Source organism: Nesoenas mayeri, assembly GCF_963082525.1.
Source record: "Nesoenas mayeri genome assembly, chromosome: 1".
NCBI lineage: Eukaryota > Metazoa > Chordata > Aves > Columbiformes > Columbidae > Nesoenas > Nesoenas mayeri.
In genome coordinates, this window is record NC_137541.1 from 196,316,617 (window position 1) to 196,438,512 (window position 121,896).

General features: G+C 41.5%; 2 protein-coding genes across 6 annotated transcripts; one reads left to right on the forward strand and one right to left on the reverse strand.

The window, feature by feature from the left end:
- Positions 1-2,246: 2,246 nt before the first annotated feature.
- Positions 2,247-20,281, reverse strand: ELMOD1 (ELMO domain containing 1; the record flags this gene model as incomplete). 2 transcript variants are annotated; one of them, XM_080344866.1, is made up of 10 exons in its annotated part: positions 2,247-2,419; positions 5,874-6,007; positions 7,494-7,544; positions 9,964-9,987; positions 10,260-10,328; positions 11,524-11,657; positions 14,776-14,905; positions 18,587-18,684; positions 19,956-19,984; positions 20,137-20,281. In XM_080344866.1, the coding sequence occupies 10 exons, from the start codon at positions 20,279-20,281 to the stop codon at positions 2,247-2,249; spliced, it is 987 nt and encodes a 328-aa protein (XP_080200992.1). The 2 variants fall into 2 exon arrangements, with proteins under 2 accessions (XP_080200992.1, XP_080200993.1); XM_080344867.1 differs by lacking the exon at positions 9,964-9,987.
- Positions 20,282-61,802: 41,521 nt separating this feature from the next.
- On the forward strand, positions 61,803-107,280 carry ALKBH8 (alkB homolog 8, tRNA methyltransferase). Of its 4 annotated transcripts, none has more exons than XM_080354637.1 (12): positions 61,803-61,879; positions 63,275-63,415; positions 66,304-66,544; positions 67,592-67,723; positions 68,587-68,682; positions 70,072-70,176; positions 73,493-73,563; positions 91,667-91,773; positions 95,784-95,938; positions 96,765-97,030; positions 105,537-105,686; positions 106,669-107,280. In XM_080354637.1, the coding sequence occupies exons 1-12, from the start codon at positions 61,862-61,864 to the stop codon at positions 107,236-107,238; spliced, it is 2,052 nt and encodes a 683-aa protein (XP_080210763.1). In that variant the 5' UTR covers positions 61,803-61,861; the 3' UTR covers positions 107,239-107,280. The 4 variants fall into 4 exon arrangements, with proteins under 4 accessions (XP_080210763.1, XP_080210765.1, XP_080210766.1 ...); XM_080354638.1 differs by lacking the exon at positions 61,803-61,879 and adding an exon at positions 62,050-62,157; XM_080354639.1 differs by lacking the exon at positions 67,592-67,723.
- The last annotated feature ends 14,616 nt before the right edge of the window (positions 107,281-121,896 follow it).

Genomic DNA, 121,896 nt, shown 5'->3' on the forward strand with positions numbered 1-121,896 from the left:
GGACTTTGAGAGCAAAGATGTCCCAGAACAAAGCTGAAGCGTGAGCAGGCAGCACTATAAGATCTGTAGGCACGAGCATGCGGGGGCTCCATGGGAGTGGGAATTTCACACTTAGCTTCATTAAATCCATCTCCCTGCAAGGCAGGAAAACAACCACCCGAAGCAGCTACATTATGGTGACACAATCTGACACGTAGCCAGATGACATTTTCTGATTTTATTGGAAGCTGACACCTTGATACAAGGCACAACAACTGAGCGGAGCACATCATGAGAGGGTAGCAGGGACCTTTTGTGTCCCCACTCCCTCCCTGAACTCCAATGCAGAGTATTAAAAATAAACCCGCTCCCTCCCTGAACTCCATGAACTACAATGCAGAGTATTAAAAATAAACCAGCATAGCCTAAAAAATTGCAGAAGGAATTTAAGTCAAAGAGTGGGGCAGGGAAATAAAGTGAGAGACTAAGATTTGAAACAGTGAAAATTGTTGCTACAAACTTTAGAAGCTTCAAGAGTGACGCAAAGAAGCCTTCGATATCTAACGATTATAAATAACCACTTTCCAAAACCAATGGTAGTAAGTAAACATACAGAGTTTTTATTCCTTGTATTTTCATGCAAAATATGCAATAGTTAATAATTTCAGTTCCATGTTTCCAAAGTCACTGGAGAAGCCCATTTATCACAACACCCATAGAGTTTTGCTGATTAACTCAGCAATGAGTGAAGTTTCCAGCCCTGCAGAGAAGCCCTGATCCCCACCTCACGTTTGAGCACAGAATGAGAGGGATTAAACCCAAAAAGGAGTTTCCCAAGAAATGGAACCACTCCAGGTGCTTTATTTTTTACTTAGTAAGTGATGGCCCAAGCTGTAACCAGAAATGGTATAAAGAACCTGATCTGCTGAAGTTCAGAGCACTCTTCAGAGTAAGGAAATACCACAAAGCTGATACAACCCCTTTCACCTGATCCATTCAAGTAAAATAGCTTTCATCTGTATCACTGCATATCTCAAAAATAAAACTCACAGTGCTTCAGTTCAGAATGACATATAATTTATTCATATAATTCACAAGTAGTTGGACACTACTCAATTTAATCTCCATATGCAAGTGATTTACACAAACATATAATACTAAAATTGCTTGCTCAGAAGGTAAAAAATACCATGGGTATGAAATGCCATGGTAGATGCTGTTTAATATACTACACAATCTTAGCGTCAGACACTTCTACTCATTTCTGTTTTTTAGAAAAAGGTAACTTGCCATTTTAATTTTCTTTTAATAAGTAGTCTGGGAAACAAGTGGCTTTGCTCTAAACCTTCTAATCAATTATTTCTCCCAGTTCTTAGGAACTGGATTGACAACCAAAGCAACATTTTCAGTAGTTCAAAAAAATATATAGATTTTTGCTCCCCTGAATTCACCAAGCACAATGTGACCGAGTCACGTTGCTTTCCAACATGTGACACAAAATACTAACCTCTGTATATTCAAAGGAATGTGCAGGAATTTAGATCATGCTTCAGCGTGGTGGTGTTGGTGACAACTGCCTGATGACAGAATTCTTGGCCCTGCCGGTTTCCAGTAGTTGTGAGCGCGTTTGCAGTTCACTGTGACTGTATTAGCATCACCAGACCATTGGGTATTCATGCAGCTGTGGAATCTGATTGTAATTCTGTATCAACTTTTCACACTGAATCTTGTACCTCATAAACCTGATTAATTCTGCATTAAGCATATATGGCTGCATGGAGAAAATTGGATTTTATGTGTTTGCCTGCATCAGATTAAATTACACATGTTATCTTCTAGACAAGGTCCAAACATACATTTCACTTGAAATGCCAGTAGTTATCTTAAAACATACCAAGAAGTTAAAAAGCTTTCACGATACAAGATCCAGCTACTTATTCCACATATACAAAAACACAGCTAGAGAAATACAATTCAATTGCCAATGCTGAATTTATGGGGAAAGTCTAAAAAAATAGAAAAACTCTGATACCTGGACATCAATTCAGAATGTAACACTGGATAATGCCACAATATGAGCACCCATTTAAAATGAGAAATCCCCAACAAGAGGAGCATAAGGGGATCTCATATGCGTGACAAAAATAGATGAATACTGCACCAAAAACATGCATACAATCGCCATGGTCATTCAGTATGCTACTGATGGTCTAAACAGTGATCTAACACAAGAGTGAGACTGTTTGCAAATGAAATCGAGTGAGTAACTACATATTCATTAAACTTTCTGATGCAGCAAAGTGAGGGCACAGAGCCATCTCTGGGTTCTGGAGCTGTTTTAAGATTCGCTTGTGAAATTTCTCTCTGACACGATTGAACTCCATGATGTCCAGTGGATCCTCTTCAATCCAGAATTTGTGGAATTCATGCATTAAGTAGCCTACAAAAATCATAAAAAGGAGTAAAAGAGATAAATACAATATGCAAAGACTACATACAAAATTAGAAAGAAACCTGCAATTAACAATTACAATTTACACAGAGAATCTTGGTCACTGGAGTCTGACATCTCCCAACACCTTATAGGGAAAAGACTCATGCCTATGATCCTGAAAAGATGAATGATAAGGTGATATACAGAACCATTCACACTGATAAGATATCCCTGTTTTCGGAAGAACTTTGATCCCAAAGTGGGATCTGATTAAGGCCTTTACCCTCACAGTTCTGTGCTGTCCTTCAACCTGAAGAGGAACAACTGACAGGAAAACCATTACATCCAACACTGGAACTCCAATAGACTGGACCCAACCTCTTGATCCCACCTTTTGCAGCAGATGAACCACTGAGGAAGTATAAAAATCTTTCATGCCAACACAGCAAAATGTGCAAGTAAGCTTTATGTATACCAGAAAGTGAGGGCATTTGTTGTAAAAAAGGTTTGTTTTTATTTGTTTATTTCTATTTTATGACAGTTACAACACTCATACTTCTAACATGAAATTTTGAGGTATATTAGGTATATATGCATAGCCATATTTTCCGCCCCATCCATTTGAGAAACTTCATTCAAAAGATACTTTAAATACACCTTCAAATATCTTCCATATATTCCAACAGCCATAGGCTGTTTCATTCCAAGAGATATTACCTTCAAAACAAAGCTCAGTAGAACCTCTTAAAAAAACCCCAAACAACAACAAAAAAACCCCTGCTACATAAAACATAACACATTGTTAGTTCTTTACGCCCCAAGACCCAGGAGATTTCCAAGAGGTGCCTTCTTGCACTTGAGCAGCAGCTGAGTCGAGCTACTGAACAAGGCAGTTCCGTGCATTGTGTGGACGGGCAGAGGAGGCAGCAGAACCTGGGGGCAGGGGCCAAATGCAGTTTTCAGCTCTGTGTGTGTCCCCACGGCCCGAGGGAGCAGAAGGGCTCACAAGAGGCGACGTTGTGCATTAGCATTTAGGGGGTCCACGCAGTACAAGCACTGTGCTCCTCTACCAGCGAGGCTGCTGGCTGTGCACTGTAATTTTGAATTTCCAGTTCAGTCATGCAGCCTGTAGGCATTTAATGCAGCCGAACGGTGTCTGGGTTTGTAGGTAATTTGAAGGAAACCTAGGATGACTTTGGTAGGGAGAGGAGAGAAGCTGCAAGACCGTAAGAGCAGGGATTTGTCAGACTCAAACAGATAATCTTTGGATGAATCATCCTTGCTCCAGGAAATTTTGTCTGTTGATGCTTCCTCTACAATAAAGTCCATTTGATAACCTCAGGTTTTGGTAGGCTGGTAGGCAGAGCATTGTAGGAACATCCACCACCTTTACCGGCCCATTACTACACTAGAGACCCATGTGAGTTTTATCTTGCTCCATAACTCCTACATGCATAGGCTATAGAGGGAAGAGGTGTCTGTGGCAGTTGCACTTCTCCCCCTGAGAACTGGTGTGGGAGTTGCACATCCCCCTCTGAGAGCTGGAGCCTTCAATGGGGCAGTTAATGGCTCTTTTGTGGGACCCGGAGTAGGCTGACAGGGTCATTAGCAGAGGAGGGACCCAGAGAAGCCCAGATGCTTCTGGAATGCCCACAGCCAGATCTGACTAGACTATAAAACGGGGTTCCCGCCAAAGATTCCCTTTGTGTGGTCTTCTTGAAGCAGCGGGTCTGCTGAGCTGGAGCCCTCCCCTTAGATTGGAACACCATCTAAGGAAACTTCCCGGGATTGAGAGCACCTCACCTCCTCATTTGGGTGAGCTATAATTTACTGGATGTATCCTTGAATAAGTCCTTGCCTAACCCAGCCGAGTGATAGTTTACCCTGGAGTCAGAGGGCTATGGTTTGTTTCTTGTGTGTGCATGCATACTGTGGGGATCCTTGTTATTCTCATTTTGCTGCACCCCAATAATCTCCTCAACTCATATCCGAACCTGTATTTTATGTTGTCGGAGTGCTAACTAATTGTATAAACCCTGTTTTGGTTGGTTTATTGGTGGCACTTTTCCAGCCAGAATAAAGTCTGATTTGGAACTTGTTGTTCGCCTAAAACTGACTTTGGGGTGTCTCTATAACAGTGTCCAAGTCAGCTCTCCCTCCAACATTGTCATGATGAACTGGCCATACTGGCCAGCAGACACACTGGTCCTAGGGCACAGTCCTAGGCCCAGCCAGCAGAACAGTCCCTCCTGCAGCCAAGACTTTGGCAGTGGCAAAAAGACACTAAGTGTACCAAACCATGTCTCTTCCTCCTCCAGATTCACTGGTGGCAGATTTTAGCCATGGCAAGAAACCATAACCAATAACAGAATATGAAGATACGGAAATGCAACCAATCATACTAGACATAACTCTTCACAAGGCCACAGGCACATCAAGAATTTGGCAAAAAGAGTAACCCTTTCAATGAAAAGATGACCCAAAGATGCATAAGTAGATATTTAGGTAGGTACTTACCTGCATTTTTTTATTTATCAAGCAAACCACCACCAAAGACAAAAGCCTGGCAGCTACACTGCCCAGTGTTCGTACCAGCCAGTCCAGCTCGGGCAGCAACACAGACACCATCACAAAAGGGAGAGCCCTGCTGCACTGTGTGATCTGATCACACAGGATTTTGGGGGAGTGAGTCTTACTAAACAGCATCCTTGTCTGAAAAGCCCATGCTATTTAATGAGAGAGATGCACACAACACCAACATTTGACATTTACCCAGTTAAGCAATAATAAAATATTACAGCTGCAAAATAAGCAAAAAAATATATATGATATCTATATATACGATATGATATAACCAAACTTAAAAAAACCAACAACCACCCCAAACCATTACAAAACCAAAGCCTTTTCAATTGTCATAAATGTGGAAATAAATGTGGAAAAATGTGTCATAAATGTGGAAAATAGTGCATCCTGACTTCTTTTAAGTTTCTTGTCTATATATTGAAAAAAAATATTAGAAGTGTTGCAACCACTGTGCAAGGATGCACAGCAGGCCTGTGCTGTAGAAAGGATGCTCTAATACAGGGAAAGAGCTGGGAAGCATTATTTTGATGGGGGACAACTTTACTGAAGCATGGAGGGTAATGCCTGAGTGTAGATGCAGATATATCTTAAGACAGTTTGATTTATGGGGAAGCACTCTCTGCAAGTTCTTTAAAGTACCTTTAATTTCTTATTATTATTTAAAACCAGTCTAAGAAGACAGGAAGGTCACTTTTCAGGTCATTGGAGGTTTTTGTTTGGGATTTTTTGTTTCATATTCGTTTGTTTTATTCCTTGGTTTGGTAGTGTCATCCATTACAACTATGAGCTGAGTCCAAGTATTTAAAGAACGGGTAGTATAAAAGTGTTAGCAGGAGTTCAGATCATGAATTCTTTCCCCCTTCCCAGCACTTACAGAACGTTTGCTGAAAGTGAGTTAGTGTTGGTGCTTCTGGAGCAACGTTGTAGAAATGGGTCTTCAGAGCTCCGCTCACGAGCAGGTTGTACGCGAGGTCTGTTATGTTAATGCCCACGATAGCAAAAGAATAGCTGTAAGAAAAAGAAGCGGCAACACCGGTGTACTGTTTGTCTTCTTTTAGCACACTATAAGAAACACTAGTGACACTGACACTGCAGATTGTGTTCTACTGAGGTGTATTAATTCTCTCTCTCTCATGAGCTTCCAAGGCAGAAAACAAGAAAAACACTGATCCTACTTTGTGCAGCCTAATGGCTGCGTTTCCCTTGTGAAACATATGGTCACAGCAAAACCAGGAATTTAGTCACAGTGCCAGCATTTTCAGTGGAGCAGCACAGATTCCTTTCTACAGAACAAGAGCAATCTCTGGCGCTCCTGCACTCGCCTCTGACACCCTGTGTGTCAGCGAGCACTCTACATTGTGGCTGTGTCTGCAGGGTGACCCGGCATTTGGTGTTTCAGCCCATCTGCCCAACTGGAATTCATTACCCACAATCAGGAAAATTAGGTTTCAAGGATCAGTCCTATGAAGACATTCATACGGCTAAAAAGATCCAGCTGTGAAAAAGATCCAGCTGAGGCACCTCCATTTCTTGCTGAGAACTGGATACACAGGCCAGAAAACAAGCAAAAACATAAATCAGAGCATGCTGGCAACAGAAATAAGAAAACCAGACTCATGAAGCAAACCCCTGCCCTGTTAAGAGATATCAACATGGAAAGTATATAAGCACAACAGAACTCAGAAATGGGAAGTTATTTCTTAATTTGTGAACCTGTTGCATAAAGAACTTGATATTTCTGGCAGTGACTGTTTTCCAAGAAAAAACATGTGATGTCCCACACTCATTTAGTGATAAAAGTGAACTTGTTTAGTTATACAGTGTTTTTTTTTTAAACTCTTCTAAACACAGCTGTCTTCTGTAGATTATCCTAGGTATTATTCCAGTTTGCTATCAAGAAAACTGAAATACTTTCCTTTTTTTTTTAATCTTTGACATATTTCAGGAGGAAAAAAAATATCCAGAAGTTAACTGCAACTTGAAACCTAATGGCAAGTTTCACAGGAAAATGAAATACGGGCATTAAAGCATTGTATTACAGATTTTCAGATACACTCAAAAGGAACATCCAGTTCCATACTCATGAGTAATGCAGCTATACCAAAGCCACTACTTAAAAGAAAAATCTCAGTACTATTTCTTTCCTATTATACTTTCCTGAAAGCGGATCAGAACTGTGTCTGACAGTAAGAAGTGAAACTTGATCACATTATGTGCTAAGAAGAATTAAATAGATATTAATCACTGCTCTATTCATAGCACAGATAAAAAGCTTCTCCTTGCCATACCATTTTTGGGTTATTTTTCCTAATTCTTACTTCAAACTATTTTTCCTGTAATCTTCAATCAAAGGTGTGGTTAGGACAATACTTATTAGTATGCACACTGAAATGTCCTTTAAGAAGTGACCAGGAAATACCTTTTTAACCCCAAATACATAGCATAATTGTTTACTGTTGTGTTTGTGGCAGCTTTAAAAAGATTTTTAACTTACCCAATTGCCTTATCAAACTTTTTCTTCTCCCATTCGGCTTTGCTCAGTTGGCTGGGGAGTGAAAAAAAAACCACAACAAAATCCAGATATTGCCATGCATTGTTAATTGACAAATAGTTTCTTTCTTTGCTATTATAATTTTGACTGAACAGGGTATTTTATTAATATCTCTGTTGATATGGCTAATCACACTTAACTCTGCTTCTGACTGCACAGGTTGGTATAAAGAGAATTGAAATGGATAACCAGCTTTATAGCATCACTGATAAACTTCTCTCATCATTACAAAGTGTGCGCCTGCACCAATGCTCTCAGTAAAAGCCACCTCAATTAAGTCTGAGCTACACTAAAAGCTGAAAATATTACTTTTCTTTTAACTAATCAAAGATTATTTTAGCCTTTTGTGTTCTTGAAGACATATGCGACGCCCATCACTGGAGGCACAAGTCACCCGAGGTGGCAAACATGAAAAATACACCTCTGCTAGAAAGTTTGTTATGTCCAGCCCAACTGGAAACCACTTAAAAGCCAAAAATAAGGAATACTATTTCCTATTATTTGGCAAAATAATGTAGAGGTTCTCAAGGATACAGAGGGTACCTCCCTCAAAACAGAATTACTTAGGGAACTGTTTAATTCTAGGTTAAATTTCTGTTCAACATTTTCCTTTAAAAGAACTGCCTGATGCAACCAGTCAGCCGACATTCCACTACCCAGACCTTAACTGTACCCACTAGAATGGACCAAGTTCAGCAGAAATCACTGCCCACATCTATCAGCAGCTGAAAGCAGGCAGGGAAGCAACCCAAACCAGTGGACATGCCTGTGGGAATTTCCCCTTAGTAAAGCAAATCAGAGCTTGCAAATCTTAGACAGCTATGTGTGAAAGTGTCTTTCTTGGGTTAAACCTGAACTACAGTAAGTATGTATTACGCTGAAGACAATCCCCTGAAATTCACATAAATATGGCACTTAAAAATTGTAGTCATTAAGTATTAATGACGCTCAAAGGTTTGTCCCCATCCTGAACTGAGTGTTACCAGGCAGCATGTGTGAGGATAAACCTTCTTTAAACTGGCTTGGTGTGCAGGAATATACTCCTTCTCTAAAATCTCAGCCATCTTTGTAGGTTGTGGCATAACAGCAGTTAAAAAAACCCAAGCAAACGTTGAATTAAGGTGGTGCATGTAGGATGTGGACAAGCAATACAGTTCAACAGAAATGGAAATTACATTGATCAAGATCACATCAGAAACCAGCACAGCTGCTAAGCAGTCACACCAGGATGAATGCCACGGGCACCACCAGCAGCATTCACCTTCTACTAAACACTCTTTCAAGAGATAGAAATTGCACATGCTCACACAGCACTCCAAGATAGTCCTTGGCAATCAGACATGTAAATGAAGAACACTAATGGGATTCTTTGCTTCACCGCCCTGGTACTGAATACTCAGCATCTGAGTAGTATAGTTCAGTTTCCCACATAAGAGTTCAGCTAAACAAAAATCATGGCTATTTTCTGTAACGCTCCTTAAGCATCATGACAATCCCTGTGCACCAGCACACATTAATAAAAATCATCCATGGGCAACACAATACGTAAAGGCAAGATGGGAATTGTGAGTAGTGCTTGTAGGAAGAGACTGGATGCCAGTATGTATAGGAAACCTGAGACAAACAAAAACTGAGGGCTGACTTTCAGGCTTAAAGTCTCTTGTTTTACAGCTCCCTCAACCCTACAAGAGCTTTTTGCCACAGAATTACTATTGGAAACTCAGCCACAAAATACTGAGGAAATTAAAATCTTCACGGGATTCAGCTGTGGACATGCTATATGGATATCTAACACTACTGGCAAAAGAAAAATGTCTTTTGAAGGTAACTGATTATTATGTAACTGGCTATGAGCCATTTCTGCCCCCCTTAAATAATTATGGAATAAACCTCCTACTCACAAATAGCTTGTAACGCAGAATTTTTGCTACTTGAACATACCTGATCTCTCAGCAGTCACGATATTGGACTAGCCAGATTAGACCCATTATTAGTCAAGGCATCTGGAGTATGTGACTATAAATCAAAGTGCTCTTCAATGGTGCTAACAAACCCTTGGCCTAGACTACTTTTGATTATCACATGATACTGTGACCACAGTAGCACTACTTAGACTGTTTTCCTATGGGGAAAAATCACCCAAAATTTCTTGGTCAAGCCTGGTACTAAATGGATCTAAAATACAGTACTTTAGCTACATCAAGCAAGGTTGATTTCATTCTTTGCACATAAGCATGCTCAGATGTACCCAGTGCTGCAGCATCAGCTATGTTTGAGTTAACTTCAGAGAAAGGAATATGGATCTCTCGGTGTTGCAACAAAGACTTTCTGTTTATAACATGGCAAATTGCAGTACAGTTTGATCTTTATTTACATGTAGAGTCTCATAAAACTAAGAAAAAGAAAAAGATACCTTAGTTCCTTCTTAGTGACTTCCCTTCATTATGAAAACACAAAAAGAAAGGTAAACAAAAATACAAAATCACTTGAAATTAGAAGTGAAACCATTTAACATTGTTTGACTATTTCTAAGATTCAATGTACAAGCATTTCTCTTGGATTTGATCAGTTTTCAGTATCAGCACTTGAAAACAGCCTGTGGCAATACCTGAGCACATGCCCAAAAAAAGAAAAGGAAATAAGCCCCCTCCCAAAATACTGTCCAGCACAGTGCTCTCTCAAATTACTTTTCCTGGTTTCAAGCATTACCTGTATTTAGGGTGAAGAGAGTCAGAGAGAACTTGCTGAGCTACCTCAGTGTCCCATTCAGCAAAATACCTGCAAATATACAAGTTTAGGGTGAATCATTAAAGAAAAATAAGAAAAACCTCATCTTAAATCATATAAGATGTCCATACACACCCTTTTAAAGGTCACTACATGTGTTACGTGGTATGAGTAGCATTTAACATGTTAAATTTATTAAGCTACCAGATCCCTAAAATGAAAGATAAAAGCAGCCTCAAATTACAAGTGCAACCCTATAAGCAGTTAGTGAACATGCATTACCAGAGTCCCCTTTCTACCCACCCTACAAAATCAGTTGTTTATTCCTAGAGCATCTTGGCTGCTGAGCTCAAGAAAAACCCATTCAGGCTTCTTGATCTGGCAGATTAATTAAGCAAGATAAGAGTCATCACAGGAGACTAAGACATGAATTACATCTTAGGGATTCATCTCCAATGGAAGTTCAAAGCCAGAGTCAAGAGTCCAGATCCTCGACTGAGCTTTGCTAGAGAAAGACATATGGACAGTGGATGATTTATGTTCTTTAATCTGTAAAAGCAGAAAATATTTCTTTTCCCCCCTCATAGAGAGGTTATTTTAGAAAATGTTTCTAGGTTATGTGACTACCTGCAGAAGATACAAGAGCTGAAGGAAACAACAGGCATTGATGAATTCCCAAATCACTGACCACAGATGCGGTACTAACACCTGCTCTGTGTGAGGCAGAAGGGAATACTGATGTAAACTCACTGCTTAATTTTGGATATTGACAGAAAGAATAAGCAGTCCAACTACAGCAGTCTGCCATCAGTGGCTGCATTTCAAGTGTTTTGCCTAAGAATTCGGCATGAAATTCCGAACAAGAGAGCTGAGCAGTAACGTAACCCTCCCACCCACCCACTTCCAGGGCATTTTGTTTAAGGAGATCTATATCTTGGTGAAAATATACTTTAAAGTTTCTTTCTTTTGGGAAAAGAGTGCTAATCTACTGTGTCACAGCAAAACTAAAAAAACCAAAAGGCTTAGCAAGTGGTATTACTGAGTTGAATTAGGAATACTGAAAGGAGAACCCCCAAGAAGAGATACTCCACAAAAATTGGGCTAGCAAATAAATTCTTTCAGTTTCTGCTATGAAGTCCTGAACACTTTTATAAGTTATTCCCACAGACTTGCTAATAACCTTAAAGTAAAGCTGCTATCCATGACTTCAGACACACTTAAAGCACCTACAGAGGAACATACTTACACCAAGTTATATAAGCCCAGGAGACCCATCCCTCTGAAGTCTGTTTTAGGATCATCACCTTGGAAACCAATTTCACACCACTGCTTCGAAATCCGAGCTTTCAGTGGCGAATTGGGCTTCAGGCATTTCCACAACTAGGAAGATTACAGGTAAAGCATAATGAAACTTCCACATATTAGTACAGCTTCTTCTGATGTAAGATCACTGCATTACAACCCAAACACAAAATCAAATTAAATTCCTAGGGGTGAGGAGAGTGTGAGGAAAAGCCCAAACCACTCTTAAATATTGCAGATGTTTCAGATCTACAAGGCCCTTCCGACCTTATCGGCACCTGCTGTAATGTCTCCCACAAGGACTTGTGTTGATCACACTTTGTGCATCAAACTAGTGTCTGCCTCCATAAACACAGAGGCAGGAACGGGCTGGAATTTGGTTGTAAATCACTGACAGAGCAGCAGGCAATCAGCCCTCATGTCCCTGAGGCTCTACAGCAATTATTTATCTAGCATCTTTTGCAAGTCTCTGGAAGGGTTATAAATCAAGAGTGCTGACTTGGCTACCACGGTGCTGAAAAGCACATCAGAGAGCATTAAAAAAAATTAAAAAAATCCATACAAGACTAGCAAGTGCCACCTTCATATTTATCTAAGTGGTGAATTGTTCATTGATCTCCCATTAAAAAAAAAAAAAAAAAATAAAAGGACAAAGTGATTTAACAATCCAGATTCTCAGCTGGAGTAAATCCACTTAGCTGCACTGATCCAACGACTTTAATACCTAAATATTATATCACATTGCTAGGCACCTAAAAGCAGCCTAAATTGACGTATCTAACAAATACATACCTTTCTGCACTCCCCATGTTCCATATCACAAACTCACCCTTTCCAAAACGTACTAAGAAGTCAAGTATTCTGCACAAACCATGAGTTGGTGAGTAGGGCCTCAAGAAATGCACTTAGACGAAGCCTACCCAAGGGAAAGAGCTGTATGCACATTCCACCTCCTCCTGCCCCCAAATAAAAGCCCAGAAATTGTATTATTTCAAATGGAGTTAGAATTGCTAAAATTAAAGTGCCTTAAGAAGGTTAAAACTTTAGTGATTTCACTTTGTAATGATTGCATAAAGCATCACTGTTTAAATCGTATCTGCTGTCTTTCTTCTTCATCCATTGACAGTAAATATAGTATTACTAATTAGTCCAATCACATCAGGTTAATCTTTCTCTCATTCATAAAGTGCCCTCCTGGTAAACATGAATAAATGACAGGCATTAGGAACTTGAATTACCCATTGCAGAGATCACTTAGCAGAATACCTAGAAGGAATGAAAATCAACCGGTCTATTCTTCCCCAGCATGGGTTGGAAACCGAATTAAAGCCTTGAATATATTTCCATTTGACATGAGAATTTGCAAAGGCAAAGAGCCTGTGGTAAACAAGTGCCAATACACAGGTTACACTGGAGGCAGATGCTGAAACTAATACTTTCTTCAACATTACAGATTTTACAGCATAAACTGCACTGTTTAATCTCCCCTCAGACAAATGCTTAATTTCCCTTTTGCTTTTATTCTCATGCAGTTATGTTTTTGAAGCACTACTACATAGCTACACATTGTTGCCGACATAATCCTCCGAGCATCTAAGAATGAGCACCTTGCCCTCAGAGGCTGGGTGGCTGGCAAGGAGACCACAGCCAGCTCCTCACCTGTGATCCCATCCTCAACTTCTCACCCTCTGGGCAGCATAGATGCCAAATGTATTTAGGAATGCTTTCCTGGAGCCAAAGGCCTCGTTGAACCTGCAGTCAGGTAGCCAGTATTTTTGGGGACCAACACTGTAGGCTGGCACCTGAATCTCGCACCTCCAAGACACCGGCTTCCTTACTGAGTAAATCTGTGTGTCCTGTTAGCTAAAGGCCACTCTGTCCCCAGAAATGTGTGTGTTTGGCTGCACAGGGGCAAGATTAGAACAGGAGGAGTCCATCTACCCCATCGCACCTGGAGGCTAAAGCCTTCCTTCAGGGGCAGCTCTGGGTTTTGACTCCTCCTCAGCAGGTCTCCCACCTCCCAAAAAGGATTCATCTTTAAAGACAGCTTTCCAAACATCTACAGGAACTCTTTGTCCATTTGTGGCATTTTTCAGAAACAGTTATTTGCATCCATAAGTGCTTATATAAGATGCCCACTGGAATTTTTGGAAGTATGTGGAAGCCCAAGTAATTAAGAAACTTTCCAGAAGCTCCCACTGTAACTTGTGTAAAGCACTACACCACAAACTAGTGGGGAGGACAACACCATCATGTGCTACAAAAACCCCAGCCAAAGTCAGATGGGAGCAGAAGCAGAGGTAGCATTTACATTTTCAATATTTTTTTGTTTAAAATAATTAAAAAATCCTTCAAACAGATGGTATGTTTTTACACACCTCTGAAAGTTCTGTAAGAAGGCATTTTTCTTGTAGATAAGCTCATTATCACTATTCTATGTTTCTTGCCATTTCTCTGAAGCCAGAAACAGGATCAGAAGAAATACCAGGACTTGCTATTAGACAATTTCCTCCCCCTGCTTTGTCTTCTCAGTTCCTTTCTAATATAAGAGATCTCCAGCTTTCCCTCTACTTAAGGCTTTAAGATTATCTTCCTGAAAAATACTTTCATTATCTGCTCTAGCACAAAGCTTTCCTGAAAGTAAAACCCAATTGGTATGGTTTTCATTGTTCTGCATATATTACCTAAAGAATGGTTAAAAATATGTTTGGTAAATATAAATGTGCAAGTCCTCATGTCCTGCCCTTCCATTCCATATAATGAAAGCAAGAGGTTTACCACTGGGATACACAGACAATGTCTGCAAAAATACAAGAAACTGAAGAAAAAAAATGTTTATTCTGGTTAAGAGAGAAAAATATTCTTCTCACGTTGAAGAAAGGTGTACTGAAGTATGACATGGGGCTATTTTTCCAGCGCTCACAGTGGAGAGCTGTTATCTGCAGTAGGAGCTGGGTATCCAATGCCTGGATATATTCCAGCCAAGGGACACACACTCGTCAGGCAGGGAGCGAGCTGCTTGCTTGGCAGGTGTTACACCCAGAGCAGAACCACATGCTGTACAGACTTACCTTAAAACAGGTCCATGATGAGGGAAGGTGCCAATACCACTTCATTTTTAAAGAAGGTTATAAACCAGGCTGTTTGGAGCTGACATGAATAAAGGATGCCCTCTGAGCATCTCTCAAGCACCTACCTTCAAGAGCATTTCCTCATGTTGCGGATTCTCCGAATCGTATGGCTCTCTGCGCAGCTTTTCAACCTCTGCAATCAGATTTCTGTACCCCACAATCTGCAGCAGGCACGCCTGGAGAGATACTCCCAACCTTGGGGGAAAGAAGTAATCCAGCTCAACCATACATCGCCATGAAATAGCACTGCTGTATACGTGGCCATTTAATTCACACGAGTAACGTTACCTCAAGCAATCAATAGACTAACATTTAATTACAATGGGAGAATTTCCAAGAGATCAGTGTTACATTAAACAAGGCCTTGTGAAACACATAGTGCCTTCCTTAGATGATAAAATTTGGCATTTTTAAAAACTGTGAACGGTGAATTTTCACATTGAAACCTCATTATAACTATACATATCACTGTTGAATGCCTGCAACAATCACATCACTGAATCTCTCCCCTCATTCAAGTGGCAGCTTCTCCAACAATGCCCTGAGACCAGAGATGGGAACTTGGAAAGGGTGAGGGGAGAAAACTCAGCAAAAAACCTAAAAATGCGCATTTTGCTTCCATGCCACAAAAAGTAGCACAAAGAAGATAAAAACCAGAAGTAATACAGTTCAAAGATCTGCCTCTAGGCAGCTTTTCTTTGGTCTCATGTTAAGAATCACCATAGTGACTCTCTTTTTATTATAATACAGATTTTACATTCCCTTTTTACATTTCCTGATGCATACTTAAAAACAAACAAACAAAACAAAACAAAAGTGAAGAAAACCCAAACAAACAAACAAAACCCCCTAAAAGCCCTCACCAAACATGTGGCTTCCAAGGCTTTAAATTACAATGGCTTATTGAGTTTTAGGCTAAGAGGTTATGCAATACAGAAATGCTATGCTCTTAAGAATATTTAATTATAGATGGGAAATATGGGAATAAACCCTTTAATTTTTAATAATGTCTGAAATTATCTGAATGCTTCGTATTAATTGGAGGGCACAGCTAAATCATTCCTCATTCCTCTGAGGAACGCAGGCTGCACTGGTTCCTCATCTGTCTTGTTTGATGTACTGACACATTTTGTTTATTCCATAATACTGTTAAATTTTCTGAGTAGAAGGATTTTTACTCTGATTATCTTTTGAGATTAATCTACAGAACCAGAGATATCATCATTAGACCAGTTCATGCCATTTGTGGCTATAATCCTTTCAGAATTACCTATGCAGTGTTTTCCCTTTTTATTTTATTTTCTTTTTTTTTTTAAAGGTTCATTTGCTATACCCTACATTTTTACAGAAAGGTTGTGTTTCAAAGAAAGCTGAAAAGCCTGACAAGACTACACGTGAATTGCTCCAGTGCATCACTAAATCACAGCCATGATGTTTTTAGCTACTCTGTAACCTCAGAGTAGCTTAGAGCAGAACATCACAGGCAGTGGCAAAGCAGAGCAATTTTATAATAGTTAAAAAAATATATTCTGAAGTTCCAAGCTGCACAACATATATAAAATAAGCCATAGTTGCACGTTATCTGGTTGCCCTTATGGAGCCAAATGCTCGATATGATGTTATTTGTGGGGGAGTGGAATTAGTTTCCCCGTTCTCCTTTTCATTAAGCTTTTGCTCTCCTCCTTGCCAAGCAGAGGATGTGGATGATGCGCTGATGCCCCAGCTCTCCTCCCTGTCACCCTGTGCTGGCGGTGGCTGCTCTTGGAGCACATGAGCAGCGCGCCTGGGCTCGCATCCCCACCACACGCAGCTCCAAGTGCTCCATGAGATGGAGATGCGTCCAAAACTGGGAGTATTTAATGGATTGTTTCCATCGTTAGTGCAGAGTGCACATGTTACCACCTGGTTACTCAATCTACTTGCTCTCACCGCTAGATATACACACTTATCTCAGAGGCATTGATGAAGGGAAATTACTGTGGGCCTCCTCTTCAGGTCAGGGCAGCCCATGGCCTTCAAGAACAGCTCAGAGCAAACAGCTTGGGATGCTAGTTCAGCTCTGCAAAGATGCTACATTAACAAAAATGACTGCATACAGCTTTGCAGAAACAGAGTATGACACATGTCCCCTCGTCCTTACCCCAGGAGATTTCAAGTTTCTACTACACAAGGGAAGGCCAGAGCTTCTGAACAAGACAGTGTGGATGCGGGTTTTTTCATGTTCAAGAGTAGGCAAGCCAATGGGTTTCTCTTAATCCTGCATAAATATCTCCAAAAAACTTAAATATAAAATAAGTGGCTCAAATGTAAAACTTCAGTGTGAATGCTTAAAGTTTAGCAGAACTATGACTAATTTAATATAAGGAACAATTCAGTGGCAAGATGTTTCTGTGTATGGTGGCACCACCTTGCATATGCCAGGCTCCCTTTCCTCACTGTTTTAAAAAGATATTTTACCAGACTGTAAAAATGCTGAGTGCAAGCGTTCTAGCCCAAAAACAATTAAGCATTTGTTCTGCACTAAGCATATGAACATCACCCAAACTAAACAAAAAATAGGGTTGGTTTTCTCTTGAATATTAGGACCAGATCACTCAAAATGTAACTTAAAGTTCAGGGGTCTGATTCAAGCAAGCAGAAATCATTTACACCTCTATTCTCTCTTTCTTCTAGAAGACAGCATTTCTTCAGAGGCCAGAGGAAATACCATGAGGAGAAACAGATCGTGATCTCCAGCATAATACAAAATACTATTTTAATGAATTACTTGTGTGGTTCTTTTTAATTATCCCACCCAGCTACTCAAGGGTCCAACTCCAAGAAGTGAGTACTTGAACAACCCTGACTGCTACCACTGCAGTTGCTGATGTCCACAGGCCAGGCTCTGAGCTGTGCATGTTTACATCCTGCAGTTTCTCCTCATATATAATATCACCTTCACTAATTTTGCTTTTTTTTTCCTTCCCTGAATTCCAGCAATCAGCATTCTGTGCAGTACAAGAGTACCAGAGCTGCAACACCTTCCTCAGAGCAGCAGTGTCTCAGTGAGGCCTCACATCCACCTGAAGCAGCTGCACTTCCATCCCCCTCCCTTGGAGGCCATGTGGGCAAGGTCCTGTGCAGAGACACCCCTGGAAAAGCTCTGGGAGTGGGACCAGACAACATCTACAGGCTTCTCATCTATGAGATTGAGGCGTTCTCTCTGTTTTGTCTCTCTTATTTTCTTTCTTCTTCAATGACTGGGTCACGATTTTTTCAATCCAGGTGGTCAGTGGTCATGTCCACAACAGTTGTCTCTGAGAGAGACACCCAGTGTGCTCTTGAAATACATGCTTCTAAGTGTAAATGTTCGTTGTCAATCTCTTCTTACAACTAAGAACTTGTAGCATTAAAAGAACATCAGCTATGTTGTATTGTTAAAACTTGTGTTTGGATAATTAAAGGCAGTTTTAAAATGTAAACCAGTATACTGTTTATATGTGTTACAACAAGATTTTTTCCCTACTCAAATGTCCACATACGGCCTTGTTAAGAATCTGTCACTGTCACTGCCAGGACCACTTGCCTTGGTGGCATTTTATCCCTGCGGAAGTGGACCCCATAAATCAATGCATCAATGATATAGTAAGACATCGTGATTCAGGAAGCAACTAGATAAAGAGACTCAGGACTTGCCTATTATAGTCACCATAAAAGATCATTCATTTTTCCATCAGCTTTTTGACAGCACAGCTTAAGTTAGAGTTTTATGTTGAGAGACAGCATTCATCTTCAAATTGTCTGCCACAATAGCTATGGAGAATCAGTTCTCCATGGACCTGGGCACTGAGCAAATCAATAATTCCTATTTGTTTTGTAAGGAAACCATGAACTTACTGTGGATTCACATCTGGATTAATTCTTTTCAGCTCCATGATGTCATCTATAGTTTTTTCAATAGCATCAGGGTGAACGCTTACTGAAGTTTGCAGCCTCTAAAAAGAGGTTTTTAAACACATATTAGTGCTTATGGAAATTATTATTCAATAGAAGTTAGCAATGGTAAGTTTGATACCCAAAAGCTTCCAGATTAAGAGACCAGAAGACCCAACTATATCTATCTATCTATATATATACACACACATATATATATACATATATATACACACACACACACACATATATATATATATATACATACACACACCTTGTCAGTACATTCAGCCTGACTGACTAGTTTCCATTGCCCTGCCTTCGTAGACAGTCTATGGCATCTCTGTGGTGGTTCCCAGTGAAGATGAGCTGCACTGAGGTTTTTGATCAAGATGCAGCTCCAGATCATCCACCTAATTACACTGGAATTGCTAGCCTTCATTTGACATCCCCTCTCCCAACACATTGCCATAACAGCAAAATGATTTTCCTTTCTCTTGCACATCATTGCACTTTGTAGAGATGCCCCTGGAAGCTCAGTATTCAAAAACCAACACGCCTTCAAAAAAATTAAGAGGTTGAACTTTCTGGGGCATTGTCTCCAAACTACGCAACTGCTTAAATTACAGCTTTTAAATAAGATTCTGCCTTTCTGTCTGTGCTAGAAGTACATTTGGAAGCACTATGCTGAACTAAGAGCTATGTGACTTTTTTTTTTTGCTAACGCTGGGGTAAGCTTTTTAACATCACTGATTCTCATGCCAAAGAGAAATGAACAGCTGAATGATGCTGTTCAACATATACACAAATGCTTTGTGAGAAGAATTTGGGTTAGCACAACCAGTGCTACAATGAAAGGATGAAGTGACAGAGGCTCTTCTCCATTAATGTATTTAAAAGGAAAGCAGCAAACAAAGTTGTCTTGGCTGTCTAGGTACTGCTGCCTTCAGCCTCTTTTGTCCCTGCTTTCCAAACAAAAAACCTGAGGTGTGAACTGTGTGACCGACTGCAGATTACAGAAATGCTAAGACACAATGAGGAATCAAGCCAAGAAACCCCAAATTACAACACATCACCCTTTTCATCTCCACCATGGCCTGTTGATCCCTTGATTCCATCAGTGCCACAGTGTGCCTGTCCCTGCAGTCTCTCTCCCTGACTTCGCAAGATCACCTGCTATTGTGAACACAAGATGCTTTTCAGTAGAAGATGGTTTTGATGTAAAATCATATCAAACCTTACAGTGATTCTTTGGGGTGAGCAAACTGCACAATGAACAAACCAACTGCCTAAGACACAATACAAAAAGTGAATGATGACCTCTTCCACTCACCTTACTTTTTGAACCTTTCAGTGATGCCTCTGTAAAAGAACAGTATTTGAAAGCATGAAGTCAGAGAAGCTAAATTTATATTGGATCAATTTAAATATTTATTTATAAGAATGAAGTCATACTAATTTTAGCACATGCAGAAAGGTACAAAGGCATGCAGAACTAAGTATTTCACAGTTACCTATTTTCATAGTTCTGGCAGCTCCAGGTTTGGTATTGTAACAGATCCTTTGCAATTCACATCGACCTGTTAGTTTTCTGACCACAAATTTCAGGCAGCGCCACAAGCACTTGCAGTAGAAGTACAGGCATACCTGGATAAACATCCTGGTAAAAGAAGAAGCCTGAAAATAAGAGTCTTGAGCAGAGTTTGTTTTAACAAAGTCACCACCCAAACAGAAGGTACTCCTTCACCCCAAATTCCCATTGCCTAAGGGCATCTTTAAAGTAAAGACAGCATTCAAACCTCTAACGTTTGTCCTGGTGTCAAATCATGCTTTTTGGTCTTAGCCAACAAAAGAACCACACATGAAGCACAGAATAAGTCAACTGTAGAGTCCTCAGAAGAGCAGAGAAGAGAAAACTCTTTGTTCCCTTAAAATAAAAGGTCATATAGTTCCTACTAACGCCTTGGGGGAAGCAGGAATACAGGAGCACAGCTCACCCTGCTATGGTTGCTGAGTATTCAAGGAGTCACTACAGTCTGGCTGAACTTTGCTGCTGCATCCAGCTGCTCCAGGCAGCGTGGCTGGTTATCCTGACAAACATGAATCAGCACTCATGTCAGGTCCCCAAGAGGGAAGAGTGGCAATTAAGGAAATCAACATTTCACTCTCTTAAGGAGAGAAGATGTTTAAGAACCTGTCCTGAGGATTGCCAGTTTTTCCCAAGATCAGCCGTTATACAGTGCTGATGCTGCACGATTTCTCAAAGTACAAAACTGACAATAAGCCAAGAAAGTCCTTATTTAAATACTGCATCCAGTTTCAAGCCCCAGCAACACAAGACAGACTTTGACAAACTGGATGGATTTCAGTGGAAGCCCCTGGGATGGCAGGGCTGGAGCGCAGACCCTGGGAGGAGAGGCTGGGGAGCTGGGCTTGCTCAGCCTGGAGAAGAGAGAACTTCAGGGTACCTAAAAGCATCCCCAGTGCCTGTGTGAAGATCATGGAGGACACAGAGCTGGGTTCCTCACAGTGGTGCATGGCAGGAAGACAAGGCCATAAGCTGAAACACAGGCTCAGCCTAGGTATAAGGAGAAGCTTATTCTCTGTGAGGGCAGTCAGGTAGCGGCACTGGTTGCCCTGAGAGGCTGTGCAGTCTCCTGCCTCAGTTTTTTAAGCCCTGACTGGAAGAAGGCCTGAGCAGCCCAGTCTGGCCTCAGAGCTGACCTGCTGTGAGCAGGAGGTTGCACCAGAGACCTGCCGAGACCCCTCCAGCCTGAACTATCCTGTGATCATGTGAAAGCCTGAAAAAGGCTTTGTACATGAGAAATACTCTATTTTAAAGTTTGTTAGCATTGCAGCTGCTACCACAGCCCACACAGCGCTACCACAATTGCATAACACACCTCAAAAACAGATTTAATGGGCTACAACTTATTTGGACACAATTTAGCTTTCCAGTTTCCATGGCTGTGAAGACTTAGACCCTGCCATATTACCCACCTGTCAACCCCCACAGGGTGCATCAGGACTTGAGGTGGAGGGAAGAATCCACCTGTGGTCCTTGGGTTCAGAAGCACATCTCAGAAATCGCAAATTGCAGAGACCTGAGAATGGGAAGGTTGTCATCTGGATATGGCCCTGGGCAACTGGCTCTAGGTGGCCCTGCAAGAGCAGGGAGGGTGGACTAGATGACCTCCAGAGGTCCCTTCCAACCTCAACCTCTCTGTGATTATATTCTATGACTACATTATGGGAAAACAACAACACAGCTTCGATATGCTAGCTTGCCACTAAATGGTCAAAAGTAATTGAGTTCACTATATTCTAAGCCTGTGTGTATGCGTATTCATCATTAGCCCATTATCTCCTCCACATGCTGCCAATGTTTTCAAAGGAAAGTTATTTTTTTTAGGAAGCTCTGTATTATTGTTTTCAATGGAGTTCGGTGGTTATTCTGAAATACTGAATTGCAGATACTCAAATCAGTTACAGCTTTAAAAAAGCTTGAAGAGCTCCATCCTTTCTAAAAACATCCTGAAGGGCATGGTTTAGAACAACATTCAGGAAAGGGAAGATAAATTAACTCATGTCAACGTCCACACAGGAGTTTAATCTGCTTATGTTCACTTTAACTTAATGCCCTTTGAAGGAGGATTAAGCTAAGGAAACTAAAGCTATTTTATGTCTAAATGGAGAGCATCCACACAAATATTTAACACGCTTTAAAAGCATCCACTTTATCTTCACGCTTTTAGTTAATTCACTTAACACTCCCAAACGCCTGCATGCAGGCAAGCTCCTTGTCTTTATGCAACAGGAGCCTCTGTTTCAGATATAAAGTGAAACCTAAAGAATGAGGAATCACTCCCGTGTTGGAAACAAGTTTTAGACAATAAAAAAAAAGTTTCAGCTGCTGACACAGAAATATTTGGGTCCAGCCCCCCACCCCCACCCTGCAAGATGTGCCAGGACACACTACTCTGAGAAGCAAGTTCTAGCCTTCAGTATTTAGAACAAGAGCAGTCACCAGGAGGCAAGTCCATCCTCAGCCAAGCAGCCACTCTAAGTTTCCAATAGTCAGAAGTGAAAGTCAGTTAAAAAGTCAGACTCATATAAAGTCAACCTTTAATAGTGGCCTGAAAAAAAACCACAGGCTAACATCAGGCAATTTGGTTTTCCAGTAGACCTTTGATATCAGCCTTCACAGACCCAAACAAAACCCATGGTCATCCCTCAGCCTCCTCAGCACACCCCAGCTCTGCAGTCAGGCTGAAGGTCCAGAGAAGTGAACACAAGAGATTAATGCTGAACTGGAAGGTAGAGTGTGGTAAAACAAAGTTCCGAGTTTTCACCATACATTTGTAGTAGAAATCAGAGTCACTTTATTTTAGCCTGCTTTGTTTTCAAATGTTAGGTCCCTATTAGAGGAACTCACTCTCCAGAAAGCTCATTTGTATGAAAGCCAGGAGGAAAGACTCACTTTAACTTTGTGTTAATGGCCCACTTAAGATTTCCTTCCAGTGAACAAGATAGCTCCTATAAAAACCACACATCCTTTAAGAAAGTTCATGCCTACACTCAATCATCTCTAGGACTGAAGTATTACAACCCATTTCATTACTCAAAACCTTACTGTATAGTGTGATGTGGATAAGTGTCAGAGTAGGGGGAAGGTGTTGGGTGAATTTCAATTATATGTTGCTGCCTTAAGGCTCAATGACAGATTTGCAAATCAAAGGAAAAACTCTAAATGCGATAGAGCTGCAACTTTCCATGGCTGCAATCACCTTCCCTACTCAAATTTTGCTTTGGCTGTGGTTTGCACAAAGCTTAACTAATAAAAATGCATCTACTAAAAACATGTCACTACAGCACACAAACACTACATCTGTGATTCACTAAAATATACTTAGCAGCTACTACTAATAGAGCAAACAAACACTAGTTTTGACTACGTAGCTTATAGAAGAAAGTTACCCTTTGTGGATACCTTCAATTTTCTACTACTCATCCATCTCAAGCTTACAACAGTTGAAATCTTCCATTTGTAACATGAATGGCATAACATGTAACACAAGATTGTTTTCAAAGGGTTGTTCTTTATAAAAGGGAATTCTTGCTTGCAGAAGTCCTGTAATAAAAGCGCACTAGTGATTAAATAGGACAAGTTTAATGTTAGCCACTATGCACTTCAGTTCATGTAAGCAAAGCAGAGGCACTGGCAGCTATAAAACAAAACATAGCATATAATGAACAAGACCCCTTGCCCGACTAGAGCACAGTGCCATTAACTGCTGGTTTCTTTTACAGTCCAGTTCCAAAACTCCTTTCCGCTCAGTGTCTTCTGTGCATTCCCCCCTTCCCCCCCATTTGCCTTTGCAGCTTTTCAGCACAAACAATAATGTGCTTCACCAACAGTTTGTGTAGACATGTTCAGTGATACTTCAGATCCTGAGGTGAGCTTTAAGAACAGAAGTATTACAGAAATAAGGGTATGTCTCAGGGACTTGCACTCTACTCTTCCCCATCCCAGTAAAAGCTCCTTCTCCTCCTGTATTATATGCAGCTGTACAGACCTATAGATTTGTGTTTATACATGCAAAGTGAAGAAAGAACAAGAGTTCATAGCAACATTTACTCAGGTAAAAGAAAGAGCAACCTGCATAATAAGGTGCTGATGCACACAGGCCAAATCAACAGGCAGTTCCCTTGCCAAGCTCTCTCTATGAGTGGAAACACATGCAGCCATCCTCCCATGAGAACTCAGGGTTACACATTCCCAGTCACTGAGACACCAGAAGCCACCTGCTAGGTCCTGAGCAATACCAATGCAGCTCAGCATAGTTTTCCTGACCTGGCTCACAGAAAGAGCCTCTGAAATCTGAGATCAATACTACAGAAAAATGTACTTGTTACCAGGGTTCCAAGAAAAAAAAAATTAGAACAATAAAATATCCCGAAATGAGTAAATGCTCCCTTGCACATCTAGAAGAGACTTATGGAATACTACCCAGTTGTCCTAGTTTCAGCTGGGATAGTTAATTGTCTTTCTAGTAGTTGTGTTTTGGATTTAGGACGAGAAGAACGTTGATAATACACTGATGTTTTGGTTGTGGGTAGTCAAGGGCTTTTTTCAGTTTCTCACGCTCTGTCGAGTGCACAAGAGGCTGGGAGGGAGCAAAGCCAGGACAGCTGACCCAGGCTGGCCAAAGGCTGCTCCTCACCACATGACGTCAGCCTCAAAATATAAACTGGAGTCTCAAGGTTTGCCCTCAACTAGCCCAAGTGATGCTGAGTCAGTGTGACGGTTATTGGAATTTACCTCCCTCTCCAATGACAGTATGACACCACATTTTCATGAAATCTGTTTTGTTATTTAAGGTGACCGGCTCTATACAGCCTTCTCCATCATGTACAGGCAGAAGTAAGATTCAAAAAAGGTTTCCAACGTTGTCTAATATTTCTATGAAGCTCTTACTTGGGTGAGGTATCTTTGCCTAAATAGCAAAACGTATGTATAACGCAAGATGTGGTATTTCACTGGCATGAAGGAAGTAGAGATGAATTACTGTGCAATATTTTTGCAACTAATAAAATGGAAGGTGCTTATGCCCTCCCCCTGGTAATTTCAGAACCTTAGTGTTTTCAGAGCTAGTAACAAACAGAGCAAATATATTGGGTAAAATGAAGATGTCAACTAGACACCCAATGCTAGTGACTGAATTTAAAATTGGAGGGAGGAGGATGTGGAGTTGAGGGAAAGAAGCAAACCCCAAAAACAAACAGAAAAAGAAAAATCCCAAATCCACTAGTTTAAAAGACAGAAATAAAAGTCACTGAAGCTACTTACACATCATTTTCTTTCCTGTGTGTCATGTTTAAGTCCTATGGATAGGAAATATTCTTACACAACTGGTTTTCCTGAAGGACGTACTCAGCTCAGAGGAGAAAGCATCAACATTTCCTTCCTGAGAATTCCAATTATGGCTTGAGAAGTCAAGGACACACTAGTTACAGATGAGAAGCTGTCCAAATAGGTGAGTAAACAAGTGATATTACCCTGTTAGGAGCCAATTAACTGAACTATCTTTGTTTTATTTGTGTAAGTTACAGTGTGTATACAAGGTCAGCCAAGAAGTAATCTACCAATCACCATTTCTGTCATAGGCAAACCTGTTGTTAGCTCCTTTAAAATGTAAGAGTTTGTTGGTTTTTGGTTTTTTTATTCTGTGCCTTTGCAGACTTCATATCTGAAATGCACCTTATCTCTTCATTTAGACACTAAAGCAAATCACCTTGGCAACTAAGGAAGACATAAGAGTAGTTTTTAATGGTAGCTTTCCACACTTTGCCTGCTCTTGCTTCTGGCTGGCTTGATTTTCATGTTATCTGATGTGACTCCAGTAAGACAGTGCTTACAGACTGTTTTGCAGTAGATTGAGAGAAGGTGTCAAGTTTCTAGGATTCATTGAAAAAACCTAGATGTCTGCTACAGTTTGTTCTCCAAGTTGCTATTATTTCAGGTGTATAAGTTACAGTCAAAGTGAAAGTATCACTGACAGGCTCCTCAAAATCCCTTTACAAGAAAAGAAAGTACGGAAGGATTAAATATTTCTCTGAGAAACAGTTTTATTATTTCGTAAGTAATATTTCAGACTTTAGGAATAATTCATATCAGAGCAAGCTGAGAAAGAAAAGAAATCTAGAACAGTTATTTTCAGTTAGACATCACCTTGGATTAGAGATATGAGCGCAAGAGTCCTTAGTTTACTGGCTGACAGCACTCTCCTAAATTTAGGGATTTAGAGTTATTTCAAGTACTACAACCATCTGTTTAAAAAGCTTCTCCTTCCACTAGAAAGCAGCAGCTGTTGACAGCAGGTAGATGAAAAGCAAGACATGAACGTCTGTTAATTAAGGATCTCCCAGTCTAAAAATTATATTCTTATAAAGATATAGATGTCAAAATAGCTGCCATTTGTGCAAGCACAGCCCCTTTCTTTGCTATTCTGTTGTGTAATACAGTCCTGGGAAAGGCAGGAACAGAGGAAGTAATTCAGACTGAGAAATGAGCCTACACAAGCAACCGATTCAATTTAGGATCTATTTTGAAGTTTTGCAGTTGTTCAAATGCTGTAGTTTACTATAATAAAAGCAGTCTTACTACCTGGCACCACAACATGTATCTTCTGCATCTTTAAACCTAATCTAATTCAATAGCTGAACTTTGTGTTAGAAATGTACTATGAGACACTTCTTTGTTACTATTATGCCAGTTTAACTTTCCAGTTAAAGCAGAGATGGTGACTGTCAGCAAAGACAGGTAACTTCAGAGCTGAGCCATTTTACAACAGGTAGACTACCTTTCAGAGTGTGTCTTAAAGAGAAAAATCACATACAAACCCCTCCCCCCCAAAAAAAACTAAACCACCCACCCCACAAGTAAGCACACATAAAAGCAATAAAACATTACAACAAAAGTTTTTAAAGTGATATTACATACTTGTTTATTGTTCTAAATATCAGTAGGAACAAATGTATCACCTTGACGTAAAATGTAATTTAGTCAGTGTTGTCAATGGCATGAAGCAAACAACTTTTTACTTGCTTTAATTAAGAGGATGTGTTACTTATATAAAAAGAAGCAATTGCTTCAATTGTGAAAGAGCAGGTAGTGTTCAAAGTTTTACCTTTTCCATTGCCTTTCATGTGAGGCCCCTAAAGCTCCATATATTTGTGGATCATACTGATCATACACTGTATCCAACCCTGGTGGGACACAACTGAAGTGCTGTGTTCAGAGCCACAAAGATGATTAAGGGAGTGGAGCATCTCCCTTATGAGGAAAGGCTGAGGGAGCTGGGGCTCTTGAGCTTGGGGAAGAGGAGACTGAGGGGTGATCTCATTAATGTTTATAAATATGTAAAAGCTGAGTGTCAGGAGGATGGAGCCAGGCTCTTCTTGGTGACAACCAATGATAGGACAAGGGGCAACGGGTACAAACTGGAACACAAGAGGTTCCACTTAAATATGAGAAGAAACTTCTTCTCAGTGAGGGTGACAGACACTGGAACAGGCTGCCCAGGGGGGTTGTGGAGTCTCCTTCTCTGGAGACATTCAAGACCTGCCTGGACACCTTCCTGTGTAACCTCATCTGGGTGTTCCTGCTGTGGCAGGGGGATTGGACTAGACGATCTTTCAAGGTCCCTTCCAATCCCTGACATTCTGTGATTCAGGGCTGGGTTCCCCAACACTAGAGAGATGGACATACTGGATTGAGTCCAAAGGACCATGGAGGTGATAGAGGGACTGAGAGCATCTCCCATAGAAGGGCAGACCAAGAGCTAGTAGCTCAGGAGGATCTTATCTATGTGCATAAATACCTGAGGGGGTTAGTAAAGAAGACAGAGCCAGGCTCTTCTCAGTGGTGCCTGCTGACAGGACAAGAGACAATGAGCACAGACAGAAATATAGCAATTATATTTTAAGCAAAAAGGTGCAGTTTTAAATTTTTGTTACTATTTTTAAATTGTAAGGGTTATCAAACAATTGGAACAGGTTGTTCAGAGAGAGACTATGGAGAGACTCCATCCTTGGAGATGCACAAAATGTAGCTGGACAAAGCCTGAGCAACCTGCTATAGCTGACCCTGGTTTGAGGAATGGGATGGGACTTGATTTCCAGCACTGTCTTTCAACCTCACTAACTACAGAATGGTTGAAGACTAAATAGGATCTCTTAAATGGAAAGGTCTGGGGAACAATAAGATAGTTCACTGATATTAAATACAAAATAGGCTACGTCAAAAGAGAGACAGGAGATGTCAAGCTGATATAAAAAGCCATGTGAATTGTCCAACAGAGGAGTAGTAGGCACAGCAAAGGCAGCATGCAAATTGCACTAAATCCTCATTATCCATACTCACACCTGCAGTGTTTTGTTTAGAAGACAAAATCTAGTAGTAACTGGAGAGCCTTGGTGCAGCATGCCCTTTGATAGCAGCAGCAGAGACTACAGCATGCCTCCAGAGCTGAGTGGTAAATCAGCCTGCAGGTGAGAGTCTTGTCTTAAACTGAATTTGAAAGCCACTGTTGAACGTCCTCCTTGGATCTCCAGATGAATACCTGCTGCGTGAAGTTGCTGCAGGTGAACTACTGTCAGTACCCAGATAACAGCCGAGGGGATCTTCACTTTACAGATGAAAGCCCCACTCCTCTCTCCATCTGTTTTACAGCATTTTCTACGTTGCAGTCAACAAGATGACTTGCAGTTTGTGTAGACTTAACTAATTGGACTTAAACAGAGATAATCTAGGCCATCAGCATCAGCCAGTCCAGTGTCTGCTCCATGTTGTGCAAGAAAGCAGACACTGTGTCACTGAGTAGCTCTCGCCATCAGTACACCACAGTCAGCCTGCATTTGGTCTTCACAAACAGTTAAGGATGCTTTTAGCAAGCTCCTGGGCAGCTGCTGCTTTTGGTAACAGACAAACACTAGGGGACACAATATACATTAACTTGTTTATTTTCCAGCTGATTTCCAAGCTGGAAGGCTTAATATCCTTGTCTTGTACGTAGATCTTCCTGCAGCTCTAAACTTCACTGCCTCACTCCCTGTCACACAAACCTGCAACTACAACACATACAACAGAATTCACTACCCCCAGAGACTGGTTTTCTTGGAGGATGACCCCAGTTCATTTCTTGATCTCCCCATATTTCTTCTGTATTTACAAAATATGAAGAGTACAGTATTCAATTCAGTTCATGTCAAAGGATTAATATAAAATAAGAAAATCCAGATGCTCGTAAGTAAACAGAATAGCTTTCCTATTTCAACAGTGTTTTCCTATTTGAGGTGCTCTGCATTCTCCACCCCTTAATTCAACTTTCTGTGAAGCATTTAGAATATGGGAAAAAAGTCCTAGACTGTGCTGCTTAGATAAGTGATTGCTTTTCAGGAGATCTACCTTGGATACTTAAAAGAAACTAACATCATCAAGAAATCTCAAATCTTTTACAATTCACTCACTTTAGGAATACCATGAAAAGAAGCAGGAGGTAGTTTCTTCAAGACAGCCTCAGGAACCCAAATACTGAAAACAACACATTTTCGCCAACATGAGAAAAACACAAAGGGCCAGGAGAGCCAATGGAGGGCAGAACAGGCAGTTTAAAGGAAGAAGCAAAGTGGTTACTGTAGTCAGGGAAGAGCTGTTGGTTTAGAAGCTGGCAGCAGCTCAGCTTCCCCATCAGGAGGGAGAAAAACGTTATTATTTTCAAAATGCACAAGGCCATTATGGGGGTGAGCAGTAACGCCCTCTGTGACCCCAGCTGGAGGCTCCCACCCACAGGATGGTAAAGTCCCATTTATGCAGGATTCATGGCCCAGATCCACCAATTTATGACCTTGGGCCAGGCTGCTGAGCAAGTCTGTACCAAGGAAGAAAGAAAGGTGAGAATTATAGAGGCAAGACTGCTGAGATGGAAATCATTAGCAGGATCCAAGAAGGAAAGCTCCAACATGGGACATTATAAAACTGCAAAGGGCAAAAGAACCGCTGGGACATGAGCCAGGCTAGTTGTGAACCAGCAGGTCACTGGACCAGTATCAAGGGAGTTGGTGGATGACCTGGGATAATCCAGGATCTGTGCCACAGAGCTGCAGGGACCAGTCCTTCCCCTTCTCACTGGTAAGCACACTAATGCTTAACCTAATGGATCATTAAATCTTAACTGTCTTTTGTGGGTGCTAGCAAATAAATAATTGCTTTATACTTTTAACCTATGTATGTCCTATGTAAGCACAGAGTCCTTTTGCAGCTGGTTCATGATACCTGAGGAAACTGACCCAAACACTCCACAGAAATACTTAAGCCAAGGCTGGCTTGGCAGCAAAACCATTACAGATGATCAGCCTAGAGGTAACGATGCTGATATCCATAGTGTATAAGATTCTTTTCTATAAACAGTCTAAAAAGAGAAAAATATAGTGACAGATGCTCTATACAGAAGCATATGTTTCAGTCCTCTTGAAAAGGTTTTTCCCATCCAGACAGGATATGATTTCTTCAGTTTATACACAAATTAAGCTCTTGATCTGTATTGGTTTCTAGGAGTGCTCAACTCTCTTACTGACTACAGAACAGAGACAACGTGCGCTCTGAGCACCTACAGCTGGTGTCTGCAAGTCTCCCATACCACCCCTGGTTTACAGAGAAAAAACTGCAAGTCATAGGTAGGAGCAAGCATTAGACATTTCTCCCCAGATTGAGCACACTTGGCTTCAAAAACATTTGCACATCTTCACCAACCATCTCCCCTTTTTCATTTTCACAAGTAGCACTCCAAAAATCCAGACAGCAGACAAGAATGGGAAAGAAAAAAATCCCAAACTAAAGATTTTTCAAGCACTGTTCCATGCTACTATTTCTCCTATTTTCCCCTGACATAGCAGGCATTACTGATTTGGTGCATCACTGCTCTAGTCCCATAAGACAGCTCCCACATTCTTTGCTTCTATAAAAAACTAGAAGAGAAATTTTAAATTATAACAGCTTTAATTAAATGGTGATATCCAGGTCAACAGAAAGCAATTTGATATAAAATAGTTTACACCTTCCATACTACTGGTAACAGCTAAAACTTTTAACTCAATGCAGCATAGAAGTAATTAGAAACTTTTGAAAAAACACAGAACAGTTACCTCAGAAAGTGCTTCATGGTGACGGTTTGGCTTGTGCTGCCGGAGCCGCAATCTAGTGATTACTGATGACTGCTTCTTTGCAGGTGATATCAGCACTGTAGAAATAGAATTGAGATGTATTTACTAACAGAGAAAAAGAAGTGGTAATTCAGTTTTCTAAATAGCTCTTTAAACAAACATCTATGGACACAGATGGGAAAGATGTTAAGAAATCTCCTGTCAATCAAACCAAAGTGAAAAATAATGATTTGTTCATACTCTTCAGCCTGAGCACACACTTTGACCAGACTATACTATCCATGTCTCTCTTCAGAATAGTCAAAACTTTGAATAAGAGAATTAAGAATTAAGTGAGAAAGCTCGAAGAAAAATCTAGACAGTTTCAAACACTTGTGTTCTTCAAACACCGTCCTGGTTCACCGCAGCTTCCGAGTGGCAGTTTCAAGAGACACTCAGCTCGCTCTGCAGCTAAAAGCCGTCTGTTCCCCCAAGTTCCCAACAGCCCTTGGAGACTCTGGGTAAAAGTAGCACGTAAGCAAACAGCTACTGATTTAATTCACTATAGAAGATGTCAGCTAGTGAATTTTCCTGATGACAAACTTTATTAAATGATACATAGTAGGTCTTAAAATAGATACAGTTGACTACATTGCCCATCCGTTCTGAGATCTGTGCCCTACAGTTAATTTTCATTATGATTATCATTTAGTTCCGGTAGAGGAGAGGAATGGGAAGAAACATCATAAACATAACCCTGCCCATGTACTGCAGACTCTGCCCAGTCACCACCTCTTTACTGCAGGTTTCTACAATGGAGTATTCACACACAAGCAATATTGAACTAAGAGATGCACATTTCTCAGATTACTGTACTTCATATCCTGTATAAAGGCAACAAAACACCTTTACTTGCTGCCAGAAAACAAAGTACTGTTAGACAGGCCTACTATTGGGACAGCTTAATCCAAGATTTAAACAGAACAAGACCACACTTTCAAGCTCTGTACTACCTTGTTTCCCCAAAAATAAGACCTACCCTGAAAATAAGCCCTAGAATGATTCTTCAGGATTTTTGAGGATGCTCGAAATCTAAGGCCTACTCCAAAAATAAGGCCTAGTTACAGTTCATTTAAAAAGTCAATTTAAATAGTGTCCAGGCAGCTACACACATAAAAAAGTAATAAGTTTAGGAGCAAAAACATGAGACCCTGTCTTACTTTCAGGGAAACAGGGTAGTACAAACTACACATAAAGGAAGGCCTGAATGAAAGCTGTGCTGTTGAGAAATCATTTAAAAGCTCATTTTTCATTAGCACTGCATGCAGCATGCTGGAAAGTACCTGAAGGCCTTCAATGCCTGGCCTTTTTTGTCAGAGTTATAAATCTAGAGAACCTCAAATCCACTTTTTTTTCCCAGGACCTAACAGCACTGATTGGATAAAAATCTTACTCTACAGCGTTCTCATATTCCTTCCATTTTGTAACTTGCAAGTTTTACATTATTCTATTATGCTGTTGCCCGCTGACAGGAACAGATCAAGTATTTGAGTTCAGAAAAATGCAGCTATCCTGTTGGATTACATCACATACAGCTTGCTAAAAATATATAATCCCTGAACTGTAAATGCTTCATTCATTTATATTGATTTTGACTGGCTGAATCATGTTGCTGTCCCCTGAATACAGCTGTAATTGGTGCTGGCTGCAGTGACACCTGCTTGCAAGGGCAGAGAGACGCTAACATCAGACTTGGGTTCATTACTGAACACAGCAGGCAGCTCCTAACGCTTCCTGCTACAGCTTTTGATAGGTCTTCCACGACAGCAAGCACAGGGAACACACTGCATACAGGGAAAAACTGGAGGGGATGTAACCTGCTCCCCTTCTCCAGTCTAATAATTTGCTGTTTAAAAGATACAGTTTGTGAAAGATTCTCACAGCTGAGTCTCAGCTTTTTACCATCAACTTGAACAAAGGGATCTTCACCACAATATTTGACCCATAAGGGCAGCAGTGTAAGGAACACACCAGAAGTGCCAGGAGCTGTCAAATCAACCCCCTCTAAAAGTGTGGGTTGGCCTCAGTCTCTGAGGTCAGCTCCTTCTCGAGTCTGATCAAGGTCCTTGCTGAAAGCGATGCCGCTTCTTTACCGCTGCTTTAAAGGGAAGAGAACTTACACTTGCCTGAACTCCAGAATTGGCTCATCTGAGTGTGGCACGGTAGGGGCTTCAAGATACTCCCCCTTCCAGAACAGTTACCAGCTATAGCCAACAATAAATTTGTTTTGAATGCTCATTAAAAATCTGATTGTTTCAAAAACTGCATTTTAAGAAGTCAGCATTACTGTTTATAAACCCCTGCCTTCCACCCAGAAAGCTAAACTCCAAGGAAGGCCATTGGTTGCAAATAAAAAGCACAACTAAGTGACACAACAAGCATGACAAGTGGTTAAAAGTGCTGATTTTGGATCTTTTTAAAAGCCCACCTTCGGATTTATAAAAATAAATCTTATTGCTCTCTCCCTTTTAATTAAAATGGGACAGGGGGAAAGTCACCAGAAAGAAGCTTTAGAGCTGAAGTCCTGATGCCACAAAGCTGACATCAAAGCTCTCCAGCTTGGAGAGGAACAGGTCACCCTCCATCTCCAGCAGCTTGTCCCCTGCAGTGCATGCCCAGCCAGCAACCAGGTCCCGCGAAAGGCTGTGGCCTCAGAAGCAGTTTCCTCCATGGAGCACACAGCAATCAAATCCCACCCGACTCTGCCAAGAAGGTTTTCAAGACCTAGAGGCGAGATGTACAGCACAAACAAAAGTACAGAGAGTCTATGTTGCTGTCGTTGTTCATAAGGTAAGAAGTGTAACGTCTGGCAGACAGGCTTTGTGAATGCTGTCACCTGCTAAGTACAGGGACAGACATTAATGCCACGCTATGTGGTTCTTGTCTCAATTAACTTACATGGGCACATACATACACACAACATTAAGCTATGGACATCCAGGCTAGACTGCGAAGTCAAATCAGATGGCAAGAATTTGTAGCCACCTTCAAACAAGTAGCACTGGAGGGCAGCATTCCCCATTTCCATATACCTCCATAATCCCCCTTCTTCGGGGAGTTCAGTAAAGATTTTCTGTGAAGAAAACAGTGCTTAAACTCTTCAAAAATATTGTAACCACAATTCACAGCTAAGTAAGTTCAACTATTCATAAACCTGTAGAGCCACAAGACCCAATTTCTGCAAACCTCTTTTACTCTCAAAATGTAATAGATTTCTTTTAAGTGAAAAAGGAAACAAGATACCATACAAAACAAACTAGTACTCTGTTTTACTTCCAATGAAGTTGTTATAGCATCTCAGTGAACAAGAAACCAGCTATAGCTTTGGACAACATTTACAGCACTTCAGAGTTTGCCCAAAAACCTTCAGTCAATTGCCACTAGATGGGCTTAGGAAAAAAACAAAACAAAACCACATTTGTGGTCAGGGAGAAGGACTTGACTTACAGCCTCCTATTTTCTTAAGGAAAGTTCCCTTAGTAAGTTGAATGTCTGCAGATGAGGAAGGCTTTCAAGGTCCACTCATGGGAAAAGAAGACACATACGAGAAAAAGACAAGTGACAGATAACCAGGGTAATGAAAGTTTGTGACCTTCTTGAAAAAAGAGCATGACAATTATACAATTTAGTTGAGAAGTTGACAGCAGTTACAGATTTGGGGAAACCAAAATACAAGTTTCTGAAGACTCAACTTCCTGCACTTTTGAAGTATCGCCTTTGTCAGAAAGTGTCAGACTTGCAGCAGGATGCCCAGAGCCCACAGCAGCCCAGTGGGGAGCAGCCCACTGGCCACAGAACCCACCCACCACTATGAGAGCCTGAGTTTGCGCTTTACATGGTTACACACACACACTGAACTTGCAGCTGTGTTTTTCTGCAACTAAGAAAATGTTCCAGCTTTAAGCTATACACACATTTTCTCACTGAGGAACCTGTAAGATACTTCCCTTCTCCTTTTGTAGGCAGTTTTCAGCCTTTTCCAATGGTAAGTCATGAAGCTGGAGAAAGCCTAAAGACAAGTAGGTTTGACTTGGTTATTAATTCCCTGGAAGTAGCTGACACCAACAGCACAGATCCATAACTAAAAACCCCTTAGCCTAATGTTTAAAGTTCGCTCTTTGGCATGAAGTGACTCATGTTCCAAGGCTCCAGATTAAGCATGATGGACACAATCTGGATGTCCCACATGCTCGAGTTTCTTACTCTGCAGGATGTGAGGGAACGAGGGGTGACCCCACTGCTGTCTGCAGCTTCCTGAGGCGGGGGGAGCAGCAGAGAGGGAGGTGCTGATCTCCTCTCCCTGGTGTCCAGTGATACAACATGTGGGAATAGTTCAAAGCTGCATCGGGGGATGTTCAGCCTCGGCAGGAGGAAGCATTTCTTTACCAAGAGGGTGTTCAAACGTGGGAACAGGCTTCCTAGAGAGGTGGACAACGCCTCAAGCCTGTCTGTTTAAGACGCGTTTTTATGATGACATTTAGCTTGTGGTCAGGCAGTTGGACTAGATGATCACTGTAGGTCTCTTCCAACTGAAGTATCATATTCTGTCCCATACCACACTATTTCCACAAAACAACCTCCTCTTTCCTACCACAACACATCCACGTACCCATTCACTGCCAATTCTTTCATCCAGTTTATCTTAGATGAGACAGGAGATTCAAATCCTAAAACTAGCTGCAACTTTTCTTAGGAGAAAAGCAGTATGACTACAGTCACAAAGAACAGCAAAATTATTACAAGATCTGTCTCAAAATATAAATGAAGCTTTCCTTAAATAAACATTAACTATTTGAATTCTTGTGACTATATGATCTTTGAAGTAGTATAGCAAAACACACATCAATCTGAAAGGTTACTGTTGCTGGAGGCTGCAAGAAGTCATGAGCAAGCCTCAAAAGTCACCTCTTTATTTGAAACTGAGGGTTTGCTCCGTTTGTCTTCAAGAATGCTGCCGATGCAGCTGAGGGAAAAAGTCGTGTTATTTAATATAAGTTACCATGTTTGGAGAGTAAAATATAGAACCAAGGTAGTTTTCTTCACAATGTTTATCTTGCAAGCTAATGACTCACCTGGCATATTGCAAACATTTTTAGAAGGTTTGTATTCTAATTATAAAGAAAGAATAGCTGTGCTGAAGACACAAATCAGAGTCATTAAGATGAGCAGGCTGAATATAGGACTTTGTTTACGTGGATCATTAGATTACAGTTCATCCAAACTTTCTTCCTTACAAAGTAAAAAGACTGTGTTTGAAATGGAAGGCAGTAATTGCATCAGTCATCTTGAGTGCAGAGAAAAAAAAAAAATAGTTTATTTTTAGGTCTTCTTGTTACAGTTTTAAAAGTAGGTTCTCCCAAGCTGAATAGAACCAACTAGCATGACAATGTTGATTTCAGTTGCAGCTTCTCTTTCCAGCAGTATCCTGGGTTGCCACTTAGTCCTCATTCACCTCAAAAGCCTGCACTTATTTATTTGTGAGGGACAACAGTCTTGAGCCTTATGTCACCAGAAGCATTTTGCTACTGTATATTTCATTTATTTTACTGACAGGAATATGTTAATTCTTCTCTATCCGGAACATCAATCTACAATAACTAGAATTGGAAAAGAGAAGAACAGCTGATAGACGTTATGAAATACCCCTTGAGGTCCTGGTGGATAGCAAGCTGGCCACAAGCCAGCAGTATGCAAAGACAGAAAACAGCACCCTGGGCTGCATGAACACATGCAGAGACACATTGAGGAAAGGGATTACCTTCCTCTACTCATCACTCTGTGGACCACATACAGACACTGTCTAGTTTTGGGCCCCAGCAATACACAAAAGACACCAATAAACTGGGAACAGTTAAGTAAAGGCCACTGAGATGCTGGGGGAGAGGCTGAGGGAGATGTGTTTGTCCAGCCCAGGGCACAGACAGCTTTGAGGGGACCTCACAGCACCTCTAGTGCCTGTGGGGAGGTCACTGAGAAGACTTAAATTGGGCTCTTCATGGCAGGTGCAGGGCAGGAAGACAAAAAACAACAGGCATGAACTGAAACTCAAGAAGTTCATCCTGGATACAAGGTGAAAATTTTTCCCCTTGAGGACAGGACAGTTGAGCAGTGGCACAAGTTGCTCAGACAGGTTGTGCGCTCTCCATCCTCTGAGGCTTCAAGCTCCAACTGAAGGAAGTTCTGAGCAGCCTGACTTCAGAGCTGACCATGCTGGTGGAGACCCTCTGAGGTCCCATCTAGCCTTGGATTATCTGCTTCCCCCACAGTCAGTCTTATGGGGATTGCTCAGGTATCCTGAGTTATACCCAAGTACCCTATGAAACAGACAGGGTGCCCAAGTCCTAGCTATTTTAATAATTAAAGCACTACCAACTTTTCACTAAAATCCTCTATAATTTGCAGTGTTTCCAGTGAAACAAGCTTAGCTTGAAGATGGAACAAGATTACTCCCTCTACCACATCTCTCCCAACCGCTCCCATCCAAAAGTCTATACTCCTCAACTTGACCACATTTTAAGGGACCTAAATTTAAAAAATACAATTCTACAAGAGTCCTGCCTGTATCAATATAAAACATAAACCCCCCAAATAAAAATAAAATTCCAGTGACTCTAGGACTCCAGTTTGGTCAAGCCATACTAATTCTCAGCAAGTATTGTTTATCAGGCTGTCACACAGAGTAGACGTGTACCTACTTGCACCTTCCAACTTGAATTCATGCCCCAAAGTCACTTTAAAATGTATTTTAAAACCTAGTAATAACAGAGGATCTTTGACCATCTCAAAGATCACCAGCAGAAGCCTGTTCTGTGTGGGCTCAGTTTTCTGTCTCAGTACAGAAAGGTATTCTCATTTCCATGTGCCCAAGATGAGGCTCTATTCAACTTCAAGCACTCTTTAGAAGAAAGTCTTGGAACAAAATGTCACGCTTGATTGATGAAGCTAATAAGCAAGACTTTACTTCAGTCACACTGTCACAGGTAATAAGATTTTTTCCTCTCCTAATCTCCATCACACATTGGCATTTTATGTTTCAGTATTTCACTAGGAAAGTGAAGGAAAGGCTAGACATGAAGTCAAAATTCACTGAATTTTAGATCCCTCTAAAAAGCCTGTGAGCATGAACACATATAACACAATTAAGCAACACAAAAAGCCCTGAATAAAAGCTTAAAATCACAGTAGGGTTTAGGGGTAGAAGAGCACAAAAACCCCCTTCTATCAAATCACAGAAAAGTGCTTTGCAAGTCTCTAATTCCACAGACTTAACTTAGTGCTTCACATCAGTCCATTACTGCTTCTTTCAAGTGGGAAACAGTGTCATAGATGTAAGCCAGAAACAAGGAAGCAGCAAGAGGGTCTTACAATACATTAGGAGCCAGTCACACAGGACTGCTTTGGGTTAATGAAAAATTATTCGTCAAATCTCACATAGCAAGTTACTTCTAACATCATCCAGTCCAGCCTACATACTACAATTCCTCAGTAGGTTTTTTCCCCACAGTCCATTGTTGATCTCTGCCCTTTAAAAGAAAAAGGCTGTGGTTCTGTACCTGACTTTTCAAAGCAAACTAAAACCCAAAAATTCCACATAGGAGATGTACATGCATGCAGGCATATTTTATGTGCAGAACGGTGGCAATGATCTACTTTTACCAATTTCTATTAGCTCTGCTCTATTAAAATGTTGAAAGATGTTGAGGATAAAATTATATGAAGTCACTTCAGGTCACTAGTGAAGACTTCACTGGGTACATTTTATTTCTAATTCTAAATATAAGTTAAAAAGTAAAGGAAGCTCTCCACACCCCAGAGTACTGTAAACTTCCACAAATGTAATCTGATGGTTAACTTCAACAGCAATTATAGACAGAGAAAACACTTGAATACTTTAATGATTCCATCCTTAGCAAGCTTACTTCACTTAGTGAGGAAAGTGTATTTTATCCAGAAGAGGCCTGAATAGATTTTATATCAGCTAAAAATGAAGTCTCATGCTTGAAAACAGCCTTCAACCCACAGCAACTTCCCCCTCACCACTTCATGCTTTATAAAAAAAGCATCATTTTTAGCCACTTCTCATGAAATTTCACTTGACCACTGATGAATTCATCCAGGAGAACAGCAGCATCACCTGGGTGGTTCACGTACGTCTACATGGGTTGCAGTACAATGTTTCTGGCCTGCTTGCTCTGTTTCCAGACACACCGCACAACAGCTTGTACTGTGAGGATGTGTGTTCTGAATAAAACATCACACTTTGCAGCAATATTCCTTCAAGTTTAGAATAAATCCTACAATACCAGAGTGTGCTTGATTAGTTCCGAGTGTAATTACTGCCAAAGCTCCATGGAAAAACCCCCAAATGACTTTTCAAAAAGTGAATAATTGATGTTCTTTTGTCTTCCCTTCTTGGTTTCCACCTTATCTCCTAGATGACAGAGGGCACAAGGTAAAAGGCAAAAATGAAGTATTCACTTGCCACCAAAATTAACTGAAGTCTAGATTTGTTTTAAAGCCCTACCCAACACACAGTACTTTATGGGAAAGAAACATAAATCCTATCAATGAGTCACATACAGATCTGCAAGGTCAACAGCATAACACCTGAGATGCTTGCTCTATCCTTTCCCCTAACTTTGCTACATCTGTTATATTTGCTTGCACCAGAGAGAGTTAATTCAGCCATCAGATCAATACAATATCACACCAAGCATCAGCCTGAAAGCATGTAGAACTCAGGACTTTCATATTTATTTTGTTAACGGACAAAAAAAAAATAAAACAAGGACAGCAGATGTGTCAGCACAAAGGCCAGACAAAGCTTTCAGACTAGAGGAGCAGAAAGCAATTAATTTACGCAGGAACTTGCTGAAGGTCAAACACAATTCACACTGATCTAACAGAAAACTGTTCCATATGCTGCCCAGTTTTCCCATCACTGCATCCAGATTACATCGGCATACAAGTGACAACTTTGCCATGGAACTCTCTGAGACAAACATGACACAGTATGTTTGGGATTGGAAGGGACCTCAGAAGATCATCTAGTCCAATCCCCCCACCAGAGCAGGAAGCCTAGGTGAGGTCACACAGGAACATGTCCAGGTGGGTTTTGAATGTCTCCAGAGAAGGAGACTCCACAACCCCCCTGGGCAGCCTGTTACAGTGTCTGTCACCCTTACTGAGAAGAAGTTTCTTCTCAAATTTAAGTGGAACCTCTTGTGTTCCAGCTTGAACCCATTACCCCTTGTCCTATCATTGTTTGCCACCGAGAAGAGCCTGGCTCCATCCTCATGGCACTCACCTTTTATATACTTATAGACATTAATAAGGTTCCCCCTTAGCCTCGTCTTCTCCAGACTAAAGAGACCCAGCCCTTTCCTCATAAGGGAGATGTTCTACTCTCTTAATCATCTTTGTTGCCCTACGCTGGACTCTCTCCAGCAGTTCCCTGTCCTTCTTGAACTGAGGGGCCCAGAACTGGACACAATATTCCAGATGTGGTCTCACCAGGGTGGAGTAGAGGGGAAGGAGAACCTCTCTCAATCTTCTAACCACCCCGCTTCAAATACACCCCAGGATGCCATTGGCCTTCCTGGCCACAAGGGCACAGTGCTGGCTCATGGTCATCCTGTTGTCCACCAGGACCCCCAGGTAGGTCCACTGATGAAGGGGGTGGGTGCCCTGATGACAGAAGATACAGAGAAGGCAGAGTTACTGAACACCTTCTTTGTCTCTGTCTACTCTGCCGGAGGCTGTCCTGGGGAGCCCTGTAGCCCTGAGACCCCAGATGAAGCCAGGTCAATGGACGAGTTTGCTTTAGTCGATGAGGACTGGGTTAGGGAGCAATTAAGTAGTCTGGACATCCATAAATCCATGGGTCCAGATGAGATGCAAGAGCAGGGTACATAAGAGTTTCTGCATGTCCTTCTGTAATTTTATAGACACATTCTTGCTAAGACAGGGTTCAGGAATAATGACCTCCATGCAGTAAGCCAGTTAGATGATGTTGTGAAGCACCACATCTGTGAAACTGAGCATCCTATAGCAAGTGTTGCACACCTGCTGTAAACTGCCTGAGGCCCTGCAATCTGCAGAGAATCACAGACCACAATACATGAGCAACACACTTAATCTGCAGTCAAGAGAATTAAGAATCCCACTGAAGTTTTTTGCAAACTTCATGGCCTACTATTCCATCTCCCACTTACTGCTGAGATGTTCTCCATCTCAGGGGGAAGGAAACCAGGACAGCTCCAAGAACATGACCTTGCTGGAAGTTCTAGTTACGTGCTTGCTGCCCAGAAGAACATGTGCAGGGTTGATTGCTCTGAGTTTACCAATGTCTGGGGTGAGAAGTGGAAGAACAAATTTATTTGCCCATAGAATCCAGAAAGATTTCTTAAGTTGCTGCAATAAATACTGCATACCCCATGTTCTGGTTGAAACAGGTTTAAAGCCTTCTTTGGGGAAAAGTTTTAAATGGTAATATGCTAAAACAAACACCCACAAACAAACAAAACCACACCACACAACACTTCAGGGGCATCTTCCCAAGTCTGTTGGTCAGATGGGACTTTGTACCAGCAGCTACCAGATGACTATTCAGCTCGAAGATTCACAAGTATCTTAACAAATTTTAGTTTCCACTAATAAGGATTGTGAGCAACTGTAAAAGTGACTGTATTTAGACTCACTTCACTCTTCTGTAGCTTAAGCTAACTCCAAGCAGCACCAAAATCAAGCACTGCTTCTAAAAGTAGTGGAGAAAAAAAGTGCAGGTGGAGTTTGTTGTCAGGGACATTTGCAGCAAGGAGGGATACAGTAACATAAACACCCTTCTACTATGATGAAGCAGAAGGAAAAGGTGATGAAGATCTGCGAAAGGTAAAGATGGAAGGAATGGTTTGAAGGCCAATAGTTATATGAGTTGGTAAGCAAGACTGATGAAACACACTTTCAGACACAGCCCAGGAACCATCTTTATCTGGTAATTGCACAAGACAGCCTTTCTCAACCAAGTAGGAAAAAAAATGTCAGTGGCAAGGGAAACATGAGATGCTATGGCACTCTTCTTCCCTCTGCCACCTCCTGCTTGGTCCTACCAAGCATTTGCTTTATTTTAGGTGCTCAGTCTCAGATAGAAAAGGATGCTGGCAGAGATTTGATAGTAGAAGATTGGAAATGGAGGAGAAAACAACATGGGAAGACGAGAAAAAAAGAGACATGAAAACCATTGGAAACTGTTCCTGCAATACCATTATGAAGGGGGAATAAGAACAAAATGGAGCCAGGAAGAATAAAAACCAGGACAAGATGACTGACAGCATTGCCATAATGCACCTATCCTTAACACAGGCCAACACTGAAACTCCTCTTCCTTCAGCAATTCCTTCTACTTGGGACAGCAGAGTATACCTTTTTATAGTCCCACCCTCTACCTCTTAAGTGTAAAGTGATAGTCAGAAAAACTTATAAAAGAAAATAAATATAACAAGTTTCCAGAACACTTGCAGCAAACACAGCCATAATAATTTGGTAATATGAACTGATCTCATCCTTGAGACGGTAAACTATTGTTCACTTCGGTTTTTTTGACTGAATGGTGACGACAATCTCATCTTTGATGCTTCAGATCTAGTCCCAAATTGCTTGGATTGCATAGGATGTTAACTGGATGTTCAAGACACACAACTGCTCGTGCTGTGCCACTCCTATCCTCCTCTGGAAAAAATATCTTTCCAAGTTTCAGATAATCCCTACAACATAATAAACAAGGAGGCTGGAAAGAAAAGTGCTCCAGCTAAAACAGCCCATAATATAGAAAAATAGGCTGAAACACTTTTTCTTCCCAAAGGCAAACCTCAATCCAACAGTCCTTGGGCATCTCATTTGCATGTAGGTGCCTAAAGACTTCAAAGATGTTGTTTAAGAACAACAAGCCCCAATCCAAAACATTTGTACTGTAGGTTGTCAGGACAAACAAGGTTCAAAGAAAAACATTACTATCGCAGATTCTTGGAGGTATCATTGTGGTCCCCACCAACTAGCTGGGGCAAATTGCATGGCCTTTTCTTAATTTGTGCCCAGAGTACATACTGTTTTCTGTATTTTCCTCCAGAAGCACCATCTCTCCTCTCTCTTCCTCAAGTGGTTCAGCAATAACTCCTCTTTTCCTCCTTCAATCCATCTGTTCTCCTCAGGCTGCCTTAACACCAACAGTATGAAGGCCTAGCAGGCCCAAATTTAACAAACCCCACATTGATCTTAGTATTCCAGAGGCACAACCTGCTTGATGGCACATGTCCCAGCCAACATTGGTGTGGATGTGGCTTTGTGAAAGCAGAGTGGGAGAGAAAATAAGAAACTTGTTCTTATAACTGCCTACCAGAGCTATGGAACAGGACTACAGCTTCCATGACCAGAGGAGTGCTTTGTACTTAAGGTGCTCAATTCCTACCACGTGCACACCTACTCCATTGTGGAAGTATTATCAGTGCAGTAACAAACTGTTGCTACTCAATGGACAAGCCTCAATACCCGAAGTATCCTGGAGAACAATGAAAGGCAGTGATTTATTTTTGGTTTTAAACATACAAATAAGTCTTAAAAAAAAAAAAAAAAATCAGTGGCAAAACTTCTGTTCATTATCAGTGCAATCTGGAACTGGTCACAGGAACCCTAGCTCAATACGCTAATCTCAGCAGCATCACAATTTTGGGGTTCTCTGAAATTTATCAGTTCACTGCTGGCAGACTCAGACACAGGCACACAATATGGACTTGTGTGGCAGATGGTACATACGCTAAGGAATAACTCTTCTGTTTGTGGAATTGATAGCCAGTTGTGCACAGGCCTAAATAAGCATTCTTCACAGAAACAGCTTTTCTTCCTTATGCATCTTCAGAAGACATCAGTTAACTTTGAGTGGATTAGCAGCATGATACAGGGAGCTGTGGAGACAAGACCTCATTAACTAGTTTTCTTGGCTTTGGTCCCACCCTTTAGTCTCTCAGTCTGAGCATCCTTCCTTGCAGAAGCAAAATACCTACCTACCTACCATAGAAGCTACAGCTACATCAGTGCATAGCATAGACCAATAGAAGTGCCTCTGCCAAGGAATAAAACAGTGCCAAGCATTTCATTTGAAATTACACATATGGGAGAAGGCAGTTTGTTTTTAAACAAAACATCTGGTACAGATGTCAGAGTACCTCTGGCCTGGTCCCTGGGACTGAATGTCGGGCTGCAGTTGGTGTGTTCCCAGAACAGCTCCTCCTGTTTATTCTCAGTTCACAGAATCACAGAAGGTTAGGGATTGGAAGGGACCTCAAAAGATCATCTAGTCCAATCCCCCTGCCACAGCAGGAACACCCAGATGAGGCTACACAGAAAGATGTCCAGGTGGGTTTTGAATGTTTCCAGAGAAGGTGACTCCACAACCTCCCTGGGCAGCCTGTTCCAGTGCTCTGTTATCCTTACTGAGAAGAGTTTTTTTCTCAAATATAAGTGGAACCTCTTGTGTTCCATTTTGAACCCATTACCCTTTGTGCTGCCATTGGTTGTCACCGAGAAGAGCCTGGCTCCATCCTCCTGACACTCAGCTTTTACATATTTATAAACATTAATGAGGTCAGCCCTCAGTCTCCTCTTCTCCAAGCTCAAGAGCCCCAGCTCCCTCAGCCTTTCCTCATAAGGGAGATGCTCTGCTCGCTTAATCATCTTTGTTGCCCTGCACTGGACTCTCTCCAGCAGTTCCCTGTCCTTCCTGAACTGAGGGGCCTAGAACTGGACACAGTATTCCAGATGTGGTCTCACCAGCGCAGAGTAGAGGGGAAGGAGAACCTCTCTCGATCTACTAACCACCCTCCTCGTAATACACCCCAGGAAGCCATTGGCCTTCTTGGCCACAAGGACATAGTGCTGGCTCATGGTCATCCTGTTGTCCACCAGGACCCCCAGGTCCCTTTTCCCTACACTACTCTCTAACAGATCATTTCCCAGTTTATACTGGAACCTGGGATTGTTCCTGCACAGATGTAAGACTCTGCACTTGCTCTTGTTATATTTCATTATTTTTTCCCCGCCCAACTCTCCAGCCTGTCCAGGTCCCGCTGGATGGCAGCACAGCCTTCTGGTGTGTCAGCCACTCCTCTCAGCTTCGTGTCATCAACAAACTTGCTAACAGTTCACTCTATTCTCTCATCCAAGTCATTGATGAATATATTGAATAGTACTGGTCCCAGTACTGACCCTTGAGGCACTCCACTAGATACAGGCCTCCAACTAGACTGTGCCCCATTGACCACGACTCTCTGTCTTCTTCCCTTCAGCCACTTTGCAGTCCATCTCACTACTCGGTCATCCAGACCACTCTCCCTCAGTTTAGCAGCGATGATGCTGTGGGAGACTGTGTCAAATGCTTTACTGAAGTCAAGGTAGGCCACATCTACCACTCTGCCATCATCTATTCACCTCGTTATGTCCTTATAAAAGGCAATGAGGTTGGTCAAACACAACTTCCTCTTGGTGAAGCCATGTTGCCTGCCCCTAATGACCCTCTTATCCTTGATATGCCTTGAGATGGCACCAAGGGTAAGTTGTTCCATCACTTTCCCAGGGATGGAGGTGAGGCTGACTGGTCTATAGTTACCCAGGTCCTCCTTCTTGCCCTTTTTGAAGACTGGAGTGACATTTGCTTTCCTCCAGTCCTCAGGCACCTCTCCCATTTCCCAAGACTTGGCAGAGATGATGGAGAGCGGTCTAGCAATGACCTCAGCCAGCTCCCTCAGCACCCGCTCCTAGACTAGTCCACAAAGTGAGCTTCAAGAACAAAAAAGTAGGGACAACTGGGACATTTGCTTCCAAAACAGAGTCTGCCTCAGATAAAACAGTGTAGACATGTATATTATGACTCCAAATGCCTGTGAAGTAACTCTGGGTACGATAGCAGCAGAAAGGTGAGAGCTCACAGGTATGTGCAGTTTCCTATAGACACAATCATGAGGACCACAGTATCCTGTAGATCCTAAATCTGCTCTAACAAGTTACAATTTCACCTGCTGAATCTACCAATTGTTTTCAATTCCAGTCTTCGCACCTTCTGTGTTTCTCCTGTTCTCCAGGCTCCTCTGAACATCTGTGACTGTTGCTGGCTGAACCAAAATGGAGTGCTCAGCCTGAGCATCTGCAGACAGATTAGGACATTTTAAAAACACTACACCCAACCACTTGGTTCCACTCAGGTACTATACCTACTGTAAGTGCTGGAAACTATATTCTTGAAGGACCTCTCAGCTGTAACAGAAAGCTGTGAAGCACTTGCCCACATTTTGCAGGGGAATGGGACATAGCACTCCATAACAAACTGCCGGAAGGGTTTGAAGGTAACAAACCTGGCGCTGGGCTCTTCATCAGTTTTATGCTACAGTGGATGAGAACTGCTCACTCGATTACAGCTGGGAGGTACTTTCAAGAAACTAATATCTTTTACACAAGACTCAGTAATTGACTGGTAGTGCTCCCAGACCAGGATTCCCGGTTTAGTTTCATTGAGAGTATTGTATTGAGGCTGCTCTGAGATCTGACCCAGCACAAGGCAACTGGAGAAGATCTCCAGAGGATGTGTCAGATACTCAAGCTGGATGTGAGCCAAACCGCTAGTGTAAACATATCCATAATTTGTTTCAAGGCAAAGTCAAACAGGTCAGTTTACTGCTAAAATGCTCGCTTTGCCTCGAAACGGAAGAGTGCTCCCGCAGTCCCACGAACCAGTGAGCAGTGACTCAGAGAGCTGCTCCCAGAGTCTCTGCTGTCAGAACTCTGCTCCACCTGGCAGGAACAAGCAGCATTTCCACTGTAGGCTCAGGCTTGGCAAATCCCGTGGTGCAGCACAGCTCAGCACTAGTGCTCAGGTTACGTGGATGCTGAGGATGCCAAACTCGAACCATAGCCTCAGTCTTTCACTACCACAACCATTTTCCACATCTCTTTACATCAGCCTCATTTTTCATTCTATTTTTTCTTACTTTGTCCTTTTTTCCTGATTAGAATCTCACTACCTGGCTTCCTTCCTGGTATTCCAGCAAACTCTACAATCTGTAAAAGACTGGAGTTTACTCTTCTTGCCTCCTTCCCGAAGCTTGCGATCACGGAGGGTAACGTGTTTCACGCAGTCTTTTGGCCTACATCACTGAGCAAAATATTTCATAGGAATGTCAAATAAAACAAGCTTTCCAATCAAGAAGGTTGAGCAGATGTTCATAAAAAATAATAAAAAAGTCTTATGTGCCAGAGGGCATTAAATCCAACAAGATTTGATCTCCAGGCAGCCCAAGCTTTGTCATCTTGCAATTTTGTGCTAACACTTTGAATGACCTCTTGGGAAAAATAAAGCTTGCCTGGCTCTGCATACTGCTTATGCCCTGTACAACTAAACAGAATTTTTGTTAATATTGGTTACAGCTGGTCACAGCTTAACTGTAAGTGCAAGTCCTCCAGACAGCTTTAAAAATAAAAGATGCTTTAAATACTCGTAGCAGTTTGGAGTGTTCCCCTCCCCAGCATTTGTGCAACAGCATTTTTGTTGCTTCCATCACTGCAAGCAGCAGAAAGACTCTCTTTGCACAGGGGAGATAGCAGAGAACAAAATAACCACCTTAATGCAACATAGCCCTCAAGTTTCCCTGCTTAAGTACAGCTCAGCTCAAGGGGCTGTAATTCCCTGGCAAGAGTGACAGAGAGATGTTTGATCGGTGGAAATTCTTGGGTTCACAAGTGTCAGCGCAGCTCATGTGATGCTGTCCCATGGCTGATGAAGCCTGTCTCAGGAGCTGAGCAGGCAAAGGATTCACAGACACTCTGGTTACATGCTCAGCCCTAGCAGGTTTTGACACTAGCACATGTTTTACCATACATCGGTTAACCAGCAGGAGAGTCAACAGATGTATTCTGTTACATGATTTTCCACTGTTTAGTGCTTTCCTGGAAGTATTTTCTGCTGCTTTTCTGTCTAGAGTGATACATACAGCATCTGATGCTGTCACATGATTTCAGTCCTATAAATCATAGGCTTCCTGTCTCTGAGCATCTATTAAGCTTGGTGATAAGTCAATTGCTACAGCAATGTGGTTTTGCACTAGTTTTAGCTGAAATGTTGCTTAAAACGATTGGCAAATTATGATAAATGAACAAATCAAAATATATTTCTAGATGTAATTCCACCTGTTCAGTTTGGAAATGCACTTGTCCATATTAAAAAAAAAAAATTCAGAGAAAACAAGGCTCTCTGAAGAGTCAGTCTCTTCTGTACTTGCACTTTATTAAAAATGTTAAATAGACATAAGTGCGCAACACCTACCGAATTGCTGCACATAACTAGTCTTTTGCTGTTCTCATTTTAGAGAGATGAGATGTTCTTGTCATGAGCGCACTCAACTGCTTCAACTATTCAAGGATCTACCAGTACAAAATAATGTTCTTTAAAAAATGTATAAGGAAATGTTTATTTTTTTTAAAAGGCAAACGCTAAGGCACGCTTGCTGCAGTGCATGGGATGATGCAGGATTTAAGAGATGACATTTCTTCTATTCTGCTTCATTTTGGAATAAAATAGGATAGCAAGGGGAGAGGAGAGAGGAGAGAAGAATTAAAACCTGGATTTACTAAAGCATGCAAGCCACAAAATAAATTTCTTTCAGTTTCTAAAATGGCTCCTTTGTTTCAAACGCCTTTGTCACAAAAAAACAGCTTGTGATCTGAGTGTTGAGTTGATTGAATCGGGACAAAGGTGTTGTTCTCCACACCCCCCACCCCGCGCCCTCATTGTGACATACACTTTAGCTACTCTCTTTTAGTCATTTTCGTGGAAACAGTAAGAAAAGCAGAACCGGTGAGGACAAAGAGAAACATAAAAGACTATAGGCATCAATCCTGGAGTTAACTCAGGAGCAAGTGTAACTTCAATACACAATGATCATGCAGGGGGGTGAAGGGGAAGCAGGGAAGAAGAGAGTGCCATTAAAAAAAATATATATATGTGTGTGTGTGTGTGTGTGTATATATATATAATCATTATCATGTCCGCATGTCGGTGTGCCTGAGGTGCACAGACCGCCGGACAGCTGCGCACAGCTGCGGCGGGGCAAGGCAAGGGGGGCAAGGCAAGGGGAGGCAAGGCGTTGGGGCGGCCCCTGCGCAGGGCGCGCTGCGGGGCAGGGTGCGCAGCTCGCTGCGGGGCCGCGAAGCAGAGCGCCCGGCTGCCGCCCAACACCGGCCTCCTCCAACCGCGCCCACCCCCGCCCCCGCGAATTACAAAGGACACGGGCGTTAAAAAAATTTAAAAAAAAAAAAATAAAAAAAACCCCACAAAAACCAACAACAACAAAACAAACCACAACCAAAAAACCCCACACGAATGCGCAAACCAACCAGCATCCCCTCAGTTTCCTTACGCCGCAAGGTCTTCCTGGGGAGAGTCCCGCATTCAAAGGGGCAAAACTTCGCTCCCGCCGCCGGGCGGAGGTGGCGGGGGGGCAGCGCAGGGGGCAGCGATGCGATGCCCGGAGCCGCCGCCCGTCGCTAAGCGACCCGCGGGGCCGCCCGCAGAGCCCAGCGCCGCCGCCGCGCACTCACCGCCCCGCTCCGCTACATCCCCGCGGCGCAGCCGCCGTCCCGGGCCGCCCGTCCTTCCTCGCCGGGCGGGTGCGGCGCCGCCGCCGTGATCTGGGTCACCCGGCGAAGGTGAGGAGGAGGAGGAGGAGGAGGAGGAAGGCGGGTGGCGGTGCCGCCTACCGGCGAGCGCGGGGGGAGGCTGCGGCGGGGCCCGGGCCCGCCCCGCGGGGAGGGGAAGGGGTCAGCCGTCCCCGGCCCAGGACACCTGCCTGGGCTTGAGCGGGGAGCAGCCATAGAGGTGCGACAAGGTCTCGGCTAGGTGGGGTAGCGTCCAGCATCCTGCCTCCATGTCCCATCCCACCCACCTGCCAAGGAGATCAGTGTCCCTTCCCCCGCAGTATATCCTGAAGGCTTTTGATCTTCAGAGTTTAAAATCTGCTTATCAGGATCACAAGCACGCCAAGCGATTTTTACGGCTCTCCTCTCCAAGAGGATAATGAGTGTTGTCTGAAGCATCCACAGAATCGTTTAAAGTTGCCCAGTGCTATAACTACTGCCAGTAGGCAAATAGTCTGTATTTCTGTTCATCCTTACTGCTGCATGCATCTGCCCAGATGTTCCTTTGAAGCTGTAAGCAGACTGTCAGGCCACATTGGCATCCCTACATTGTCCAATGATCTTAGGTTTCAGATGAAAATGCTAATTAACCTCCTTTTCAAAGTGTTTTCTATGCCTAACCTGAAAATAGCTTTTTTTCTTCATGCCTGTTAAAGGGACATGGCTTAATTTCTTCTGCTCCTACTTTTCCAGTCATTTTGATCCCATAATCAACTGTCACATACAGTACTGTGGTGAAAACACTAGGTCACTAAGTTAAACATTTAACGACTAGGACATGCTGTTCATGTTTTACACTCAAGGCAAAGCAGACTGCTACTGCAGCCTCCCCCCAGCTAGAGCTACCTTGCCCCTTTGCCACTTGGTGCCACTGAGGCCTGATGTGCCTGCCTGGCAGATGCTGTGACCTGCAGAGGTGACTGAATGACAGGGACAGCTCCGAGCAGCCTCCGCTACAGCCCTGCTGCCCATCAGCAAGCAAGGTCCAATGCTCAAAGGAACCCACTAAATGATGGGCATCAGACTGCAGCTTTACTACCTCATATCTGCCTTGTGTTTTGTCCACTGAAGTTCCCAGTTTAATTCCACACATCAATGCAAGTAGAAAAGTAGTTCTTTCTCCTGTTTCCTGCATTACAGTGTGTTTTTTTTTAATTACTATATCCCCATGATTCCCCATCCTTGCTGTCAGTTCCCAAGCCTGCCAGGGACTGCTGTAGCATGAGACTGGAGGAGCCACCACAGGCCAGAACACCTCTGAACAAAGTAAACCCAGTATTGGGGGACTTTTCAGGGGCTTCAGCAGCGGAGTTCAGTTATGCTTCCCAAAATAAGTTTTGGAACATACCTTTGTGAGAGAATTCATCCATAATTATGCAAGACACACCATGAGTATGAAAAGCCAGATCCATGCTGCACAAGTAGGCTTAACATCCCAGATGCCATACTCTTGTCCACAAATAGGAAGGAATTTAAAACATAAGCTGGAAAGGCTCATTGACTTTAGTCCCTTATCATTATAGCAAATTTAGGGGATCAGACCGACAGACGGCATCCTGCCTGTTCTCTGGAACAGAGCAGTGGTACATGGCTATGCTGTAGTCATGCAGTGTCATTTCAGACCTGAATGGATTTTTACAAGACCCTTCTTATCAAGTTTCACATACCCATTTCTTCAACGTCTTGGGATGGAAGTTATCCAGATTACTATGCCTCCAATGTTCAGCAACATTGCTCTCATGAAAAGTTGAGGCAAAACAACATTTTAAACCTAACAGGGCCCTGGGTTAAAATGCCTCCAGCTTCTGTGGTTATAAGCAGTTAGAGAACATTTTACTGTGTTGTACTTTCCTACTAACAGCATAATTATTTTTAATTTATGGCAAATGAAAGAAACTGCATGACAGCAGAAACATAACCTGTATTTAGAAGTGGCAGTGAAAAACATATTAGAAAAAAATAGATACAGGACCCCACTAGTTGAGCAATGTCACACTTTTCCAGCAATAGCTCATACAGCCTGCTGCATGTAATAAAAACCAGCAAGGTCACCTGCAGGATTAATTTAGCGCTGGAAAGAAGGTGACAGAAGCAGCAAAAAAAAAATCAACCAAAACCAAACCCCAAACCAAAATACCAACAGTTAGCAACATACGTAACTCAGATGTTGGTGAAAAATCAAAAGCTCAAGTCTCTCATTATTTTGGATAGAAGCTCTTGTTGTTGCACAATTTACTGATAAAGACAAGATTGATAAAGAGTACACATGCTGTGCCCTTGTGAAGAAACTAATGTGTTTTGACACCATCCAGCACTTTTCTCAGAAAACACGCCACCCAAGCATTATTAAATGCACCATAAGCAGTTACATTTTAGTTAATGCTTTCACAGTACTATTTCGTTTTCTTTTTAACAAATAACATTTTTTGTTTTGTGACAATACAGATGGTGGCAGAAATAATTTAGCTATACTTGTGATTTTTTACTTAAAACAGACAAGAGAAAGAATACATTTTACCTAACAATCCTAGTACTCCCCAAATAATCTTACAAATTGTAGTAAGGAAAAAACAGAAATTAATAAAACCAACCTCCCCCACCATTTACATAAGGAGCTTTCTTACCTCAGTTTTCAAAACCTATAGTGCAGATTATTGATCTGTTTAAGCTTTCCTCAGGATGAGACAGGCTACCCTCAGCATAAATTGAAACCTTATCAGGCTGCTTTCAATCCTCCTCACCTGTCTTGGGCATCAGGGGACCCTTTCGCCAGCTGGGCATTACCAGGGTGTGATAAACCACACCTTGGTCTTTAGTCTGCTAGCACTTGTCCTGAGACACGTGGATCACCTAGAAGTTTTTGGTTTTTGCTCCTTAGTGTTTGATCTTCTGGCTTTATCAGCCCAGGTGTGATTTAAGGGACCATAATACACAAGACAACTGGTGACAATGGTGTGCATTTAACAGAAAATTGCTGTAATGGAAGCATACTGCTAAGTATAATGATACTTGTGGAATGATAGTGGATTAAGTATAGCAAAAACAGCTGCTGTGTTTCTTTATTACTTTGACTGAGCTGATCAAACTTTTTTGCTTGTGGGGAAAAGCTTTGCGTTAAAAAGGCTATACTTTTCTCCTAGTACTCGAGACATGCGTCTGGAACACGTCTCCTAGTGCCAGAACACATAAAGTGTGACTTCAGTTTACACAGCTATTTGCCCTCACTCCATAGGAAATGGCATCACACCTCTTGCCATTTGAAAACCTATAGGTTTATATGAAACTGTATGGGATCTTGATGTTAGACCGCTCTAAGAAATGACCATACTGGTATGTGGTGAAATGGAGCCCTTTCCAAAGGCGGTAGCAAACAGGTGACAAAAGAATGGTGTAATTAGTGAGTCTGATGCTAACTGCAGTTTTTGTCAAGATGTTCAGAGAAGAATCAAGCTCAGATTACCTTAGGTGTAGGATGTCATCCAGCAAACATCCGGCTGTGTCTTCTGAGAAGTGTTATGTGGTCCAGGTGAACAGGACTCGGGTAAAAGTGCAGATGGTAGGAAACATCTGTCTGAGCACATCTTGTCACTGTTCTGCACACATGCATTTGGGGGGAAAGTTACTTGCTGAAAATAATGTTCAGTGAGGATCATTGCAGAGGACGAATTTTGAGTTTTGGGGGCTGCCAGTGGGAGGAGGAATCATGCGAGAGGTAGACTAACTATTGTGAGCTCTGTAGTGAAAAGTGCCTATAGTAAATCCATTTTCAGCTGCCGGACTGTACTATGTGTGCAGGGGGACAGGTGCTCCCAATACAGTCCTTGCTCCCGAGTCAACATAGCCAGAAGCTTTTATCTATCTGCCTGGAGCTTTACAGCTTACATCTAACAAATAAATTAAAAAAGAAAAAAAGAAAAAAAAAAAAAATGGAAACAGGCCCTGTTGAGGATCCACAAGAATCTACAAACAGAGTACTAAACATCTGTAGATTTGCTTATATGTAAGAATTGTCACACTTTTGGAGCCTTTGATCTGAGGATGCTCACGTGCTAGCATGAGTTAATATCTCTGTTTTATGCTTGATACTGCACAACCTATGTGGAGGTAATTTGTTTTTACTCTCTACAATCATATATATCCACGCTGGGATTTACTGTATGGGATGCTGGGTTTGCAGTTCATTCCTTCTCATCCCAAGCAGTGATCAGGTAGTGAGCATGATCCTGAATTATGTGATGTAGCCAGGGCTTCCCTCTTTGGTCTCCATGTACATTCAAGTAGGTGCTGACTCTGCTTCTGGGACAGTGTCCTGTGTAATTGATGGGTGTAGGGGACTTCTCTGCAGAAATCCTCTCCCCCCAAAATGCATTCCTACAACTGAGCTGCACAACACTATAGATGTGTATGATAACCATCCTGCTGCAGGGAAGAGAAGGATGGGATGACAAAATCGATTTCCAATCTCTAACTTCTTTAATTTTGTTTGCTTAAGAAACCTGGTCCCACAAATTAAAAATTCTTGCTATGTCTGAGTATCCATTTCAAGTATCACAATGATCTCATAATCATTGTGATGCTTCAAATCTGTGTCAACACTCTACTTTGAAATATTGAACAGCTGGCAACTCTTTGTGCCTAGCTCAGGACAAGTGTCAAATACGGAATTGTCCTGAGATTGTGTATTACATGGCTCTTGTGCACTGATACTACAGCAACTAAAGCAGTTTGCACACAACCTTTATGATATTTTCTTAAACCTCTCTCTTAGTTATTTTGTTCATTTACAGTGCCACACTTCGTTTCACTCATATTCCTTTGATTGAAGGTGCTGTAAAGCTTAACACAGGAGACAATAACAAAGGCATGCAGATGATGATAACATGAGAGATGAAGTGTGTCAGGCTTGCTCATATAGCCTTTGGAGAGATGACAGCACAGTGAAGCAGCCAGTATGCTCATTTAGCTTACCCGTCTCTTGAAGCAAATAATTTTGCCAGAAAGGACTTTGGCAGTACGAATTAAGAGCATTTAATATTATAATGTTTGAATTCAATAATTCTGTTTGATATTTCTATACAGAAAGAGTAAAAGAAAGTGATGTAGACGGGGATTTCAAATACTATGTGTTAACAACACCTGCTTTTTTATCTTAATAAAAGTGAACAAACTTGAATATGCTGGTTAACAGAGTGTTTCCTAATCTTCTTCACTATGATGTGTAACAAACATATTATGTCTGTGTGGAAAAGAAAGATCTGCACTTGTAACAGAGAATTTATTTGAAACTAATTTGAAACAAGGGAAAAACAAAGCAATGTGATCATTTTTATCTATTCTTTTCATTTATCCTCTGCCATTAGTCAGATCCATACTCTGAATGCATATGCTACATTTCATTCAAGGATTACAAAGTGTTAGATAAACAATGATTCATGAAGATTCACAACCCTTGGTAAATTGGGTAAATATTTGTGTAAATGTCATACAGATTGGCAAACTGAGTCACAGAGAAGTGGTGTTCGTGAAAAAAATGCCACCAAGGTGCATGCATTTTTTTTTTTTAGCCCATTCAGTTGAAAAACTTAAAACTTCTGTTTTTCAGATGTGTTGAGTATCCAGATGTGTTGGACATCCAGAGAAGTCCAGGAAAACTGTATTACAAGAGCAGCAAGTGGGGCGAATCAAGAAACTGGCCATGTTTTTGTGTAGAAAATTTAATTTATGGTTGCACAGTTATTCTTCTTCCAAAGAAAGTGAATCTATTGCATGAGCAACGGCTAATGAGACCTCCTGAGATGATACCTGAAAGGACAGAGTCCCGGTCTAGGGAATATGTGGCAGTATTCTCTCCAGTCTCACTAGAGGCACTGAGTATCTCACTTACATGGAAATGTAATATTTAGTTCTCTGCATGTAAACAATACCATGCCTTTAAAAATTAACTTTGCAGATTGTGTCTGGACTGCAAGCACTATATCCTTAAAAATGTATTGATTGATGAAGTAGACAAATTCACTGCCTGATATTCTGTGATTGTTGTAATGATATATTTATGCCCTGAAGGATAACTGTGAGAAACGATGGTTTCCAAGGATATGCAGGAAAGCAGACTGCTTCCCTAGGATAGATATCAGAGAGGATCCCTGTGCAGGGTCGCATTGCTTTCTGAATGCCTACCGAATCCTAATTGCTTGTGACAGAACTGGGTTTTGCCAGGTTAGTGTAAGATTTTGACTGTAGGGCCAGAAGAGAATAACATAATTCGATCAGTAATTCCAAAAAACAATAGCTCCTGTCTCATCATGGAAAACAGGCATAAAGAGCAAGAAGAGAATATAAAGTACGTGCAGACTTTGAAGAAGAGACTATACTTTTCAGCCTTTATGCCAGAGAACACATAAATATTCTGTTTGAGTCTTTCTAACAGTGTTGCTTTCAAGGCTAAACTAAACCATGTGTTGATGGGTTCAGTGATTTAGAGGGAAATCAATATTTTGTATGGTTCTTTCAGTACTTCATATTACTTTTCTGGCAGGCTGAAAAGTGTACTAGACTGGCATAAGAAGATCTTCTCTTGACTTTGCCCGAATTGCAGAGAAAGAGTCACCTTAGAAGTGGAAGCAGCAGCTCCTGTTCAGCAGAGCCAACAGAGGATTTGGGAAATTGTTGAAGAAATCTCCATTAGTCATTTATGGATTTAATAATCTTCAAGCCTCTTGTAGATGGTCCACGAACTTGTTATGTAGCATAGTAGTTTTCTAGTCTTTTAAAACAACACTGTGATGATGAAGGTGCATAATGTCTGATGAGAAGTTGCTGGTGGCCCATTGCTCCAAACTGCACAAGGCTCTCTGTGCTAGTGAGTGGAAATGTCAGTAGTATTCTTAGAGCAGAGAAGGCACAGCTTTGTAAAGACTTAAAGCATAAGTGTCCAAGGTGGCTTACAGTCAGAGAATATTTAGAAAATTAAAACTGAGGGCAAAATAATTGCCTGCAATGTATGACTTGCTTAGTATTGGTAAATGAAGGACTTTGAGGGCTAAAGACCATTCACTGAGAGGTTTTATGTGAGCAGAAAAAGCTGCCAGGAGACAGTATATCAGGAGCACTGGGAGCTTTTAGTTGCTCTTCATGGATATAATGCTTTGCCACTAATTGTGCTTAGGGAATTTACATCTCTTAGATTCCTCCTTAATCAAATGAGGAAACTCACTGTTAGTTGGTATCTGTGTGCACGTATGCAGGAACTTTGCAAGAGCTGGAGCTTTGGACTGGCAGTACCAATAACGAAAGGTCTTCAGATGTGCGCAATGCACATCATAACTACAGTGATTTCTGCTTTGTGCCTGAAAGTTCACAGGAGTTTTCTGAGTACTCTCCAGGAAGGGATCAAAGATTTTCTCTTTAGTGAAGCCTGCAGAATTGTGCTCCAAGTTCTAGTGAAATATTACTGGTGACCCAGCAATGTAGGCAAACCTTGGCAGTGTGCCTGACAACACAAATTAGAACTGTTCGTCCGCCCTCTGATAGCACATGGTTACACTGCAGACATGGGGTAGCAGAAGCACTCAATTCAGCTGACCTCTGCCCAGTCCTAAATATCCACTGACCAGTTCTCTGGATGACAAGATCTGTAGATGTCCCAATACAGAACTAAAACCTGTGTGTTTAGAAAAAAATTTGCTGTTGTGCCAAGGAAACCTGCTTTACAAGAGGGTGGTGCCTCATAACAATGGAAGTGAATAGTAATCATGCAATTGTGTCACAAAACCAGTGTTGCAACAATTTGCAATTTTATCACAAGATTTATGCTATTTAATTTATTTCTTAAAACTCCAGTACCTTGAGTCTAGAGATTTCATGAAAATTTCTGCTTTTATTAAAGGAAAAAAAAAATATATACTCCAAAGTCTTATGTTCGTGGAAAAAAAGCGTGGGGGTATGAAGAGAGTATAGCCTAAAGCTTAGAAATAACAAAGCATATTGATATTACTTGATGTTTTAAGTCTCTTGAGAACAAAAGATCTTTGTTTGCTAGTATCTGAAAATAAGGTTAAAACTTGCCTTTATTGTAACAACTGGCACAACTCCAATTGATTTTAGCAGGGCCTAGATTTCTCCTGCCTCTTTTTGGTCTTATGCAATTGCTAAAAAATTCTTAAAGTTGTATTTTGGCTGTTTTTGTTTTTTAGAAAGAAATATGAAATCCAGCATTGAACAGCGCAAATGCTGAATTGAAATGACACAGCACAGAGCCAGCCTTGCCATCTTCCAGAAAAATATAAGCCTTTGGCATTGCAGAGATTTGTTGTGCAGAATGTTACTATCACAAGCAGCAGTAGCACATTTTGAATTTAGGTCAACAGATATTTGTCAAAGTCCTTAATTAATACATGAATGCTATCCTAAAACAGTTCATCTTGTGGCTCACCCTTTACTATGGCACTCCTCTACAGTACTAGTTGTGGGTGATTTTGAGCTGGATTTTGAGCTAAGAGGTTTCTTCTTATTTCTGTAACAAACTGCTATCCTGACGCATATCCTATTTGTCACGATTCTTAAACTGCAGCTTCTTAAATCAAGAGATTTGATACAGCAAATCCTACTATCTTCCAGTGATTTTCTTTCAATTGGGTTTGAAAGTGATGGAAATCCAGTTTCATCACATTAGGCTAAAGCATGGCTTGGCTTGCACTGGTATAAAAGCCAGTAAGATTGTCTTTCCATGCATGGACCAATAACCTGTATTTTGTTGAAGGAAAAAGAAGTGGTGGTATCCGTTTGTTCACTATCATATGAAGTGGATGAGGAATTAGAAGTGCTAGCCAAGTGCCTTGACTCTCCCTGGGAATGTGGCAAAGATAAAATGGCTAAGAGCATAGTCAGTATTGTAATTTGCTCCTGGAGAAAGTCAGCAGCTTTTTATTTCTCACTCATGAGGAACTGAGAACATGACATTCTGCTTTAGAAGACATGGTTCCTGGTTATCAATTTAAAAAAAAGTAGAGCCAGAACCAAGATTTTCTGTTATAAACATTTTTTTTTTTCTTAAGAAAACTATGAAAACTAAATTTCAAACTAGAATATTTGCTAAATATTAAAACCAAAATATTACCATTACAAAAATGATTTATTTTTTAAAAATATTGTGAGTTCTCCTAAAGAACTTTTTATCAGAGATTATATTATCATCAAATGTAAATGTATTTGAATCCCCACTTCTGTGAACTATTTTGTGGGTTAGTCAGTGACAATGTTGTTAACAATATATAGATGTATTTTCATTTGTGGTCAATAAGCACTGTGGTGTCTACAAGAGTCTATAACCCATGTTATCTGGCATGAGAAAGGACTACACAGTGCCTCAGGGCTTAAATTATAAAGGCAATAACAGTTCTGGTTTGACCATAATATGCTTGTATTAAAAACCTCATAACCTGACTTTAACTGTTTTCCTTTTAATTGGTGGATTTTTCCTATGTGAGAATGTTGTTTGTAGACATAAAATCTTGATGTGTTTACAAAGGAAATGTTACTGCAATATGCATCACAAATTCTTGACCAATTTTAATTGTACAGAGACATTTTAAGAAAAAAAATGCATTGAGTCTGTTCTCCCCAGGAAAACATTTTTCAAAATAATAAAGCAGAATAAGCCCAAACAAGGACTGGCAAACACAGTCAGACAGCTGCCAGAACCTCTGAGTTTGTGCTCTGAGATGTAACATCCCGCTAAGCCTACATTCTGCTTCCTACCTACCAGCAATTCCCCCAGTGGGATAAACCACATGTGGACAGCAAAACAGAAGAATGGAAAGCCCACATAATCAGGACTTCGAACTGGAAATGGGCCCTTGACAGCAACAAACTTTGGGCAGGTATTTTCCACTTGTCAGAACAAATTGGTAATGAATTACAAACTGATTTCATTAGGATCATTCTTTCAGTAGCTTTCAGGTTTAGTGGTTTCCAAGGCTGAGGGCCTCAGATAATACTTTAATAGACACAGTAGCTTTTGACGTTGCCTGGTTGTTCTTTTCCCCCCATTCATTCTGGCTTATAAAAAGACCAGATGATGCTGGTGTTTAGTGTCTGCAGAGGTTAACAAGCTCCTTGCTATACTCTTACTACGTAGGCAGTTAATATTCACACTTATATACAAGAAAACTATCACAATACCTTGCTACTCACTGCATGAGTCAAAGATGGAGAGTGATGTAATGCCACAGACTGTGTTGGAAGGACAGAAGTGGGACAACCTTTCTGACCAAATACTACCTCCACAGGCTGGTGGATGTGTCCCACCTGCCTCACATCCTTAGGGTGCTTGTACCCCCAGTACATGGGATAGCCGTTTCCCTGGTGCAGGCCATGCTATATACTCCAAGGCAAAGAAGATATAGTTTTTTTCTGGGCAAGCACAGCCCTACCTAACAGCATGGCTAGGCTCATCCAGAGCACAGATGTGGGACAAAGCTGAGGAGCTGGTTTCTGACTACAGGTTTACAGGCTCATCAGTCACCTTACATACCACCCACCTGGGAATCCCATACCTAATTGATCTTGAGAAAGGTTAAAGACTCAGGAGATTGAGGGAAGAAAAAAAAATAGCTTGGTATTTAAATAGAGAGAGGAAAAAAAGACAGTTTTTTAGATAATAACCTACAGTGAGAAGTAGAATATTTTTTCAGGTAAAGACAGGAAAAGTAGGTAATGCTGAACTTCAGTATTTTGGATAAAAGAGGAGGAAAGGGCTATGTCTAGGGGCACAGTACGAAACTTAATTAGTCTATGATGGCAGAGAAAAATGAAAGGAAGACTTACACACTAGCTGTGATTTAAGGGATCACTTTCTTGCGCAGGGAGCCAGTGAGCTGTGTAGATGCTTCCTTTCAGCGAGGCAGGTCGCTCAGTAGCGTGGGTTTACTAAGCAGCCTTACCGGGGTTGTCAGCAAGCTATGGGTGGTATGGGAAAATACGTGCGTACAACCAAGGGTCGTTCTTCACGTGGCCTTGGCTGCATTGGTGTGATTTTGTCTTCTTCTGTCGCTCATGTGGGATGTGCCAAAGGTAATGTGGTCGGTGCTGGAGGCTTGTGTGGGTGATGCTCCCTTCAGGTGAGAGCCTTGGCCTGAGGGAACGCATCTTTTACACGCTGCATACGTGTAGCTGTATCGCAAATCGCCCCCAGTGAAGAAGCAGATCTAGCCATGGGGCTGATCTGGGGCCTCAAATGTTGCTTTTCTTGTGCTGCAGACTTGGAAGATGATATTACTGATGGGAGGGGGGTGGTGACAAGGAGCAAGCTCCACTGCGAGAGAGAAGGCAGAGGGCCCACAGGAAAGCGAGGCCAGGTGGCATTTGGGAGAGCAGAAATGAGAATATGGAACAGATACAACAAGCGTGTCTCCAAAGCAGGAGACTGAAGAAGGCCGCTTTCTACTCCTCCCCTCCGTTACACGCTCGGTTCCCTCAGCAATTCAAGGCAGGCCCGGGACCCTCCGGGCGCGGACGGGCGTCCCTGCGGAACCGCCTGACCGCGCTCCCAGGGCGCTCGCCAGCGCACAACGCCAGCCTGTGTGAAACAACTTCCCTTCCCTCACCCTGCGATAATTGGGCAGATGTTTTATCTCGGAGAGGACCGTCAAAACGTAACACTTGCCGGCCGGCAGAAGGGACCCGCCCGCCGGGGGCGGGGCGCCGCCATGACGGAGTGGCGGCGACGGGCGGGCTGCCCGCCCCAGCATGGCCGCCTCCAGCCAGGTAACGTGCTGCTCCGGCCGGGCCCGGGGCTGCAGCGTCCGCCCCGCCCGGTTCCCGGCTCGGCGCTGGCGGGGGGGGAGCCAGCGGGGACGGCGGGAGCGCGGGCGGCCCCTCCCGCGGCGGCCCGGCCTGTCAGGGCAGCGTGCTGTGAGGGGACAAGGCCAAGTCAACCCCTGTGTGTGCCCGACGGCTTTTACAGCCCCGCCCGCCGCGTTCTCTGAGGGCAGAACAGCGTGCGCACGTTCCTGTTGTTGTTCCTGTTGTTGTTCCTGTTATCGGTATTGTTTTTAGCGAGGGCTCAGAGCCCCTGAATCTGAGGGGTGTCAGTGGAGGTTTAAGTGCTTCGGGGGTGGCAGAGCCGCGGGGATGCGCTGGCGCCCTCAGGCGCGTTTGGTCAATGCTGGGACTCCTAAATCTCCCCATCAGGGCTCCTGAATTTACTTTTTTTCCATGAGTTTTGATGTCTGTATGTATACAGAGTCTGTATACATTTACGTTTACGTGTCTGCGACACAAAACCAAGCCAAAACTGAGTAATAAGCCGCTGAAGTTCATAGCTGAGCGCGGCGCTCCCTCTGCTGACAGCTGCACTCCCGCAGCCATGCACTGTCGTTTGCAGAAGTGGTTCCCCCATTACTTAAAACCTTACTTTGACTTTTGTAGTCGTTTCAAGCCAATTGTGTGACCTGCTATAACCTGAACTAGCTTCGCAAAGGGTGAATTGTTTCGGTGTATTTTCAGGACCTACTTATTTTAATACTTGTGAAAGGAGGTGGTAACAGTCGTTAATAATCCACTGCTGCGTGCTTTTTCTTCTGTGGTCATGATGGCCTTTGTAAAGGGGGCTGTGAGATGTTACCAAATAAAGTTTTGCACTTCTGTACAGTTGAATGTGATTCCTCAACTCAGAAATCAAGGCAGATTGTTGGTCTCCATGTCTGCAGAGTTCAGCCTCAGGTAACAGTGCAAAGGACAAGGCAGAGAGTTTAGAACCCGGTTCAGAGATCAAGAGAAGGTTCTGCTGTCTCAGTAATGCAAGTAATGTTGTTTGAGATGCCTTCAGGGGCTGGAGACATTTGGGTGATATTGGCAAGCATGACACAGCAGGTGGGGAAGCTCTTCAGCTTCTTGAGCAGCAAGTGAAAGGCCAGGCATCTCTACCAGTTTTAGATGCAGTTGTTTAGGCAGCAGAATCACACCTCATCTGTTCTGTACTCTCTTGTTTAGTGCAGAGGCTTTGCAAGGATGGAAAGGAGTCTTTCAGCTTCAGTTTCTACGCTAGTTGGTCAAATATTGGGCCACGACTTTTTGGCTTTTGCTATCTCTCTACAACAGACTGAAGTATTTATTTTTCAAGCAGGATTCTTACTATGTGTTATTTCTTCTGCTTCCCAGATTACCAGCATGGAAGTTAAAACCAGTGAAAATCATTTAAAGGTCTATAAAATGAAGAAGAAGGTATTGAGGAAGCAGGTCAGAGCTCAGCATACATTGATGAGACACGAGGGCATCAAGTGCGTCTCCCATGGCACACAGGTGACAGGCAGTTCTAATATTGATGGTAGTATGAAAATGCTGCCTATTGGTGTTTGATTCTTACATATGCTTTGTCTAAAATACCGTTCTCCAAAATGCACTTCCTAAGATTGAGGGGTTTTTGTGCTTCTTTGATTTCAAAGCAGAGCTGTACTTCACAAGTTTAACATCTATGGAGAGACTTTGATGGGCTTTGGATAAGCTTTTTTTCTTTAATCTGAAGCAGTAGTTCCTCGGGTTGGGGAGGAGGATGAAGCATGGAAAATGATACCTTGTTGAAGTAGATAAACTTTTCTTCTCTTTGTCTGATCTCTGGCTTTTAGTTTTTATATATTTCTTTCCTCCGTACTTGTCTATAAAGTATGATTTATCTCATTGAAACTCCCAGTTGAAAACATGTCTCTCTTAGAAATCTTTTCCACATTGTTTTCTTCATGTAAATTGATTTAGGCTGTAGTTCTGTGGGAGTTGAACTGATTTACTGACTTGCAGCTATTGAAAAGGGGACTGCTTTCTCTTCCCTTGCACAAAAGAGGACAACACAGGAGGGAATTCTGATTTATTATGATACTCAATGAACTGTACTATAAGTCATTTTAACCTAACAGAAAATGACTCAGCTTTTTGATCTGTGGTTTTCTGCCACAGTAGTGAGTTACAGCAGATCGTAGGGTGACCTCAGAGATACTGTTGTAGCAAAAAGCAAGTGACAGGAACTTGCAGACAGAAAGGGAAGAAGTTGGAGAGAGTGTTTATAATTTCCTTCTATCAGTTGTGGGGAGATGCTAATGGCTTGAAGGACTGTAGTGTAGTATTGTTAACCCTAGCCTTGTTCATCTTGACCCTGCAAATTCTTCCTGTTCAAATACAGAAACATCAGTTGGATTTCTATACTTTTTTTGTAACAAAATTTGGCCTAGTCTTCACTCAGTTTTCACATCATGTGGGCATATGCTAAAATGACCCAGTAATCTTGTATACACTGTAAGCTCTTTGGAGCAAAGACTGTGTTATTCTAGTGTTGCTTGAAAATGGGTCCGTAATCTGCAACTTGTTCCCCTTAACGCTGCCCCAGATACAAAGCTATCCATTGAATCTGTTCTTCAAAGGGTAATTCTGGGGTTCAGTGAGATCCTCATTGAAGAAAGAACATTTTAATAAGTGATATATGAAACAAAATTATAGTGCTAGTGATAAACTTGTGTCAAGAATGCAGAAAATGCTTTCAACCTTGGTGCAAGAGTCTGATTCTATTGAAATTGCTCAGACGTGATCAGTTGCTGTACATACTGCTGTTGTGTAGTGGTGGTCTTTGTAGATGAAGTGCCTACAGCCAGTGGAAGCACTGTTTGAGTCTCTGCATTTCTTCTACAGACAGAGGCCTCCCTGTTAATATCATGCTAGAGAATAACTGTAAATCATAATGGGGTCACATTTCAAAAATGTGATCAATAATGGACAGCTGAATGCAGTGACAAGAACAAGTGTTAACAGCATAGTCACAGTGGTACCTCAGGCATGCTCACTATATATGTTTTTAAAATAATCCTTCTCTTCAATTTTAAATCTATTTTTCTGTCTTTTGGAGAAGTGAAATGCTATCATTTGAAACAATTGAACACTTTACCAGCTGCCTTCAGAAAAGGTCATAGAACATTCATTGACTTTAAGGAAAGGATGGTCTGAAAGCTTTCTGGAGAGGTATTACATGGAGTCAATCTGAGTAAATTGTTGCTAGCTGTTTGGAGTCACTGTAGCTCAATCAAAACTTCAAGACTTCATCCTCATTTGGCCTTAAAAAGGCACTTAAACGACTTTCAACCACCATGACTTGATTGAACATCCAGTTATGGCATATAGCTATTTAGATGTCAAAAGAACTTGTTAATTTATTTTGAAAAGGCCTATGTATTTTCAAAGGATATTCCTCTTGAATAATAGTCCCATGAAAAGCTCTGTTTTGTTTCTTCTAATGTTTGGCAAACCAGAAACAGTCCTTGCAAACTGTGTACTCCTTGATAATTTTGGGCATAAATCACTATGAAAGCATAGAATAAAGCAATTAGGCATTGTGCATGAACTAATCTGTGTTAACTAAGGATGAGATATAAATCCCTTTGTTTATAAAAACAGGAGGGTGGATTTTCAGATGAGTGCTGGAGCAGAACTAGATGCTCTGTTGCTAGAGGCTGCTGCGTTTTTGGTGAACTCAATGTATGGGTGCCATGAGGTGGGACTGGGAATATCAATCACTCTATGCTTGGAGAGTCTCCTTGGCAAAGATGAGAAAAACTGTCTTAAAATAAAAGTTTCCAAAGGTTTTTATCTTCGTTTCTATTGGTGGTAACAGGTCTTGGGAGAAATTTTGTTTTAGAAACCTCCAAAATTATGTATGTCAGTGTCACTGTTTGCCTGCAGTACACTTGGTGCACACGTGCTGGTTCGAAGCTTAAGAGCTCTTGTAAGAGTAACTACTTGCATTAATTGAGGAGGTATCTCTGATACGGGTTGCAAGCCTTTCTGCCCGAATACGTACTAGGCAAACAAGGGTTTGCCTTTGCCTCATATACCAAGCTCTTTGAAATGTGGAATACATAAAAGAGTACTCACGGGCTTATTTAATTTTTCTTTATACAGCTGCTCTCCTGGTAGGGTGTTAGTTTTAAATTAAACGATAGTAATCACTAATTGGAACAGGCTTCCCTGGGAAGTGGTGGAGTCACCATCCCTGCAGGTGTTTAAAAGGCATTTAGACGAGGTTCTTAGGGACATGGTTTAGTGCTAGGATTAGGTTAGGTTATGGTTAGACTTGATGATCCTGAGAGTCTCTTCCAGCCAAAATGATTCTATGATTCTGATTTTTTTTTTCTTAATTCCTCTTCAATTAGAGCCTGGTTATTGCCAACGCTGGTCTTGGTAATGGGATGAGTAGACAGCAGCTGCTGAAGATAGTAGAAGAGTATGGATTGGTGGAAACACTCTTAATGCCACCGAATAAACCATATTCATTTGTGAAATATGGGACAACAGAAGAAGCCAAGAAAGCCTTTGATGCCCTTAATGGAAAAGAAGTAACACTCGAAGACTTTGGCCAAAACATTGTTCTATATATTAATTTTGTGGAAAAAGGTATATTTTTTCTGCTCTCCTATATAGCCATCTTCTTGCATACTGCTTCCCTTTGCTTTTACTTTCTAGGTGTAAATATAGCTAAAAGCACACTGGTCTTTGCAAGTAGACACAGACAACGAAAGCCAGAATCTAAGATTCAGGGCATAAAACAGGCATTCCTCCTTGTATTTCCTGATAGGATACTCTAATTTGAACTCCTTTACTTTGAGACAAAATAAGAAAAGGACTTCAGGTAGTTCCCTGGCCATTCAATACTGCGCTTGAAGGTTTTGTGATTAAGGAACTAAATTGGAACCCAGGAGATCTCTGGACAGGTCACTGGATTTTTTTGGTATGACCTTGTTTCTTGTGGTCTCCATCTCAACTCCAAGAATGAAAATAAGCACAATAAAATTTCTGGTTTTTTTGTCCCCTTCTCTCCAGACTTTTTTTATGGCTGACTATAAGCTATTTAGGACAAGAACTGTTGTTCTTTCTGTGAGCTTCTATAGTGTCTAATGGAAAGGGTTCCTGGTGTTCGTCTATACATTAGGCCAGTGAATAGCTTTTTTAAAGCTATTGGGATAGCAAACTGAATGTCTCTGCATTGCCAACATTTTATGTTTGTCTATGTATTGCATTATATGCCTTCATATTTGATTACAGTTTGTTTCTCTGGACTGACTAATCTGGTGATTTGGTAAATCACCAAAATGAAATGCAAGTAGAATCCTGAAGTGACCGGGAAATTCTGTCTACTGTTATTTTGACATGAAAATCACTAGTGGTATTGCTTTTAAATAGTGTGGAGTCTTGTTGATCTTATGCAGTAAAAATTAGAACGTGCTTTGCATGATGCAAAACATCGGTCTACCCTGTTTTGTCATGACAAAAAGTGATTATTTATTCACTAAATAATACCCTAATGAGGACCTCATTGTATCATTAAAGTAAATACTTCTATACCTATACTGTATTCCCATACATAGTAAATATCCCTGTAGGGAACACATGGTTTTATTTGCTCTAAACAGTGACAATATTTTCTTTTTCCATACATCCTAGTTTTCTGCAAGAACGCTGTCCCTACAAGCTTGCCTCCAGGCCTAATGGTCATTGAAAATATTATTTCTCCAGAGGAAGAAAGGAGGATGTTGGAAAGTATTGACTGGGTAGGAGATGAAGATACTAAAAATGGTGGGCAAAACCATAGAAATGCAGACATTCCATGCTTTTATGCTGTTGTTACCTACTTTTTCAGTTTACAAGAAGTCTACATCTTGGTAAATGTACTGTTTCAAATCGTTGTGTATTTGTTCTTAGTAGTTTAGAAATTGGATTAACTCCTGGGGGCAAGTGATCTGAATTGATATTCTGGTATGAGTTTACTTGAGTAATATTTCTACATCCAGAAACAACTGAAGTCTTTTTAGGAGTGTTTATGTCAAGCACAAGCCTGTTCTGTGAAGGTTACCCTTTTAATTTGATGTCCAACTGAGGAGTTGTGTCACGTTAAATCAAAAAGAAGTCGGTGAGACACACATTCCACATGCTTTTGTGCTTTCACTTGAGCTCTGTGGAATAAGATCTTGCAAAAAGTGAATTGTTCTTGGAATTCACTTCAGGGTTTCTGTATAATTTTTTTTTCCTTGGGACAACACAAAGGTTTATATTGGCATTAGGTAACATGGAAATGGTGACTAGTAAAAGTGAAGGATCCTGCTCTATCTGCAGGATATTAATCAAGTGTAGGTTCAGGGATCAGGGCAAGAATAAACATGCATTACACATGGCTCAGGAAAACTGGTGCTTTCTCCTTCTTGCATGTACAAAACCACCATCAGTTTGATTTCCAACAGCTGTGAATGTGATGTGTGCTGAAAATACAAAAGGCAGTAAGGCACAAGTGTGTGCCATGAAGAACAAGGGCCAAACACAGTTTCAACTGTTAATTAAAGAATGTGTAGATTTAGCAGGTCAGATGGAATAGGGAAGCATAGAAAATTGCCTATACTGCTTTATGTAGTCTAATCTTACTTTAAGCTTGTGTGTTTTTACAGCCCAGCAGACTTTAAGACATAGAAGAGTAAAACATTTTGGATATGAGTTTTGCTATGATAACAACAATGTTGATAAAGACAAACCTTTACCTGGAGGTAAGAATTTCCCTATTAAGTCATACTTATTTTGCACTGATGTTTGAACCGTTATATAAAGCCTTTAAGCCTCACTGCGATATGGATCTGCGATTCTAATAAAAGCAGAGCCTTCACTTAATCTTAAGCACATACTGAACAGTGCTTTTGAGTGGGATACATTCCAAATTACTGTGAGTGCTTGAAGCTTGTTTTCCAATTGTTGCTGCCTTTTGAGGTCCAGTCAAATAAGGATTTTGGGATTGTAATTGTTATTTTTTTTTTTAGCTTTTTTTTTTATAAGACAACTGTATGTTACAAATTGCATACTCGTTTGGGGGTTGTGACGTATATTGCTGTGTATCTTTATCTTGACTAGCTGGAAGGTTGCTGGATGCAAACCAAAATAAAATTTCTTTTGGACTGAAAGCAGATTTGAAAAGGTTTCAATAACTCTTATTTGATGTTGAGAGTTGTGAGTCAGAGCAAAGTGAGTGAGTCATCTTATAGTCTTAGATTTAAAAACAGTAAAATAGGGGAGTTAAGTTCCTATAAAACATGAAGGTGTTTAAGGTGATGCATATGTACTGGGTGGGTGTAGCTTCCAACAGAAGGATTCTGGTTACCCTTTGGTTTTAACAGTGAAGCTATGTAATCATAAAAGCAATGATATTTGAGCTGTTTTCTAGTCACACAGCTAAAATATTTTTTGTGAGAAAAGCTTAATTGAGAAACACTTCATTGTGGGAGAAAAACTGAAAAATAGAAGTCAACAGATTGGTGAAAGGAGGGCTACTAACATGTTTGTGGGTGTTACCTTGAGCAGAAGTTTACAATGGAGTCTTCAGGTAAAACAGCAAACCAAAGATTCAGTGAAGGACTGTAACTTTCATTCCCGTTTCAAAACCAGTTTAATTTCAGCAGATTTCTTGGTGATACTTAATCTAATTCAGTAATAGATTTTTAGGGGATCAATTTTTTAGAGAGCTCTGTGCACAACTTCTGACTTTCTGTAAAATAATTTTCCTTCTTGACTGCAACGTTTTTACTGTAGTTGCTGGAAACTTTGTCTCTGATTTGATATGCTTTTTTGTTTATGTGCTGAGATAGTGCAGTTTGCATTTGTAAGGAGTTAGGCCTGAACTACTTCTGAATGCAGAGGCCTTTGGGGAATGGCCTTTCTAATTGTGACGTGTTGTAAATATATCAGACTTGCAGAACGGGGCCCCATTTCTGATGTGTGTGTGTGTGTTACAGCAAATGCAGAGTGATCATTATTAAAGATGGACTTAGGTATCTTTGAATCTGTTTCTTTGTATTTTGTCCAGTTGTTGTATTTATTGTAAAAAGAAAGGATAAAAATGTAAAAAAGCTTTCTTGTCTTGCTTACAGTTTTGTTTCTATAACTAGGTCTTCCTGAAATTTGCAGCCTCTTCTTGGAGAAGTGCTTGAAACAGGGATATATCAAACATAAGCCTGATCAACTGACTGTAAATCAGTATGAACCTGGACAAGGTAAGTTTATTTGTCTTTCAAAAATGTTCAGCTCTTTGCCTTACATTGTAGTTTAATGCTGGTAGGCAACTAAGCACCACACAGCCACTTGCTGACTCCCCCTCATTGAGATAAGGAGTAGAAATGGAAGGATAAAAGTGAGAAAACTCATGGGTTGAGGTTGAATGTCATGGTACAGGCAGTTATCAACACTGTTTTTATCAAAAATCCAAAACATAACCCCATACTGACTACAGTGAAGAAAATTAACTCTGCCCCAGCCAAACTAGTACAACTTAACTGAAGACTGGAAGAGAATAGCATCTAAATGTGACACAATGTAGGGACAACATTTAAGGACCTGCTTAGTGTATTTCCTCTGGGATCAGAGATGCTTTGAATCAAAAATAAAGTCTTCATGCTGTTTTCTGAACCTGGGAGCTTGTGTTTAGAAGTACCTTTTTTTATGCCACTGCTATGGAAATGGATGGTGTTTAAGTCTGAGGCCATAACAAGGAAACCAGATATGAAAAGCTGTAGGAATAAACAGTCATATTTGGTTTTGTACTCTAGTGCACTTTTCACTCCAAACTCTTCTTTATCCGTGTATGTACTGTGCATAGTCTCCAGGCAACGGCTCTTGCTGTTAGTACATAAAATAGAATGTTAATATATATGGACTCATAAGTGATACAAGCAGTATTCCCTTATCTGAGGAATAAGGAATTACTGTGTTTCTGTAATCTTTTCCAAGCTGGAGACATCAAAGAGACATTTGCTTCTAGTCACACCTTTAAGGAATAAATCATGTTCTGTGCTTTTTGCGAAGGTCAGTCATCAAGGCTAAATATCTGGCTTCCTTTCTAGAGTGGGTATTTCATTTGTCCTTAGGAGGAAAGGACAACAGCTTTTCTTTCAGAATTAATGTCTGACAGCTAATACAGTGTCTGCCAAACAGGGGTCTGAAAACCATATTTCTATTGGTTTATGTATATGACAATCTGTTAAATTGATATAGTAATGTATTTCTGGCTGGGTCATCAGAGGAGATTACTTAGAGTTATAGATTTCTATCAAGAAAAGAAGCAATTTAAAAAACAAAACCAAAGAAACAAACCCAAACCAAAACACACCACCACCAACAAAAACCAAAACCAACTGCTCCTCACCCTCCAAACCAAAAAAACAAAGAACCCAAAGCAAAATACCCTTTCTGAAGTGCAAATCATTAGGATATGAATGAGCCAGAATGCTGTCAGATTAATACCTTTAATATCTGTGTTCTGAGTCAGATTGTCATTAGAAATTGTACTAGGTATTTTAAAGAATGACTGATGACTTTGGCCATCTAAGCTGTAGTGGCGACGCTTAAGACAAATTAAATGAATTCCTTTTTGAGGGCACTTTTTCATTCAGGGTCCTAAAAATGTTTAAAGTGGTAGATCTATACTTGAAGGTCCCTATCCACTTTTGAATGTTTAGGTGACTGTGTTTATGTGCTGCGTATATGGAGTAAGAGAAGCAGGTAGGTCAGTGGTCTTGATGGAATTGTCTGGGTGACACTGAAGACAGCTGCCCATGTTACCCTGTTGCACAGTGAATTGTGCTGACTTTAGTGCTCATCTGAAGGCAGAGTTTCAGTGCTTTATGCTGAGGTGAAGTTATGAGCAACACAAACAGATATGTGTCCTTGGTTTTCAAGTCTCATTGATTTTATTTCAGATTAAATGTTTGCCTCATGAAACACTTGTATTGCTTTCACTAGAACTAATGGAATAGTAAATTTTGGCATAAAATAAGAATGCCTTATACGACTGACTGACACTGTTAGGAAAAAATGTTTTCAGCCCAGAAATTCAATAACATCCAAAATTAATGTGGGTAGAGTTTTTAATAAACAAATATAACTGTTTTGGTTTGGATCGCATAGGAGTTACGCTGTCTGGGTCTGCTGTAGTGTCCAAGGAAGGTGCAATTGCAACTCCCCTGGGCTCTCTGCTGGCCTTGCTCCACTGCTGGCTGCAGTTCCCCACCATGCGGTGAGATCTTGCTGTGACATGCTTGCTGCTGTTTCAGCACCTGGCATTCAAATGGGTGGCACGAGCTGTGGGGGATGGCAGTTCCTTTCTGATTAGCAGATCTGAAAGAAAATGAAAAAAAAGAATTGCTGGCTGCTTTGGCGATTCTCAGCTACATGTTGCTCATACACACACTGACAAATGTGCTGCCTTAGGGGTTAGCCTGGCAATGATGTGTGGAGTTCTCCTGGGAACTGCAAAGTGGAGGCAGGGTTTGATCCTGGTGTTGCCTCCATTTGTGGTAGTATGTCCTAATTCTGAAGCTGAGACCCTTAACACAATCATTTGTGTAGTGAGAGAGCGAGTATTTGCAATGATTCCTTCTCTGTGAAAAAAGTAAGAGAGAAATGCATGATCAGATACAGGGGAAGAAATTTTTTACAATGAGGATGGTGAAACACTGGCCCAGGTTGCCCAGAGAGGTGGCAAATGCCCCATCCCTGGAGACATTCCAGGCCAGGCTGGACGGGGCTCTGAGCAACCTGATCTAGTTGAACATGTCCCTGCTTATTGCAGGGGGTTAGACTAGATGGCTTTTGAAGGTCCCTTCCAACCCAAACTATTCTGTGATTGAATGATCATTGCTGCCTCTAAGGTGGCAGTAGCGACCTGGTTCAGGAACAGCACAGCGACCAACCCCAGGTCGCTCGATCCCTCAGCTTGCAGACACCAATGTGGTGGACGGCAAATGGCGTTTATTGGCAGGTAACACAGCATTATATACCTTGAGTTTACAACGTCACTTCTGTCTGCTTACATCACACACTTCTACCTATCTAGGGAGGGGCTACTACCTTTCCGTACAGCGCAAGATCTTCCGGCCACCAGACCCTAACCACCTACATATCATGGATGAGCTAAGGCCCAAAATCACCTAACATAGCATAATTGTTAATGCTAAGCGCAGAACTGCCTAAGAGGAGAGCGCAGAGATTTCAGTTACTCTCTGCAGCAAGGAGAGCATTTGGAGTCCTCAGGGAATGAGTGCAGCCTTTGGGTGCTCTGAACTGTCTTCCAGATATTTCAGCTGACTATACAGGACACTTGTGTGAACTGTGCATCTAGTCTGGGGATGTAAGTCAGATGTAATCCAGTCCTGGATTGTTTTGGAAGGTAACTCCCTCCTTTAAGATGTTTTGTTTGTTCCAGCTGTAAATCCCAGTTTTCTATATGGACATCCATGGAAATAAAGCTTGCTAACTGAGACAGCACTCAATTATTATTATTCTGATTTTTTTAATTTGGTTTTTCTTATGCAGGAATTCCTCCTCATATTGATACACATTCCGCTTTTGAGGATGAAATAATCTCTCTCAGTTTAGGAGCTGAGGTAAACTTTATACGTGTTTTGATGACGCTTTACTGAGAAGTTCCATATTTATATTGTTTAATAGAAGTTAATTTGTTTTTTCCATGGTGTCTGTTCACACTCATCTAACTTTAATATCGAGCATGTAAGGTAATGTGATATGCTAATTAAATAAGTAACTGCAATGAGATGTTGTCATTGGAGGATTTTCCAGTGATATTAATGATACCCCATTTTTTTTAACGTGAGCATCCAGTTCTCAATTGACCTTCATTTTCTATTCATTTTAGAAAGCATACCACTCCTGTTTGTTTCTACTTCCTTTTTTCCCTGTGTCATCCCCTTTTCCTTCTGGTCTGCATAAGCCTCCCATTATGTTCAGTGTGTTTACAGTAGGCTAATGCAGATTTATTACCTGTAGAAGGTCCAGTCAACGTCTGAACTGTACTGAGCTAGTAGTGGCAGGCAGAGGTAGACTCCGATCTCACAAGCTTCCAACATATGTGGATGATGTAGACAAAGAAGGGAAGGGAAATGGAAGAACAGTGGGCTAGCACAAAGTCATGCAACATATCATAAGTATGGCTGAAAACAGTCCATATAATCTAGTCTGAATGTTCTTGTTAGTGGTACATGTATTGCTGTGTATTCCCATTTTACTGGATAACTAGAAGCTTAAGAAGGCTGAGAATGGGTTATCGCAGTGGGTAATAAAATTTGGACTTTTGAATCTTTCCATTGAAAAGCTGTGAATGCTGTAGAAGAATGATCTAATCTGCTACTTGTTTTTACTGACAGTGGAATGAAGATGCCACAGAGGTTTGTGCTTATAGAATTATACCTGTATTACCAATGGTGTTCTCCTGTTACAAAACATCAACTGATTATTGCTCTCGGTTTGTCTTACTCTTTAGGCGGAGAGGGAAACGTGGCTGGATTTTATTGAATCTTGAGTCTGGGCTTTGGCATCGACTTGCTTTCTTCTTGCAAGTTGTGTAGTGGAGGTGGAGCTCCCAGGACTCGGGCTGAGTCTAAGGAAGGATAGCTTTGTCATGAATGTGTGGCAGTGGCACATCTGTGTTCCTGGTCACTTGAAAATGGGCTGAAAAGGTTGCCAGTCCTCTCAGCCTGACTGTAGGGGTATTTGTCCACCATTCACAAAAGCATCCACTCTAGAGTAGGACTGTTTGGGATTAGTTGTGAGAGTGGTATGCACAGTGGCAGCAGAGTTCTTACTACTTTTGTTCTGGAATCTCCAAATCTAGGGGCTACTTCCTCATGTGGCTTCTGCGCTTGGCCTTTTCTCAGAGATAGTGTGTTCTCCTCTGCTCAACCACAATGTTGGTTTTAACAGTATCAACACCTCAGCGCTAAGTAGCACGTGAGAACGTATCTTTCTTTCATGCAGTTTCTATAGGAGAAGGGCTCTAATTGATCTTCTGTGCAGTTTATCCATCCTAAGGTTAATTTTTCTAATATGTGCTGAGCATTCAGAGCAGCACAACAGTAGGTAGCCCCAATGTACAGCTGTTCCTATGTTGATCTTGTAAAAAAAAAAAAAAAAAAAAAGATACTTTAGTTTACTTTAGAAAAACTATATTGGTGCTGTGATTTCACTTGTTCTGCCTCAGTTGCCAGCCCCAGGCTTTCTTACCCTTTCCATTTCAATTAAAAGGCTGACTCTGGCACGGATGCCCTGTTACCTCATTGATGAGTCACCAAAGGCAGTACATTTCTTGGTGATTATATTACAGCACACCTTTGTGATGGTCTCAGAGATGGCCAAAAGCAGAGTGATTTTAATCACCTGAGAAATACAAACCTGGACTGCCTGTAGCATTATGATGCTGTTAAAAATTGGAATGTGTACATTTCAATCACGAAAACAGCTGGATTTGGGCAATTTCTCATATTTCAGGCATAGGCGCTGGATACAGTCTGTTAGATAGTGACTTTTCACTAATGGCCCAATAATGCACTTTTCAGGTGCAGACAATTGAAGTACACATGTAGTCAAGCAAACCAGTGGCCAATGAAATGCTAAATTATTTAATGGCTTTTCTTTCTGGTACTTTTACAACTTTTTATGATTTCTTCAATGTGTTTTTGTGCACTTAACTCTTCATCTGATTTTAAAATATACGTATCAGTTGCAGTAATATGTGTGTTAGCTGTTTTAGGAGTGAAGCCCATTACTCTGTTCCCTTAAAGCTTACCATGTACAAAATTTACATGGTCTGATAATAAATAATCAGAGTTGCATATACAGCAGCAAACTTTGGTATCCATCCCATCTTGTCTCTGTAGTATGAGGCTTTTTTTATCTGAATAAATTAGGCTCAATATAATGGAAAACACACATAAACAAAGTTGTATGTGTTTTCCTTTATTCTCCTCAACAATAAACACATGTATTTAAATAGGAAGTGCCATAAAGAAGTAACTTTGCAGCTCAACTCATTCTGTATCGTTCTTCGGCAGCTGGTGAACCAGACACTTCAGAGGAAGAAAAGAAAGCAAAATCCCTCATGTAGTTTATTCTTAGTAAGAGCTTTTTTTTATGATTGTTCGTCTGCTTGTCCTTTCAGGATCTGAGTTAGGCAGGTTCTGGTAACTAGTAACTAAAATAAATATTTTGGCTTATGAAAAAGAGGTCTGTGGCAGGGCAGGGGACTAAACACAAGTGCCTTCCTAGCCTAGTGCCTTATTTATCAGCACAGGTTCTCAAACATGTATCGTCTTCACAGAATCACAGAGTTGTTTAAGTTGGAAGTGACCCATTGAGATCATCTAGTCCAAGGCCCCTGCTCAGGCAGGTTGGATAAAGCAGGTTGTCCAAGGCTCTGTCAAGTTGTCTTTCAAATATCTCTGCAGATGGAGACTTCTCTGGGCAACCCATTCCAATGTTTGACCTCTGTCATAATTAAAAATAAAAAAGGTGTAAAAAATTGTGTTCCGATGGAATCACATGGATTTAAAATTGTGCTCAGTGTCTCTTGTCCTGTTGATAGACACTACTAGGAACAATCGTACTCCTTCTCCTGCATTCACTCCCATCAAGTATTTATACACATTCATAAGAGCCATCTTATCTGAGCCTGAGCCATCTCTTCTCCAAGCGGATCAGTCCCAGCTCTCTCATCATCTCCTCTTGTAAAGATACTCCTTAATCACCTTCGTGGCCCTGTGCTGAACTTGCTACAGGTAAGTCTGTATCTTTTTTGGCAGTGGGAAGCACAGTCCAGTCCCAGTACTGGACACAGTACTCTAGATGCATCCTCATAAGTGCTGAGCAGAGGAAGGATCACCTCCCTTGACCTGCTGGCAGTGCTCTCCCTGATGTAACCCAGGAGACTGTTGGCCCTTTTTCTGCATGATAACACTGGTGGTTCATGTTCAACTTCTTGTCCACCAGAACCCCAAGGGCCTTTTTGGCAAAGCTGCTTTCTGGCTGATCAGCCCCCAGCGTGAGGTGCCTGGGGTTATTCCTGACCAGGTGCAGGACTTTGCACTTCCCTGTGTTGAAGTTCTTCAGGTTCCTGTTGGCACCAGTTCTCCAGCCTGTCCACATCTCTCTGAATGGTGGCACAACCATCTGGTACATCAGCCACTCCTTCCAATTTTGTATTGTCTGTAAACTTGCTGAGGGTAAGCTCTGCGCCACCCCATCATCCAGGTCATTAATGAAGATGTAAAATACAGTTAGCCCCAGTGCGGACCTTGGGTTACACCACTAGTGACATGTCTCCAACTGCAGCCTAAAGCACATGGTTGAGAATCAGTCCCTTCCTCAGTGGTGAAGGAGTTTATCCAGTGACAAAGCACTTTGTATTGTTTTGTCAGAGGAATCATTGTAAGTCTAATTTGTTTCTGCAGACTTGATTTATGTTGAAAAAGGAATAGCTCTTGGCATGTGACATTTATGTTCATTTTAAATATGAACAATCTTGAGAAGAAAATAAGTGTGTGATTCTTCACAACACAGTGTTTGTCTTGCATTAGAAAACCTACAGCAATCCAAGTTCTTACGCTTCTCTGAAATTAGGTGGAAATGTAGGTGTGAGATTTTCTTTCCTATCAGTCACATGGAACAGCTTTATCAAGAGACACAGAGAAACCAAGTGGCTCAATTTTGTTCTAATTGGTGCAATATGTTGTGTTTTGGAGAGTTTACAAGACAGATTAAACTTGGTTTGAAGGTGAAAAATCTCACTATTAGTTTGTACTCCCTGACTTATAAAAACCACTAAATAGAGGGCAAAGCAGTGAGACAGGTGATATGTCTTCTCCCATAATACTCCAAGAAAAGTGAGGGTCTTGAGCTAATAATTCCTTTGTTTTTGACCCATTTATTTGGCATCTCCTGGTAAACTGCAGAATAAAGTGAGACTTCCAGAATGGCCTGTAGGCTTCTAATGGCTTCTTGTAGATCACCACATTCACCCTTTATTTATAGGAGCTGAAAAACTGGAAATAGTAATGAAAGTCAGTTTCAATGTTATGTAATTGAATACAATTTTAATTTAGAAGTTGTCACAGTAGGCGAAGAAAGGCAATTGGGTGAAATTAGTTGAGTGATTTTTATTAAGCTTAATGGTAAATCATATGTCCTGTGTCCATGAATTTGAACAAAGTACTGCAAAACAGTCATTCCTGTTGAGAATTTTCTGTATTTATTTGAGTTAGGTGTTATTTTCAGTGTCTCCATTTGGTGTCTCTAAAGATACGTAATTTTATAGTATTTCATCTTAGGAGCCTGGCCAAGTTTGCAGCTGTCTTAAAAAATCCTAGTTAAAGCCTGTGTCAAATTTCCTTTTGTAGGTGTGCAGCAGGAGCTTGGTCAATATTGAGATTTTGTTTTTCCTCTTTTTGTAATTTCCATTTTACATGCTGTCGTGTAAGCCTTGATTGATTAGAATTGTAGAAATACAGAGGTAGGTAACATTTCTATAATGAGCTAAGTAGTGCTATAAGCATATCAAACCAATAAAAGAATTTTCCCTTCCTGGCTATAGATCTTACCCCAATAAACAGCGGCTGACACCCTGCGGTCCTTCCTTATCAGCTCTGCCCTGTTCTGTCCAGTACTGCTGTGGGACTGTCCCGGCCTCATGCCAGAGGGTGAAGCACAGTTGTAGTTTTCCTGAAGAGTGTGGTGTGTTGGCACCGTACTATGATTTATGTTGTTCTGTCTCTGTCCAGCCCTGATGTGGAAGCCCCAAGTTTGTCATTCTTTGCTCCTTCGCTTCTGCATTTCCTTCTTGAGTGCCTCACTCTGCTCTGCAGCCCTGTGCCTTGGCCTAGCAGAAGCCTGGTATAAATACGGAGAACTGCTGTGATGCTCTGGCCAGGCCCCTGACCTCATATCTGCGAAAGGGAAGCATCAGGGTTGTGAGTCAGAATTGTGGCTCGAAGTTAAACAATGGGGCCATGTGTGGATTGTCCTTGACGTCTGCCCAACTTCAGTTCCTCTGAACACAGGTTCATCAGGTCTTAGCCTGCAGATATTAAGTACCTGGATCCTATAAAGAAAACCTGTGACTCTCTTAAGCCTTGAAAGCAGAGCAATGTTACAAAGAAAAACTCCACCAGGCCTTTTGCAATATGTATTACCAATGGTCATCCTAGAACTGATAGGATGAGGTACCCTAATGTTACTCATCTCTCAGACTGATAATTGACCATTTTTTTCCTATACTTTTGCTTCTTATCTGTTAATCTATTTCTAATCTGTCTTGGTTAACAAACATGAATCTGTAGGTGTCCTAGCAGCAGCTGTTTCTGTAATAGCTTCTTGAGAGAATTTATCAGAAGCCTTTAGAAAGTCTAGATTGTGCCCAGCCTTTGAAAGTAAGCACCTGTTTCATGTCTTGTATGAGCTCTAACAAGGTGGGCAGGCACTGGAAATATTGTTGTGTTAACTTTGTGGTCCTGCTCTTATTTCAGTTTTCTTGGTTAGTTGCTGATTCTGTTTAATTTACTCTTTAAATTTACGTTGCTTTATTTTTATTTTAAGAGCAGGCAGAAAACATCTTACCTATTTAAGGAATTACTCTGGTAGTGGCTGTACCAAAGGTTTTCCTCTGTCCATGCTAGCAGGATGATTTTAGTAGGTGAAATACTAAAAATAACAATTGATATTTAAAAACAGATTGGATTGGCAGAACCAAAATGTCTCTTGACCTAAATGGGAGACATTAATTTTAACAACTGCAACCTAATGCTGTGTTCAGAAGTTTGTTCAAGTGAGCCTGGTAGGATTCCTGAAGCTTGGCAGTGTGCTTTCCAGATCCATAAGACAGGTTTCTTGAGCTGTACCCTTCTTACAGTCATGGATTTTATCAGTTCTTGAAGAATAGTGATTTGCAGTGGTTTCTGTATAATCTAGCTGGAAACCCAAAGGCACTGTATTTATAACTATATACCAAATTTAGTTGGTTTGTTGCATTTAAAGTGGTATTTCATTTTTGGAAACTACTCAAGAGTTTCTCCTGAGCACCACAAGTTAAATGCATTAGACTTCATAAATCTATCTCTCCTATTTGCATTTATTCTGTATAAATATGTCCTGTGTGCTTCTTTCTGTGCATCTCATACCATAAAGTACTATCATTGAGCTTGGATCAGATACAAGACCAGTCAAAATCAAGGGAGAAGTTTCTGTTGATGTAATTGAATGTAGAATTGTGCCCTCTGAGATAAGCAACAAAGTCTACAGCCCTTCATGGGAATATTTATAACAATCTTACTGTATTTTTGGGGAAAGGTGAAAATTCAGTAACCATGCTGTTCCGAGTTTTATCTTTGTGCTGGATTACTCTTTTCCATTTGCATGCAGGATTCAGTTAGCAAATACTTATGTGTCCTGCTGATCTTTTGCACCTGGTCAGTTATTTTAACCCAGCTTTCATATTAATTGTGCAGAGAGAACCTATAATGTAATATTTAATCACTTCTTTCCACAGCCTTGATTGTTTATAGGCTAACTCCGTATTTTAGCCAAAGGTAACAACACCAAGATACCCACTGCATGCAAGTAATGCAGACAAGCATTTGTTTCTCAGGTACTGTAGGAATCTGCTAACCAATCTGGATTGGCACTGAGATGCTACAAGAAGAGCATTTGGACAGAATTGCCCCCAGGATGATGATCCTGGCATTGTTTCTCTGGAAGCTGTATGGCAGCAATTTGTTGAAAACCAAGACAGTAGCATAGAGATCTTACCTTATCTGCTACCTCCTCAGCTACTTGGGAGGAACAAAATCAAAGTTAAGCAATGACAGAGCCTGTATTTTAAAGTTTTGTCTGTAAAAATATTATTTTTTTCTCCCCTTTCACCTTGGTGGGACATGACAGCTTCCAGGCGCCTTGTACGAGTTGGCCCTGTGGTGAATCTCTAAGGTCTGGCATTTACTACCAGCGGGCCAATACTGGGCAAATATCTCTGCAGAGCTTTGTCTCCTGTCTCTCTTTTATTGGATTTGTACCAGCCTTCCTTCCTCTCCACAGAAGAAATAAACTTGTCATCTGCCGTGCTTTTCCATAACGCTGTCCCGCACCACACAAGGCCTTATCTCTAAATCGGCTCTCATCCCACTTTAACACTGAGGAGGGAAGGGTGGCCTGCTGTTTGTTCGCTGTGGGGTCTCTGGTCTGCAGAATACGCTGTGACTTGCTGACATATTTCTTCTGGGTCTGCTGGAATGGGAAGTTGCCTTACTCCGTTTTGTGCAGCAGTTCTGTTTCTTGCAAGTGGCCTGTTACTCTGGCTGCTGGAAGGGAAGGCAGAGCTGTGGCCCCTCCTGGTTTGTGCCACTTCGCTTTCTCCACGTCAGTTGGTTGGTCTCTTTAGCATCCTGCATTTTCTTTGTGTCGTTGTTGTAGAGAAAGGTACGTGAGAAGAATGTTCTCACTGCACTTCTCTGGGCAGTTGCATCAGCAGTGTGTTCGAGGTGAATGTGGAAAGAGAGACAAAAGAAATTGCAATTAGCAAGAATTTGACAATAACATCCACTCAGTATCACATGGAAAAAATACAGAGAGATGCTAGGAAAATACTGTATAGTTCCAGTTAGTTTTCTCACAATTACACCAAAATCCTACTTTGAGTGAAACACTTTCTAAAATGTTTGAAGTCTGCAGTATGGCTTACAATTTTCTGACTGTGGTCATAGCTGCTAAATAATGACGGAAAACTTCCGCAGATTCCTGTACCAACTTGATTCTGTTTTAACATAACCTGTTGTCTCCAGGATATTTGCTGTTTTTGAACTGTGCTTATTTTGTATGCTGAGGCAGCATCATTTCATCTCCAATTCTCAGACGTCTGGCTGTTACGGCTTTTCTGTGAAACACAAATACAGATATTGAATTTTTCAGTGGAAGCAAATATACTCTCTAAAAAATATCTTGCTATTGCTGGTGATTACTAATTGGTTTTCATGTGGTAGGAAATATGCAGATAGATTAAAATTTTGAAAAAAATATAGTTTATGATGCAACATATTGCTCTCTGTATGCTAAAACCCTTTTTTATTCTCTTGTTCCGTTTCACTCCCTCCGTGTACGATACATGAACTGCTTTTCAGTGGTGGTGACGTGAATTAATTTTTTTAAATACGAAGTTGCTATTTATTCCTGTGAAATATGTGATCATTGTAATAGAAGAAAATTAACAGAGCATTTAAATTTACATTTCAATTAATATTTTTACAGCTGAAATTATTTTTTAGTTGAGTTTTGGATTGTCGTTCTTGAAACAGTTCAATTTTTTTATAGAAACGTGTGTTGTTGTTTGAGTAGTTACTAATTTCTTCTTTTTTTTTTAAAATAATTTTTTGATTTCTGAAGGGAGTTTATCAGTGGAATTTATTTCTATTCCCCATGTTATTTTTAGAAGATCAGCACTTGATGCATGAAATGGAATCCTAGTATCTGCCACAAATTAACAGCAAACAGGCTGAACTCTGGGGTATTAAGAAGTCATTATCTTTAGCTGTTCCATTTCAGCTGTACTTCAGTTCTGGAATTCAATAAAAAAAACCTAATTTAATTAGCTTGTGATGTCATCTGTATTGTCATAGGAGCCTATTTTAAGACTGTGGCAAATTTCATGTAGAAATAACAAGTGGTCAGTCAATAATAATAATCACAAGTGGTCTATAAGCAAAGAAACAAGCTTGTTAAGCTCCTGCTGTGGTATATTGTCTCTCTTGGCTTTCAACTGTACTTCTATAATACCATCAAGTGTAGCAAATGGGGTTTGAAGTCTGTTTGCATTTCTACTATCTTTACAAATATGTGCGTTTTGCATACTGCGATGTTCTGTTTTTCCTTCCAGCTATGTTGAGTGTTTTGGAAGTTTCTCCACAGAGCTCTTGTTGCTGTCGAGTTGGCTCTGGAAATTTTCATTGAGGAACTGGCAATTTAGAGCAGTTAAAAGTGCACTGGAGCCAGAGCTGTCAAACCTGCCATGCTGATAAACTTGACAAAAAGATTCTGATTCCAGCCAGGGGAAGAGGCTTCTCTTGGCAGAGACGAAAGTCGGCAGCAGCCTCTTGGTGCAGTCACAGCAATGCAGATGAAGCTCTGGCCTGTTTGCTGGGGCAACAGCAGGAAGGTTGGAAAGAACCAGGGCTGAGGTGCAGCTGAAAACACTGAAAACCAGAAACTTCACAGTTCCTCGTGAGATGTTCTGGTCCCTCCTCTGTTACTGTGTACATCTCTCTGCAATGCATGTTCATGCAACCACTGTAAATTCAGGGCCAGATGCTGAGGCTGTGGTAAAGCTCCTTTGTGTAACTTTTGTCTGCAATATATGATGCTAATGTATATTATTTATTTATATATATATATATTATTTTTATATATATATATATATATAGGGTTAATGAACATATGGAGAGAGTGAGAAAAGAAAGAGATGACATTGCTTGTGGTGAAAATCGGCAGTGTTGGAGTACTGCCTATCCAAACTTCAGAATGTTTTTCCTCTTTGATTATTTTACCTGCTTTAAAATAACACCTATATGCCAGATGTGTCATACTTCTATGGGTTGCATTTGTGTGAACTGATAAAACAGTTTTCTTCAAATGATTTTAAAACAGTCTTTCTGTGTCATGCTGTGTTTTGAGTTATAATTTATGTCCCTAGGAGACATAATTAGCCAAGAAGATGGCTTTTGTTTCTTCTTTATTTTTTTGGTGTTGTGTATTTTTTATTTTTATCTACTAAGGAATGACTTTTCTTTATGTATTTAAGCCATTTCTGTAAATTCACAGCCAGATCTTTATTCCTCAGTAGATTCCCCTTTTGCAGTGAAGATGTAGAGGATTAAGAAGCAAGCCATATGGTAGTTTCTATAGCAATAGATTAGAAACTGTGTCATGGCAGCTCTTGTGAGATATGATGCAAGAATTAGTTCAGGAGGCACAGTTTGCATGTCTTGTATTCTGGCAATTCTCTGCTATCGTGATGGTCTCTGGGATAGTTGTTAGATGGAGCTGTGAGAAGGGCTCATTGACCTTTCTTTCAAACTCAGGCTGAGTAAACACATCATTTCATCCTTTTGAATTACAGATATTTGGCACAGGACTATATTTCCATACTACTTTCTCAGTCTGTAGTGATAATAGTGCAGGTTTTAATAAGACAGGGCTGTTTTAAACAGAGTTGAGGCATCTGCTGGATCCATACTTGTGTGCCTTATTTAATAGTCAGTGGTATTCAGTCCACGATTAAAACACTGAATTTTAGTGTTTATGAGGAGGTGTGTACATGTGCACTGCATAGCTGAGCTCCTCTGTATTCAATGGGGACTGACTTAGTCCAGCCTAAACTAGACATCTAGTATGTGGTTTCATTTTTTTTCGGGATTTTAAAAAGTCTATACCCAAACACAGATGTCTTAATCTTGAACTGAATTGACTGTTCTCACCCTGTGGCATAGTTAGGTTGGATTCCTGTACTACAGTGTTACAAGCAGAAAGCTGAGACCTGCAGAGGTCTGATGAACAACCCCAATGTTTGTAAAGAGTGAGGGAGGACAGTTTTCTACTCTACAGACTTGGGAACACACCACATGTTTTAGCCACGCCTTGAAGTGCTCTGAACCTATAAAGACTTGGGCTGTTGTACAGTAGCTGGTGGGTCGGTGCTTCACTAGTGTGTGGTACGAGTGTATACCCTGAATGTCGGCATTTCAGGTCCTCCTTCCTGTAAATGGCTCTTCCTACCATGATGTTTTCACACAATCACAGAATGTCAGGGATTGGAAGGGACCTCGGAAGATCATCCAGTCCAATCCCCCTGCCAGAGCAGGAACACCTAAATGAGGTTACACAGGAAGGTGTCCAGGCGGGTTTTGAATGTCTTCATTCCATGTTTGGCAGTATCACTCAGTCAAGACCCAGTTTGCTCTGTATCAATGATTTTTTATGTTATATAGAGGCCCTATTCGCAGTCAGTTAAACCACTTCTGTTGTACAAAACTTGGAATTAAAGGTTATAATGCTTAATGACAGGTTGATAGACATACAGGTAATTGCTGATTATAATGTGTTTCCACAGACATTTTAAAATGATCAGTGATTTCAAAAGGTGATGTGCTCTTTTTGAATTCTGAAGTGTTTCCTTTTCAACTTGGACATTGAAAATCTTTTGAAAAGGTGCAAGTTTTTAATGTGTGAAAGAATTACAGATATGCCACAGCACCACATGCACAGATGTGTGTACCAGAATCTTGCAAATGCCATCATACTTGTGTATAAAGTTGTACTCATTACAGAACAGCCATGTCTGTGTTGTAATGACTTGTTTAATGGTTTCTTGGTAGACATTTGGTATAGTTTTATTTGCTTTCAAGACATAGAGTAATTAAGTGCAAGTCTGAGGAGATGTATTTGATGATGCAGAACTGCTTTCTTGTGACGTTTGGGCATTAGATCTTGAACAGATTGAGCCCTCTGGAGGCCACTGGCATCAGGATGTCCAAGAGTCCTCTTGTGCTCCTCCTTTGAACTGTACTGTGTTAGTGAGCGAGTGATACAGAATCTCGAAAATTTCCTTTGGAAAGGAGAATGAGTGATTTCATATACTTGGGGCACATTCTGCCCTGGTGTAGATGGGTGCAATTCTCTGTATGTCAGTGTAGTAATACGCACAGATGTGAGGGAGGACATATGGCTCAAAGAATGGAAAATACTGTGGAGGAGGCTAAGTCAATAAAAGAAATGAAATGAAATTAATACCAGCAGCATTAGCCTCTTCCTTTCTGTGTCCTGGAAGGGTTTAATCTTAATCTTTAATTTATTAAAGGATGAAAATGGAACGTTAGCAAAATTGAATAAATGATGTTGTTGAGAACTTCAGTCTTTGTCTCTGGATTCACAAAAGGACATCAAGGTCATATGCTGAGCTTGAATAGCATTTTCCAGAAAGAAGACCATTATACCTGTGGTGGCAGAGAGGGAGAAGTATTGCAGCTATTGCTTTTTACTGTAGGAATTGAAAGTCTTCCATGTACGAATCTAATATTCAGCCTTGACAGGACAGGTATTGTCCTGACGTACGAAACAAACTTGATAGTTTCAGAGTTAGTAGGAACTGGCATATTTGATGGGTAGTCTTTAATAGATTAAGTTTCTTGTGTTCTTCTTTTAGTCTGGCCATTCAATCAGTGAGATTGAAGAGTAACCTTGGATTTACAAAGAGGCTTTTGAAACACAGAAGAGTCAGCTTGACAGGAAGGACATGTGAGTGAAACATAAAAATTTGTAACAGCAGGGAGAGGATTTGGAGTGGGAACAGCAGCGGTCAAAAGTTGGTGTGACACTGCCAGAAGTACCACCAGCATCCCAACTCCACCGAGGCTGCACAGAGCAGCTCAGCTGTTGGACACGGTGAGGAGCCAGCAGCCAGCTAGTGGGGTGACTAATAACTTGTAATCAGTTGGAGTTGGTGAACCTTAAGAGATGCATCCCTGGGTACAAAATGAGAGTGGTGTATATTCCAGCTCGCTGTGACAAGACCTGCAGAAAACTGGAAGCTCCTCCATCCAACAGGACTTAGTTTAGAAACTGCAGTAGTTTTCCTCTTCTTGTGCACTGCCCAAATCTTGTAAAAGGAGAATTTGTGTCATGGAGTCAATGGCATATGTAGTAGGTAGGAGAGACAGTGGTATGCTGTTCAGTGGATACACTGTCCTTTGTGAGGTTATCAAGAAAATCATAACAAGATGAGACCTCAGAGAGAGAAGAATGAAGTACAGTTGATACAGTGAAATAGGTTTTAAAAATTTATAGCCTAGCCTTCAATTAAGATGAAGAAATAGGTAGCTACTTAAAACAAAACAGAAAATTCAATAAGAGAGTAATGCATTGCATGGATGGAAAACAATATGTTTTTTGAAGAAAGAAAGCTTAGTAAGTATATTAAGAATCTGACTAGCATCAACATAGTGGCTAAGTAGATAAGCAGTCTTAGCAGGAGGTGGTAAGCTTTGATGTAAATCTGATATGGGGGAGGCCTGTGCATGTGTTGAGAGGTTTTTGAGGTAAGTAGGACTGAAGTACTTCATCATCATGATTTTAAACGTTGCACTCATTTTCTGAAGGATGGGTAGAGACCATGATATAGGATGGAAATATCAGCATAGGTTACATAAGATAAATTTCCTGTGACATGGATTATTTAGAGAAAATAATCCCATTCTTCTTCCCCTTAGAATTCAACACTTTTCCGAGTTCCAGATTTTGGAATTTCGCGTGGTTTTTGCAGTGGAAGGCACAGTGTATTACTGATGGGTTGCCTCAGTCCTGTGTGAGCCAGCAGGCTCTTGTCTCTGCACAGAGCGCTACTGTGTTGTTACGGCTCCATGTGTGGGCTTTAAACCTCTCAGCTGTCTTTGAAGTAGACATTCTTTTTCATCTGTTTTACATGTGGGAAACTGCTATGTAGGCTGATAATGTGTCTTTGCTCTCTGAAAATTCAGTAAATAATGTCAGAGCCTAGAGAAGCATTCCACATTGTACTTTTTTTAGCTTTAGACTGTGTTTCATCTAAGGCAGTCTATTAACATCAAATACAAATTGCATCAGAGACAAAGCTTAGAAAAACAATGTTGTCATTTCACACTGTAGCAGTAAAATCCTTATTGACATTGCCCTTATAGCCTCATTGCATTATTTCTCTTTTGCTTTTGGATCATTACTTATTAGATAGACCAGTCATTCACCTCCATCCTCCTGCTCTTTCATGGAGTGCAGAACCATTGCACGGAAAGGCGGTGCAGGCTTCTCATTCCCTGAGGAGTTAAGAAAAAACACATTGCTGCCCTTTTTCTTTTATGCTGAATTCTTTTCTGTTTTTTGCGTTTTGCTGTATTTTATGCCACAGGAACAATGTTTGTGATGTGAATATCTCTTTGATGTTTAGCCAGCCCTGAAAGCTGTTTACTGCTTCATATGCTCCCTCATCATAAACACTCTCTCTTAAACATCCGGCATCATGTCAAGTTATTTAAAACCACAAGTAGGTATTATTAGCTGTTTGTTTCTTTTAAGCTTTTTGATATATTTAGAGAGACCTTTTTTTCCATAGTACAAAGAAAGAAGGTAAAAGTTGTATAAGATCAAAACACCCACTATTTTTATTTTTGAGTGTAATCTGTGGATGATGCACCATGGGCTAGCTGGAAATTTGATCTTTATTGACTCTGCCATCTAAGAGAAAAACGAAAATGGGTAAAAACGAAAATAGTAATTGGCAGTATCTCCTGTGGAGCGAAGCTGTCATGAAGCAGATCGATTCAGCAGTGGCAGAGTTGCTTTATTGATCGAATCCTTAGTAAATTAAAAAGAGGACCAAATGCGTTAATCTTTTGTGTGCGTGTGTGTGTGACAGTGACAACTTAGAATGTTCTGCCAGGATAAAGACACATATAGAAGTGTGGGAATGTTATCTACTTCAGTCAGTAATAGGCTTTTCAGAGATAAGAGCAGGGTTCTTCAAAAACCCTTCTGGGTTAAATATTCTTTACTGTACTGTAAACAAAGGATATAAGTACTCTTGCTTGGTTTCTTCAAGCGTTGAGATGCAGTTACTCTAGATAAAGGAATCGAGCATAGGAATTGCGCTAATATACTTCAAATGTTCACAGTGGGTTCCTTAAATTTGATTGTTGGAATTGCAATGTCAAATTTGTTGTTAATAGAAAAAGTGCAAAACTTTAATATATTCTAGCTGAGGATCTTGGCTTCATAAGCAAAAGTTAGTTTTGGATTTGGATTTTTGACTCTTCCAGTTACTGCTAATTGCTTAATGTCATTGCCCATTTGCAGGTAAATCCTTTATTTATATTTTCTTCCCCAAATCATCATGGCTTGTCATAAGGATGAAATTAATTTAAAAGTGAAGCAGCCATACGGTGTGAAATGATGGTGCACAAGGTTTTCCTCCACAGAAAAGTAGCGAGCAGGGGCAGAGCTGGAATCCTTTGCTGCTGAGGACTATACTTGCCAGATGTTACGTAGATGAAAATCTGCTTTTCAGCCTCAAATTCTGCACGGTCAGATACTCTGTTTCATATATTTCTTGTTGGATTAGCATAGCTGAAATTTAGCCAGGAGGACATACTCTCCTCTTTTACTCTCTATTTTCCTGCCAGTTCTGCCTGAGAATCCAGTTGCCAGGGATAGTTTTGTGGCCTCTCATTCCTAACGTGCTGTTACAGAGCACTCTGAGCCTCTGCTGTTTTGGATGCACAGTTATTAACAGGACTGGGTTTGAGGAGCATCTTGTGTGAAGAGACTCAGGGTCCATGCAGCTGATGGGGGAAGAGGAATTGGAGACACATGAGGTAAAGCAAGGAGCTGGAGGAACTGCTTCTCAGTGCTTCAGATAGAGTCCCTAGCCTGCTGCACGAAAGTGAAAGGGAATGAGGTCTCCTCTTCCAGGCCCTGAAGGGAGATGGGAACTAGAATTGTAGGGGACCCCACAGAGGTCTCTTCCTTGACTCTTTGAGAAAGTGCAGTTCTTGAACATCATCTGCAAGATTGTAGGGGACCCCACAGAGGTCTCTTCCTTGACTCTTTGAGAAAGTGCAGTTCTTGAACATCATCTGCAAGAACAGGGCTTTGTAGCTACTACTGACCCAGAATGAGGGACAGTGGGGTAACTGAGCCTCCAGGAAGAAATCTGGACGGACTCTCATGTTCAGTTTATTCTGCCATACTTCCAAAGAATCTTGTCCCCTCACACCTTTCCCCCAACAGCAGTGAGACAGAGAGGCAAAAGACAGACTGAGATATCTCACTCATTCCATCCAACCAGTTTTCTCCCCGTTTCTTTTCATGCTTTTCCTTTCCTTACTTGCTGGTCCTGATTGGTTGTCTTCTGGTTTTGTCTCCTTGCCAGGTAGCTGTGTCTTTTTACAGAGGCTTGCACCTAGTTATGCTTAATGGGACAGCCTCCCCATCAGATCTGTAAAGCCACTGTGCTTTGCCTTTTTCACCCCATGCTTCTTTGAGGATACCTAGAAGAAATTGCTAAGTGCAAGGGAAGGACTATATTAGCAAGCTGCTGCCATTCATCTATTTGTGTAGCTATTGAAGTGTTTCACAGTCATTAATCAGACCTTACAGGTAGGCTTTATTCCCGTTCCCCCATATCTCTCTTCCCCTTTCAACCCCACTGTTTGTCACTCTCATCATTTCTTGCCTTAAATTTAGATAGCTCAACAGAAAGAGCTGTGTCATTCTATGTGGGTGGTACTACAGCATAAATAATTCTTTTCGTAAAAACGTAAATGCCACTGCAGTTTGCTCCAGTGTGCACAACATTAAATAGTAAATGTTGTAAGTGGGTAATTTGTGGTGTTTAAAAGTCTTGCTTGTTCAGTCTCTGTCTTGCTGTTTTTTGTGCTGAAAGACTGATTGATCATTGCACCACCGTTTTCTTTGTTAAACGCATCTGTATGCAGAAGCAGAACTGCTTCATTTGTTCTGATGTGGCATACTGTAGTAAATCGGCTTTTAAATTGCATATTTAGTAGGTTACAAATCAGGTGGCAGCACTTTCATGGTGCTAATTCTCTGGCGTAGCTGGAACTGCTGACTTGAATAGTTTTGACCACTTTTCTTTTTTTGTTAAGTCTTCTGTAAGTCGGTTGACTTGCTTAAATGACCTGCTCCTTATTTTCCACAGCAAGAGTTTCACTCATTTGGGAAATGTAAAAGGGTAACATTCTTAGCCCAAGCAGAAGCAAAATGCAGCACTGCCATCTGGGCTGTGAAATTGGAATAAAGCTGAAAGTGTTACCTCAGTAGATTGCCGTGGCTAGAAGCCAGGTGGCAAATAATAAAAGGGTGGTCTGGTAGTTGTCGTGTTAGTCAGGATCTTGGGAGACTGCATGTGCTTGTTGTGCTGCAAACCTCCAAGAATGCGGGCAGGCTGGAAATTATTTCTCTCACCTAATACTGGTTATCTCAATGTTTTCTACCTACTCTGGGTTAACTGTCTCTGCCCAATCTGCTGTGAATGGATGGGCATTTCCAGAGGGTGTAGGGTCATTCTGTATCACTTAGCTCTCTCTACATTTTAGACTAGGATGAATCAATCACTCTGTGGAGATATTTGTCTCTCTCTGTATGGCCTTCACAAAAAGACAGTAGCTGACTGCCTTACCCTGGGTACATAACTTTCAGATGCCTCGGTTACAGCAAATGAGCCCCCTCTTCCTCTTATGCGGTTGCCTTTAGTTGGGGATTAGTAATCCTTTCCTACCTCACAGGTACCCACAGAGATTAAATAGTGCTACCCTGTTCTCACAAAGAAAGCTATTACTGTGAAAATAAAATATATGTATATATATTTAGTGTTTTAATTATCTATATATGCACATATATTTGTGACTACCTCAGATTTTTGAACACGGTGCTGAAAGGGCGAGATCTTGGGGACAGAGATGCTTTTGCATCCCTGAGGAAATACGTAACTGCTTTGTGTCAATATTCTGATGAATACATCGAAGAGGCAAACAAAGCAAGGACTTGAGAATGCCTGGCATGTATATGAAGCTCTGTAAGTCGTGCTCATTCACAGTGGCTGGTTTTCTCTCTTTTTAGATTGTGATGGATTTCAAACACCCCGATGGCCACATGGTGGCAATTATGCTGCCCCGATGCAGTTTATTGGTGATGGCTGGAGAATCCAGATACCTGTGGACACATGGGTATGTGTAAGAGTCCCTGCTTCTATTATCCCCTGATAATAGAAGAATATATATTGTTTATTTGCTTCATTAATGACATTCTGTATTTTAAATTGCTCTGAAAGAAAGAAAGTAAAGTGCTATAATTATCATACAAATTAACTCCTTTGCTCAGATGCTGCTCAGGTTAAATTGAAAAAACTGAGGATTTTAGGAGGCTAATTGCCAGTCCCTGAGCTGCAGTTTCTTGCTGCTGTCACAAGTGAAGTTTCACTTGGAAATTGCTCTCACTTACATCTGCGGTGTGAAAGTCCTCAATGACTCTGAGCTGGCAAAGAATTGATTGTAGTGCAATTAGCTTCACCATTTCCTTTCTCTCTTTTCAGCCTACAGCTTTTCCCATTGGATCACATATGCCAAAGGCTTTAGAAAAGGGCTAGTTTGAGAGAGTGACTTTGCCTGCACAGAGGGCATGAGGGTGACAAAGGGGAATCTTTCTGCCCTCTTCCCAGCTGCTTTAGGGATGCTTTAACTACTGATAAGGCTGCATTGTACTAAGCAGGTCTGGGATGCTGGAAAAGAGATTTATTGAAATATGACTTGAGGCTTTGCTTATTTTGGAGTTTAAATACATGCTTTTTAAATCCCACACGACTGAGAGATGCTTACAATAGAAGCAATGAAATAGGCAAAAAGGCTAAAACCTTGCAGAGCTCTGAAAGTGACAGTAGGGCACTTCAGGAGAATATGGAAACCCTCATACTGGACAGAAATGCCCATGGTAAGTGTTTCTTCCTTTGTTTGACCCAAGCTATCACTGGTTACAGCAGTCAACTGGAGACACGAATTACATTCTGTGCAAATTAAACATCAAATCCTTCTATTGGCAGAAGATTTTCTGCCTTTTAATTTTACTGGTTAATTTGTATTATGAAGGGTGAGTATGAACTCCCCAATGACCTTTACATTGTTTGTTTTTATAAAGCACTTATACCACCTGTATATTCCCTCATTAAATTAAATAGTTGTACAAAGCAGCTGGTATTTCAGACATGCATCATTACCGAAGCCCAGGGCAGGGAAGTCCTTTGTTTTTTTGGTATACAAGACTGAAAACAGAAACCAGAGTTATAAGCTTCTTATTCTGTCCTGTCAAACACTGTCAGTTGTCTTTTGGAAAGGTTATCTACAACTCTGAGAGCATAGTGCTGTTTCCATGTGGCTGACCGGGGAGCCAGGGGGCAGCCCCCATCCCTGGATATCAGGCAGCTCCATGGGGCTGGGCTGGGATGTCAGTCAGTGGTCAAAGCCCTGGTCAATGTGGCACTGACAGTGCACAGGCACAGCTGGGACGTGTGAGGGGCTGTATCTGGGGCAAGGCCCAGGGGCACAGCCTCTGTTTAACAGCAGCTCCCAGGGCCACCAGCTCTGCTCTTCCCTGGCCTGGACAGCCAGACTCCCCGGGTGAGGGACGCAGGGAACTTGCAGCACTTTCCAGTAGGCATTCAAGTTGGGTACTGCACCTGTCTACCAAGAGCCAGAATTAGGTTATTACTTAATTCACTTGTACCTTCCAGTCATGGTTGTCTTTTGAGAACCAATGGCATAAGCTACGTTTAAAATTAAGATCCCAGGTCTTTCTGCTACTGTGTAGGTTGTTCCTGTACCATTGCTTGTCCACCTTTACTACAAATAGTTTTCCTGTATATTTTTAAAAGCAGTAGTGGATCAAGATACTCAACTGGAGTAAGCTTTCAATTGTGCTAGTGGAGCATGCTATTGTAATCAACAAGATTAATCATCCAGCAAGCAAGTGTAGTTAATTCACTTGCATACATTACATCAGGATGTATGTAGGATCATTTCTGATGCCTTTTATCTACTCAGAAGTCAAACTAGAGAGCAAAAAGTTCAGTTTTGGAATAATTCTGGAAAGGTTTCAATGTCTATATTTGGATAGTAAGGGAATTAGAGACTTAATTTTAACTCTAACAGAGTACACAGGAAAAGGACTTTTGTTCTGTTCTCTGAGAGAGAAACGTATGGTTAAGAAATAAGTTATATAATGTCATCAAGGAAAGCAAGAGATACGTGCTCTCCATGAGAGAACTCTGTGCCAAGCAAGAGGATGTGCAGCATTTAATTTTTGACATTGGGAATCCCGTTTTTAGTCCGGTCTTCATCTAGACTTTTTGCTCATAGTATAGGCAAAAGGAAATTAATGTGGGTTGAAACTAGAACCTTGAAAAAGAAGAACTACTTCTGAAAATATTAACCACTATGCTTAGCGGACTGTTGAAGGTACAAAAGAAAATAGAAAGTCTGCAAATTCGGAATTTGAAGTTCTCCTGCCCCTGGAGTCTCAGACATCCTCAGCTGATTATTTTATCATACCTCCATTGTCTGCCAAAAACAGAGCAGTTCTTTATTAGATCCCAGCCTTTCCATGGCTACCTTTGGGATATTTCTGTTCTCGGGGCTATTCCGTGTCTCCTTTTTGCAACATCTAGATGGTGCATCTATGTGCTGCTTCCTGATTTCCAGGCAGAAAGGACCTGCCCCCTTTTTCCTCGTGACTGCATTTGAGGTGGGCGTCCCTGTGGTAGGGGAGATGCAAACAGCAAAGCACAGGAGTGCTGTGCAGGCTGCCTGCTCGGCATTGCATCGGCCTTCTTGGTTAAGTAAAGATGCTGGGCAGCAGCTTCATCTTCCAGTAGAAATTTGAGATGAGACTAAATGTTCTACTGTATTAAAAGATGCAAGACACCTTTTTATACCCCTTTGGCTCAACCTATGAGGGTTAAACTCAGCTAACTGATATGTGAGTCAGTTTTATACTGAGAACTTGTCCTGCTGGGAGTCAAGTACTTTGCAGTCAGCAGCTCTGAAGGGGCTTCTCTGAGAGGCCAGTTCCTTAGAGATGTGATGGTGTGGGGGGGTGTGTGTGTTATTGTTGGTTTCTTGTTTTTCTGGTAGTTCTGTTTTTTGTTGTTGTTGTTCATTTACTTGTTTTCTCCTTGAGGAAATTTTTTCATTAATCTCCTTGATGACAAAGTTCAGGAAGCATTTCAGTGTGACAGTAACAGCTTTGAAGTGCTGAGCTATTTCCCTGAGGAGTTTCCATGTTCTTCCAAGAGTATCTACTTTTCTCATGTGCAAGTGATGGGAAACTACATGTGGTTGTTTCTACATGTGGCTGGTTCTCTTCTCCCATGCTGTGTTACACATTTTAATTCCTTGTTTTCCTCTTCTCAACTTGGAGATCCGTTTATAGAGGTACTAAAAATTCTTAGGTTTGGAACTTTTTTGTAATGTAAGCCTCTCATAAAATTATTTGAAACTTTTGGCACTCCAAGAAAGTTCCAAATCACGTTTGTTTTATGAATTATGCCCGTGCAAAAATCTTTTTGTGCTCCACGAAAATCAGTGGAGAAGTAGCTTAAGAACCTCTACTCCCAGTTTGCTTGATAGATTTTGATCAAGAAAGGTCTATAGCAGAGTTTCTCCCTTTAGGCATTTTAGCAAATCTCGCAAATGCTGCATTCTTTGCATCTTGTGTTGTCAATAAATGGAAAACCAATTCTGCCACAAAGCAAAATTCCTTGGAGAGGCCTGTTTGTAACTAGAAACTTCAATCTGCTAACAGAGCTCAACTAGTTCTATGCTTTTATACCCTTAGCCACCATTTTAATAGTGTATTTTATCTTTAACAAATACATATTTTTCATATAAAAGAAATATATAAAAAATATAAGTCCTAGCAAAATAAACAATCAGGCTTTATGAAATGGAAGGAAGGGCAATGTAATTACTCGCAATTAAATAACGCTTTAATTAATGTCATTAGTTTGTGTCAGCTACTCTCTATTTTTCTCTGAAATTGAATAAGTTGAAAACTCAGACGCAGCAGTACATTAAATAGCACGTTGTAATCACACGTGTCACAGTATTTACGAATTGCTTTTTTGTAAAGATGGATCTTTTTTTCTGATGCAAATGGAATTATTTTATTTTGTGCTACTTCGTTTTAGGATTACACCACGAAAATATGATGTCATTCAAGCATCTGAGCTTGGGCGAAAAGTTGGAACAATCACTGCTGATGTTAGAGATTTAACACTAAATCGAAGGGAAACAAGGACATCATTTACATTCAGGAAAGTGAGGAGAAGCCCTTGCAATTGCAGTAAGTGTCTTGAGGTGATCTCCAAGTCAAAATGGTTCTTTACTATCAATAGCATTTTCTTGAGCAAACCGGTGTATCCCTTCAGATAGTTTTGGCAGTCCTGGTAGCCATTCTTGAATGGCTCAGGGTCAGGTGTGCTATGTGGCTTGAATCGGTTGCATCCATGTGGCTGCTGGAGTTTCTTTGGACAGGAGGCACTTGGCCACTTGTCTTGCTCAAGAGCCAATCAAGTCATCTGGAATCTTGCATTCCTGTGGGATCTTAAGTGCTGGAATAATGTAACAGAATAAAAGAAGCTACTACTTTTCAGGTTCCTGTCAGTTTTGGTTATTTTTTTATTTGAATGGGACTGTAAATTTGTGAAAATAAGTACATTAGAGAAGGAGAAGCAGTCGCATCGGCAGTGATAGAGCCATGTAAGTGCCTTAGGGCAATACAGCTAATAATAGCTAGGTGGATCAGTTATTACATGGAATTGAAGTCCATTTGTGCCCTCAGAACAGAATTTCAGAGGCTGAATTGCAGTGATGTCATGATCTTTGGTAGCAGGGGCACTGTGTCAGTTTTGAAAACATAAACCTCATTAACATAGCAAGGTGAATGATCACTGCAAATGGCCTCTGGTACATGTAGGCAGGTTGCTTCTTTTAAGGTCATCAAACACTTCTGCAGTTTGACTTGCATCTCAGTTTTTAAAAGGTAAAGGAGGAGTGAAGCACTTTTTGCACTTCAGTGTTTCACTTTTAACTCTATTTTGCTGAATAGTTCAACCAAGAAGGAATGACTTAAAACTTTTATTTTTTTGTATATCTGTTGTTATGTCTAGTTTACCCATCTGTCTGTGACAGCCAGAAAGGACACCAAAGACAGTTACAGCCTTCATTTCCCCACAACGAGATGGAGGCTTCCAAGCTGGAGCAAGAATATGTGCACCAGGTGTATGAAGAGATTGCCAGACACTTCAGCAGTACCAGGCATAGCCCGTGGCCCCGAATTGTAGAGTTTCTCAAGTCATTACCAAAAGGATCAATAGTGGCTGATGTTGGTTGTGGTAATGGGAAATATCTGGGCATCAACGAGGATTTGTATATGGTAAGTAGTAGTTACTGTCACTTGTTTTTGTTGGTACTAGTGTTTATTTCATTGTGCAGTTGCAGCATGTTGGATCTTCAGTTGTGGAAAGAGTGCCAAGAACAGAAAGCTGTTTCCTGATCCAAGATCAATTACCAATGGTGTTAGGTTTCCACATCCATTCACTATGTACATTACCCTTTTCTTTTTTCAAAGCGACTTTTGCTTTGCAAGTCAAAATATGGTAATAAAAATAGTAATGGGTGCAGTGGATTGAAAAACTGCAATGGATGCTTTGGCCTTTTTTGTTGTTGAATAAGCTTATTAAAAGGAAAAATGGTTGGGCAGTTTGAATGCTTCCATGTTTTTCCCTTGGCTGGTGGGTGAGGAATGCAATGTACATGTCCCTGAAATCTGCATGGGCAGCACTAATTCCCATATATCCCCTGCTGTTCCTGTGGCCCTGATGGCGTGGCTCATTTGTGCATGATGTCATGTTTGGCTGTCCCACCTCTGACTCTGTGCATAGACCCAGTAAATATGCCAACATACAATTCATGGAGGAGTCTCAACTTCAGCACAGACTGCTGGCCTTTCCCTTTTCTTCATTTTTAGACAGTTCTGGCATCATTCTTGCTGATGTTCTCAGCACCTTCCCTGTCTCACAGTCTGTACTTAGTCCAGTGTTACTTCTTTTCCTTTCTGTCAGAGAGACATGAAGCACATACAAATATGAACCAAGAGACAGTTTTTATTGCAAATATTTCAAAGACTTTTTTTGCAATGGTCAAACTTCTGTTGTTTTTACCCAAAATAAATCTTTGACAGGCATGCATTATGCTGTCTGCTCTCCTCTGTTCCAGAATTGTCCAATTCTTTCATGTGCTTGTACTGTGTGAAACACTTGGAAATCCATCAGGCTTGCAAACTTCTATGTAAGGCAGAACATTCATTATTAATAACAAAAGTCAGACTTGTTTGTATGTTTGAGGAGTTTCTGCCCTCCTATTTATATTCAGCTATAAAACACAAGTTGTTACTTAGAGCCCTGCCTGTATTAGTAATGGATTTATTTCCATTATTGTTCCTAAGCTAGAACAAATTCAACTGATTTTTAAGTAGGCGTGTTTATGCCTGACTGCTGTAGCCTGAAAATCATTATTGATGCTCAGTACATTTCAGTTGTTCGCCATGACTCCTGTAAGAAAAATCAGCAAACCTAACTAGGGAGGAGAAAAATTTATCAGGGTTCCATGAAGGTCACCTGGTCCTACAATGAATTTGGTAAATTGCTGTTGTGTAGGTGTGTGGTAGAAGGCGAAATCTCTGCAAGGTACTGTGTTCAGAAATTGCCAGCACCACTCTGTTTTCTGGGGCCCACAGTTAACCAGCTAAGGGAAAGAAAGATGAGGTATCTACTGGCAGGCAAATGACAACCAGCCCCTCTGCTCTGTTACTTGAGAAGTTACCTCACTTCATATGTGCTGTCAGGAGAAGTCCAAAACACGAAAAATAACAGTGAAAGAGTAGGCACTTTTAAAGGAGCAGTTGAGACGGTTGAAAAACAGAACCTGGGAATTGCTTCACTCAGGCATTCCTTGACCTTTTATTTTCCACTGGTAACAACTAGTTATTCTTGTTTGGAGCTGAGCTCTAGACTTTGCAGGGATGCAAAGAAAGATGATTAAGGGAGTGGAGCATCTCCCTTATGAGGAAAAGCTGAGGGAGCTGGGTCTCTTTAGCTTGGAGGAGACTGAAGGGTGATGTCATTAATGTTTACAAATATATAAAGTCTGAGTGTCATGAGGATGGAGCCAGGCTCTTCTCAGTGATAACCAATGATAGGACAAGGGGTAATGGGTTCAGACTGGAACACAAGAGGTTCCACTTAAATTTGAGAAGAAATGATGATTTTTGTGTGTGTGTGTGTGTGCATCTTCCTCTAAAGCAACTGGTAATGGCTATTATTTGAAGCAAGGTACTACTTTAAATACTTGGCTATTTCTGTAACAGCAGAAGCAACTGACATCAGTTCTTTATTTTGTGAATTCTGATTTGTGGGAAATCAGTCCTCTTTTATTCCCTGCTCGTATATTCCTTACTGGGATTTTTACCTCTATTCCCTTGGTGTACTGTTCTATAGGAAGTACTGTAGAACAAGTGTTAGTCATATGTCAGTATTATTAGTGGTAGCCCAGCTCCTTGGCATGCTGACTTGTGTCGGATGAGTCAGCCTGTTCATTCTTTTTATCTGTGGGAGAGAGGAGCAGTCTTTTCCACTTTTTGTTGCCCTCTTGTGTTCTTATTTGGGCTCAACAGAAAGGTCCGATTATACAGAGCTGTTTCTCCTACTATGTTACTTCTGTTTACATGGGTTGGGCATGGATCCAAGGGTAAGGGGTTAAAGAATATTCTTTGTGTATGGTGTACGTCATTGGGATAATGAGAGTGCTCTCTAGATTCAGGGCATCAGTTTCCTCCCTCATTTACTCCTTTTGACTTGGAGGCATAAAATCCAGGCAGAAACAGAATAAATTGCTGCAGCCTGTGCCTCACAGCAGTTGGTAAGTCTTTATGCAATGTACTGGAGCTCTAAGCCTGGGTCCTGTTCAAAAGAAGCAATAAAGCAATGCTGTGAAATTAGGACTTACATGGGGGTTGGGTAGAGCATTGACCGTACAGCCATGTAGGTTGGAGTGTTTTGACTCAGAAATACTGAAAACCCGAGGCAAGCACTTTCTGAAGGCAAGCCATGTACTATAAAGGTTACTGTACGTTTTCAGATAGGATACTTTAAGTAGCAGCACTAATGGTACATCAAAGCTAAGGTAGCCCTCTTGATGGTTTTAATCTTCAGGCACTGTCTGAAAATGCCTCCACTGTGGCCTGTGCTATTGTATTTGCTTCAGTTTCTTTGGGTGATTACATATAGCCTGATCTACTTCAGTACGGTTGAGTGACAATGAAATGCACAGGAGTCCAGCGACGCTCAATGAAAATGACAGTGCTGTAATGGCTGCATTATTCTGACACAGTGAAAGAGCAGCAATTTCATGACAAACAAATTCAGATTAAGAATGTTTGAGCAAGAGATGGAATCCAAGTCTGATGTAGTTAGGACAAAGAGTGGAGAAAGATTGAATTTAATAAAGTTTCAGATTGCTTTTTCTTTTTGTGTCTCACCCAGCTTTTTATTGTTTGAATGAATGCAAAAGGGAGAAATGGTTTTAGTTTGGTTTTTTGTTGGTTCTTTTTTTTTTTTCTCTACAATCTCCTCCCAACCCAACCTCCTTTGGGGGAATTATTTTAACAGTTTATATTTAAGTACTTCCGAGCTTAATATTCGTATCTGCAAGCATCATTGCGATGTATCTCATCAATTTTTATGAGCTTTAGCTCTGTCTCCCAGTTCCCAGGGTTCAGCTAGGTGTGATGATGTGTAAATCCTCACAGGATTGTTCGTCCTCCTCACAGGGCTCAGATGTGAGTGAAAGACGAACAAAGCCTTTCAGTTTTGTGGTTTATAGTTTTAATTGCACTGATAAACTGGTGGGAAATCATAGAATTATAGAATAGTCGGAAGGGACGTTTGAAGGTCATCCAGTCCAACCCCCCTGCAATGAGCAGGAACATCTTCAATTAGATCAGGTTGCTCAGAGCCCCATCCAGCCTGGCCTTGAATGTTTCCAGTAACAAGCAACAGAATATGCATTGAGTAATGATTTTTTTTTTTTAATATATAAAGAAATTACTGTCCTTGCCAGAATACTGATGTGAGGAAGAAAAATTATGGCTATGTAGGAGCCCAAATGCTTTTTGATTTAATACAGACATTCCTGCTTTTGTAGTGCCTGTCTTTTGAAGGTAATCAGTAGTGTTGCTTGTATTTCACATGACCTTGTAAGACACCTTTTTGCTGTGAGATGAGCATCTCTCAAACAGGGATCTGCTGCAACTGTGTAAAAGCTTAATTTTTGCTAGGGTGGGGGAAAGAGCGAGTGAAGATTTGCTGTGGTATGGTTGTATAATGGTGGATGGGTTTTAGTTACGCTGGGTCCATGTTGATTGAGAACAGATTCCTATCAGTAGGTAAAAGCAGGAAAGACAAAACTAACTTGCAAAAGTGTATTTGGAGCCAGTTCACTGTATTTCAGTGATTGGAGGGTGAGGCAGAGGAACTTTTCCTGACTTTTTCTCTCAATGAGTAGGAATTGTTAAAATGCCAGGAGATCTGGGATGAAGGAAGCCCAGAAGGAACTGGGCAACAGCAGCACAAAACCGAATGAATGCTGAACTGCTCCACTTGGTTCTGACGCTTCATCATTGAGAAATGAACTCCATGTTTTAGACATAGGGCTTTGTTTCCACAGACACTCTGCCTGCACACAATGGAAAAACAAAATGCCATGGGGCATGCTAAAGGCCTGACTCACACCAGTCGGAGCAAGATTTGCCTGTGCTGCTGTGGCTGTGCTGGTGTCTCTTTTTCTATGTATGTGTGTGTTTGCTGGAATGTAATTTAGTTCCTTGAGGCTCTCATGCTATCAGTTATAGCTGAAGTGTTTCTCCGGGGAGCCACATAATTCCATTTGGTGGCTGGATTTCAGAATTAGATGTCGTTTTCTTAATCAGTTTCTAATGTAGTGAATCAATCAGGTTTCCAGATACTTAAATGAACTAATTCTACCAGGTAGAGTTAGTTATAATGAGATAAGTTAGAAAGAAAATATATAATGGTGGGCAACATCAACCTGTCTTTACCGATGTTTATTTTAAAGGTGTAAGAGGATTTGTGTCTTGCAGATTTGCAGCACCATTACAAAGCAAGCTATTTATGTAGTGTCGTTTGCCCCTTAATGATCTATTCTGATCCATGGCCAGTTTTATAAAACTTAGTTTAGCTACTCCTGACTGAAATGGTGGAGGTAAGGGTGTCTGGGAATGCAGTGGAGCGGGATGGGGTATCTGCTTGTGTTTACCCCATTCCCAGGAAGCCGGTACAGAGCTGTTGCAAACTCAGACAAATCACAGGTGTCGCACTTGTTTCTCTCCTCCCTTATCCTCTTTCATCTTAGTCTTTTTTGATACTTCCATTAGTCTGAGGGTTTGTGTTACCAAGTGTGCCCTAAAGAGAGGGTGTCGTATGCCAGAATGACGACATGCTTTGGCATCTCTCGTAAGTTTTGTGTTTGAGGTTCCAATTGTGGGGTTATGGGCCTCTGTACTTGTACAGGTTTCCTGGCTTAAAGCAGGGGTTGGATGCCATTAGTGTTTCTCCAGATACAATAAAAATCAGTGTCTGATATTCCTGTTAAAAGTGTAAGTGGATTCTGAGCCCCAGTGCAGAGGTATCAGTGGCAACTCTGGAGCTGCTGTGAGCCTTCATCCACATCACAAACAGCAGGGAAGAGAGGGGTGGAGGTACCTGCCAGAAAGGCAGGGATGTGGGAATGGCTGCCTGGAGTAAAATCCAGGAGACCTGAGAAGCCAGCCTTCTTTGGGGACATGCTGAAAGGTGCAGAGCAACTTGCTGAGAGGTTGATTCAGCTGAGTAGTCAGCTGTGCTATTTGAGATATATATGAGAAATTGCGGGGTTTGAGAATGGAATTTGATTTGGAAAACTGGGAGAACGGGTATAAGGAATGATTGAGAAGACTCACAGATGATAAGAAATAGTGAACCTTAAAAATATGTACAGCTTGGCTCACCAAAAGATGTACCAGATTCTATTGCTTTTGGACACTAATAGTAATTCATCTACCTTTCTCCACTCTTCCAGAAGAGATGTCAGCAAGGACAGTATCCTGTGTTGAGCATCAAAATTAGAGATATGAACTGGCAAAATTAAAGCATTCCATTTATATTTTGATATTTTAAAAAATGTCTTGATTACATTTTGAATTAGAGAAAAATGGAGCTGTTCTAAATAAAAACATTCATTTGAATTGTTTTCTGTAAATGAAGCTTCATCACATAAAAGCTTCTATGTGCTTCAGAATGTAGAAATCAGTAACACAACTGGAAAAAGTTGAGTTTGAGGTCTCTGTTCCTTGCTGTAAATGTTTTTTACACTCATAAAAATCATAGGCTTATTTTCAAGCTGTAAGCAGGAATTGCACCACTGCAGTTAACTGCTTTTTGCTACCTTATTGTTTTCTAAGAGACTGAAACCAATGAATTTTGTTTTTTAATGAGTGCATGTTTCATGTGAACTAGAAAATGCAAGAATGTGATGATTGCAATTCTTTTAAAGTATCATGCAGAGAAAATTCTGGTAAATATGCTAAATTTGCTTAGCTCCAGCACCAGGCATATCTGCGGTGACTCCCTGTGTTCAGCATTCAGGAATATGTATGTAGCACCTATCATAATGTTTACATTTAAGACAAGGAAGGTTTTAGCCTAATGTATCTATATTGGAGCAGCTGTGTATTCCAAGTGATCCATTTCAAGTCTCCATTTTCATTGTGAAACAAAATCTTTTTGCTTTGAATGTAGATTCACTTTAATAAGTATGACAAAGAAGTAAGCCTGCCTTCGTAATTATTTGATATAATTTAGATGCAAATGAGGACTTCACGTTCCGGCAGTCGTGCCTTTGTTCTCCTTCTCAGTTCACTGGATTTCATCAACACAGAGAGTCCCCCTCAAGGTCACTTTGGGAGGATTGAGTGCCATTATCTAGCCCATTTTTACTGTAGATGCGCAGGGCCAAAGCAATTCTATATGGGAAAGCTTGTTGTCAGTGGAAGTTGCAAATATTCTTCCCCCTCTTTCTGCCAGGAGTGAATTTGGTCCTTTGAGGTTTATTAAATACTGCATGCTAATGTCTTAATTGCAGAAGCAGTTGAAAGCACGGGTAATGAGGTGTGGAATCTCTAACATGCAGGTTGTCAGCTAAATCCATTCCATGATGACAGTAATTTAAAGACCCTTCAGTTGGCTTCCAGTGTGAAGTGATGGGGATTTGTGTTTACTTCCAAGCAAACAAGAGTGTCCTTTTTTTATTCATAAATAACACTATTCACTCAGTGCTTCAGTAAACGTGGAGGCCAAGGAGTAAATGGGAAGAAAGCAATGCTAGGATTGATCTTTTCATGTCTGTTTAGAGCTAATTGGCAGGACAATATGCACATCTTTATAGTACTGGTTTTATGGAGGATTATCTTGGGTTGTCAGGTTGGCATTTTCACAGCTGTTTCATTTACTTTGATCCAAGAGTCAGAGACCTGACTGGCCAGTGACTCACCGGGAAGTTTTCAGGACATACGACTGGAACAGAATCCTGATTTTCTTCAAAACTGTGATGGTAGAGTGAAAGTTAAAATGATTTGAACTGATAAAATGAATATGTTTGATAGTTATGATAAATTATGATAGAAAATAAATATATTTTCATTAATCTTGCAAAAGAAATTTTTAATTTTAGGAGTACTGTTGTCTCTGCTGGACTGATTAATCCAGAGCAGGTTGTTTGCTATTTTCTTGCATCAAGGATGGTTTAGTATTCTTTCAGCGTCAAAAACAATAAACACTGTCAGCAGCGATTATTTAGGATTCTGAATCTGTTCTCTGCCATCTACTTGTTGCTGATTGTTGAAAACCAAAATAAATTTAATAATCTCATACAAACTGAGTTTGATATATGACTTAGTAGCAGGGCTTTGGTTTGAGTGTTCAGTGTGCACAGCAGACATGAAAATGGGGGTGGTGTACGCCGCGTTCTGTTTGTTCTTTCAGAAGGCTCTAGATTTGGATTTATATTTTTATGAAAGCGCATTAAAAAACCTCTTCTAGATTATTTTTTTAAACCATCTTTGATATGGACACATTTTATGAGGTGTCCTGAAATGATTCCCAGGGGTCACTTCATTGGACTGTACAGAACCATGTAAAACTATGTTAACTGTGGAAAATTATGTTGTGCTTAAATTTGTGTGGATTGTGATACTGATGGTGAAGAGGAGTGTACCCCAGGACATCCTTTCACTGAAATGACAAAACATGGGTGCTTAGTGAAGCTGTGCGACATACTTCAGCAATGCCACCAAAGTCACCAGACTGTCATTTACAGTTGCAGATTCAGCTTTTGTGGGTTCAGTATTTGGTGTTGTCAGGTTACAAATGGCAATTGGAAGGAAAAGAAAATACTGAGGTTAGGTCACCTCTTGTTCTGCTGGTTTCAAGATACCTGAGAAGCCGGTTTTGATGAAAAGTTAGGTTGAAACCTCTTCTGTCTTAAGCTGGTTCAAAATCAAGGTGCTATAATGAGCTGTCTATTATCCAGTCTGTCATCTTTGTTTTGAGATACCATCAGGATTATTTTTTTTGCCTGTACTTGGGAACCATATATTCCTCTTACGTAAGGCTATTTTCTCACACTTGCTCTCATTTTTATTTTAAAATAGAATGTTACCTCAGTAGGACACTGATGACTCTATTACTGTAAGCATCAAGTGAAAATCATTTTTCCACTCTTGTAATTATCCTCTTATGAAAAGCTTAATGAAACACTTTCTGTTATAGGTTGGCTGTGATCGCAGCAAAAACCTGGTGGATATTTGTGGAGAGAAAAACTTGGAGGCATTTGTCTGTGATGCTCTGTCGGTGCCAATCCGCAGTGGTTCTTGCGACGCCTGCATCTCTATTGCTGTAATCCACCATTTCTCAACAGTGGTAAGTCCCCCCTCTCTATACTGTTGTATTGCTCTGCAGAGCTACTAATATTACAAAAAACCTGCTAGTTTGGGCTCCTGGAAGCACAAGTGAAGAACAAAATGGGGGGAAATGGAAGGTTTGCACTTGGTGTAAGCAGTTGTCAGAGCAAAGTTAAGCTGTTGTGCTGTTGCTGCTGCTGCTTAAACTTTCTGTTCACATTCTCCTGCTTGCCAGATGCCTTTGCTCCTCCTGGCAGTTTGAGCTAGGTGTTTGTGTTTCATTTTTGTCTGTGTACAATTAACAACACTAGAGAAGGGGGCTCTGCTTTGAGGCTCAAGGGATGTGTTACTTCCCGCCTCAGGTCCTGAGCAGATCTCATGTTTTTTTCTCTGTGCCTTCCTTGTCCATCTGCACAGAACAGCAGAAACACCACTGCTCGTTAGCCTGCTGTATCTCTGGGCTCTGTAAGCTCAGGAACTGTGCAATTGCAACAAGTTTCTAGACCATGCAGCTGTAATCCGAGGTAGGGCCTAAGGGAATGTTTCCAAATACAATATAGAAATTAGGAAGAAGTCTGTTTTGGAGAAAGCTGACATATCTTTGTTTGGGTGGTCAGAGCACCTGTGTTTAAACTGTAAATCTGACTCCTTCAGCTGCAAACTTATGGCGTGTATCATTGGATCTGGTAGATCGGAATCTGAGATTTTGGATGTTGAACAACCTTCTTGAAGAGGTGTGTGTCTTTTCCAGCTGGGCTGATGTGTCCAAGAAATCCTGCTCAGCACAGCGCTGTTTTCAAATGGAAAGATAATTGTGTTCAGGAAAGTGTCTTGCCTTGCACATAGTGATGGGCTACATTGTGAATGAAAATGAATAATAGAAAAAAATCCTCTGATTTCTGCTGTATCTTGGCGGGGCTAGTAAGGAGCAATTGTTGCCATTCCATTCTCGTGTCTTTCTGTTTTCATACTGGCTTCACACTTCTGTTTTACCTTTATAGGAGAGGAGACTGGCTAGTATCCGTGAACTAGCTCGGATTCTGAGACCTGGTGGAACAGCACTCATTTATGTCTGGGCAATGGAACAAGAATACAAAAACCAGAAGTCTAAATACCTTAAGGAAAAGAATGGCAGTAGAGACAAGGAGGAGGAAATCAGTGCTGCTGCGGTCCAGAGACCACTTAGTGATCAAATGCCTGGTAGCGGCAGCCAAGGCTTGGCACGTTCTGACCGACTTCTTAATGACGGGAAGGACGAAGTCAGCAAAGCAGAGCCAGTCACAGACTCCAGACTGCCTGTTCACACGAACCGAACCTCCTTTCACTCTCAGGATTTGCTGGTTCCGTGGCACCTCAAAGGTGGCACTAAAAAGAAAGGGGAAAGTGTCAATACAGCATCGTTTGCAGCTGGCTCTAAGGAGTCACAGGAACTCAGCCCTGTCTTCCACCGGTATTACCATGTGTTCTGTGAAGGGGAACTGGAGGCAGCATGCAGATCCCTGGACTTTATGAGGGTTCAAAAGAGTTACTATGATCAAGGAAACTGGTGTGTGGTTCTAGAAAAGCTGTAGCCTTCAGTATTTCCTCCACCACCTGTGGTGGTTTGTGTGTTTTTTTTACAGTCTGAAAGGTATTTTTAATGCAGGTTGCAGCTATTACCTCTTTTAAAATAGCAGAATAAAGATTGTTATTGAGTTAAAAACAGTAACTAGCACTGTGTCCATATGTTAACAAAATATTGGCCAAACTCAGATACTCCCTCTGCAGAGTGTTTATTTTACTTTTGTGAATTACGGTGAAGATGATTAAGTAGGAAGATACTGGCCATGGAAATCCACAAGGCCTTTGTTGAGCTTTTAAAGACAAAGGGCCTGGTTGATGCCATAGGCAGAGATGGAAATATAATCCATTCCCCCACTGCATTGCAGAACCAGGCTACCTGTCTAATCTTACAACATTTACGGCATAGCAAACTGTTCATTTCCCAACTCCAGACAACCATGTGTCACAGAGGCACCCCGAGCTTAGTTTAAGGGACAACAGGGTCCAAGACAACCTTTATTAAGCTGGTGAGAAACAGGGTTTTAGCACTCCAAAAGTGACTTAAATACAGGTTTGGATATCAGTTGAGGAAAATTATTAAGGGGCAGCAACTAATACAACAGGCGGTCCACAGAGTGCATGCACATGGCTTCACCCAAAACAATGCCGGAGTCACCCCTGATTCCAGGAAGAGTACACACTTGCCTGAACACGGTGTGGGGTTATTTTAAAGAGATACACGTACTTGTGTTGAGTACGGAAAGTGTACACTCGCAATTCTGCGAGGGTTAATACACATGCAAATATGCACGGAATATTACACGTGCTTATGTGGAAGCACGGGAGGAAACTACACTCGCGATTGTGCAAGGAAATAATTTATACACGGAAAGTACATGTGCTTGTATTAAGCTCGGAAAGTACGCGCGCAAATGTGCACAGAAAGTTACACGTGCTTATGTGGAAGCACGGGAGGAAAATACACCCGCGATTATGCGAGGATTAATTTTACACATGCTCATATTGAGCACGGAAAGTATAAATACACTCGCAGTTGTGCAAGGAGAAGTTTTACTCACACCCGTGGTGGCGAGGCAAGCGCAGTCTCCATCCCGGGGGGGCTCTCGGCGGCAGCATCCTGCTCGTGCTCCGAGAGACCCGCGACAATGGGCGGAGTCTTGATGAGAATCCTGTTTTTTGTAGGCTGATCAGATCTGACTGTAGGCATTCCAGAAGCTTCTCTGCACCCCCACACTGGCTGTGGGTGCCCCTGAAGCCTCCAAACATCCCCCACACTGGCCGCAGGCGCCCAGCGGCTCACTGGCGCCTGGGCACTCCCTTCTCCTAATGGCCCTGGCCAGGGTGCTCTGGGGCCAAACAAAAGAAGCTGTTAGCCGCAAGTAGCAGAGAGAAGATGTGTCTACTCCTTCCATACTGAAGGAGGGAGGGGGAGAGAGGGGGGTTTGCATCCTGTCACACCACGTCCCACTGCCTTTTCTTGGAGCGGGGCCTCTCTACATGGTCAGGGTGAGGGGCTCATCATGGCTCTTGCAGTCCATATGGAGGTTCCCATATGCTAGAGTGTAGCCTGTGGGCATGTGTTTGAGGAGTTGGTAGGGCTGGTACCTGTTCACTCGCTCTGCTTTTTGCTTCTCCCTTTCCCCTTGTTTGTCTCCTAGCAATTGTAATTTTTCCTATTTCCCGCTTTCCTCCTGCTTTGGCTTAGAGGGGACCTTACTTGTCCTTGCTTCTGCTCCCAGCTGACATGCCGTGGGCAGAGGGCAGCCTTGGGAAGACATGCAGGAGTGTGCTGTGCTAATAGTTACCGTGAGTAAATGGCAACACTGAGTAATATATATTCAAGCTAAGAAAAATTAAGGAAATGTGGCAAATCAGTTCTGAGACCTGGGCTGCTATTTTACTTGATGTTACTTACTGCTGAGAAACCTGCCTACCAGTTATTAAGTCTGCATCATGTTTTGCATGGGTGCCCCAGCGTGCTCTCCTACCCCAGGACACTTCAGGATGACCATGAGCCAGCACTGTGCCCTTGTGGCCAGGAAGGCCAATGGCATCCTGGGGTGTATTAGAAGGGGGGTGGTTAGTAGGTTGAGAGAGGTTCTCCTTCCCCTCTACTCTGCCCCGGTGAGACCACATCTGGAATATTGTGTCCAGTTCTGGGCCCCTCAGTTCAAGAAGGACAGGGAACTGCTGGAGAGGGTCCAGCGTAGGGCAACAAAGATGATGAAGGGAGTGGAGCATCTCCCTTATGAGGAAAGGCTGAGGGAGCTGGGGCTCTTTAGCCTGAAGAAGAGGAGACTGAGGGGTGACCTTTACAAATATGTAAAGGGTGAGTGTCACGAGGATGGAGCCAGGCTCTTCTTGGTGACAATCAATGATAGGACAAGGGGTAGTGGGTTCAAATTGGAACACAAGAGATTCCACTTAAATTTGAGAAGAAACTTCTTCTCAGTGAGGGTGACAGACACTGAAACAGGCTGCCCAGGGAGGTTGTGGAGTCTCCTACTCTGGAGACATTCAAAACCTGCCTGGACACCTTCCTGTGTGACCTCATCTGGGTGTTCCTGCAGGGAGAACAATTCTCCGGCAGGGGGATTGGACTGGATGGTCTCTTGAGGTCCCTTTCAATCCCTGAGATTCTGTGATTCTGTGTGAAAGTTGCATTTCCTACTGGCAACCGGTTTTGACAAGGGCTCTGTGTGGCAGAGTTTTATCGAGGCTCCTGAGCTGGTGTCAGTTCTGGGAGGCCGTGTTCGGGTGCCGCAGTGCACCCTTTCCCCGGTGAGCTGTGGGACTGGAGGCAGTGCTGCACGGCGTCACAGCGTCCCTGGTGACAGAGGTCAGGGACAGCCTCTGCTGGTGTCTGCACTGATTGGCCTGCCTGTTATTTCTGATTGCTGTGGATGGCATTCATGTAGAAGAAAGGAGGAGGACTGCATCTCTTACGCTCTTTATCTGCTCGGCTGCTTGTTTGTCGGTGCCTGGATGCCTGCTGAGCGCACAGCAGCTGCTGTTCCGTTTGCCTGTCGGTGTGTTTTCCGTGAGGATATACCATATACTGGAAAGAAATGCAAGCACTGCTTGAAACAGGCCAAACTGCTGCTGTATCTTGACCTTGTGTGACAATTCAGGAATTGTGTCTGCAGTAGTGCTCAACATACCCTTGTTCTGACTGAGGAGAGCACAGGGATGCTGCTTCTGAATTAACCGCTGGTCTGAGCTGAGCGTGCTGTTCTAACCTGGGGCTCAAATGTATTGAGTGGACATAAACCCTGAACAGTTGAATATGTACTTCATGTAACCAAGTGGTCTGTTTTTCTGAGGTCCTTTGGCTGCCCCAGAACTCTGCTGCTTCCCTCCACTTCCCTGAGAGAGGCAGCATTAGGCAGTGTCTGATGTGGCATTAAGCATTTTTGGACTGCCAAGGCTGATTAACATAATTTCCTGACTGCTGCGTAAATGAAGATGTCAGATTCCCTCTTCCACTAAGTCTGAGGTGAGGTGCTTGGGATGTCCAAGAGAAGAGTCAGACTTTGCTGTCAGCCTTCGAGTACCATCAGCATTCCTGCTGCAAGGTGTTCCCTTCAGCCAACTGCTTTTAATGAAGTCACAGCAGCATTTCCCATCTGTTTCACCCTAATCCAGAGCAGAAAGTGTTGCTTTCCCTGTCCCAGGCAATCTGGTGGTGATGGGTCTCAGCTGGTCCTGGTTCTGGAAGGGGGTTCTTGCATGAAGAACACCGGTTTGGGCAGCGCTGATGTGTGGGTTGAACATGCAGTACATAACTCATCACTGACGGAGGTTTTCCTGGTGTTCCCAAGGGCTGTGAGCTGGAGGCTCGTCCCAGGAACAAGTCAGTTCTTCAAAGATGTTAGAAGAGTTGAAAGAACTCTGACATCCTCTGAGACCTGAAAACATGAAATATCTATTTGATTAAAGTCAGGCAGGCTCCTCAGATGCTCAGAAAGGAATCAAGGGGTGAAGGAGAAAATGACAAGGGAGGATGGCAGGTAGATGCTAACAGAACACATTGCAGAGGTTTATCCAGGAGCTCATCACAATACAGAATTACGTGCCACCACAGCGGCTCTGCAGTGCTCGCTTGTCCTGTTTTACCTCCTGAAGTGTAACAAGCTGAAACTCCTTAAGGTCAATAGCTGGATTTAAGTGTTACAGGTTTCACAGTGCGATGGTTTTCATAATAATTGTTCCTTTTTTTTTTGGCCTTATTTAAATATAAACCAAATGTGTTTAAATGGTTATTCCCTTGCCGTTGAGAAGATAGAGGGCAGGCAGAGCAGTGTGTGGGTACGACCTGTGCTGTGAATGCCGACTCCTGCGGCAGCCCTGCCCGTGTCCCTGTCACCCTCACTGCGCTCCTTCCAGGAGCAGGGAGGTGGCAATTCCTGCTCCAGCCCAAACCCAACTGTTAGTTTAGCTCTGGGCATCTGCAGACAAACGTCTGGTGGTGTGACCAGAGGTGGCTGTTTGGGGGTCACTGTCCTACTTCTTCCCAGCCTCCTGCTCCAGGGCTGAGCAGGCCACCCCAGCTGCCCCTGCGTCAGACAGACCTGCCTGCTGCCGTGCTGCCCTGTGCTGCCCTGACTAAACAAGTGCTACGGAGCATTTGTGGGCTTAAAGCTGAGTGGGTTGTCCCCAGGGCAGGCGAAAAATTAAACCTGCAAAGCACCAAGAGATTCTCTTAACTTCATAGGGGTCCTTCGGATTGTGGGACTGGTGCAGCAGAGCCAGTGACAAAACTGTCCCAGACTTCCGAGAGGCTGGATTTCCCCAGAAGAGCTCAACTTGTGCTTGGTAGGGCAAGGCTTAGGACAGCAGATGGCAAGGGACAACATGCTCATTGTGTTGCTTTGCTGACTGAGAGCCCTGAAAAGCTGCTTGGGGACCACAGCTGCTCTTCAGAGCGCTTGAAGGACTGGGTTTGGCAGAGGGAGCAGAAGATGAGCTCTTGTGCTGCTCCTCAAGGCTGTATGAACTTAGCAGAGAGGAGAATGCAGTGGGAAAGGCAAATTGCCATCTTTGGAACTTCAACAATTTTAATATGATGGAAGAATTCTTGATAGATTTATATGCCAGTCCTTGATCAAAGCATCAAAATCTACTTGATAACATCTTTCTGGTGAAGCTTCCATTCTAAGAGAATATTTAGGTCTTTGCCGAGCAGTCTCAAGTTTGCTATTTGTCTGGGGTTTTTTCCTCCCTTTCTGTTTAGTGTTTGTTTGCTGTTTGTTTGTTTTTCTGAACCATTTCCCTATTTTTAGTGGAGTTTGTCAATATCTTTATTTTTGTGTGCACAACAATTTCCAACATGATATTTCTGAAACCTGTGATGAAAAATTCATTGGATGTGTTTAGTGAAGTTCTGCATGTGGAAAAAACCTGCCATTTCCACATGAAAGAAACAATACAAAAAACTTTAAACTTTCATTGTAAGTAAATTCTGTGTTTCTCAAAATGAAAATAAAAAGCCATTACAGAAAACTCCCAAGTACTCTGCCCCATGACAACCCATGCTTCAGCCATTGGACTGCCTGGTTACTCTGTTTTTTCTCATGTGAATCTGGAAGGGGCATCAATGTGCAGCCCACAAATTTCCCATGTTACTGGGGTCCATATTTCTGCAAATTCCAAAAATGAGGTTTGGTTAGCTTTTCTGGCGTGTTTTTTGTATAGTTGATGGTATATGCTATCTTGTCCTCCTATTTCTCTCCTTTGTAGTGATGCCTAGAAAATACTGGAGCATTACACTGTCAGCAGCCATTCCTGTCCCACAGCCAGCTGATTTCTTGCTCCCCTCATCCGTATCTCTATTTCTTTCTGCCTTATTTTGCATGTTCTCTGGCACATGTGCTCTTTGTGTTTGTGTAGTGTGAGCACAGCTGGTGTCTTCTCTGCAGCTGTATTTCACATAGGGTTTGGTTCCATGGCATGTTCCTCACCAGCAAAGGCAGACTGAGGTGTGTTTTCTCTTAAGCTGCAGATCCCATCACTCACCTATGCTGGAAACTCTGAGATGCCTGCATGGAGAAAAAATATGAAATATATATGATTTGCAGGAAGAAAGAGGCCTCTGCATTTACCTCATCTAACATGTATTTGCAGACTAAGGTAAACACGAACTTTCAGTGGGTTTCGGTGTGCATATGTTCTTCTTAAGTGGTTTGAAAAAAACATCCCTGGCAACCCTTACCAGATGTGTTTACAAGAGGCTATGTCAAAAGTTACTGTCACATCTGGACGCTGTCAACTGAGCTAGATTTAGCACTTCGAATTGCAGCTGCTTGCTTCAGGGGTGCCTGGGTTTTGGTGCTGTTCATGGAGGATTGAAAAAAAGAAGTGAAATGGCTCAGCTACGTGCTCAGGTTTCAACTTGGGTGTATGATTGTAGATCATCTTTCAAAATTCTTCAGACTGCTGCTGCTCACTTTCTTGTACTAATCCCCACTGAGGGGATGTTTTATTTTTAAAGACATCTTTGAATAGAGACTGGAAGAATAAGGAATAGGCAAAGTCTGATGTAGTTTCAGTTTCTGAAATGCAGTAGAAGCCTGTGTTGTTGCAACTTGAGGGTGAAAGAGGAAAAATAAGATCATTTTATGCCATATTACTCTTTTGCCCTTTTCACCCCTTTCTTTGTTCTTAAAGGGCTATTTTAATCAAACAATCACAAGGCTGCTACCAAGCCATGTTCTCCAAATGTCACTGTCTCATGGGCTGGAAAAATGAATAAGTCATTTGTTGCAGGCAATACTGTACTTTTGCTCTTCCCTCCGTGCAGCGTGGAAAGCAGTGTCTGTGGGGTTTTGTGCCTGCAAACTGCTCTGCAGGACCCATGGCCAGGCTGTTCTGCCTGCAGAGCCACAGCCCAGGGGGTGGGTGCTGAATGGTGCTGGTTAGCAGGAGCTCTGGTAAGGCAGGCGTGCAGCCTGCCCCCCCGGGTGCTCCCACGGCCCTGCCCTACGAAACATTACAGCACAGCCGAGGATTTTCTTGTGCTGCTGAAACTCTGGGCTCTTTGTACAATTAGGTTTTGGGGTCTCTCACTACAAGAACAATACAGCTTTGTTGGGAGTCATGAGACCTCTGTCACGTAACACAGAAAAGGCTGCATCTTTCCACCAGTGACATGTCCTGATGCTGTCTAGAACATGGACTAAGAGTGTGTCCCACACTAGCACCTCTCCTGTGTGCCTGGACAGTGGGGTGTAGAGAAATAATGGTTCTTCTGGTCAAAAAAGAGGGAATTTCTGCTTAGCAACTTGACTGTGACAGGTGATGTAGCAGTATCCTTCATAGCTGACACTCCCCTTGGATCCCTGGTATGTTGGAAGGCCTGCCCAGTTCAGGCTGTTTCCTACATAACACTGTAAGCTTAGAAAGGTTGAGTGTTGGTTGATCAGCTGTCTCTGGGGGACCCTAGAGAAAGCAAAGAAAGGTGGGGAAGGATGGCACAAGTTGATTGGGCACTGACCCTACAGAAAATAATAACTTGGAATGGGAACCAGTAGAGAAATGGTTTCACATGCTGTTAGGAGTGACATTCCTGTGCTGGGAGAATGTGAAAGGGCAAAATAGGTCCGGGTAGAAGGAATGATGACAAGAAGAGGCTTAAGGGTAGCCAAGTATGTTTAAAGAAGGTCACTGCAGAGGCTCCCTCAAAAATTGATGACTAATGAAGCCACTGGGTGGAAAGATCTAAAATGTTGTCCCAAGAATAATGGGCACTTTGTGCTTGAAAAGCTGCAGGTCAGTGATTGGAAAGGAAGAAGCTGTTGGTCAGAGCATGAAGAGCGATTCTGAACATACATTACCAGTCTCTTCTTGCCCTACATGATATAACAAACAGGAGAGGTAGGGTTGAAATAGTGGAATAGTTACTGAGGGGGCACATTATTGAAACTAATTATTGAAGGTATGCTTATTGAGAATAAAGTTATATCCACATCTTCAGCACATAAGGCAGCTGCTCAGCAAGCAAAGAATCTGCTCTGCATGGTTCTCCCCTGGCCTGGCCTGTGTTCTTGGGTGTTACTGCATGGGGGGAGCCCAGTTTGCTGGCAACAAGGAGTACGGGGTGGGGGGCAGAGATAGCACAGCCAGGCTCTGTGTACAAGGCAGGCACAGGAACCAGATGGTGCTGTGCGCATAGCTGCTGTCCGTAAAGACATAAATATTGCATTCCATCCGAATGCTAGTTGCTGAGCTAGCAGATGTGTCAAACTTTGTCCTGTTGATGAATTTTGCTCATTATAACCTTATGATAATACCAAAACACACCTCCATACCAAAAGATACCCACCTACATCATGCCCCTATTCTCCCTTGAGCATGATTTGTGAATTTTCATAAGTAAAATCGAAGCAAGAGAATTTTACACCGATTGATAACAAAGGTATGTATGACTAGAGTCACTCAAGCTCCCCCTAAACACAGAAAATAGTACAAAATACCATAACGATAGGGGAAAGGTAGGGAGAATATCATCACTGAGAAGTCAAGGAAACAGCATTGCAGACTTCTGGGATCAGTAGATGGGCTGAGACTATCTTCTGTCCCAAAAGGATGCTTTGGGGTAAAATTTGCAATCTTGATTGCACCAAGTGTTTCCCTGGAACACTTAGACTTCAAACTTGTATTTGTAATCACATTAGTAGTGCTATATAGTCATCTTAAATATATATATTTGGTACCAATACATATTTTGTAGACAATCTATTTCATCAATATCAATCTAAAAGAACTTCTATCTATTGCTTTAATGAACCTCATTTTTTGTGGATCTAGTAGTGAGAATCTCTCACTGGATGCACTCAGACTCCTAGTACATGTTATACTATTTGTGAATCTGTGGAATTGTGAATTCAATGACCATGACCCAACCCTACACTATTAGTGAATCTGTAATTGTGTGAATTCAACATATCGCTGAACTGGCTGTTGAGCATGATCAGACTCACAGTGCTGACTTGAGGTCATTTGGTGTGGTTGGGCATCACTCAGCAGTTAAGCTCGGCTGCCCCCAGTAATATACTGAGGACAAGCTGAAACATGAGCGAGTTTAACTTCTGCTAAATTAACCCTCTTAACACAACAAGGAGATGGAAATAAAAGCTCTGAGTCAGAGGCAGGCATGAAACTTGGGTTGGTGGGAAGGTAGAAATAGCGAAACAATGAAATGGCTGATGGGGGATGTTGAAGTGCTGGAGAGTCCAGAGGAAGCACTTTGTGTTGCATTGCTGTGTGCCCTAAAGGGTGGCTGGCATTGAACCATGAGGAAATGTTCCTGTTCCCTTGTCTGAAGACTAGAATGGAGTGTAATAATTTGATGTTAGCTATCTACACTGAAGTCACCCTTAATTCAGCTTTCAGGGAAAACAAATGTTGTGTTTATTAATAAAATCTAAACAATTAAGGTGTTAATACCAGTAGGAAGAAACTACGTTTGATGTACTTTCCCAAATTCAAATGTGAAAGGTTTCTGTCCTCTTCTCTTAAAATTGTTTACCTCACCACGTGGCCATGGACTGCTTGAGTTCTTTTGAGTTTTCCTTTTGAGGAGAGAACTATGAAAAACAGTGGTAGCTTTCATGTGCCCGGTCTTACTTGGGACTTGCTTTGATCTTCATTGAAATAATCTCCCTCACTGTACTTTTGTCTTTGATTTCCCTGACTTTTAATATTTGTTCCTCTGTCTTCATGCCTTGGGAAATGGTGTTATCCTGTTCTTATGCCAGGACTAGTCGTCTCCTTCCCGTGACAGAACCATTATGAATATGAAACTTTTCCATGTGCCGAACCTTCTAGTCCATGTAAATACTAATACAGTTGTGCTTCATGTGTACCAATAGGATGAAAGTGTGCACCTTGCTTCTGGCTTTTGATGGAGAGAGCTGATTTCCATCACATCCATGTTTATACTGGCTATAAGGTAACTTATTCACGTTTCAGTCTTTAAGAGCTATAAGTCAGTGTAGGAAGTCAGGAAGTTGCTTTAACATACTCGGAGATGGAATAGCAGAGAGATTATAAGAACAGTTCATAGGGAACAGCTTGGTGAATAGAAACTTCAACTTAATATCCATAGAGCATGACAGCAGAGAGTGGAGATGGATAGTGATGAGTTAAATGTCATGATCCCTGTGGGAACCATTAAAGTAAACATCTATCAGAGATATTAAATATAGGCTAGAAAAACAGCAATCAGCCTGAGTGATGGCAAGCTGCTGGTGTGCATACAGGATGAAGAGAACTTCTGAAGAACAATACAGAAAGTCAGATGTGTAGGTAAGTCTCTCTCAGGAGAGCTCAGAGCTCAGACGTGCTTTGTATGAAGTGGGGAACTGTGTGCCAGAAACTAATGTCATGCAGCTGTCACTGCATAGAGCAAGTGTTCTGAGTTAAACAAAGTGTTCCCCTTACATAGCATGAATGGGGAGCCATCCCAAACACTTACATTGTGAGAGACTAAGAGTGAAAACATTTTGCATACATCACAAGATTTTCAGATTTACCAGAATGTGGATGAGTTTTAGTCTCAGAATTCCAGTTTAGATATGCTATACCTGTAAATATCATAGAAACAGTTTCCATTTGCAAAATAAAAAGGGTAAAGATTTGTCTAGAAATTCTAAAGAAGATATTAATCTTCTTTAGTTACTGTCTCCAGTGTGCTTTGTTTTGCGTATTCTTCTTGCTGCTACAATTAAGGATTTCTTGTCACTAGCACTTCCTGCTTGTCACTGTGGTTTTCTGTAATTTATCGGGGAGAAAAGAGGGAAAGACATTTCATTCATCATTGCAAATCTCTTTTATTTGTGTTAATGCGCTTTATATGAAGTGATTGTACTGACGACAGCAGCATTTGGACCCTAATCTATTATGCAAATAAATTGCCCTGCATTAACTAATACGTGTCCTCCTGGGGCAGAATCAGAATTGCATGGCTTTGTCCAAACTGCTCTGAAGGGCCACACCTGACATCTCAAGTGGCTGTAAATGAATTGTTTTCCTTCTCTTGCCTGCCTCCCCACCAGGTATTTGTTACAGAGATGGTTGTTGAACTCAGACAGCTTGTTCCTGTGCCTGGTGGGGCTCTCGTCCACAAGCCAGACACAGATTTCTAGGCTGAGCCACCTAATCTCGCTTTAAAAGACGTCGATGTTGATGCCTATATCTCAGGTCAACAGCAGAACTCCCTGAACAGTTATCAGAGACAAATAGGGAATTTATATACTTATCTTACTGACTTCATTTTGTACAAAATATTCAGTACGTCTCTTGTCAGACAGTTACAAAATTAAGACTCTTTCTTAGCCAAGATTTTGAAGCCTCATCTTCACTGACATTCATTTTAGCTTTGAGAATGCCAGCTGTTCTTCATTCGCAGCCTTGTCCTCCCCTTGCTGTTGTGATACTTCTCCTTCCTGAGTTTCCTACATGTCTAATCACTTTCTGCATGTCCTTGGGTGAGTTTTTCTCCTTCCCTTCCTCCCGATAGACTCTGTAAAGCTCTGCCCTTGTTCCTCTCCTTATATTGATGTAGTCTCATCCACATATACAAAATTAGTTATCATTGGTATGCAGACAAGCTGCAAGTCAAACTCTCCATTCCAGACTTGATTCCTTATGACAGATTAAAATCCTCATTCTTTCCCTTGGCTGTCTGGCAGACACAACTCACTGTGGCTAAACCAAAGGTTTTTAGAGTTTCTCCAGCTATAAGTTTTAATGGCTTGCTTGCTGCAACATTTATATTCCTTTGGCCTCAGCAATGTAATCTAACTACATCTATATCTGGTTATATACCTATATCCAGTGTGCTACTGCAGAGGTTGTCTTCCCCCCTTCTCATTTTCACTGTCTTGCCACTCTCTTTACATTCTTCCACTGACCCGCTATCTGTCACATCTTGTTTTTCCATTGTTTTCAATGTGTTTGGATTGTATTGTGAACCAATGTTAAGTGAAAGATAAAGGAGGTCATAAGAAGCCCTGAAAGATGCGGGGTGGGGGTGGAAGGTGTATGTGATGCAACAGCTGGCAACACCAGCTTTCTGCATCTAAGACTTCCAGGGGTGCTCCTGTTCTTGCCCAGTGTGTGTCTGTGCCTTCAGGACCACAGATGAGTGACAAGCTCGTCCAGGCTCATCTGATACCTGCCATACTTCAGACCACTTCTTACATCCTCGTCCTTTTCTGGGCACTAAAGAGACCCTTTCGGCACTGCTCTCCATGAGCTTCCTCCTTCATGCCTGCCCAGGAGCTACTCTTGTACTGAGAAAATGCCTGGATCTCTCCTGCTTTCCCAGTAACGGGGGACAGAGCTCTCCTTTGAGCGCTCTGATGCACTCGCTTGTGCAGAAGCTGCTCTTGTGTTTTACAGCTGGCAGACACCCCCGGCCATGCTGGGCTGCTGGGCACGGTGCTCCTGTGTGCGCTGCCTGCACCGGCTACAAGAGGGAAATAAAACTCCAAAAGGTTTTACTGGTAGCTTTGAAGTTCTGGTGGAGATGGACCTCACTGTCTCCAAGGTGAGAGCCACCACTGCATGAGTGTTACTCCTCTCTGGGCTGAAATTAGGGGGAAGGAAAAGATGAGTTTTGAACTGTGAATGCCAACTTGCCCCATGGTCACTCTGACTGGGCAGATTATCCAACCCGTACATGAGTAGCATGAATGTATGGGCGTAACTTGGTTAAATGATGTCTGAGCTATAGTGAAATATCAATGTAATTTCTGTATGGGTCATCTAGGCCCCACTTCTCTTACTCCAGCACAGGTTATAGTCATTTGTGTCAGTGCACTTGATCACTGAAGCCCTGGGTTTGTTGTTTTCTTTTATTTTAATGGAAAGACTTTGCATGCAGGTGGGTTGTTGTGGTTAATAGATAGCTGAGGTAATATAACCAGGGGTAAGAGTCATAAGTAAAATCACGGGCTACAAGGAAAATGAAAACATTTCACAAAGTATCATTTGGGTTTTTTTATTTGTTCAAAGGAAGATGGTGGTTAAGGTTGCAGTATTCCTGTTGTACTTCTACACTTGCAGCAAGCCACTACTGGCTATTTTAAAGGTAGCCTTATTTAAATTAGTCTAACCTGTGACTTTGTTGTAATATCAAATACCTAGTATTGTGTGAATTGACTCTCAAAACTAGACCTTTTTCCTGTCATCCATAGCTTTAGAGAGCTGAAGATAACACAAAGAAGAAGATAGAGGCAACTCAGTGCGATTCCTTGTCCTCTCTGTCTCTTCCCTTCCAGTAAACAAAGCGATCTAACCATTTTATTTTAGGACTTCACCAGAAGCCTCCTGGGAACTGATGGAGAGCTGCCCCTCTGACCTCTGCGAGCTCTGGATCTGGTTCTGAGGAAGGTGGCTGGATGCCCCAGGCCTGGTGTGGTGTGCGAGGAGCGGAGATGCTTGGAGCTCCAAGGGTGCCGGGACCTCGCTGCGGGCAGCCCCTCCATCCAGGCAGCTCGATGGAGACACATCTGGGACACGGGATGACTCTCTGACACGAAACATCTCCCACCCTTAGAGCAGGCTATGCCCGTGCTTTACCACTATGAAATAGCAACCCCAATGACAGCAGTAGTTTTTCCTTTGATTTTACAAAAGCAAAGGCAAGAAATTTCCAATTGACAAGGTAATAAGTTGAAGAGAGATGGGACATTGCAATATTAGTAATTAAATTTCTCCTTCCAATGAAGAATCACTATGTATTATCACTCTAATGTGATGGCAAGCTTACCTTTGTTATAAAACTAATATCCTTTATCTAAAAAATAAAAAGAAAAGAAAACTTCTATCACAACGATCAAAGATATCAAATGCTGTAGTTATTCTTAGCTATGTCTTTGTCTTCTATTCCTACTGAAATTTAAATTAAAAGGAAAACCTACTGAACTGAAGCATAAAATAGAATAAATTAGTGTAAAATACGTTTTTTAAACAATTTTGTGCTTCTTCATGTGATATCTTGTTCAGAATCTAGATCAAAACTGAAATAGTGATTCCAAGGCCTAGACAGAGTTTAAAAATTATTAACACTGAAAATAGCTCATAGTCTGTTGCTGAGCCATCCTGTCTCCTCAGCATCTTTGATGCCTTGTGCAGAGCAGAAGATGGAGAAACACATTCAGCTGTTCAAACACACATCAGTCCTTCATGTCAGACTTCTCATATCCTTGAATGAGTTCAAAGTATAAACTTTCAACTAAGGAACTGCTAAAGCATTCGTCTCGAGGAGGTAGAGTCCTTTATAGTGTGCTACAGCTCTCTTTGGAAATTGTTCAAGTTGCAATCAGACAATATCTAAAACTGTTTTAAACAATTGCAGTGAACCCTGCACTCCTGGCACTGGAAGGAAAACCCTGTCTTCAGTTTTCCACTTTTCAAAGCTCCCCAGCTTTTTGCATTGCCTTATTCTTGTAGTTAAAGATGGCAGGGAAACAGAGAAGAGGTTGTTAATTCTTTTCTGCTCCTTGCCTCTTGCTTAGTTTCCAAAAGTGATTTGCACAATATATAGTCTTGATGCATTCCTTTGTTCTCTCTAAATTTAGCAACACAGACCTGCTGTTTTTCTTTCTCTTCTTCTTCCTTTCCATATCAATCTTCTGTGCACAACATCCCTTTCTGAGACC

What these genes read in the sequence shown, in the direction of transcription:
- ALKBH8 (XM_080354637.1), top strand. An exon ending in TATTAATTTTGTGGAAAAAG is followed by an intron (nt 66,545 to 67,591) that starts GTATATTTTTTC and finishes CATACATCCTAG; the next exon opens with TTTTCTGCAAGAACGCTGTC. An exon ending in AGATGAAGATACTAAAAATG is followed by an intron (nt 67,724 to 68,586) that starts GTGGGCAAAACC and finishes GTGTTTTTACAG; the next exon opens with CCCAGCAGACTTTAAGACAT.